Here is a 121,896-nt window from a genome sequence, read left to right on the forward strand (position 1 = left end):
ATATATAGAGCATAAAAACTGAAAGCTGCTTCACTGTGTGGTGTTTGGACCTGATCCCAGATCATCTGAGAGGACACTTCATTAGGAGCAGCAGATCAGACAGATGGACTCTGCAGAGGTAGATAGGAAATAAAATAAATCTTTAACTTGAAACTGAACTAAGTCTAAGGCTGTATTTTAGAAAAAGAAGTATTGTAAGTAATTGTCTCTGTTGTGAAGCTGTGTTTGGGTGGAGTTATTATAGCTGTAGATTGATTCTCATTGGTTCTTGCCCAGTTGCCTCGGTGATGTCGCGGCTTCTCAATGGCTCTGAGATGCAAAAGACATAAATAAACAATAAGTAAAAAAGATCATTTGTGATTTCAAAATATGTTTATGTATGACACAACTGTAATGTGTTTGAGCTTTGTGTGTTTTAACTGTTTCACGGCTAAAATAACTGAAGGCTTGATTGAACCCCGATGACATCACTATGACATCACTCAGGTTATTTTTCTTATCACTCCTCCAGACCAACACAAGTCTTCGCAGACTGAGTTGGGCTAATACACTGTGTCCATGTGCAATGAAGAAGTGTGTTTATACTGTGCATTTTAAATAATACACTGAATGTATTATTTCTCTGTGTGAGAGCGGCTCCTAACTCAACTGTCACCGCATCAGGGGTGGTTTCCAGGCGCCTCTAGGGTAAAAAGTGAGCAGGCATTCCTGCCGGAGCGTCACTGAATGACACACTGTTCAGAGGAGGAGGAGGAGGAAGAGGAGGAGGAGGAGGGCCTCCCTGCCTGATTCACTGCTGCAGATCGACGTGACGGTGTTTGCGCCCTACCTGTTGATCCTCTCCAGGCAGCAGCACCATGGGGAACTCCGCGTCCGGTCTTCTGGATGAGACCAAATCCGACTACATTAAAGGTAAAAACTAAAACGTGTTGGAGCGAAGCGGCGAGGACGCACCGCCGCGCCTCATCCAGCGCGGAGAAAACACACTGCGGCTCCTTTCTGTTGGGTTTTTAGGGGACACTTCCGCGACTCTCGCTTTGTGTTGTCATGGAGCTTAATGTGGACTTGTTAGGGATAAGTGGAAATCTGTAAATCAGTCAGAGAGGCGCGCGTCTTTGTCTGCGCTTCAGGAGGATCCGTGGATTTCAGCTGTTGTCCTCCTGATTAGTCAGAATCAGTGTCTCATTCATGTCTGAGCTGAAACCCGCACGTTCATATCACTCAGCTGAGGGTTTCGGTGGGGTCAAATACAGGGTTTAATTTCACCCCAGCTTGTTTTCAGAGAACCCGAATCTCAGTCCGCCTGCTGTGGAACCTGTCTGTCTGGTTTGGATCTTTCCACATAAATGTTCTCCCACACTCCAATTCACCATCCTGCAGGCACTTTGTCTGACAGTTAAAGACCTCAGCTGGGGGTTTAATGTTAATGCTGCTGTCGGTGTTTACAGCTCAGGTTGATGTGGCGCTGATCTGGCAGCTCCTGCCTCTTCAGTCCCGCAGGGGAAAGCAAAGAGAGACCTGTTCCCTCTTTTGTCTCGTGTCTCCTCTGCTGCTGGGTCTGTCCACGGACAAAAGATGCTCCTGTTGTTTTGTTTGTTGTGTTTGAACGACACAGGTGTTCATGCAGGGAAGGTGGCCTGCATGTGTGCAGCATTAAGAGACCAAATCAGACAGCTGATTCAGAAGTTTGTCTTTAAATGTACACAAATGAGCCAGAGGGATGTTTGGTGACCAGCAGAAGCGCTACACCAACAGTTCTTTTGTATGCAGGGCTGATCTGGACTTTTTTGGGGGGGGCGTATACAGAATTTGGTTAACCTGAGTTTGTTTGGTGACAACCTGGTGGCTGAAAATCCTCAGCTGCTTAGTTCACTTCAGGTCAGGAGTGGCCCCATGTTTGTAGTGAGTCGTGTTGTGGTCATACAGAGCTCACCATCTGAATTACTCAAAGATGAATGCCTGGCTATGTTCCAACATCCCCCACACTTGTTCCTCAAATTCTCAAAGAGGTCTCCAACCATCCAGGTAAAGACTCGCTCAGTCTGCTGCACACATTTTCAAATATTTGTAATCTGTGACTATGTCTCAACAAATGCACAATATCAGGAGAAAATGAAACCCTCGGGAAGTCGGGAAACGTCAAGACAGCTCACGGTCAGGTGGGGAGGGGGGTGGTGTTGGAGGAACAACAGGTGTTGTTAGTTTAAGGTTGAATGTTGAACAGCTGGACTCGTGTCAGTGGTCCTGTGCTGTTTGCGTTGTTGACCTGGGTCACAGGAATAACAGACAGGGTCAGTGCTCAGTGAAGCTGTTGCAGAAAAACACAACAAAAACAAAGGTTAAAAGTCAGAAAGCTGGAAAAAAAAAAAAAAGAGGCGAAGCTTAAATGATGGAGAACAAAGACGAAAATGGCAACAGTGACTTAAAACGCAGAATAATATGAATACAAATTCCACCGTGTCTGTTGTTGGTGTTGACACTGGTTGTACATATGTTCAAAATGGGAATGGAAAAGTAAGAATATTGATCGTGTCCCATGGGTTTAGTTCTGTACACTCTGTTTGTCACCAGCCTCACAGGGATCCTCAGTCTGCCTGCTGGCTCCTCTGAATGTTCTCTACATGTTCAAGGCCGGAGGAAACCGGCTTTCAGACTCTTGCTTTTAGTTTGGGGTCCTTTTGGGTGGTTTTATCTCCTGCAGCTCATACAGTTCTGTGTGTGTGTGTGTGTGTGTGTGTGTAAAAGCAGCTCGAGCCCCAGTCTTGCAGACTTTGGGACACGTCTGTGCTTTCGCGTTCGCCTCGTCAGTTTTTCCTGGCTGCCGTTCAGCGGAGGGCTAACTCAGAGCAGCGACACTGTGCATCCATTTGTCACGGTGAAAACATTCCTCTCTCAGTCAGTAAAATGTGTGTGGAGGGTGGAGGCTGGTGTGGAAGAGTTTGCTCAACAATTGGTGCTAATTTACTGGGTTGGGATGGATGAAGTGAGCCTGCAGTCAGTACAAATGATTCATGAGTGAGTCCAGTTTGGGTGGAGGCCGATCCCTCGACAATGAGGCACATTTTAGATGGACTATTTTGATAATCAAATCAACATTTAGTCATTTTTCACCGTTCATTCCACAGCTCCAGCTCCTCACTTGTGAGGATTTGCTGCTTTTTCTTTATGTTTGTCTTTATGTTTTAGTGAATTGAGCATTTTGGAGTGTTGGTTGAACAAAACAAGCTACAGTTTAAAGCCTTTTATAGATCAAGTGATTCACTTTTTAATCAAGGAAATAATCAGCAGATGAATTGATAATAAAATAATCTTTATTTGCAGCCCTGATCACAATCATCAAGAATAATATCACAATAAAGCCTTGTTTTTTTTTATTTTTAGTCCACTGACTTTTATCAAAATAGAAAATGGGTGTTCAGTGTCTGACTAAAGAAACTAAAAACCTAATCATTAAAGTAGCCAAAGAATTCTAGTTTTTAAAAAGCAGACAAGTTGGACGGTGCTCTTGCACGCCCTCCGTTTGAATTTAGAACATTTGAAATGTCTTTTCAAACTGATGCACCAGGATACATTCTTTAATACCTCTGTCTGTCTGTCTGTCTGTCTGTCTGTCTGTCTGTCTGTCTGTGTGTGTTTCCCTTGGAGAGCTTTTCCCCCACACCCAGTTAAATAAATACGCCACTTCTTTAAGCTTTCATTGGTCTTCTAATTAACAGACTGGAAAACAACATGGTGACTGTCAAATTTCTTCTAAACTCTCTTTAGCAAAATCAGGTTTGTCACAGCTTTTTGTTTGGAGAGGAAAAAAAGGGCTGTACATGTACAGAACTGATTCAGTTTTGGTCTGTAACTCCTACTTTAAATGCTGGATAATGAGGTTTTGGAAGCCATATTTCACTAATTGCTCCAACATGTGTCTCTTGGGCTTTATGGATTCTCAGGGAATATTTTCCAGGCTGAAATCTTAACAGCAACAACAGAGTTTGTGAGATGTTTGGTTCCGTGAGGCTGTGAAAACAGAGATCCCTTAAAAAGAATTATACCAAACCTCTGGTAAAGATGTTATTTACAGTTATGAGGTTTAGTATATGAGTGTCCTTAACATCTGGCAGAGTGGTTACCAAACAGAGAAGCTCAGCAGGGTGCAACATCTGCTGTGTGCAGTTTCTGCAACAGTTTCCTTTAGACCAGTGCTCATTCCATCAGGGCCTCTCAGTGACTCATGTAAAGGGATGGGTACCGAAGACCGGTCTTGAAGTGGTACTGGTTCATGATGGGTCAGAACTGGAATAAGATGATAAGCTGCTGCTGCAGTCATTCATTCATTCATTCAATTAACATTTTCAGTTTGTGTACTGTTAAATAAACCTGCGTAGCCGTCCGCTAATAATAATCGTGCAACTACAATGTGTTTACATTCTGCACAATACATCCAACAAAGTGGACAGGTTGAAATGCTCTCACAGTAAATTAAAACGCAGCTACGGCTGCGTGTATAACAGCTGTTATACCCCCCTCAAACACTCGTTATCAGACAGAACAGCGCCACCGTCGGACACCAGTACACCCAACACTAATGTTAAAGCTGCCCTTTGTGGTTTTTCTAGTGTAACAGTACTTTCTGGATTGGTAGCGTTCTCCTGTCCTTTGGGCAATAAGCAGCTACAAGTTCTTCGTCTTCTTCAATAATCTTCTTTAATCGACACCGAGATGCATGAGAGTAACTACACACACGTCGTAGCACGTTTTCAGACTCCGTCACAGTCCTCTGTCTCCCCCTGGAAACACGCAGGTGGGAACCAAAATACTCTGAATCAACAAATGACAAGCAAACAATTACTGTGTGTACTAATGAACAGGCTAATTCTGCAAGCCCAAATAATATTATATTACTCCTGCTGTAAAATAAATCCTACCACCTTATACTGCAGAGTTTCATAAGCAAAATAAATTATTATCAGAAATTAAGTAACCAAAATCTATAATGTATACAGTAACTAAGGTTACGCTAGTAAACAAACAGAAGCTACGTGTCCATTCAGTGTGTCTTACCAGAACTCACTGTGTGAATCCTTGAACGCATTTCCTTCCTCATAAAACCTATGCGAAGTAGGCTGCAGCTATCCACTATTTTAGTAATTGAGGATTCTGCCAATTCTTCGATTCATCGAGTAATCGGATTTGAAATACTTTTCCTCGCTGCCCCCCGGTCAGCTGTGTCACTCATATCACTGTAACGTTAGAACCCAAACTCACGGACTGACCAGTGGGAGAACAATGACAACAAAAGCATGTTTATACATTTATAACCGAGTATTGTGCCTCACTTTTGATAGCCTTTATATCTAGATGCTTTCTGCTCAGATGCTGAAGCGTTGCTGTTGTTGTAGGCTAGTTCTGTTTTACGGTAGACACACTGTACAGAGTTGAAATGATCCCATACTTTGGAGAATTTCTGTATTTTTCTTCACGTTGTCTTCACTTGTCATTGTCGTATATTGTTCACACCATGTTTAGTAGCCTTCAGTCTTCTTCTTCTCTGCCTTTGTTGGTGCATTGCAGCAGTCGGTCAGTGGAATGGGGTGAAACCATTGGCAGGACTGTGGATCACATCACCAGTGTGTGCAGCTCAAGAGGTCAAAAACTCCACGGGGAACTTTGAACTCGGTTGGCTGTGACGCTCCGATGGTTCCTGCTGTCAGATTTAAGCAGCTCTCTGCTCTTAATGTCATGCTTTTTCAAAGTTAATTGTTTTTGAAGCGGCTAACTACATGCAGGATACTGCGTCCCAGCAGGTGGTGATGAAGGTCTGAGACTCTCTGAACTCTTCCTTTTAACTGCTTTTCCCATCAACAAAATGTTATTGCAACTTTAAGTTCACTAACATGGCTGTAGCAGTAGTAGAGATTCTGGCATTCCTGGTCTTTTGGTGTTTTTTGCTGTCAGTCTGACATTGTTCACGCTGTGTCACTCTGCCTCCAGCTGCAATTACACAATCCCTCAGATATTCAGAGGAGCTGTGAGACTGTGAAACTTTCCCCCTTTTTAGATCTGAATCCCACTGCTGTGCACAAAGAGAGGAAACTCTGCTGGAGACCCACCTGTTGTTTACTCAGACTGTGTCCACACAACACAATTCTCTGCTGCCATTCAACTTTTCACCACGGAATCAGCATTGAGTAGCCAAGAAAGAATGTATTTATGTCACTGAATCTGTATGAAAGGAAAGGACAACACCATTGACTGGAACTATAAAACTTGGAGCCACATTACACCGCTGTAAATTCTCTAATATGAAATTTGTAAACGGGCTCTTTACCCAAATTTGTCACGTACACAATCCTCAATCAACCAAGCATCAAACAAATAGTTATTTCCTGCTTTACTGCACGATGTGCAGAATCATTTGAGGTCGGAGAGGGTGAGCTCTATAAACAACTCTCACCGCTGTGACATCATGTGCAGAGAATTTTGTCTGCCGGTGAATTGATTTTCTGCACTACATGGCCAAAAGTATGTGGACAGCCACATGTTGAACATATGACGATGACAACACGGACATTAATGTGCTGCTGTATCAGCAACCTTCTGGTTTCAGTCTTTCCACCAGATGTTGAATGTGATGCAGGGATTTGTTCCAACTTAGACACCAGAGGTCTAACACAGATGTTGGGGATCAGGTCTTGCTCGCAGTCGGCAATCCAGTTCATCCCTAAAGGTGCCGTATGGGGTTGAGGTCAGGGCTGTGTGCTTCCACCCCAAACTGGGAAAACCATTTGTTTATGGAGCTGCTGTGCACAGGGACGCGCATGATGGAAGAGGATAGGGACAAACACAGTCTGCTGACACAAAGCCGGAAGAAAACTGTTGTCTTTAGTGGAACCAAGAAGCCCAGACCAAAGCCACGAGGGCTTTCCACATTTGGCCATCTTCAGTTCTTGTCTCTTTGAAGTTTGATCTCAGTGCAGATGAAGATTGCAGCCTTACAGCTGAAAGGAAATGTCCGTATGCAGGTTATTTTGAGTGAAAACACGAAGAATGGAAGACAAAATGTCAGCAGAAATTCAGAACTGGGCGTCAAGACCTTGACAGTCTTACTTGACACCTCCCAGGTATGATGGTATGTGAGTGTCAAACAGGCTTCGCAGCTCGTAAAAGTCTCTGACTGACAGATTAATTCATTATCCTCAAATAGCGAAGCAGCTACTTTGTTTTTGTGGCATTTTTTGCCCTTTATTGGATATTGACAGGTGTAGAGAGAGAGAGAGAGTGAGAAGTATGACATGCATCAAATGTCGCCAGCTGGAATAAAACCAGAGACGGTTCAAACCCTGTGGCCACGCGGCACGCGCTGTAACCAGGGCAGTAAAACCTGTCCGGTCTGTGAGGGATGTTTATTGATGTAATCTTTCCAAGTGCAGATCTTAACCATTGTTCACGATTCCCCCGTCTTGTGTCTCATATATTTTCTCTTTGAATACAAGTCGCAGATCTAAGCAACCACTTAGAAAGATACATCCCTGACCATCTGTGAGAAACACCGTTGAGAGGAGAAGTGGAAGGTGTTTCCTTTTGATGGACACCTCGCTGTGTGTGCGTTTCAGGTGATTAGTTGTTATTGCATATGTATCCCATGATGGTCACTATGCGTTTGTCGGTCCACATTAAAATATCCAAACATGTCCTGTTATTAAAGTAAATGTGGAGGAACAAGTTCTCCGAGCACTTTGATGATCTTTCTAATCACTTTTCATTGATTAAATTGGCCCAATTATTCACTTTTCTTAAATTCACATGATTTAAAGTTCTCGAGAAGACTTAAATGAACAATCACATTATGTTGAAGTGTAGGAACCTGGAAGAGCAGGTCTCTCCAGTGAAACGGAGGCTGCTGCATCACTTGACTGTGACTCATAGTTTACATACCAACATACCTGTGGCGTGTTGTTCAAGGTTGTCTTAAGGAAGGATAGTAAAATACAAGATTTCTAGATGACATTTGACCTTTCAGCTGTATTTCAATGACTCTGTTTTGACACTACCCAGATTCTGCAGAATCTCCTGGGGGTATATTTTGCTTTTGACAAAAGCTGTTACACCCTTTACTCACACAGCAGGATGATTCTGTGGGTTAACGTTTAAGATGCCACAGATGTAACTGCTGCTTTACTTACACCTACAACACAGATAAGTCTGTAGGTGTGGCTCTTCGGGTTTCATGTTTTTTCTTCATGTGCAACTGGTGTAACATCGTCACATTGTCCTGCAGTATTATCAGTGTTTCGCAGCTGATCCATAACAAACCATCCGCACAACTTTTCCCTCCCAGATAAAAACACATTTGATTCATTTTATCTCGTGTTAGTCTCCGACCTTCCTCTGTCCTCAGTCCTGTCGGCCACCCAGGACTCTCTTTGAAGTGTTTAATCAGCAGACTGTTAGAGTGTTGCGTGAGTCCCAAATGTGATAAACTCTATTAATAGATTCATAGTGGGAAGAATGTATACCATGGAGGGATTAGGAATGGTTCTCTGAAAATACACCTAAATGGCTCTGCGAGTCTACCCAGAGGAGGGTGTTATTGGTAACAGACAGGTTGCACATGCTTGCAGAGCAGCACACACACCAAATATCAACAATTTATCCAGCTGATTGGCTGATCCGGTTCTTGTCACGAGGCAGATAGAAACGGAAAAGTAAAAACATACTTTATTGTCACACTTTTTTTAGTATATGTCACAAAGTCTAAAAGAAACAGCCACGCAAATGACCTCCTTGCATGTTTGTGCAAACTGGAGAGGCGTGTTCCAGACTTGCAGGCAGGAAGTCCCGTTGATATGTGAATGAAGAGGCTGGACATTTGTTGGCACTCCTCACCCTACAGCAGCAAGGCCCCCGCTGGGGGGGGGGGGGGGGGGGGGTTTGCATGCTGTCTCCACGCCAGGTGCTCTGACTTCCTCCCACAGGCCACAGACATGTAAGTTAGGGTGAGGTCACATATCACGATTGTTAGGATGTTTTAAACTTTATCGATTCTGATTCTACTTATGGAATCTGGTTCTGAATCCAACCTCTTCATTGCATTTATTCAATTAGCTGATGCTTTTTATCCAAAGCGACCATATATGTCACGCCTCTGGAGCAACTAGGGGTTAAGTGTCTTGCACAGGGACACATTGGTGGACGTGTCACACCCGGGTCTCTCACACCAAAGGCATGCGTCTTATCCACTGCCCCATTACCACCCCTTCACCACAGATCAGTGACCTTCTTCCTCCTTGATCATCATCCCCTTCACGGCTAAAGAGAAAGGAGTCTCTGTACTAGAGGGGGGTCTCTGGGGAGAAAAATATTTACCGTAAAACTTCAATTAACAACGAGTCTCAAATGCCTTCCCCCGTTTCCTGGCCTGGTGGGGGAACACAATTTGACACAAAAAAGCAGCTCGCCATTAGACGCCTGGTCTGGTTTTTAGAGAAGTTCTTTGGATGTATAAAACCTCTTAAACCCCGTGGGGTCGCCCGCTTTAGCTGCTTAGATCATTAGTACAAATATTAATGTTTAAACGTATTCAAACGTTCAGATCATTTAATGAAACAACAAGCCCCAAAGTCTAATTCTTATAGATTTACCGGTGTAACCTGCATGGCTACAAGAGATGAAAAGAAAGAGAAAGGCGCCGACTCCCGTTACCTTTGAAGCGCTCGTTAAGTCCGAATGTGTCCGTTCCTTGATTAATTATATTCCTTTAGTCTGGAAGGGTCCACTGATCAAAAGAATCAAAACGGCTTTTCTTAAAAATGAATCCAAGTTGTGAATCTTTACTGTCTGCTAACTTCTCCCACACTTTCCTCATCCTGCACCGTGTTGTTGTTTTCGTTACGTTGCTGCCTTAAAAATAAAAGCGCATAAGCAGTCTGTTGGAGCTAGATCAAAAGAATGACGTGTATTTGATTTTATTGGATAATTTTTATTAATATATAAGTAATATTCTGTTTGAAATAAATAAACTGTTTCTTAGTAGCCTATTTCAGTTTTGTGCAAGAGGAATTAAAGGCCTGTCCCAAATAAAGGTAGGATCAATTCAGTGAGTTTTAGCAAATCAAAGTTTTATGTGAATCATCTGTAGCCATCTCTGGTTTCCCTTCAGTATTTTAAAGGTGAACGTCAGCTCACCTGTGTTTTTTTTACCTGAGACGTTGCTACTGTTAGCGTTAGTTGTATCTGGGGAGAGACAGCGATACATTGATCACGGCGTGTTCCTTCAGATTCACGGCGTGTTGAAGGAAACGCTTCGTCATGTTGGAGCTGCTTCCTCCCTCGCAGCAAACCTCCTTACGGCAGCTGGTGCATTCTGCTGCGTCCTTCTCTCTCTCTTTTTTTTTTTTTTTTTTGTGAAGCTAAGCCAAACTTTGGAGCGTTTTTCCAGGACTGGAAACAGAAGGACTCTCTTCTTCATGCTTTATTGATGTAACAAACAAGGTGACGTTAGGTCGGCGTAGCAGCTCCTGGCAGATAAGAGACACTTTGATGGGCTGTGAAATGAGCTGAGATATGCAGAAAGTTAGGAACCGAGAAGCAGAAGCTGAACACACGGGTCTTAATGAATCCACGGTTCTTATAATGTAATATGCTAAAGGTTCCAACTTGGATCCGGTTCTCTATACCCAACTGAATTTAAAACATAGAATGTGTGGTGTTAATTTTCAAGTTTCTTCTCATTAAGATTATTTTGAACACATTTGATAGTTAGATCTCAAATCTGTACTGTGGATGTCACGTTGTGGGAGATGTCATTATAAAGTGGTAGAAAGTAGCGTGGTGAGTGAGTGAGAATTGTTGTTCTTGTCTCATCTGAACTTTTGCTATTTTACTGTTTTGTCTCTTTCTCTGCACAGCTTGCAGCATTAATTAGACAAACAGAGTATAATGAATGCCCACTTCGGTACCTGAACATGCAAGAATTTGTGTTCTCCTGGGAGTGAGAGTACCGAGTGGGACGACATATAAAAAGCTAATCAATTTATAACGCACAACAAAAAGATGGGAAACAAGACAGTTCAAAATAAGACAGATTAAAGATTAAAGTGTCCCTAAACAGACTCAAACGCCAAAGAATAAAAATGCATTTTAAGATGAGACTAAAAAGTCTCGTTGGTGGGGGAAAATCTGATAATCAAGCGAGGTTGTTTTCATACGAGACTGTGGGATGGCTAAAAGCGATTGGTTTGATGATCTGTGGGGGCTGGAGATCCGAAATATAAGATGGGAGCCAGTCCGTATAATGCCTTCAAAACAATTAACAGCTCCTTAAAATCGACTCTATATTTGACTGAAGAGCAGCCAATATTGGGGAAGATAAGGTCCCTCTTTCTTGTACCAGTAAACAATCTAGCAGATGCATTCTGAAGAAGCTGCAAGCGTGATAATGACGAGCGACGGATGCCAAAATCCAAAGAACTGCAGTAATCAGAGAGGATATAAGAGCATGCAAGAGCGCATGGATTTCAGTTTTGCTATAGTCCTCAGATGGAACTATCTGCAAAGCCGAGTTTTATAAATAATACATTTTCCCAAAGCTTAGACAAGCAGTGTATGTCTACGAGATGAGCTGGGCAGGTTCGGGCGAGTAACTTTCATTGGAGTTAATGGTCACCATGTCATAACCAAACTGTTTACAGGCTGGAACGCCCTTCAGGAATGAGCCTACAAAAAGAAAGCTCACACACAGTATGTGACTCTGCGACATTTATTCCAACTAGGTCATAATGTCCTCAACATAATTACAGTGTGTGGTTAACATGGCTCCACCTTTACATCACCGGAGTAACCACATTATTAGTCCACATATAAACACGCGGATGTTTGCGTGACTTGAGTGCTGCTGATGCGTGGATGTGTCTGCATGTTTCAAGTGGAGGCCTGTCTGCTGTGGTTAAGTTGCTCTCCACGACCCCATTATGTTGCTTTTTATGACGCTTTTGTCTTTTTGGCTTTATGTGCTTGTTCACCACTTTGCATGATATTCAGTTTTAGTTGGTGTGAGTGTTTTTTGCTCGATGCCAGGGGACAGAAAGCGAGAGGCAGGCAGATGGCCCTCACTGGTCATTTACTGTCCTGCTGTAATGCTGATTAATAAGAACTGGTCCTGGAAAAACAACAAAAACAAAGCAGTAAATGTGAATAATCAGTGATTAAACAGTTTTGTTTATGAAATGTAAAGTTATCCAACGCCAAACTGATTTCTTAGCGACTGTATGGTAGCAAAGACTGACAGTAATAGTAACATGGGCCATAGGAACAATAATAGTACCAGTGCTACAGTACTTTAAAATTCTTAGTGCCCTATTGAGTCATAACTCCAATCCGAACACAGACATGATCCATGCGATTTAGATTCAGTGTGACTTACACTTATTATCATCATCATTATCAGATATCATTAGCATATTAAATTTAATTTAAAAAGGCGCCAATTCATAAGAAGTCAAAACACTATCCACACAGAAATACAAAAACAGTAAAAGTGCTACTGATAATTATGGTAATATTAGTGTTAAAAATAATAGGACTAATAATAATAGTGCATCATGGGAAATCCCCCAGCAGTCTAGGCCTATAGCAGCATAACTAAGGGATGGTTCAGGACTAACCTGAGCCGGCCCTAACTATAAGCTTCATCTAAGAGGAAAGTCTTAAGCCTACTCTCAGGCCCCGTCCACACTGCTGCGTTTTCCTTTTAAAACGGAGACCTTTTTGCTACGTTTGCATCTCCCATACAGACCACAATGGCAAAAAAACGAATACCTAAACCGGATAAGTTTGAAAAAGCAGCCTCTGGGTAGCGTTTTAGTGCGGACGGGCAAAAAAACGAAGGACTTTAGAAACGCAGACGCTCAACTTTGGCTCTCTGATTGTGTCTTATGAGTCATGCAAAGCAGAAACACGATGCTGCTGACAGAGTTTTTGACTTGGTATTTTTATAGAAATATTTTGTACTGTGCAGATAACACTTACAGCCTACACTTGTACTGTGCATGTTTGCCGTATTTACTTTGCGGGGACTCCCAGTCTGTTTTCCGCCGCTTTAACTCCCATGTTACATTGAGTTACAGTCCCAGCTCGTTATTGGTCCATGCAAAATAAAATCTGGTGCGGTTCTGCATTCTTTGACCAGTCTCAAACCATCTGCTTCATGTTTACACCGGCACGTGCATGCCCAGTGAACGTGAACGGCAAGTAGGTGTGTGTGTTTTCAGTCGATTTAATGTAGACGGAGATCAGTTCCCATTAAGGTCTGCCACTATGTGTTTGTTGCTCCACATTAAAATATCTAAACATGTTCTGTTCTTTCTAGTATTCCTTGATTAAATTTGGCCTGATTTTTCACTTTTCTTGAATTGACATGATTTAAAGGTCTCGAAGACTTGAACACAGAGTGCTCGCAGGTTTCATCACATTATGTTGAAGCGCAATAGTTGTAAGAACCTGGAAGAGCAGGTCTCTCTAGTGAAACCGAGGCTCGTGGTGGAGCCGCTGCGTCCCTCGACTGCACACAGCTGTGACTCAGTTTACATACCAACATGCCTTTTCAGTGAAAGGATAAGTTGGCATGTTTTCAAGGTTGTCTGAAGGAATGATATTTGACCTTTCAGCTGTATTTCAATGACTTTGTTTTAACACGAACCAGATTCTGCAGAATCTCCTGGGTAACGAAAGCAGTTCAAATTTTACACCCTTTACTCACACTGCAGGATGATTCTTAACGTTTAAGATGCCACAGAGGTAACTGCTGTTACTTTACCTACACCTACAACGCAGATAAGTCCGTAGGTGTGGCTCTTCAGGTTTCATGTTTTTGTTCACATGCAACAGTTGTAACATTCTGCAGAAGCTATAATCAGCAGATCTTCTGTATTCAAGCTTTTGAGAGGCCGTCTGAAGGTGTGTCTGAATATTTCATCCCTCCTCCGGCCAACTCCCTGTGTTTGCATAAGCAATTAGCATGAAAAGGGAATATATTAAACAAACTATTAAATTTGCATATAATTTTCATAAACAGCAGCAGAGCGACTGGAAGAAGGTCGACGGTCTCGGCCATTCAAATCGACTGTGAGCAGCGTGAACCAAGATGAACCCAGAGGAGGAATCACTGAAGAAGTTGTTCCTCCTGATTTTGCGCTGTTGCTTCTCAAATTGCAGAGAGTGAGTCAACTTTCTGTCACAGCTGGCAGCCAGAGTAGACAAAGCCGCCTGAAGGGTTGAACCAGCTGACAAATAAAATCCATTTTCAGGGTGTGGAGCTGCAGTGCAGAGACGGAGGAGAATGTCACTTCTCTGGTGTCTGTAAGATGAAACCTGCAGCTTTATGATCCTTCCTGAGTGACTCACAGCTTCTACTTTATTAGACAATCGTTAACCTTCAACCTGACTGGATGCTGCAGAAGTAGGACAGCAGGCAGAGTCTTTGTTTAGGTCTCTGTGGGGGACGGGGTGTCGTCTTGTTGGACTTCTCTTTGGGGTTCCAGGGATCATTCTGGGTGTCTTTCTTGCCTTGATCAGTACACTGTATCTGTCTGCCAGGATATTTTGCCCTGGCTGACAGTTCTTAGATCCAAACTAGGACTAAAATATGAAGTTTGTGGTCCTGAAGAAAAGGTCATTAACAAGAAAGACTTTCAGAGCGCGTCAGACTTTTTCCATTAACATGTAATTATGCATCAAAAATCGCACACCACACGTCAAGTAGCGTTAACATTTACAGTCTCCTCCAAAAGTATTGGAACGGTGAGGCAAAGTCCTTTTGTTTTTGTTGTTGACTGAAGACATTTGGGTTTAAGATCAAAAGATGAGACAAGAGTTCAGAATTTCAGCTTTTATTTCCTGGTATTCCTGTTAAACAACTCAGGACAAAACACCGTTTGTATTAGTCCACAGCATTCTTAGGTGAGCAAAAGTAAAGGAACAAGTAATCTTAAAGTAAATAACATTTAATATTTGGTCTTGCAGTAACTGCCTGAAGCCTGCGACCCATCGACATCACCAAACTGTTGCATTCTTCATTTGTGATGCTATTCCAGGTTTTTACCGCAGCTTCTTTCAGTTCTTGTTTGTTTCGGGGTGTTTCTCCCTTCAGTCTCCTCTTAAGGAGGTGAAATGCATGTTGGGTTAAGGTCAGCTGATTGACTTGGCCAGTCTAAAACCTTCCATTTTTCCCCCTGATGAAGTCCTTTGTTTTGTTGGCAGTGTGCTTTGGCTCATTGTCCTGCTGCACGATAAACTTCCTCCCCATTAGTTTCAATGCATTTCTCCGTAAACTGGCAGACAAAATGTTTCTGTCCTCTTCTGAATTCATTCTGCTGCGACCATCATCAGTTACATCATCAATAAATATTAATGAGGCTGTTCCAGAAGCAGCCATGCAGCCTGAGCCGTGACATCACCTCCAGCATGCTTCACAGATGAGCTTCGGTTCATAAGCACTTTCTTTCTTTCTCCACACTTTGGCCTTTCCATCACTTTGCTAGAGATTAATCTTGGTCTCATCAGTCCATCAGATTGTGTTCCAGAACTTTTGCGGCTCATCTCTGTACTTCTTTGTAAAATTTCAGTCCGTCCTTGCGATTCTTCCTGCTGATGAGTGGTTTGCATCTTGTGGTGTGGCCTCTATATTTCTGCTCTCTGAGTCTTCTTCCAACAGTGGATTGTGATACCTTCACCCTGCACTGTGGAGGTCGTTGCTGATGTCACTTCCTGATGTTTTGGGGGTTTTCTTCACAGCTCTCACCATATTTCTGTCATCAACTATTGTAGTTTTCTTTGGCCGACCTGTTGGACGTCTGTTGCTCAGGACACCAGTAGTTTCTTTCTTTTTCAGGACGTTCCACATTGTTGTGCTTGCTCTGCCCAATGTTTGTCCAATGGCTCTGCTCGATTTTCCTTCTTTTCTCAGCTTGACAGTGGCTTGCTTTTCTCCCATAGACAGCACTAAAGGCATTCATGTTTCTCGTTTTTAACAGGAAATGCAGTCTTTATAGGTTTGAACCAAGGATGAAAACTTAGACTAGTCATGCAGAGCTGTTTAATGTTTGGACAATCAACCTAAAAGGCAACAAGAAACATCTGTCAGTCACATGTTCCAATAGTTTTGCTCACTTGAAAAATGGGTGGGTTCAAACAAACGGTGGTTTGTCCTGAGTTGTTTAACACATCTAGACGTGAATACCAGGAAATAAAAGCTGAAATTCTGAACTCTTTTTCTCAGACACATCTTTTGATCTTAAACCCAAATGTCTTCAGTGAGCAACAAAACAAAGGAATTTGCCTTACTGTTCCAATACTTTTGGAGGGGACTGTATATAGTTTTTTTTGTACTGGTGATGTCACTAGAGGAAAAGTCAGGGGGTCAGCAAAACATTTGGATCATCTCCCCAAACATACACAGAACATTTAAAGCGTGGTGCTGATGAGGTGGTCTTAACGAAATCACCATCCACCAATGAAACGGCATCCCTGTGGGTTATGACTGGTCAGGAGGTGGAAGCTGCCCACGAATGGGAGCAGGATGTCCACTCTGATTAGCTGATTAGTGGGTGAACGGCCTCTCTGCGGTCAACGGGGAGACGACAGACAGAGCTAACCTTTTCACATGCTGCATTGTTCAGGACTGAGGAAAAAACAAGGAGGTCCCCTGAGCTTCCCCGTCAACAGCTTTAAATTGCAGCTGCCTTACTTACACTGTGAACAACAGTCCTTTAAGTCCTTTACCTCCTCAAAGGGAGTTTTTGCTTGCCTGTGTCGCCATGTGCTTACTCATGGTGGGAGCTGTTGGGTTAGTAATTTCACAAAGAGTACGGCCTAAACCTGCTCTGTACGAAAAGTGCAATGAAATGACCTCGTTAGAAATTGCTGCTAAGTAATAAATTGAATATAAAATACCCACAGATAAATAATCCTTGATAAACCCCCGAAAACACGCTGAACTCCTTCTTCTGTTGTTTTTATTTATATAGTTTCTAATTTTTATAAACACTAATAAATTCTGCATAACAAATGATCAGATTATAAAGGTGGTGTTACAAAAGTGCTATTTAAACCTCAGCTGTATTGTTACTACACTAACCCTACTTGTCTTAGTTTCTTTTATAGAGACATGATACTTTATGATAATGTTGGAGCCCATTTGTATTAAAGTAAAAATCAAGAGATTAACTTTGATGCTCACAGACTTTGTTTCTGTTTCTCTGCCCTGCAGAAACCTGAAAGAAATACTGATGAAATGTACTTTTCATTTCATTTTCAAACATGCGTCTCTATAAACACGTGTCTAACCCAGGCATACAGTGTGATGGAGCACCGCAGGTCCTTTTGCCATAGTGATGTGCAGCCAGTCGATGTCCGCTGTAAAACATCCTGCCGAGATAATGACAGAGCCAAAACCCCCGACATCAACGCTCACTGTATGATGAGAATAAACAGCAGCCGCACGCTGCGGCATGTTTATCCATTAAGTGGAGGGTGTGTCAGTGGGAATTAGCAATAATAGTTTGTGGATATTGAGCATTTAAGTCTGGGTAAATATTGATTTATTTTGTCCCGGTGATGTGGTTTGCAGTCGCGCTGAGAGAAGACAGAAAATGGGAAAAGTACTCCAGTAACTTTGACAGAGTGTTATTCTGTCTTTGTGCTGAGCTTTGTTTTTTTTTTCCCAAAGAAACCGAATCCCTCCGCGTCAGGAATCTGGCCTGGTTTAAACAGAGAACAGTGTGAAATCTGAGCGGGCTTTTTCTGTTTCTCTCAGTAATCATCTGAATGTACTGCCAGCAGTCCTAGGTTGACAGACCACAGCAGGGACTGAGGACGGAGCACAAAGTGAAAGGGATCTCTGGTTGATGCTGTACTGAACAGGGAGAGTCTCGCTGGACGCTTGTAATCTGGATAGAAATGACTCACCCGATCAGCAGCCTCAGTGACCTGATTACAGCATTAATGCGGCGATCACCTTGGGTACAGTTTGATATCATCTGGGGTTTGTTCTCCAGACTGGGGGAAGACTTTGGCATGTCTCAGCACAGAGGAAGAGATGGAAAATGAGTGTAAAGATGAGCTCAGGCTTTGTTTTTAGAAAGTGTGTGTGTGTGAGAAGAATTTTGGCAAACGCAACGTTGCACAGATGTCCAAAAAGTTTTGAGCAGTTATGACAGATTCAGCTCTTTTTTTTTCTTTTTTTCTAACTGCAAATGAATCTGAAAGAGAGAGTTCAACATTTTGGGGAATACTCGTACTTGCTTTCTTTCTGAGAACCAGTTAGCCTAGCTTAGCATAAGGACTGAAACCGGGGTGAAGCAGGTTGTAACTGTTTAGTCTATAAGGTCAAATATATAGGTCTGCAAGATGGATAAATAATGAATTCATTAACAAGAAGTTAAACTGTAATCTATAAAATGTCAGTTCTCAAACCCCGAGATGACAATTTAAAATGTTGTGTTCAGTCCAGAACTCAAAGACACTCAATGATCTCACACAATGATATAAAACAGAGAAAAGCAGAAAATCCTCCCGCTGGAGAAGCTGGAGCCAGAGAAGGTTTGGTGAGTTTCCTCATAAATGACTTAAAGCGGTGGTTTCCAAATTCTTCGGTCATGTCCTCTCTTCGGAAGCTGAAAAGAAAATCAAACTGTGATGATATAGGGGAGCCAAATAAAGTTTTAGAAGATCTATGTATGTTTCTTTTAGAGCCTGACCGAGAACATTTAAGGATTTTAAAATCTGGCATTCCGATATATCGGCCGATAATCTTTTTTTCCCTTCTTTTGAGAAATGCATCTCTCTAATAAAGGCATGAATCTCTGCGTGTCTGTTTTTATATTTTGATAATGTCGAGAGCTGTTGCTGTGGGGAGCGCAGTGTCGCATTTGGTACGTTCAGAATGAATAAACCTTGAATAAGCTACAGTAAAGAGCGAGCTGCTCAGCTTTGACAAACAAATTTGTTGAAACTGAGTTAGACGAGTTTTATGAAGTTCTGTGGAAACGCTGAATATCTAGCAGCGTCTCCGTCATTGTCGTGTTGTTTCAGTGTTGTTCAGTGCTGTAGGTGAAACCAATGTGAGACGCACATTTTGAACAAACACGGCACTGCATCTAAAAAGTGCAGGGAGGAGCCACATTGGACCCTGTGAACGGGCATTGCACTAGTAACATAAACAAAGATTATCCCTAACATCTGTTATGTGTAGTTATGAGATAACATGACATAATGCAGTTTAAAAATAGTTATAAAAAGGACTTGAAAATGGACAAAAGTACAGCTGATTATGTCAGCTGATTGCTGTGTTTTGTGGTGCCGTTCCAAACATGTGTTGGAGAGCGCAATCTGGTGGACAAACTATGCAACAACAACACTCATAACATGACTGAAGGATCTGTATGTCTGTTTCTTTTTTAACTGTCATTTATCGGCTGTAGTGTTGTAGTACTCGAGACCGGTCTTGGTCTCGACACCGGTCTTAAGACCACTTTTTGATGTGATGGTCTTGGTCTTGTCTCGGACATTGAGGACTCAGGATTTTATTTCAAGACCATAACTTTGGGAATATCAATAAATTGCTTGTGCATCGTCTGATTTATTTGTTAACATCCAAACTTTGATTGGATGTAAAACGTACTGCAACCAACAACACTAATTAAAAATGTGTTGTTCCTGTTAACGACTGTCTCCCCTCCCCACGACGGTAATAGAATAGGAAAGGAGTGTTTGAATAAATATGGTTAAGTCGATTTCATCTCTTAGTGTTTGTATGTGGGTGTTTCAATAAGTATTTATATATTTCAGATCAGTTTGAGAAGTACCTATGAGCTCGTTACACATTTTATTGTGTGTCAGGTAATGTGGGGAACTGGTCTTGTCTCGATCAACTCTGGTCTCGGTCTTGACTTGGTCTTGGTTTGGGCGCTTTTGACTACAACACTAATCTACTGTTATAAACACAGATACGATGTATTTGGAAAGCTGATTTCTCAGTCGGGCTTTAGTTTCTTAGTTTCTCCCAATGTCTAGATTAATATTAATAAAAAAATGCACTTTAACATTGCCTATGCAGAGTTTTTACAATAGCAATGACGACTTGAGACTACGACTGACGTGTGTGTGTGTGTGTGTGTTTCTTTCCTTCTGTCTGTCCAGCATGTACTTTACCATGTGGTTTTGCTTTATGAATAAATCTGCCCTAAATGTTGGAAGTCTTGCTGGCCTCAGAGCACTTTTGTGTGTTTATTGTTCCCAAATATGACTCAGTCAACTTTAATTTTCTGCACCGTTGCCCCCACCTCAGTCATGCGGGAGTCACTGACTCCAAAATAATAGCTAATTTATTTCCCATCAAGTAAATGAGTGTCTCATCTCTACCTTGGTGCGTGGAACCAGGTACAAAACCTATGTAACCTTCTTTGTGTAATCTGCTCTGAAGCGAGTACAAAGATGGTGTCTTTGTGTTTGAGAATACTTTAGACTGGACTTTGTTTCATCCTCTACCTGTAACAACACGTCCACATTAGAGAAGCTCATTGTTGGTCTGAAATCCGACCAGGGCCTACTTCTATGCTTAAGCTGTTACTCGGTGTTCAACACCATCCTTGAGCATAATCTGTGCTTTTTAAAGTTTTTTATTTCCCAATAAAACCGGTAAGTGAATTAAACTAACAAGTGTCCTCTTGTTCTCTCCGTCTCCCTGCAGGCCAGGCTGAGGCCAAGCTGAAGGAGTTCAGTCCGTACTACAGGAAGCAGTTCTCTGTGGCTCATTTCGCTCAGGTGGAAGATGAGCTGGAGCAGCACAAAGAGAAGATCACACAGCTGCTCCAACAGAGGGTACGTGTCTGAACGTTTCACCTGGTCCCAGACCCCTGAAAAAGAGCACAGCCGCTCTTTTAAAATGAGTCTAATGAATCAGAGGGTTTGGTTACAGGTTTGCAGAAGAGGTGCACCAATAAGCAGGTGCAGGTGTGATGTTATCCAGCTGTGGGGGAGCCAGACAGAGAAGGGAAGTGTCAGGTCACCTAAATTACAAAGACAGACTCAGGGGCAGTGTTTTCCCTCACTAAAGAAAGGACTGTTAGAAAACAAGAAACCAGACATAATTATAATATATTATTCCACCTTTTGTCCCCAATATCTAATCAGGAAACACCTGTGAATGAATTTATAAAAAGGTCTAGGTTCAAAACTGGTTTGTTGTTTAAATTGTCTCATAAATGATAATTATTGTGTGTCTTAACTTCCTCATTGTTCCAGCATTAGTTCTTGAGTGCATTTTAAGATTTCACCGTTAAAACAAACTTTTAGTACTGAAGCTGTAATTATGCTCATCTGAAGATCCACGAAGACGTCTCTGCCAACCTACGCGGAGAAAGGTCTTATGGGTAACTGCAGGTCGACTCAGATAAATGTAATAAACTACACGCATTTATAAACAGGTGTCACGCGAACATAGATCAGGGTGATACAGATACATGTAATCGCAGTAAAAAATGTTATCAATAATTATCACGATAAAGTTTAAAGGCTGATTTTTGCTCCTGAGTGGAGATTAAAGAAACCAGATTAATGGTGGTTTTAAACTTTTTCTTTATGGTCAGAACAAACACTTGATACCAAACAGTGGATAACTTAATAAATCTGAGGTAGAACATCCAAAACAACTACAATAAAATCTTGTTTTCATCAAATGTGCACGAGTAACATTATGTCAAATATTTTTTTGTTTGAGGAAAATTAGATCACGATAATTATCATTATTGTGATATTGCCCAGCCCTATGGGAGCGTATCTGAGCTTTCACGTTCAGACATGTGCAGACCAGAGAAGCAGAGTTATTTCCTCTCTTTGCTCGTATCATTAATGTGCTGCTCACAGAATTGAAGAGAGACATTTAAAGAAGAAGAAGTCTCTCCATTACTCTGAAAAGGGGTTGTGTTCATAGCTCGGTTACCCTCGAAGGCGGGATGAAAAGCTATCGGGCGTGATATCGTTTGTCTATGTCTGGCCCTGCGATGGACTGGCGACCTGTCCAGGGTGTACCCCGCCTTTCGCCCAATGTCTGCTGGGATTGGCTCCAGCCCCCCGCGACCCTGTACACAGGATAAACGGTTGACAATGGATGGATGGGTTGAACCGAACCTTTAATGACCGTAATTTAATAATCATCCTAATCAGAACAGTTGCTGAGTTTATGTTGTAGTCTAGACATAGTTATCAATGTTATGTATAAATGTTAGAAAGGATTTGTAAATAGGCGAATTTAATGTGTGTTTACCAGGAGGCTCCTGAGGAGGGCAAGGTGCTGTATGAGGATGTCGTCCTTTATTTTGATGACACCAGGAAGTGGAAGGAGAGGTACGTGGTGGTGAGAGCCAACTACTGCCTGGAATGTCACGACAGCCTGGAGGTGAGCGCGACCCTGAACCCACCACCTTGTATACACTCGCATATAAATCTCTCTTTTTATTGTTGTTGTCCTCTTACCCTCTATTTTTGTTTTTCCTCTGTCTGTCTTTCATCAGACGTTTGTCAAAGGAATTCCTCCACGCCAAAAGCTGCTGCCTACAGGGGGCACCGTTCTGACCACAGAGGAGGCGTACATGGCCATGGTGGACAAGTGCTTCCCCGATGATACCAGTGAGTAGCAGACTTCATAAATCTTATCATACATTGAGCAATATTTATAGTATATAAATACTTGACTTGATAGTCTAACGTGAGCTGCAGGTGACTACAGGGGCGGGGAATAAAAACGGCGCCGTCAAGTTGGACACATTCTACCTGCGTGAGCTTACTGTGCGCTGAGATCAATGACTGATCTCGCGGCATTTCCAAAGAAAAATGCCGCGAGATCAGTCATTGATCTCAGGCAAAAGGTGGTTCCAACTTTGTGCAGCCGGACAAAAGCAACTGCTGCAGCCGCCTTGCTCCCACGTGGTTTCAATGTCATGTGGTTTCAATGCAGTCGGACACAATTTCTAACAAGCAAGCCTTATTTTAAGTCCAGCATGCATCACGTTAAGTCAGCGCTGCGCAGCGCCGCATGATGTCAAATGCACCTAATGGCAACTCTAACTGTTGGTGCTACTTTCTACTTCTACATCTCAGAGAGAAATGTTGTACTTTTTGTCAGTACATTTATTTGATACCTATAGTTCCTAAATAAAAAAACAAACTGATGTTAACATGATATGTTGCAGCACTTTACTACTAAATTGCACATATTGTTATAAAATGTTGTTTTATTCGAACACTTCTACATAAAGTACATTTTACTGATAATACTTTTTTTTTTTTTACTATTTTTCATTCAGGACTTTAACTTGAAATAAGTATTTTTAGATTCCATGCTATTTGTACTTTCTTCCACCACTGAAGACAGCACGTTACATCCATAATTAATAATAAATATGCTAATGTTAGCATGTTCACAGCCAAAATCTAAACTAATGGATATGTTTACTTGGTGTCAGACCGAACAGTCTTCTGCCCATGGTGGCCCTAAATATGATATGAAAAATTAAATAAAATTTGTGTGATGGGGACTCTTACTATCATCCACACAGGAAAATTATAATTCTGTTGTTGTGGGCTAACATGTGAAGGCTACGAGACAAGCCTTTGTCAGTCTGAGATCTACTAAATGGATGGAGGATGGATCCATTTGATTTGATTTGAACTTTCCCAAAGATGGTAGTAATGATCTCTCTGTTTAGTTTGTTGTTGTGCAATAGACATCACAGCACCACTGATGTGGCTGCGGACTTTGAAGTCCTGCTCCTGAAAAATTTATTTGCTTTTTCAGTACACAGAATGTCCCTGCAGGTATTTAATCACCCACCAATTATCAGGGTCATTTCAGCCTCTGTTTTTCAAAACAGACAGGAATCTACTGACGGTAACCTCTGCAGATGATGAACTTCACACGTAATGTTGAAATTTGGCTGTTTGCACACACAACTTGTTGTCATAAAGATATGCTTGGCGCAGCACTGAGGATTTTTCCCTTGGTGCTTAGTTTGTCACGGATTATAAAAAAGAATGAGGAAACCATAACCTCTAAACTCCTACTATTTAAATTTTTATCTAATTTATTTATTTTCTTTACAGATTAACCCGCAGAAACATGTTACCTTGTAACAAAATGCAGAATTAATGCTGCAATAAAAAGTAATCAAGTTTGTGATCACGTTAAGCTCCTTAAATATATTTCTCTAATTTCAAAAATATGTAGGTTATGGTTTTTAAAAAGAAAATGATTAGATAGTATAGAATATAGACGTATAGATTTCCAATTTCAAAAGACTCAAACTTAATCTTAATTGATACCATCTGTCATTTAAATTGAAAAAAGCAAATGCTCTGGCAGCTCTGATGCTGCACCTGATTGAAGATAATATCTCTTTTTTTTTTTTTTTTTTACATACCATCATCTGTTGTTTAAAACTTGTGTCTTAATGTAAGAGTTGAGAAACTTGAAGTGTTTCCTACTGTGATTTTGAACAATAAACTCCCACGGGTGCTCAACAAATCTAAAAGCAGCTCAGGTGGGAGTTGTGGGAGCAAGGAGCACTGAAGGGATTTGGTGAGAACATTGTTTAGGACACAGTCAAAGCAGGACTTACTGATCTTGCTGCACATTTTGTAGTTTAACTGTTTATTTAGTTAAATTCACATGACTCTGGCATGAAATCTAGTTTAAATTGTTCTACTTTGAAAACAAAACAGTTTTCAGCGCCACCTTTCAAGCTTACAGGCTTGAGTGCTTGATAACATGGGCTTTCAGTTAAATAATCCTTTAATCCTACCCGTCCCTGTGCTGAGTGTCCAGCTGTGGAACCGGTTTCCTCTGTAGTGCAGGCAGGTTTGAACAGGCAGCCGTGTGAAGCTCTCCATGAGAGACTGGGATCAGACTCCTCACTGCATGACAGAATAATACCTCCTTCAGACCAGAGCGCTGACCTGGATTAACCCAGGGCTGCAAACTTTTCAGTTTAGTTTGGAGTGAGATTCGGTATTGCTGAAGTCAGTGCATTTTATGAGTAGGCCTTCTGTGACAGAAACCATCGAAGGGTTCCTCAATCCTCAGGAATTTCGTTTAAAGCGTTCAGCAGCCAAACTCACAAGTCATTTAAAGATGAAAAGCAAAGTCAATATTCATTCATTGCCGACCAGCTTGGCAACATGGACTGGAGCAAGAGACGTCACAAGGATGAAAGGGAAGCGGCTGGACTACAAACGAGCTGTTTTCAGGCAGTTCAGAGTTTTCTGTGGAAGATGGGAACTCTCTTTGGGCTTTTTCACTTTGCAAACCTGTTACATGCACAAAAAAAGTATATAACTCAATAAAGGAGAGGGGGAAAAGCCAAAAAGTACAATACCACCTCATTAGGTGGGGTGCTGGGTGGACTTCCACAGAAGATTTAGATTTTTTTTTGCAGCAATTTATGGTTGAAATGTCTTAATTTATGTAAAAGGAAACACAAAATTCAAGCAGCAGGTTGCCAATTCACAATATATAACTAAAGTTAGTGCAGCTCTCAGTCATTCTGTGCTGCTTTCAGATCATTTTCTCCTGTAGATCAACTTTTCTCATGTAATATCATCCCTGCAGAGTCATGATTTGTGCATGTGGCTGCTTTTCACCTCTATGCCAAATGAATTAATTTTAACTCTGTTATAAACTCCTGGACTTGAATAGCTCCTGTGTTTCAGCAGGTGTTCTGCTCATGTTCAAAACTTTTTGCACATTCAGAATCTCTCTCACTCTCACTCTTCCCATTTTAAGTCTACCTGGCCCATACTCGGATGTGCATTATGTTATTTCTCTGCTGATGTGGTCGTATCCCCTTCAGACCCGCTGACAGACACAGAACCTTTTCGGACCGATAGGCTACTGGATGAGACGAGGACGTGGAAACGACCAGTGATTCACTAGAACTATAAAACAAATAACACACAGCTCTGATTCTCGATTAATAAAGCAAAGCAATAAAAGTACGTTTTACGGATTTAAAACTTTCCAGGGTGGGGGTTATTTTAAATATTCAGGTGTACACCCCAGCCATTGTACCATGACACTTGTGAGGCTCTCATGTCAACACTGTTTGCTTTCTCCGCCACCCCAACCTTTTCCCTATGTTGACGGTTTATTCCTCATGTATGTGTTTTATTAAGAGAGCTTTTCCCACCAAACCTATCTGTACAAGCATTTGCTATAAACAGCCAAGAGAGTCGTGCAGCCGAGTGGAGCCATTTGTTCTATCAGACGCTCGTACTGTTAGGCTGACCTTTAACTCAACTTGACGGAGGTCAAAGTCTCATCTGGTTTCATTATTTCCAAAGTAGAAGATTCACTGAAGCTGTAAGAATCTAATAACGTTATAAATGAAAGCTCAGAAGTCACTCATGCATCTCTTTCTTCTCAGATAGTCAGTTAAGGACAGCTGAAGGAAGAATGATGAGTGAAGTATTAATGCTTCAATGTGAGGAAAACGGACGTTTAGAACAGACGTTAAATAATAAATTCCATTTCCACACTACTGTCTTGTAACCTTCTGTATGGTAAAACCCACACAGTACCAAATAATCGACCACAGAGTCGAGGAGGTTTTGTAATGACCTGGGGCTAGGATTCAGGATTCAGCTTCAACAGCGTGTTAAGAAAACTATGGATGTGTTTGTAGACTTCTAACAGTACGTGATGTTCTCTGTTTTCAGATGTGAAGGAGGACTTTGCTCCTCCTCTGTCGGGGATGCTGGGACAGTTTCCTGTCTACCTGCGTCTGCCCTACAGGAGTGATTACTACTTCTGCTTCAGACAACAGGCCCCACAAGCTGCCTTCCTCTCCATCCTGTCCGACTGCATCAGGCACCAGAACCATGGTGAGACGCTTCGACACCTCAGAAATAGAAAAGATTCGCTACATCTAAATACAAAAATCCACAGTAGGTTTACCATCTCCTGCTATAATACTCTACATAACAAAAAACATGGGAGCAGCACTCAGAGAAAACTACAACCATGGCAGCTGCCTTTTTCTGTTTTAAGGCTGGTGTTTGACATGTTGGGAAACTAGTGTTAATAATCGGGGTTCCAGCTGCTCAAATGTGAAGATTTTCTGGTTTTCTGACACTTTATATTATAGAAACTTTTTTGGTTTTGGACTGTTGGTTGGTTACAACAGGATTGAAAGTAAACATTAAGCTATTATCTGACTAAATAAGTAATCGATTTAACCAGAAAAAACTAGGTAGATTAAGCAATAATGAAAAGAATTGTCATGCGTGTTGCACACAAGATTTTCAGATCTTCACAGATTTAAAAAACGTGGGATAACACGGACATAATGACAGAAAGTGTATGTTAATCTCAACCAGACGGTTCAGTCCAGACGCAGGACCACACCCTCGGCGTTTCTAGGCCACTCAGCGGTTTCAGAGGGGACTTAGGATCTCACAGATTCTCTCGTGATGAAACGTGACTTCAGACAGAAGCAAACATGGAGGCTGGTTGACCTTGTGTGTGCTGTGTTTTGCACAGAAAAACAAAAAGAAGAGAATCAAACTGTGGATTACACGTTTTTATAGAACAGAGATGCACAACACGCTGGGGAACACTTCCTGGTCCACTCGCTGACATTGGGTGTTTGTGGGTTTCTGATCAGAGGCTCAAATCTTAATGCTGGCCCCACACTAGATTATCTGCTCAAATGATCCTGTTATTTAAAAAATAAAAATCAGTTAATTCTGTCATTACGTCTGTGAAATGTTTTTAAAATCTGTTAAGATTCGAAAATCCTCACAAATAATAGAGCCTCCACTCCGGTCGGCGACTTTAACAATCGGTCTGTAGACCCCCTCACACTGCAGGACCATTTGGGTCGGCCTCTGCTCGGGAACGCCCCAGCGATGAATCAGACCGGCCTCCAGTGTGCGGACAGCATTAGTTTCAGCCCTAACAGGGAATAATATGGTCCTACCTACAGTATCCTATAGATCAGAAATGAACATTCAAAGTTCAGTAGATAGTAACACGTATCATTAGTGACTCTAATTGTGTCCCATGTTGCAGTCATGATTAGAGTAAAAGTAACAGCGCTGGGATCAGCAGCTGTCTTCAATCAATGAGACTGCGAACCTTAATAAAGCCTACTGGGAACGAGTGTTCGATACTCGCAACAACAGGCTTTGTTTATGTGGTATCTCTAAAGAAAACCCACCACAGTTGCCATGGCAACAGTTCTCACCACACCAGCCGCGAGGGGCGGAGAGGGTCGTTTCATCATGTTGATGCGAAGCGCCGTGCTGAAGGAGAAACCTCTGCTCTTTGCAGACGGGCGAGTTGATGAAGCGTTGCATTTAATGTCCCGTTGCAGCGCTTCATCACAGTGAACACACACACACACACACACACACACACACACGACTCACTATGATGGATACATAATGGACTAAATCTTTTTTAACCGGTCTGTGTGTTTGTTTTGTTGTCTGTTCCCTCTCTGTCAGACTTCCTGAAGAAGAAGACATGTGAAGTGCAGGCCTTCCTCAAAGCCATCCAGCTCTACAGAGAGGACCAAGGCAAATACGAGGTCTGGGACATGCTGATAGGAAGTGATGTCAGGGTACGTACCAAACTCATTTGTTGTGTGTTTAGGTCGTATTTAAATCCGCCTGCTGGCTCTCTGGGGCCTCGGAACAGAGATCCGAAGTGGGGACTTGTAGCTGGAGGTGCCAGGTCACCTCCTGGGCGAAGGTGGACCTGAAGAAGCCCCTGAACCCCCAACCGCTCGGGGCACCGCAGTACGTGGCAGCCCCCTCGCTCAGACATCCCTACATGTGTTGTTGCATGTGTGTGTATTTCAGTGTGTTTATACTAATGGCAAGGCAAGTTTATTTGTATAGCACATTTCAACAAAAAGGTAATTCTAAGTACTTTACATAAAACATAAAAGCAACAGGGAAATATAAAGTTAGAAAGAAAATAAAAACAGGCAGGTCTCCCACCTTTGCTCATTTTATTCCTTTGATTCCCCATATCCCACTCTAACCCTTCTTTAGATACAGTCGCCACTGTAAATCCAGATTGTCTACAAACTCTGGTAAAAGCGGTTGACAGTAGGACCCTGTCGACAAGTTACTTAGGGACTCCAGGGGGTCCAGAAACCAGTCAGTATCTGGTGTGACCACCATTTGCCTCACGCAGTGCAACACATCTCCTTCACATAGAGTTGATCAGGTTGTTGATTGTGGCCTGTGGAGTGTTGGTCCACTCCTCTTCGACAGCTGTGCGAAGTTGCAGTCAGGTCGAGACCCCGATGAGGACGTTGAGCATGCAGATGAGCTTCCCTGAGAAGGTTCCTGACAGTTTGTGCAGAAATTCTTTGGTTATGCAAACAAACAGATTGTTGCAGCAGCTGTCCGGGTGGCTGGTCTCAGCCCATCTTGGAGGTGAAGATGCTGGATGTGGAGGTCCTGGGCTGGTGTGGTTACAAGTGGTCTGCGGTCGTGAGGCCGGTTGGATGTTCTGACAAATTCTCTGAAACGCCTTTGGAGGCGGCTTATGGTAGAGAAATAAACATTCAATTCACAGACAACAGCTCTGGTGGACATTCCTGCAGTCAGCATGCCAATGCCTGGCATTGTGCTGTGTGATGGAACTGCACATTTGGATTGGCCTTTTATTGTGGCCAGCCTAAGGCCTTTTATTGTGGCCAGCATAAGGCACACCTGTGCAATACCCATGCTGTCTGATCAGTATCTTGATATGCTAAACCTGTGAGGTGGATGGATTATTTCGGCAAAGTTGAAGTGCTCACTAACACAGATTTTGACAGATTTGTGAACAATATTTGAGAGAAATAGGCCTTTTGTGTTCACAGAGAAAGTCTTAGATCTTTGAGATCAGCTCATGACGAATGGGGGCAAAAACAAAAGTGTTTATAATTTTGTTCAGTCCATGTTTGATATTTTGAGGAAGGGAATAGTTTAACATTTTGTGAAGTATGATCATTTGCTTTCTTTCCAATTAAGATGAAATATCGATCTCATGTCTGTGTGTTTACAGATAGTTTGTGGCTACATGTTTTTGTTCTGTGATTAAAAATAATGCATATACTGTAGATATTTTTATATTTGTGCATACACAGGAGTCTACTAGTGAACCTAAACAGTTAATCTGGCTGCTGATTTCCAGCAAAGCTATTTTTATTTCTGTGTCTTTAAAGCTGAAAGCCTTTCAACCTCAGTGTGATTTGCTTACGTTCAAATCTACTGCATGATGCTGGCGTTCAGAGACACAACAACAGAGAAGCTTCCACTGTCTTGTTTACAGACCGCAGTGTATTTGCATGATGGAGTGATGCAGGGCGTGTACGAATAAGGCTCATTTGCATCCTCTCGCTGTTTGCTATAAGCTTCGGCTTCCAGCAGCAAAGACATGAGCACGTTGGCTGAGAAAACATGGGAGGACAGCTTTTGTTCACTCTGTTTGTCTTTCTTCCTTCGTTGCGTTCCTCTCTGCTCTGCTGCCGTGCTTCCTGCTGTTTTCCTCTCTGTTCCCTTTAAAGCGGAGCAGGAATCCTCCCACGTAACGACACTGTAAATGCTCCATTGTGTTGTTGTCCGCTCGCATTGTTTGTTCAAAACTAGTTGGGAGGTGAAAGGAAGTTTGACTTGCTGCAGGAAGACACACACACTTAAAGTCAATTTGTTTTAGCAATAAGTAAGACATTTCCTGTTTTAAGTAAGCGGGTTATACACATACAGTAAAAATACATACCAAAGTACACATGTTTGCACTCACTCACCGGCATTTTTCATTTTTTTTTCTTGCACATAGCTCTCGTCTGACGTGCACACACACACGTCAGAGCTGAAAAATGAAAAGAATGAATGACGCAATGGCTGCAGAAACGACCACAGCTGTAAGATTATAAATCAGTCAAGGTGTCAGGACTTGACAGTTCCAAACAATCCTCTTTGTTTTTAAAGGTACTATTGTACAAATTATACTTTTGATTATGTGACTTGTTACCTGGAAACACCTGTGGTAGTTTGTTTAATAACCATGAATCAGGACATCATGAAACATGAGGGAGGATGAATTTCAGTATTATAATATGGTAATTAGCAAGTATTAGGTTGATAGTAGCTCATTATTATCAGGTTATTACCCCATTAATGGCACCATAGTAGAATTTTCAATTCAAAGACACCCTTTTGTTAAGTTACCATATTGTTACCAAAATATTACTGTAGTAATAGTTTTGCTTTGTTGTTATCTTTGAATATGTTCCACCATTTTTACCCTGTTGGGTACATTTCAATATATTATTACCCAGATAAATCCGTTAATACCAAGCTATTACCTGGTTATTACACGGTATTAACTTATCAAACAATTTTCCCACTATTACGTATTTACCGAGCTGTAATGTTACTAGAAGGTCTTATTTTTTACTGTAAACTTTGCACTTTTTGTAAAGAGGCCCTCTTTAAACAAAGTTGATAGGGGGTGCCGTTTATCTCAGATGGCAGAGTGCGAGGCCCTTGTACTAACACTCAGTCCTTGTTGCAGTGGCCCGGTTTCAGTACTATAAAAAAACAATCATACTGTTCATTTTATTAATCAAATATGGTATCTGTTACCATGTGCAGCCATATGCTCAGAATATGACATCCAGGAGTCGAGGCCTAAGTCTGTGTGTGCATTCTCATAGTGGATTTTCACACTCAATACATTTTATTTTCTCTCTCTGAACTGCTGCTGAAAGAAGAGAGGTTGGTACACGTTTCCCATCACCGTATTTGATGCCGATCCAGCTCTTAGATTTTTGTAGATCTTTCTAGTTTGAATTATTTGACCATAGTTGGATTACCCAACTGGGCAAATTCAGGATTTCAGCTATTTGAAATGTTTAAACTCCGTCTCATTGAGGAGCCTCGAGTCAAAATCCAGTTGGAATTCCTTTTGGATATTTCGGTTACATTAGTAATTAGAGGTGTTACGAGACACGATAGAGATGAGAAGAGAACACTATTTTGAAAAAATCTTTAATACTGACTTATGTAAATATTTTGAGTATTTAACACATTTTCTGCACCAGTTTATGATGATTTTATTTATATAAAGAAAAACAAAATTCAGGTGGCAGGTGACCATTCAAACTCTTTAGCCTAACCATACCAGAATCTAAGTGAGTGCAGCTCTCAGTCATTGTGTTGCTTTCAGATCTGTTTATCCTGCAGATCAACTTTTGTCATGTAATCCCTGCTGAGTCATGATTTAGTCAACTCAATAATTATTAATTTACTTATAAACTCCTGGACTTTAATAGCTCCTGTGTTTCTGCAGCTTTTCTGCACATGTTCAAAACTTCCTGCACATCTAAAAACGCTACCTTAACACTCGTAACAGCTGCCTGAAGTGACAGCGCGAGCGGTTTACGGCGGTGTCAATCAGCCGGGTGGAGTTGATTCCCTCCGAGTCTCTTATCAGTTATACCACTTTTGAGAAAATTTGTGTGGCTTGACAGCGTGTGAAAAATGTCTAGGAACCTAAATGTTTGCTTGATATTTTAAAGTATAGCCTGACCAATAATGGATATTTGACACCAATACTTATATGTATATAATGGATCCTTAGATTAAGTGGGACATTTTACAGTGTGAAAATAAACCTGTCAGTGCTCTGTGGTGGACAAACTCTAATTGAGACACTGTTTGTAAATGTAGTCAAACCTAGCGAGGCATTTCTGTGCTGCAGTGTATTGTTTTATTTATATATTAAAATATGCAATAAGCTAAATCTGAGCCGACCACAACTACTTCTCACCCCAAGCCCCTCCAGTGGATTGATCTGGCTCTGGTATTTGACTCAAACAAAACAAGAAATCTGACATCATTGTGGTATCCTGATATATTTAAGACCGTTTAAAGGCTGAGTGATCCCTTGAAATATTTATTATAATCTTTAGTCCTGCTTGTGTGTCTTGTAGGTGATGGCCAACCTGGTGATGGAGCAGCTGCTGCCGACTCTTGAGGTTGACTTGCTGCCTCGTCTCAAAGCCAAGAAGACGGAGAAGAAGAGAGTTTGGTTTGCTGTAAGTCGAGCTGTTAATTTCATCTGCCACATCCACGACTGATGCCGCAGTTTCCCTGCAGCGTCAACTCAATGAAAATTTGCAAAGTGGCCTATGAGGAGCGATTTAAAACCCATGTAAATGTACGTTTCAGCATTACATTTGATAGAGTCTGACAGGCTCACAGATGTAACCTAGCTAAATCTGAATCAATATATTATGCATTCATGCTCGGGGCCATTCCCAGTATTATTCTGCAGCTCTGCTGAAGCTATAAAACGCTTAATTCTTTATGTGGAGCGACTTCATTTTAGTTAAGCAGTGAGCAATTGATCTTGTTTTTGATGAATTTACTGATGGTACGCAGACGGTGGAGGCGGCGTACATCCTGGTCCAGGAGGAACTGTTGGAGGGACTTGCAGCACTAAAGGAGGAATGTCAGACCTCGGTCCAGCAGCAGAAAGTGCTTATTCACTCCGACATGAACCCGATCCTCAACTCCAGACGGCAGCTGGAGGAAAAAGTCCGAGGTAACTTTTCTTATTCTTCGCCTTGTCGCTCGGCACATTCAGACGCCGACAGATCCTCACTGCTGTCAAACACAGGACGAGCTGCATTCCTCTGTCACAATCATCATTGAAACTGGCTGTGTGGGTGGATGGAGTTGAAAAGCAGCAGAAGGGTAACGGAGGGTGACTCATGCAGTGAAAGAGCTGCAGTGACCTCCTCTGTTCAGGCAGCAGGGGTTCAGGGCTGATTTCTGAGAAGAAACTTTTTATTTCTTTCTCCAGCCAAAGTATCGGAGCCAGCAGAGAAGCTGTGCTCCGAGTCCGTCCAGCCGTACCTGGGCTCAGTCCTGGAGGAACTCATGCAGCCCATCAGCTCTGGTTTCCAGGAGGGACGGCAGCTGAGTGAAAACATGATGGACCAGGTGTGTCAGGACATCCTCGGAGACAACGAGAAACTGAAAAAGGTTTGTTGATTATAAATGTCCTCAGTTATTGAAGACTCCTCTCCACCAATACCATACAATATACTACAGAGCTCGGTACAAAATAGTATTGTAAACTACACCGTTATTGTACAGTTCAATTGTTGTACTTAGCTGTCTAAAATTAAAAAAATTCACGATTCAGATTGGTGTCAGACTTTTGTCTCAGCCCTTTGACTTACTGACACAAAATATTAACACTTTATAAGGAGAGATTTGACCGTGTTTGGCTGTGCAGCAGGTGTCATGAGGAAAATGCCTTTGCCCTAATCACTAGTCGAATTTGTGCTTTTGAATTCATACATTTCGTCATCAGAGTCCAAAGTTAAACTCCTGTGTTTATGTTCTAACACAGGAATCAAAGATAAAACAACTTTAACATACAAAAATCTGAAGTATATCCACATCTCCGTCCAAAAACAATTTAAAGCTGAAATGATTGATTAGTTGATCAACAGAAAAAGAAAACTGTATTAGAGATGGACTGATTAATCTGGCCAATCATTGTCTTCTCTAAATGTTGACGCCTTTTACCTAAATGAGAGCAGCTCTAACAGCATCACACACACATACAGTTATACTGTGTAGAGAATAACAGTATGTTTCCGTTTCATTCAGTAATAAAGCTTCCATTTGAAACAACACTAAACACGACTAAATAACATGTATATTAGATTGTACTGAATTATACTTTTCTTTGTTTTGACACTGGCTGCTCTGTATTGGTCTTTCAGACAAAACAAGCTGTGTGAAGACGTCACATTTGGCTTTAGGAAATTATAATGAACATTTTTCATGATTTGTATCGACATATAATTCAATAGTGAAAGTAATTATTAGTTGCAGCCCTACAAAACTGTATGAATCCAATCGGCTCACTTAGATCACAGTGCACATTTATTTTGCTAAAACAACATCCAGTGTTGCATCACAACTGTAAACAAAAGACTGAGGGAGAAACAGATTGTGTCAACATCTTAATTCAGTATTTGTAGTTGCCTCAGCTGCTACCTCTCTGGGGCTCCGCCCTAAATGACTGAAGTAAACAACTCAGCAACCTGTAATTTCCTACTGTCATGTATATAACATGATACCAATAATTATTTTAGGCACCTATTTGTTTGTACAGCTGTATCAGGGAATCTTCTCCTCCTATCTCTCAGGCTCTTGCTCACATGGCGAGGCCGAACCTGCTGAGCTGCTACCAGAAGATCGGCTCCCTGCAGGAGAGGCTGCAGGACCTGCAGGAGAGATTTGGTTTCTCAAACATCACAGACGTGATCCACAGCGCTCAGATCGACCTGCAGCAGGTACAGCTGCTCGCTCTCTCTCTCTCCCAACACACACACTCATTTTATTCATTCACATTTTCCTCCTTCAGCCAGACAGCTCAGCTCTCATGTTTCTGCTCAGACAGAGTGGGCGGACTGATTCATTTTATTATCCATTTATTTATGACACTCTTGTGATTGTAATCTTTCAATACACCGACTCAGCGTTTCAGTGTTCACGATGAATCAGCTGTGGGCTGCTGCCATTTCACACTGATGGCATGTCCAGCTGTTGGCATCATGCTTTTTTTTTTTACTGCTCTGTTAATTGGGGCATTAAACATCTGTCTGATCTGATCTCATGCTGTGTGTGTTTGTTTCAGCTGATTGAGAATGCAGCTTACACGTTCGAGCAGCTGCTCTACAAAGCTGTCCAGGACAACCCAGAAAACGCCAGCTCGGCCATCGAAAAGGCCAAACACAGAGTGCTCAAGGTCAGACCGCCATCTGGAACGCAACAACACAAAAACCTTGTTGATGCTGGAAGATTCATGTTAAATTTAAGTAACTGAAAAACCCTCAAGTGCCAAAAATTTAGACTTCAATAAAAGATCAATCGTGTTTTATAAAAACTTTAAAAAAAAAAGAAAAGAATCTCATTTCCTCAGAATAATAATAATCTTTAATTATGGAGAACTTTTCAAAAACCTCATTACAAAGTGCTTTCACAACTGCAAAGACAATAAAACATGCATGAAACAGATAAGATACAGGATGAAAGCAAGAAAACGATTAAAATCCAGTTTTTTTTAGAAAATCAACTAAAATCAGGAACATCTGTTTTAAGAAGGGACTTAAAAGACTTCACTGACTCAGCCGACCTGATTTCCTCGGGCAGGCTTTTCCAGAGCCTCGGGGCCCGACTGCAACCGGTCCCTTTTTAGTTTTCAGTCGAGACTCTGGAAAAGACAACAGACCTCTGCCCGAGGATCTAAAGTTCCGAGCCGGTGCGTACGGGACTAAAAGGTCAAAGATATAACCGGGCGAGAGACCATGAAGAGCTTTAACGTGATGGAGCCAGTGTAATGAAGCTATTGCCTTTTTTTCATGATTATAATACTCTAAAATGTATGCAAGAAATATTAAATAAATATATCGAAATACAACATAATACAATAACATTTCTCACATTATTTCAGCATAAATAAGAGGATGTTTCTCATAAATTATTAGAAACAAAGTTATTATTTAAATATGAGAAACTTTCTCATAATAGTGCAACACATTTATCATTATGAGACACTGACTTATTATGAGAAACAATCTCATTCTGAAAATATAATGTAAGAGTTTCTCAGAATGGCTGATCATTTCATAAATGGTCATAATTATGAAACACTATCTGATAAATTTACCTGGCATCAATCAGCAACACAGCTACGAGAAACTTCACCAGAATTATGAGATAATGAAAGTTCCTAACGTAAGATGATGGACATCTATAACCACGATTTATGTGACATAACTATGTCACATAAAGCCGTACAATAATAATACATTTTATTTGTAATGCACTTTCACTTAAGATCAGAAAAGCAAGATAAAAACATCAATATAAATAGATAATGCAACACCTTGCAGGGTTAATTAAAACTCATACGTTCTGCTAAATGGAAATGTTTTTAGTCCTCAGATACTGTAATACCTTTAGTACTTTACAGTATGTATTTTTATAGACTTATTAAAGACACTTAGTGTGGTAACAGGTGAAGCAGGGATGTAAATCATGATAATGGACAAAAGAAAAACTACACCCACGTCAGACTGACCTCCACAGTCCTGTCTCCTCTGTGTGTCCTGCAGCAATATGACTATGACAGCAGCACCGTGAGAAAGAGGATCTCCCAGGAGGCTCTAGTGTCCATCACTCTGCCCTTCATCAAGAAGAACTTGGCCCCGACCTGCAAAACTGTGAGTCGCACACACAGAGACTAAACAATACATACTGTGCAAAGCCACCAGACTCCATTGACAAACAGTAATTTTACCTCTCAGAACACAGGAGCTGCTGATCTAGCGCTGCCTTGGTGGGTTGGTTTGCTTTTGTTATTGTGTGCTTTTGGTGTTTTACAGGGTTAAAAACACCAAAGTCACACAATAACACAAACTAACCAATCGAGGCAAAGGTTGACCAGAGAGGTAAAATTACTTTTTGTCAAGGAAGTCTGGTGGCTTTGCAGAGAGCGATATAATGACTGTTTCTGGTTAAACAAAAAGGATCTTACTCTTTAGAAATAGCTCTGTAGCCCTGCTACAGTGTTATCAGACACTTGTAATAAAGATCTGAGCCTGTCAGAGGCAAAAACAAACACGCACATCAAACGATAACCCGATGTTTCTCTCTGCACAGGAGCTTCAGAGTCTTCAACAGTTCATCTATGCCGAACACTCCAACTTCATCCACGTTGACAATGTTTATGAGAGCGTCCTCCTGCAAACTCTGGACAAGGAGGTCACCAAAGGTATCACAAAGTTACACCGATGATGACAAATCAACAACACACATTCTCCCTCGCAGGGACGGAGAGACATATCTAATCTTTCCTGTTTTCTCCTCGTCCTGCAGTGGTGAAGGAGGCGGCGAGTCTTAAGAAGTACAACCTGTTCACAGACAGCAGAGACCTGCTCAGTCAGTCCAGCCGCTCCAGCCTCTCCTCCCCGTCCGTCTCCACTCCGAGCAGCCCCGCCATGGCGCTTGCCTCACCTGCGAAAACCTCCTATGAGCACCAGCCCCCGTCTCCTCTTACAGTCAACGGTATGTCGTCCAGCCCCCAGAAGGAAGAGCAGCACGAAGCGGACGTGTTCGTTACAGAGACATGTCCGGGGAAGGCTGAACAAATAGAAGAAGCTCAGAGTGTCGCTGTCGATCAGGAGGTACTGGCGCCGGAAGCAGAAGATGTTGTGCAAACTGTGAAAGCAGAAGCAAGCACCATTGTCACCCCTGAGACCTCAGCTTTAGCAGCTACAACCAACCAGAGCGAGACACAAAGCAAGAGACAGGAAGTTCCTGAGACTTTGATCCAAGAGGAAGTGATTTCTGTCAAAACGGAGAAAGTTAAGACGGCTGCTGAACCTCAGAGCACAGACGCGCCAAAAGAAGCAGAAATCCCCACAGTTGTAGAAAATACTAAGACAGCTGCAGAGGCAGAAGCTCCTGCGCGAAGTCCTGACCCTACAAATGAACCAGTAAACACGTCAGGTGAGGGTGCTGGTGATCAAACTGTAGCCAGCGGTGAAGTCAAGACACACTGTGGAAGCTCAGAAATCAAGTTAGAGGCTCCCTCTAGTGGTCAAACACCCGTACTCACAGCTGCAGATGTCAGCCTGGACATAAAGCCAGACGAAGCAGAACCAGTCACTGTCTCAGACCCTAATTCCCTGGATGTGTCAGTAGGAAGTGAGTCAGCTCCGTCAGATTTGGAGTCCGAGGAGGAAGCCAGAGTAACAGAGAGCAGCAAGGACGAAGTCTGGACGAGCCCCGACGCCTTGGAGGAGCAGGGTGATCTCAGTACATCACCTGCGAGCTCAGACGATCCCGCTGTGGACAAAACCGTCAGCGAGGAGCCGTCTCCTCAGGTCCAGACAGAAGCTGTGAGCGGCGGCGTCAGAGTAGGAGTGGAGGCGTCGGTGGAGGCCGCCAAAGAGGACACCCCTTCCAGCCCTGAAGCCCGGCCCCTGGACAGCATCAAGGAGATCCGTGACCTGGTGGTGGAAGTGTTCGAGGTGGAGGAGCTGGTGCAGCATTACCCAACGGGATATCTAAAAGAGGAGTGAGGCGTCATGACCAATCAACAGCAGCATTCCTGTTCTTTCTGCAAGATGAGGGACAAAATAACTAAGATGTTCTGCTGAAAGGGAACCGAATCATCACCAGAAGATAACGGTAGCTTCCATTTCTGACTAAACTGCACTGCCTCGTCTGTCGTGGTGTTAAAACAAGGATGCTTTTTCCTCAGAGCTGAAACCGAAAAAGACTCCTGAGAAACATTCACGCTCCCACAAATGTTTTTTTTAAAAGCACATATGCATGAATTTATGGTAAATTATTAATACAAGTCATTTACACAAATCAATATATTATCTGTGTTAGGTGTATACAACCAACAGGTTCGTTTCATTCAGTGACTGACAGGAAATTATTGCACTCCAATTATTTTAGTACCAAATTGTTTTAGAAAATCTAGATATAGAAATATTTTTTATAAGAAATGCTGTGGTCGATTTAAATCTATTTAGAAGAATCTATTTTTTGGAAAATGCTTTAGACGCTTTATTTCTGAGAGTGTATCTGGTCTCGGTTAGCCTAACTTAGCATAATACCTGGACGCAGGGGGAAACAGCCTGACTCTTTCCAAAGTTCAGAACTCCTCCTACCAACACCTTTTAAAGCTCACTAATTAATAATAAATAATATTTGGTTTGAAAAGGGAATTGGTGGAAGAAGGATTAAGGAAGTAGCACAACGACAGCATAAAATACTCCATTATTAAGTTCCTGCTTTAAAAAAAGTTATTTTGTAAAAGTAAACAAGTGTGAGTCCGATGTACATAAAGTATGAAAAGTAATCACGCAAAATAGCTCAGATATATTTTACTGGAGTATTATTACTGATGCATTAACATCCGTATAAGCAGCATTTTAATGTTCTCAGGGTGGAACGTGTTTTTACGATGCCACCAGCACACCACACTTCTCCCAATCTACTGCCATGCATCATATTTTATAAACCGATCACATGTTTTACTCGTAAAATCCTAATCTGGAAAGAGTCACCAAAGCAAATTCCTTGTATGTGTAAAAACTACTTGGCTATAAAACTGCTTCTGATAAATGTAGTGGAGAAGTAGCAGAGAATTGAAATACTAGTAGAAGTACGAGTAGCTCAACATTACACTTGAGTACAGAAAATGTTCTTACTTTCCACCATGTTGTTACAGACACCCGTTGTAAATCTGTAATTAGTTCCAGCAGGTACAGCATCTCCTCCCTACGGCTCTGTTTGTGTACAGATGAAACAAACAAAGGTAGATAATGTTAACCAGTGAGCTTCAGATGTGTTGGTAGGTGGAGGACGGAACCAGGCCAGCTCTGAGATCGAGTCCCATCTGAACGTCTCACTCTTAGACACAAAGCAAATAAGCGTCTTTGCCAAAAATATCAAACTGTTGTTCCAAACAGGCTACACGAGTTTTAGATTGTTAAAGCATTATAAACACCTACTTTAATATATCAGACCACACGAGCTTGATTAATACCACTTCCACTTTCCAGCTGTAGTTTAGGGACATTTCTTTCTCATTAATGTGATTTATTTTTTATCTACTGAAGGATTAACAAAAACAAACTGAAGAAGTGCCTTTGCAGTACCTCCATGTTGCCTTAGATCACATGATGATGGAAACGAGCCTCTTTCACGTGGATAATGTTGCTGCCCGAGGCGGATCACCAGTGCTCGAGCATCACCTGCGCGAAATGCCTTTTACCTGTGTAGAGCATCTCATGCAGACACGGTTAGAAAGTTTACAGTGTGAGTACAGGGAGGAACGTTTGACCAGAAACTGTCTACCAGATGAACGCCGGCTGATGGAGACGCCGTGTGGAAATATTAATAAAACAAACATACCCTCAAACTATTTCTGTGAACTCTCCACGCTCTGGTCTGAATGTTGGTGAAACAACACAAATAATAAAAGCTTTTGTTTGCCAATAAAACAAATACAGCATGATGCTTTGGTTATTTATTTATGATCCACAACATATTTTTTTTTTTTTTACCCACAGACACACTGTACTGAGAAATATCAAAAACCTGCAAGTAATCCAACATCTGCGAGAGATTAAAGACTAAATACAGTTTGACTACAATAATATTCCTTCCATGTATTCGACCTATTGCACCACAGACAAAGTAGCTCACATTTCAGCAGGCAAGAAGTGATCCAGGCACATCGAGGACAAAAAAAAAAAAGATGCAGCAGATTCTTTAACATTTGTTCACATCAAAAACACATTTTCAAGCTAACTCAGTAGTTAACATTTCTTCTTAAATTACATTCACAGAAATAAAAAGATCATCGAGAACAACATTTTAATTCAGGGTGAGTTGGAGTTCACACAGTCTAACGCTACCAGTGACAGCGTGTGAGGAAAATAATGGTCGCTCTTTATTTTATGGTTCATCATCTGCTTATAATTATGTGGAAAGTTTCCTGGAAAACAAAAAGTGTAATTCTGTTCTAATTATAGGGAATTATCATTAAATAACTCGAGTTTAGCTAGTTGTGTGGAGTTTGTAGATTTCCAGATTAATTTCCTCGAAAGAAAAGATCAATTTAAGCTAATTATTAATTTATTACTGGAAGCCGTTTTCTTCATTTATGCACATTCAGCTGACCGGACCTTCTGACTACAAGACTCTGCAAGTTATACTAGCATTAATTAAATCAACGTGTACAAATTGAACACTGTCTACAGTATTTTTCCCTGTAATTCCATAGTTACTAGTTATTTCCAGCAAACATCTTAGGAAATACTAAGAAAACACACGTAACACAAAGCATTGCCAAAATGTATAGTTATCTAATGCGCCTACATGGTGCATAATACATAATTCAGTGGTTTCTAACCTGTGGGTATGAATCTGAGACGTCCTTCAGATCGAAACAGCGATGAGGGGCCACATGCAAAATAAGTTGGGAACTAATTACAACTACTGAACTACCACAGGCTGGTTCAGAGAAGAATTATAAAATGTTATCTCTGATACAGATAGGTCTGGTGATATTCTATAGTTTACCTCTTGTAAATAAATCTCGTGTGCAGATTTAAACCAACAGTGAACGTATCTCCTAACGAGTCCTGTGTGTGTCTTACAGCCTGATGTCTGTTCTCCCTCTGAGCCATAAAAAAACTATTAAATCCATCAGTGAGCACTCGCTGTCACATGTTCCTTTATCACCATGAACACACATAAATGTAGTTTATTCTAACTCAGTCCCACACACACCTTCCTGCTGCGCCGAATACTCTCTAGAGCACCACATATGGATTCATCCCCAACAAATGCACTATTTCCTTCTGTTTGTTTGATAGAAACTAGAGCAAGCTGCTGTTTAAAGAAAGTTGCTGACCCTTTTTAAACATGAAACTATATTCGTGAGGTGTTTTTTTTTTTTTACGTCTTCAGCAGTAACCAGTGACGCAGTAGCACACTGGTGGTTTGGCTCTGCACACGAGATTTGTTGACTTCAACAAAAACATAGGATAACATCAGACTTATCTTTCAAAACACACTCATTCGTTCTGCTGTATTCTTTTGCCCAGGATGATGTTTGTGACTCGTAACATTCAGGCAGACTCTGATTAACTAGAAACATTCGCTTGTGTCAAACGGGACAGTAAAATCAGAATATAGGAAAACGGCTGCCTAGTTTATAATGAAACACAAAAATATTATGTTCTTGACCAAAGTCTACATTAAAATTTGTCTGACCTCAATATTTATTGGATCATAAGGCTTAAGGAGTTTGAAGGAGTACATAAAAGTCTGTATTAATGAGTCATGTACTTTCATTATTGAAGGAAAAATCTTTTTTTATTTAAACTTTCATTTGGGTCCACTTGTTCCCTGCAGGAATTTCCCCTGAATGAGAGTCAGTATTTTCAAATAAGCCATTATTTTTGGTGCTTTATCATCAAGAAAAACATGTTTTTTCCTTCCGATTGTTCGACTCAATAACGGACTGACTGATGGTTAAGATGATTTGCAGTGAGGAGAGATGCATAAAGAATCTGCACGCAGCTTTGACAGTGCACGGTGGATATCAGGGACACGTCTGCAACGTGTGTGCAACAGAGTTTGTTCAGTATTTATGTGCAAGACAGTGCGTAAGATGTTCCAGGTTTACCGGGAGGCAGTGTTGAAGAATAAGTGTTCATCGGGGCGGAAGCCGTAGGCGCTGACCGGTCGATCTGTTGCTGGGAAGAACTGCTCCGACACACTGACGGGACGAAAGGAAGAAGAGATGGGAAAATAAATACAATCTGACACAGCAAGACAAAATTACATGCACGTGGAGGAGGAACACAAATCCTCTAATTGTTTTGGGATGCTTCAACTGGCTGGAATGATGGTGGTCGGCCACATAATGGGGCTATTGCAAGGAAAGAGTTCAGGGTCATAATTCAGGGACATACTTCGTTACATATAACACCACACCACCAGGTGGCGCTCTGACACCAGACATGTCTCCCCACAAACTCCCCACCCCAGGGCTCGAGCACTCGCTCAGTCACAGTACCAGATGAAAATAAATTAAAAAATAACCTCGTAAAAAGTTAATGTAATATTCATCTGCCCTGATGCAGGTGTTGGACGTCCACAATGAGTGTGTGAGTTACTGCTCATGGCTGGAGGGGTAAACAGCAGAGCGTACAAAGTCATAAAAACCGGAGAGATGTCAAAACACAGCGCCGTGACGAGGGCGGAGGCTGACGGCCAAACCTGGAGGACCTGGCTGCCCTGCGCCCGGGAACAGGGGCCTGTTGGGGGGGGGGGGGGGATGATAAAAGGCCTGTATCTACACCGTATAAATCAGTTACTATGGGTATGTGGATACAGAGGGTGGGGGCCGATTTCACGCTCCATCTTCTGACCAGCTGCTGGGAGTTTGCGTCTGGCGGTGGGGTCAGTGTGACGGGCCCAGCCGCCTCGTCAGGACGGAGCGGTTGATGGATAAACTGGGGCTGTGATGGATGACACCACATCTCACACGTATCGCATCTTTCTCTTTGCTGCACGGCCCCGCTGTCCTCTCACGGCCCTTCTAAAATACGAGCTGTTTGCTTTGCCCCCTGCAAGCGCCTATAATGACGTGTTGTTTTTAGCCAAGTCACTTCCAGCGATCATTTACACAGCTTGCACCATATCCCCACGTCTCCTCCTCCTCTGTTTTGCCCCCCCCTAACTCCTCTCCCTCCCCCCTGGGCAGAAATATGTCTTTTTCCTCTCCGCACGCTACGGCTGTCAGGGGGGATTTGAGAGCCAGGCTAAAAGGAGGCTGGAGGAACACTGGAGCTCTGAGTCACACCATCCGCCTGCACGCTGGCCTGTTCCTGGGGCTGACTGACTCGTTACAACCCGGCCAGGACGTCCAGGATCTGTATGAGTCCTGATGTTGAGTCACTGTCCTAATACAAACACATGTGATTTACAAGTTTAGGACATGGCAGCTTTGATTCACGTTACTGTACAGTGACTCACTGTATCACCATCTATCACTGCTTTTTAGCAGTTAAGGTTTGTTGTAAACAGGACTGCAACTATTGTTTGGCAGATAAAATAGTGAAAAGGGCTCTTTATAAGTTCAGTTTGAAGAAGTCACCTCAGGCCCTGGGAACTTACAGCCTATAGCACTGCTTGGTTGCTGCTGAAGTGGAAAGCTGTTGTAACGAAGTACTTGTGAAAGGTTGCACTGATCTACAGGTTGTGACCAGCTGAACCACACTGTCACTCTTCCTTCTGACGGTTCTATTTGAATATTTTTAACAGGGATAAAGAGCTAAATTGTGCAATAACTCACATAAAGAAAGCGATTAAAAAATGGGTGCCCAAGTTTATGGTGAGAATATTTGCTTACTGGTAGCTTTATTTGGGCTTAGCAATGGAGTCAGACAAGGGGGTATTTTGTCACCTGCTCTTTTTGCTCTCTGTGTGGATGATCTGTCCAGGCAGTTGAGAGCCTGTAATACTGGGTGCATGATTGGTAAGTCCATAGTGAACCACATTATGTATGCAGATGACCATATCCAACGAAGGTTGAGGTCAAGGGCAACTGGACTTGGTTGAAGATTGTTTTATTTCAACCAAATCCAGTTGCCCTTGACCTCAACTTTCGTTGGATAACTATGACCTGGATGACTTAGAACATTCACAGATATATGCAGATGACCTTGTGGTTTTTAGCCCAAGTAGTGCTGGATTACAGCAGCTCCTTGCAATTTGTTCGGTATATGGTATGGGATATGATATCAAATATAATGCCAATAAGAGTCGTCACAATCTGCAGAACTAAAGATGATAAATGCTTGAACTATCCTGATTTTAAACTGGCTAACAATAAGCTTAGGTGTCTGTAATAAGGTGAGATACCTTGGTCATTTCAGATAAAATGACAGATGAAGAAGATATTTATAGGCAATGTTGCATGATGTATGCACAAGCCAATACTCTATGTAAATTTAGGGCATGTACGGTTGGTGTAAAGTTACCTCTGTTTAAAGCATATTGCACACCGTTCTAGAGTGCACACTTGTGGTCAAATTATGGTAACTGAAACTCAAAGTAGAATATAACGACGCAATGAGGATGTTTCTCACATAGATGGTGTGGTGCAAACGAGATGTTTGTGGCTGCAGGAGTAAGGAGCTTTCATGCCGTTTTAAGAAACCTAATGTTTTATTTTGATCCATGTGCAGGCTTAATGGGTCACAAAATTAAATATTGGGCTTAAATACGCCTAAGTACTACACGCTACCAATCCCGTATGTGGAAACACTGGTATAATTGTCTCGTGGTAGAACAATGATTGTCATTTTAAATAATTTCATACTTTAAATTCTTCTAACCATGATTTACTATGGGGTTTCTTATATGTAAGCGTCGGGGGTGTTTATCCATTAGCTCAGGTGAAATCTAACATAAGAATATGACGATAGCGATAAAGCCACACAGGCAGTTTGGGCAGGCTAATTCTTTTTCTGCTTAAATAGCGAAAAGGTGTAACTTTTTCATTATATTATCTATTTTGGATGTTAGTCAGACCCCAGATGAAGCCAGCAGTCCCAAAGCATGATTTATTATACATTTTTAGTGTTTTGTCTATTGATTTCTTGTATGTTCTTCAGTAAAAGTTAAGATTTTATAAATAAAAAAAAAACAGACATTGCATCTGAACTAATCATAAACCCTGCACGTGCACAATAATTTATTAAAAAAGACTGAAGACAGGAATCAAAAAAAGTCAAGGCTGCAACTTACGATTATTATCATTGTTGATTATTTTATTAATTAACGATTAGTTGTTCACTTTCTATAACCACAAAGATTACTGTTGTAATTTGACAATAAATTTACCTTCTACCTTGTAAAATGTGAGATCCCAAAGGCCAGGATGACGTCTTGTTTTGGAGCAAATAAACCAGAAAATGTTCACATTTAACAAGCTGGAAAAAGACTTAAAACAATTAAACGATTATCAAAATAGTTGCCGATTAATTTAATAATTGACAGCTAATCAACTATTCGATAACTCGTGAGAAGGAAAACCGATCGTGGAAACAGACTCAACTAGGCCTGGGAATAAAATATTAAGTTTGATGTCACCCTGAAAAAAAGCCCCATTCCAGAACCAGAACTTTATTTAAAAACACAGTAGCTGAAATGTAATTTATCCCACAGGGCGAGTGATGCTTTCTTCTACACGGTTTTCCAGCCGGTCTGGAATCTCTCATTATGAAACATGCAAATCAACCTGTCTGCCACCTTATTCACTTTATGCATCAGGACTGTGACACACGACAAAATGAGGCGATGGTGGTTTGGGGTGGGGGTGGGGGGGCTTTGACACAAGGAATCCAGTGTTCCCACAAATGCTGTTTTGGCCCCAGAGGAGCGGCAACAGGGGCGGCGGGCTGTGGGGACACGTCCCGTCCCGCAGAGAACATTCCATGGTAGAGAACAGGAAAGGGAATCAGGCCTTTTTTCCTCCTTTGGGGTGACCCTTCGCCCCCCTGCGTCTGTCTCTTCCAGGGCCCCGACTGGGCCCCGCTTTGATCTCCCCCCCGCCCGTCACTCCTCAGGTTACAGCTAACCAACACGCAGGCCCCCAGTAAAGACTCAGGTCTCGCCCTCGCCACCCCACCCTCCCAGCGTATCTCCACGTCTCACCTGATTGTGACGGCGCTCTGCTTTTCCTTCTCTTCCTTTATTTTTTACCTCACTTTACTCCCCGGCGCCCCGTCACATCCTGACAGCCGCTCAAAGCGCTCATTGACTCCCCCGGTGGCGAGTTCACAGACCGTCCGTCTGTCACGCCTCTTTCTATCGGACACCTCTTTTAGTTACCTGACTAAAGTACTGTTGCACCTTCTGGGAGGTTTGTCCCTCTGTACAGAGCAAAAGCTGGTGCATATAATCAGAGCAGGATATTGAGACTTTAAAAAACCTCACATCCATTTTTAAACAAACAGTTTCAAAAATGTTAGTTGAGCCTATGTTCTAACTAAATTTGTTATTAAAGATTTTATATGATCAATATATTATATTGAGTGGGATGTTTTACAGTTGAAAGATGAATTTGTCAAAAGCATTACACGGCCTGTAACTGGCTGAGAAACATACTGTATAACCTAAAATGTCCCTGTGTGTGATTGTCTTAAGAGTCCCCTCATTTCCTGATTTATCTCTAAACTAACAACTGTACAAATTTAAATATCTTAAAAAAAATATATATATAAAACTGCACAGGAACATCACTAAATTAGTATAAAGAAAAATATAAGTTTTAAAAATCTGTAAAAATGGAGTCTTTAAAAAAAACAAACTACAAACTACAATAAACATCTTTTTATGCACATTAAATGAAGTAGTGCAAAGTTTTATGCACATTAAATTAATTTATGATCGTTAAAATAGCCTGTCACCAGTGTAACCAGGCAGATTGTGATACTGATATGAGTTTTTAATAGAGTTACAAGAAATCTGATTACGATGCATCGACCAATACTTGTTTTTTTAACATAATATTTTGGAACAATTCTTTAAGAAACTAATTCTGCTAAATGTAAACTGACCTCAAATATCTCTAACATTTCTGTACTTACATATAAGCCAACATATGGACTACGTGGACTGGATTTATATAGTGCTTTTTACACACTGCCTCTCATTTATGAATGTGTCTTGGTCAGGAGGAACTGGGCGACCTGCTCTACCCTCCTGAGCTACTGCCGCCTTCTATTTACAGAGGGCATATCGACATGAATGGTTGATCGTTCTGCTCAGCAATGACTAATTTGTCTTCATATATTAATTTAATCCTCATTTTATGGTTCTCTAAAGACACTCCTGTCCTGCTGTTTCTTCACAGATCATTACGATACCCTCAAATCACCAAATAATAACGGCCTGGTGGTGGCTGATCAATCAGGCTCTTCATTTTGTTTAATTGGTATAAAAGCTAATTCGGATATTCATACAAATACCACTCTTGTACAGTATTACTTCAATGTAAAAAAAAATAAAAGGCCCCATTCACACCATGTTTCACACATAATGTAAAATAAGCGCTGGAGCTGGCTTTGATTATTACGTTAACCTGGATCACAGAGTACAAAATTAAAACAGTCTCACAGACGCCAATTCCCCCGGCGCTCTCCGTATATTCAAAAGGTATCGGTTACAAAGCTGAGAGAAAGAGAGAAAAGAAAGAGAGCGAAAACAGACAATAAAAGAAATGAGTGAAGGGAACACAGATCTGGATTTCCTTCTCTGGCCATCCTCTCGTTGGACCGACCGTGTCGTGGATTCAGCCAGTCACAGTCTGCCTTCTCAACAGCAGCCAAACTAAACATTCCTGCCGGCGAGGGAGGAGAAAAAAACCCCCTCCATCATCACGAGCTTTATCGCGCGCAAGAAGTCTGATAATAAATAAGACAAATGACTCACAATAAACTCTCATTTTCCTCGGCTATTCATCATCTCTGCGGCGTATCGAATTAGCTGCTGTTCGATATTGGGACTAAAAATGGCTTCAGACGAAACTCAAAGTCCATCTCAGTGATAACAGGATTGATTTTTAAATCCCAGGCTTCAGTTTCATGTTTCGCTGTGGAATGTCAGCGGCATATTGGGACTACAGTAGTTGATATGTTGGAGCCACAGAGGAATGAGAGAGAGAGAAACAGGCATACTGTAAGAGAGAGAAACAAGAACATGGAGACAGAGACAGCCAGAGAGTGTTTGCTCTCAAAGCTGGAGTATTGCTGTTGAGGGTGGAGCGATGCCTTCTGGGACTGGCAAGGTTTGTTGACTCAGGCCTGGCCTGGTTCAATAACAGATCAGCGAATAGTGATTCAGAATAACAATACGAGAGAGGGCAGCGCTGGCGGGTGGACGAGCCGGCTGAGAAGCAGAGAGCTGAAGGAAAACACTCACGGTTTCGGTGTTTCCTCTCCGACACAGCCAGCGTTTCTGGACAAAGACGACCTGCCCTGCTGACGGCCTCCGTCATATGCTCACGATCATGTTGCAGACACATCTGAGTGCAGGGTCGGGTTGGGGTCTGATAGCTGGCTCAGTTTTGCATCTAGTCCCAGGTTTGCTAAATACCCGTATTCGCCGAGTCCAAGGCTGACAAATCTTAAGAACAAACCTCCATTCTTTCTTAATTTGCAAAGAGCAGAGGACAAAACATTCAGGTAGCAGGATTTGGATTTTTAGCCGTCAAATAAAATTCTAAAGATGATATCCGCCTTTCTGGTGGGGGGGTCTGGGGGTTGTCCCCCAGAAGATTTTGAGCATTAAACACTTAATTTCCTTCATTCTGGGGACCAGGGAAACACAAAATTCAGGTGGCAGGTGACGATTCAGAATATAAAAATCTAATAGAATATGATGCAGTAATCAGAAGCACAGTTTTCTTCTATATTTACATTGCATTGCAGGCTTATTGTGCAAATAAATAAATCTCATAGCATTTTTATTTGTTAACATTTCTTGGTGCTATTTTTCCAGAACATTTTTAACAAATGCTTTCAAAAAGTGGTGGCTACATGTCCTCAGCATCCCCAGTGTAAATGACCCTGCCTCCCTACAGGCGGAGCTACTCCATGCTCACCTCGGCCCAGCCACAGACTGGCAGGGGCCACGGCTCTCCTTTACTCCTTCAGGCCCCCGTGCCTGCTCTACGTCGGGTAATGCAGCTGATGTTGAAGCTACTGCAGCCCCGGTAGCAAACATATCGGTTGTTGTCGCGCATTTGGTGGCAGCCGTCTAGGGGGGGCCGTAACGCAAGAAACAGAGGTAAGAGGGGGAGGGGCTGGGGGTCAGTAAGAGATGCGATTGGGCCCAGTGTCAGTATAGAAAATTACCCAATGGGCCGCTGTCCATGCTTTATGGGCCCATTTTTAAAAAACAGTTATATAAATATATAATTTACGTTACCCTGGCCCCGAAGGTGCGTCGGCCTTCACACACAGTAGTTCAGGTCACTGCATTGTTAGTTCTGGTGCGGTTGTGCGCTTATACTGAATTATTGCAATCGACCTAAGAGCTGTAAACAGGAAGTCACGTGGGCTGGCAGGTAACTCAGTCATGCTGCATTATCGGAGCTACACGGACCCACGTGGGGAAATCAAATTCCAGTAGCTGCAGGTCCAGCTACACTTTATTGAACCTTATGTGTTCCATATGTCATGCCTCTCATTTAAAGACGCTTACACCAATAGTGGCACTGGCCTAAACATCACCATGGTGTGATCTCTCGCTTTTACAGATCATTCTGCATATTGTTTTTTTCAATCTGCACAAAGACTTCATTAAGGTTTTGAATTTACGCTAAAATCACTACTAATGACACAGCTCCATACCTGCTCACGTGTCCGGTCTGTCCCAGCCCTCCATTCTGGAAGTCTGTGTAGAACTCGGGATTGATGGCGCCGTCTGCTGAGATGATCCCATCTGGATGAAACAATACAAACATGGAGGATGAAGAAACAAGAAGCACTGTGTATGTAACTCTATGTAGCTTTAATATCAATCTTCTCATCTCACCCTCTGATACAAAATACAAATAAGCCAGTTTTCCCAAAAAAACAATGAACTACTCCTTTAAAGCCCTCAGTACCAGCACTGTAGAACAGGTCCGGTCTCTCCAGGATGTCTCCGTTCCCGATGAAGGACTCTCCGTCCTCCCCGAAAAGGAAAGGCTCTCCTGCTTCGTCCATCTGACGGTTCTCCACCATCTCTAGCCACTGACCGTTGTACCAGCGGAACTTCTCAGTCTGGATCTTCTTTCCCCACTCCTCGTCATATTCCTGGAGTGATGTGGAGGAAAAAAGAGGGTTTGATTTGAGCACTTATCAGAAGCTGATTCACAATCTTCTGCTCTGGAAATGTGAACTTGACTATTTCACAGTTTTCCAAAATCGCTCCAGATTCATTCCTTCTTGCAGTTTATGCTGATTTAATGCACCACAGCCTTCATCTTGCTCTTTTTACCCGTTATTTTTTGGTCTTAGGTAAAGACGAGCTGCAGCAGGACATAATTGTTCTGCCTACAGTCGTAGGATAAGGAGTTATTGCCATGTCAAGGTGTGTTTGGAAAATCTATTTCCATCAGCCTTCAACCAGCATTAAACTCTTACACCTCAGCCAAGTGTTAAACTCGAGGCAAATCTTATCGGAGTTAGTCTTAACATGGAGGCGAGTGTTCACTTTATGGCAAAAAATGGAAATATTAATTATAACAACTAAGAGAACTAAAACCCACAGCTCCATGTCAAAGTAAATTTAAAGTTACTATATGTAGAATTTATGGGTTTACTACATTCGTAAATTATTCTTATGGCATTATCTTTTGTTTGTAGAAAATTGGGACAATTCTGGTGAAAATTGGAGCCGTTTATGTCAGAATGCCTTACACAGTACCATTAGGAATATTATCTTCTCTAATATCAATTAGACATGATAACAGCAGATGTTTCCATAAACAAACCAAAAAAAAAAAGGTGTCTGTACCAAATTCTGTGCCAATTCACCTGCCGGTGGCGGTAACAGGGCTAGCAAGTCTTTACAATTCATCTTCTGGGTATCATGCGTATCTGTACTAAATTTCATGGAAATTCTTTAAATACTAAATTTAACATTATTTCTGCAGGACTCAAAAATGTCCGACTTAGAGACTGACATTAACATTCTTAGAGCCACGCTGCTAACGCATGGCTAAAAATGAGATACTTCATATATGTAGAAGTAAAGTAAAAAAGTAGCAGTCTTGTCTTGTTAACCAGAGACTTCCTGTCTGAAGTCGTTATCAGCATGGTGCCTGGGTTAAGTGATTGCTCTCTACTGATCACCATAATGACCCAGCTCAGCGAGGAAGGAGAGCTTCCTGAGCGTGTATGAGGAGGACAAACCGAGAATGTGTGCGTCTATGCATGTATGTGTTTAACAAACACTTCAGAGAGGAAGTGTGTGTTCAGGTATATGTAAATATGACTCTGTGTTGTCTCCATCCTCTTCACTACAGCTAATAAATACCTCCGTCCGTCCAGCTACGCTGTTTGCGTGCGTAGCTCGGTGGAGGACGACCACAGAGTTCTGTTTTCTTTTCTCTGCAGGGGCCGAAGGGGAGCGATAAAGGCGGCCTTTGAGACTGCAACACGCCGGCCTGAAAGATTAATCATTCAGACGCAAAGCAGAGCCCCGTGGGCACCGACAGCCACCCGGGGCCCCGGACTCAAACAGGCCTATTGACCAGAGGCCCCCGCTCTCTGCTGCCGCCCGAACGCTGGAGTGACAGTGACACATTTTGTCAGCGGGCTGATTCATCAGGGGCTGAAACAGAACCATGACTCAGGTTTTAAGAAGCAATTATATTAGTTTAATATGACTAATCAGTTATTAGCAGCTGAGCTCATGACAGAATGAGCTCATCGCAGCAGGGGAGAGGAAGTGCATAACAGTTTTGGGAGCCTTTCAACGTATTCCTCTGGAAATATGGCCAGGCTAAGAATATCACAGTGTATTAGGCTTCTGTCCCACTTGGAGCATCTACAAAGTTCCCTGTGAAGCCACGTGTGTGTGTGTGTGTTTGTACACGAGCAGGGCCACAGTGATCAAAGGCGATCATTTCAGGACTACACAGGCGTGCGCTGCCAAAAGGACCCCGCACAAGCCGAGCAGCAATGATTGTGTGTGTGTTTGTGTCCACAGCTCTGCTTTCTCTCTCACCTCTGCTGTCCAGCTGCTGACACACTCCAGAGCCCACCGGCTGTCTTTCATGTGGTTCACATCTTAATAGGTCTCACTGATAATTTCAATGAAACACTTCCTTTGCCCCGGTACTCTGCCTGGTTATAATCTACAGCTAATTACGCTGATCTGAGGTCTGGCAGGCATCACACACTGACTGGGAGCTGACCACACCTGTCAGTCACAAAGTGACTCAGGAATTCATCGCTTAGTTAATCGCTGATGTCAAATTTGACTCGGTCACATCAGGAGAAGGTGAGTGTGTTTGACTGTGCAACTGAAAGAGAATCTGCTGTGGAAAATAAGCTGCTGGAGGAATTAACGACCATTTTAATAGTTTGAATAAAAATTATTTTAAATTATTATTTTTATCTTACACTACACATACATACTGCTGTAGATTCTAAACTGAAATGTGAGTGCAAACAAACAGCTTCCCAAGGTTTTTGAAAGAAGCCTCCTCTTCAAGGCTGGATTACCAAAACTGACAAAGCAGACAACTACACTGGGGCATTTTGTGTTAATCTGATCAATTTGTTTGGGAATATGCAAAACTAAAGCACTGTCTGTTCTGCTTTATTACCTGATCTCGAGATCAAGATTGTGTGTTCAAATGTCAAAGTGTTGTTTTAAAACCTTAAACACAGCAAATCTGCCGTCATGTAGTATCTCAGCATGTGAATACTATACATATTTCTGCTGTCGCTCTTCAACTGATTGCTTCCTGAGACACTTGTGAAGAACAGGAACCAAATCAGATCGAATCTCAAAAAGGTACAATTTGTAAGATTTGGCCAGATTTCTTGTTTTATACATCTTTAAACAATGAACTAACATGATCAACAGAATGTGAAGAACAACTAGACGTCTATGTACTGCAGAGATATCTACTGAAGTTAACATGCCAACCAGCTTGCCTCAGCCTATGTTGTAATAGCAGTTGTGCAGACAGAAAATACGAGCTGCCCCGAGGGCTTCTTTAATCATTGCTGCAGCATGAACTGCTCTCTTTGCCCCTCACGCTCCTCAACCTTGTGTCCCTCTGCGACACACAGGATATTAACGCACATTAACCAAGTGAGCTGTTCAGACAGAGCGAGCCGAGTGAATCTGGCTAGAAAACATGCTGATAATCTATTTATGCAAGATATAAATTCCATTGAATGATGAAATGGGTGTCCCATGCTCGCTAATCTCCCTCTCCCAGCTGTTCTCCTGGAGCTTCATTGGGCATCTGGATACTCACAGCGATGATGTCCAGTGTGTTGTTGCAGACTTTGCGGATCTCTGCGTTGTTATCGTGCATCAGGTCAATGAGGTATGCAGGGGCTTCTGAGATTAGGACTCAAGGAGAGACAACATTTCATCTTCTCTTGGACATTTTGATGCTAAATCAATCAATGTTAGTCCTTAATTAAAGGGGCGAAGGATGCGGATGAAGTGGTACAGTGGGAGGAAACAACCACGCTTTCATTTAAAGACCGAGACAAGAGGCAGGTGCCCTGTGGCTGAAGGAAAGTATACATTTCCTGTGATGCAGTGAACACACTCTGCCTCTCCTCTCCCACCCACAGCACTGCTTAAATCAGGTATTCTCGTTTTATTCTTCAAGAATAAAGAAAAACATCAATCAAAACATGCTGACAGGGGGCATATTTGTAATTTGACACAATCCACCACAACTGTGTACAATTACGGGCAGCTTAGAATACCCAGAGGGTAAAAAAAAAAAAACTAAACGGAGGGGTTAAAGAGGTTGGTATTGAGATGTAAATGGGAGTAAACAGTGATGAGAGATACATTACAGGGGGGTACTAGGAGCTACCACAGAGACATACGCTAAAGACTGAAAATAAAGTAATTCTGGAGCTATATGCAGCCAGTGTCACTGTGACAGCTACTCCTAATACTCTTGTTAATGTCCTACTTCTCTCTATAAGTGTATCTCATGGAACAGAAGTGTCTATAATACTTTACAAGTAAGCAAAAAGGATACGTGTGTCCTTGATGAGGACGTCCCTGGTGGCTTTGTGAAAGACCATCTGGTAGAAGACGTAGACAATCTGACACACAAACTCATCGTCCTCTTGTTGGGCTGAGAGGGAGGAAAAAGATTAGCAAGGATTCATTTTTTCCAAAGTGGATCGTGTCATGGTTCCTCTCTTCTGTTCGGGATGTTCCCGCATCCTGAAATGTATTTTCAGTTCTGCAAATCCTTGCTATAAAGACCAACGTAACACTCTTTTCACATACGTTCAAGTGTCTCTGGGTAAGATACTGACCTCTAAATTGCTCCCGATGGCTGTTTCATCAGTGTGTGAATGTTAATTTGGCACCTTAGCCTCGGCCATCAGTGTGTGGGTGTAAAAGCTCTTTGAGTGGTCAGAAGACTATGAAATAGTCCAATTAAGTAAATATTCTTTTCTAACTCAAAAAGTCCAGTTGTGGACAACATGACCATCTGATTGCTGATATTTCTACCGGACTAAAACCATCAGTTTACTAAAATAAGGTAAGCACTTTTAGGTGGATCGAAGACAATAGCTTTTGAAGGTGTATTCCAGCAATATACTGTAGTATCATACTTATAAGAGATAAAAAAAGCTTATTATGAGTTGGCTGTTCACTTTCTCTGGTGAGTACACTTAGTTTTAAACAGGTGGTATTCTGCTCATTTTCAGGTTCCTCATCTTATTTAGAGTTTGTACCAGAACAGGTTTACATAGTTATATTTTTGTCATACTGCACATTGCTGCAGCTCCTCTTTTCAGCCTGTGTTGAACGCTTCGTTTTAGCTATGGAGTGATACATCTGGTCTCTAAATGATCTTTGTTGGGAGTTCCTAGTTAAGGACTGCTAGCCAATCAGAAGCAGAGAAGCCGGTAAACAGCTCGGGTTCAGCCGTACGTGTTGCCTACCAGCTTGGCAACATGGACTGGAGCGAGAGTTTCAGAGCGGCGAGTTATTAATCTGTATCCATAAAGTTTTAACTGAGCTCTGTCTCTACATCACAGGAACAACTTTATGTCCACTGACTGCCTGGAGGGTAGCTAGTGTTTGGAAGGGGGAGGAGAGCTGTGTGCTGCAGCTCGCTGTTTTTCCACTGCTGTTTTTGAGGGCGTGTCGGACTAGCCGCTTGGCGAGCGTTATGACACGAAGCGGCTGGACTACAAACGAGCTGTTTTCAGGCAGTTCAGAGTTTTCTGTGGGAGATGGGAACTCCCTTTGGGCTTTGCAAACCTGTTACATGCACAAAAAACTCAATTTAAGTTTATAAGAGGGGAAAAGCCAAAAAGCAGAATACCACCTCTTTAAGACTGGTGTTCGCTAGACAAAATTATCATCCCGGTTAAAATGACAGTTTACGTGAATTACAGATGCACCTAGCTAAGCAAGCGAACTAGCTCCACACACGGCTGTTTAGCTCCACCGTCTCGTCCAAATATGGTCACGTCCAGTGCCGCTGGCTGCAAAAACTCAACATGGCGACGCCCTAACGGCCAAACTAGAGGCTTCAAATCGGCAGTCCTGGGCTACAACTGTTTTTATGCTACCTGACACAAAGCTTATAAAATACAGGACTCTGTTCTTACCGTTGAGCAGCTCAATGAGAGCAGGAATGATGCCAGACTTGGCCAGCATGGCTGCACAAGAGTCATCCATGGAAACGGTGCCAATCATGATCACCACCTCCAGAATGAGGTCATCCTCAGCAGAACCTGACATGAGGGAAAAGTGCATGCTGAGTGGATGACTGGCAAAGAAACCATCATTGATCCTCTAAAAGGTTTGGCCTCTGAATACAAGCAGAACCTTGTGCTGAGCCAGGGTCTGACCGAGTCTTCTGCCGGCTGTGTCCTACACTATGCTCGGAGAAAATAAGGTTATAAAAAAGGACTTTTTTATAGTGTCTGAGGACATCTATTTTTTAAAGGATCCCCAGCGCCTCATTTCAAGATCAATAAATTAGTTTCAGCCCTTTTTCTTTGAGGAACCGGTTTTTATGGATCTGATGATTCAGATCTCTTTGTGTAATCCATCAATTCTTAAACTGCATAAAGTTTGCTGGCCTTCCGTTTGCGCTCAGCTATCCGCACCTCTCTCTTCAGAGAGTGTGAACCACGGTGAGACTTTTGAGGTGAATATCAGAGTTAACGTGAATTACGGACGCACCTTGCTAACCTCGCTAGCTAGCTCCATCCTCTAGTTTGAATATGGTCACTTCTGACTCCAAAAAACAAAGATGGTGACGGCCAAAATGCCAAACTGGAGGCTTCTTTTATACGGTCTATGGGATGGATGCATTACTGTGGGTCTAAAAGATATTGCAAAAAACATTTCAACCATGTAACAAAAAACTCGGTCCATGTGAGTCTGTCAAATGTTATGGGAATCAGTCCTTCACACACACACACACACACACACACACACACCTGGTTTGAGTCTGTCTTTCAGGTAAGGCACCAGGTTGTACTCCTTGAGCACCAGCGCCCAGTCCAGGTCAGGGAGAGTCAGATTGGCCAGCGTGCCCAGGCACTCGATCACAAACTCCTCAGCCTCCACCTCACTGATCTGAGCTGCCAGGTCACCAACATGGTCCTACCAGGAGACACCGGAGCGTGAGTGGATCACACTGACAGAAACATTTTTACCAGTGAGTGAGTTTTTAAAACGAGGACTGATCAAGACAAACCCGAAAAACATTTCACTTGTGTGCAAAACTCCCTTTTTGACTTCATGCAGCTCTATGAACCCACAGCTTTTTTAAACTTTGTTTTCACTTATTACCTTCACTTAGGGGCGTATAGCGATGCCACTACATGTTCCTGCCATTTATTGCTATTTTCAGAGTAAGGTTACTCAGAAATACCATCAAAAGGTTTCTTGCTTGTAAAATATTTTGCCATCAGGATTTAGTCTTGAGTGAAGTCAAGATGAGGTGTAATGTCTGAAGTTTTAAGGAGAACCTTTACTATTAGATCGCACATACAGCTCTCACTGAAAAGAGTCAACTGAGCAGTATGTGTCTATTTCTGTTACTATTTATCATAACATTCAACGCTTAATGTTCCTTCAATCAATCAACTGAGAATAAATAAGACGTCATGACTGTAAAGTATCACCATACAAATTACGAACAACTGGATCAATGTCTATGAAGATTCTCAGTCATCCAGGTCATAGTTATCCAACGAGGGTTCAATCAATACGCTTTAATATAAGCCTTAAAGACTAAATATTAAAGTTTAATTTTAGAACTTTGGATATGCTTACGGGCAGAGTTGGGTAGTAACGCGTTACTCAGTAACTAGTAGTGTTACTAATCCAAGTAACGCTGCGTTACCAGATGCACTCAAGAGAGTGGCGCTTTGTAAAAACACAGAATACTGCTCAAAAACGCAGAAAAACAGTAGTTCAAAAGTCAGGTGTGACTTTTAATTTCAGCCAGTGGCGTTAAGAAACTTCTTGCCACGGTTATAAATATGCTATTAGTTTAAAAGTCGGGAGAGCCTGCTTTTATTTTTACTTTTATACATACATAGGCTATACTGTACTGCATCATCTGGTTTGAGAGGCTGAAATGTTTTCAATTTAGCTAATTGTTGACTCCTATGGTTAATTATTGTTCCAGTAAAGTGGATTAATCAGTAAATAGTAAATAACGCAAGAGGGAGAGACGAATAACCCTTAACCCTGTGACATCTAACAGGGAACACTGATCTGTTGAGTTTACAAGAACTGACCAGGAAGAGGCTCTTGGTGGGTCCGTTGTGCTGAGAAAGGTTCCTGATCATCTTCATCACCAGACCATCCTTCAGCTTCACAGCACGCTTCATCAGCATCTTCAGACCATTACCTACGGCAACAGGGAGGAAAGGAGGCGACGAGGTGAAGCTCCTTCAACATCATGGGGTGGGATAAAATATCCTTGTCCTTTCTTTGGAGCTCATACCTTCACAGATGACCTGGGCATTGTTCTTGTTAGCTGCCAGGTTGATGCAGAGTGAGAGCAGCTCGACGTCCAGCTTATCCTCCCCACAGTCAAACACCATCTTCATCAGCTGTCAATCACAAGTTAACTGTTTAATTCATCAGTGAGAGTCAAGCCGAACTAATCAATAATACACATAATCGATTACATTATCACTTAAAGTTCGTCGTGCTAGAACAACAGGCCTTTATTTATCATCGTGTCAGTGTGTTTATGTAATCTGCTGGAAGCTATAAATACTTCTTAACTGAACTCAAACAAACCGCTTGATGACAAAATGTGACGAGCAACAATTACACCGCGTCATCTTGCTCAACCACATCTGCTCTTTTCTTAAGCCAGCTAAAAAATAAGCCTTAAGCCAAACGCTATGTGTGTATGTTTGTGTGCCTGGTTGTAATTTGTCATGTTGAATAAATTGTCTTTTAAAAATAGAGCATCCCTGCAAATCACCTCTTCTACTCGTGCTAAAGCGAGTCATCAGGGTTTGAGCTCTGGAGCGTAAAGTAGGAAAAGAAATGTAAAATGATTTTTTAAATGTTGGAAACAGAGTAAGAGGGTTACAGATAAGGGGAAGGCGTCATTCCCTAACCTCCCAAACACCCACCTCCACCTCCCTCAGTCAGTCCGTCCGTCTCTCCTGCACTGATTTAACATTAAACAGGAAAAGCTTTGAGCTGAGGGGAGGGGGGGCAGTGGCAGAGGTGCACTGCTTCCCTGTGAGGAGTCAGGAATCAGAGAGAGAGAGAGAGAGAGAGGGTGAGAAAGACTGGGCTGGGCCTGGGTTAGGTATCACATACCAGGGGCCCCGGACCCCAAATCAGCCCCGTCTAGACTCTCTGGCACCTGCCTCTGCTTATTTACCACAGACTGCCACCGGAGGCCCAGTCAGGGCCGCAGCGCCACGCTGCAGTCCGACCAACGCAGCCACCTCCGCCCCCCCCCACCTCCACCTCTGTTCCTCTCCTTCCTCACTCCTGACATCCCCGCCCTCCTTCGCCCCCCCTCCAGCACCAAACGGTGACCCCATTAAAGCTGGAGAAGGGGAAAGGCGCAGGTCAGTCAGTAGCCTGGGAAAGTGATAAAAGAGAGGGGTCTTAAAAGTACGAAGTGGGTGAGAGAGGATAGAAAAGGTGGGAAACGGGGTGAAGCACTTTGTTAAGGATGTATTTTTACAAACAGGACAGATGGAGGGACATGTAAGTGGGACAGAAGCGGATTTGGACTGTGACATTCGGGAAAATGAGGATGGATAAAGCAACACAATGAAAATGACTCACTGAGACTATGTCCAAACTAAGATGGCTAAAGTTTAAGTGCGAAAGTGACACTCATCCACAGTGTTTTCAGGTCGTTTTATTCTCAGCAACAGGAAAACAGTTAAATGTCTTCGTCTTAGTCAAAAAAACATTTAACTGTTTATCACAGCAAGCGGAACAGACGATCTCTGCCGGTTCAACCTCTTCTCTGTCCCTGTTGGGCTTCATCATCATCTCTCATATTCTTTAATACAGAAAAACTTACAATTTAGTTTTCCGGTTGTTGTGACACTGAACAAGGAGAAAGGAATTACCCGGCCTGTTGACTGAATGAACGATGACTCCTATTGTGCCATCTCATGATCACCTCACTGTCTGATAAAAGTCTACATTAATACACACCTGTATTGTGCGATCAGCTACATATTGGCATTTATAATGAGGCAGAGCTGTTGTCAGATCAGGCGCCCAAATTTCCTCAGCATAACTCCCCCACCTCAGCCACCAAGCAAACTCTGTACGAGGGCTGGCCAGGTTAACGAGTTATTATCGCGTTAAAGCATTAATTAATTAACACAGACAATTATTTTATCCCACGTTAATGCAGTTTTTTAAATAATAATTATTAATATATTTTGAAAGTCGCTGGTTCAGAATACACATACAGTCAAACCATGGGGAATACTGCTGGTAAAAAGCACCTTATTTGTTTAAAGAATTCATTATTAAATTTATTGCATAACAACGCGATTAAATTTTTCTAATCGTTGCCCAGCACTAAAAATTTAAAAACATATTTTTACTTTTCAGTTACATCTTCTCTCTCTACGTTACAATCTGGTGCCAGATACTGTATGATATTCTGGGAGGAGAATATCGAATACTTTTAATTTCAATTAATTTATTTTTGCTATAAATAGTCTAGTCTCCTCCTCATGTGATTGTAAATTCCCAATTTCCCACAAATATTACTGAGGACATGACCTTTGTGTTCTCAGTCGTAGCTCCAGTCACAAAGTGTCTTCTTCATTTTTACTGTCACATAGGCTCTGACCGAAAAGCTTTGCGTTTCCTCAATAAGAGTAAAAAGCAAGATCAGCGTCCCCCCCCCCACTCTGGAAACCTTTTGTTTGGAAAATTCATTGTTTTTGTTATTAAAAAAATTAAGACTTTATGTGGACAGAAGACCAAAACTGAGGGAAAGGATCACATCAAGCTAAGTGTGAGCAAGAGATGGATGGAAGACATTGGAGGAATGCAGGTAGAAGAGGGTAGTGAGGGGGGAGCCAGCCTCGGGGCGGGGTCGGAGGTCACATCCTGGCCATGCTGCTAGCCAGCATCCTTTCTACCAAGGGGGACCCTGCTGCTGACGTGACCTTCTGAACAAACAGCCGACTCTCCCGGCCACATCTGGCTGGCATTTACACCCAATCTCAACAAACAAACACAACGCACATTTAGCTAATCGCCAATGATGAGAGGAGCGACTGACCGGGTCAACTCAATCAGGAGGGAGCGTAACTCAACGAAAATGTTATGATCGAAAGTTGAAAGAAAATCAGCCCGAGGGGGTTTGAACTTCAGTGGTAAACTTCATTTTCACGACTCCATTTCACTTTGGACAAACACATCTTTACTGATGTCTCAATTTAGTAATGACAATTAAGAGGCTAAAATGTGAAGACAACACAGAAAAGGATGAAACGGCGTTAAGAAATCATTTCAGGACTCGGTGGAAACAGAGTTGTCATCACAGCGAGAGCGAAGACTGAGCAGCAGTCCTTTGGTGGTTTTTAGTTCCAGATGTGGCGTGCATCCCTCCCTCTCGCTCCGTTTCTCATGCATTAATTGCAGGGTGCCGTTAGCTGCCGATGCTAATGTGTGTGTCTTGGTCTGCTGGCGGCGTACATTAGCCAGTCTTACCTGCGGTATGCAGTCTGTGTCGGCAAACATGGACTTGAATCTGTCGTCCATGCTGATGTGGTACAGAATGCACATGCTGAGCTGTCTCTGGTCCTCGTCAGCTGCAACATAAACACAGGAGGAGGAGGAAAGTCAATGGATGAATGACTGGTTGTGCCGTAACGCTCCGCGGGATGCCAATGACCACATCTAGGAGAGCTGTGTGTTTTTTGAAAATATTAATGGGCTGAATGGACTTTTTAACAGCGATTCCTGTTGGAGGTCAAACAGCATTCAGTGCAGATTCAGCACCAAGACGACTGCAGTTTCTCAGTTTGTCGTCTCTCACAGCAGCTAACCAGAGGAAAAACAATATTTTAAAGAATAAATGTGGAACAGGCTACAGCAGCAGGCTACTGGCTGGAAAAGGCAATCTGTACATGCCGCTTAAAAAAGACACAGTTCTCTCAAATTACACAAAAAATATATTTTCTAACTTATTTTATTTGTCCAGGTGTTGAGATATCCCGATTTCTGCATCCACCCCAAAACAATGTGCAAATAAATACACATACTCACTAGTGCACTAAATGTGGATTATTCCACAGCTGAAAATAGTCCAACAAATTTAGTATTTCCTCCTGTTTGAGTAATGTTTGCAAAAAAAAACAAAAAAACACAGTGAACAGCTGCTTTGGGAAATTAATGAGCATTGTTTTAAATACTGAAACTGTATGTTTTTTAAAGATTTTTGTCTTCAGTAAGAAGCAATGAGCTTGAAGCTGAGATCCAGGAAGTGTGAATGTATTGCCAGGTGGACTAAGGTGTTGTTGTTTGGGTTGACAATAAGATACATAGAGAATAATACAGTGATATCATTTAAAGAACTTCTCTCTGTGCAGAAACAGCGACCCAGTTAGTAGCTGCGGATAATCCGCAGACCTCACCGTCACATAGGAAATGTTTCTTCGGTAGAAATCATTTCCAATGAAAACTGTGGACAGTGAAGTCTGTGGATTATCCAGAGTAGCTGGGAGACTGTTTGTGGAAAAAGACATTCATGTTGAATAATAAAAAAAAGCTGTATTAATAATTTTTTGGCTACTTGGAGGCAGCAGAAAAACTGAAACTATGGCAGAATTAGCAAACACAGAGCAACATGATCATCCCATTGGAGTCATGTTTGAGTCCACCTGATGAATATTCACTCTCCTTTTAGCTCTTAATTTTTAAATTTCATCTCAGCAAACTCCTATTTGACTCTTTAGCTGCTAAATGCTCCACTATGATCACCAGCATGGCTCTAACTGTGTCTGTCTCCTGTTTTCTGCTGGGCAGGAAGTGTACAGTCAGTTTATGAGAGCTTGTTTGATGAAAAGTGGGGTCTGGTGGTAATTCTCTGTGTTTGTCACTATGAGCAACATCTTTTACATTAAACCTATTCAACTGATCCATTATTCACATTAACATGTTTTAAATTATGTGAGCTCTACAAACTAAAGTCCATCCACCTCTGTTGTGTTGTGTTGTAGCCCAAGATCTAATGGTTATATCAAAATGCTTTCTGCATGGACAGACGCTGCTAAAGGTCCATCAGAAAGTGTTTCTTTTTTTGTAATTTGGGTGAAGTGACCCTTCGATATTTGCGCAGTAAAATGAGTACGTTCCCTGTCACTACAGTTCTGTGAGCTTATGAAGACTCAGCAACAGCATGAAGGAGATAAAGACAGAATGGAGTGAGTGTTAGACTGTCAGTGAGACCAGGACCTTTATGAGTTTGACCTCTGACCAGAGCTGGGGGGCTGGAGGCCCGGAGGAGGAGCCAGTCAGAGAGAATTAATAGAGTTCAGAGCAGAGTTTGACCCGGGAACTTTTCATTAAGAGAAGTGTTAAGAGAGAGGCTCTTCACTGGACCAGAACCACTGACAGACCTCCTGTAACGCCCACCAGCCTCCAAAGCCCCAACCAGGTCCAGTTAAAAACAGGTCCCAGCCGTGTACGGTCACTGGCCGTACATGGAGCCTTATCGCTCGAGTATTAGATCCAGATGTGCTCAGTGAACCCCTAGAATCACAGGAGGGAGAGAGGGCCGAGGAGAGACGGCTTCTAGCTTTAATTGGGAAAACAGAAGGAAGCATCAATTTTACTGCCTTTAATAAGTTAAAGCTACGCTGCTCGCTGCTCTGGCCCTTCCAGCGCAGCCAGCGATTGGCCAGAACATGTGCTTCTCATTAGCGATCCTTTACCTCCACCAATACCTTAAAATGCACATGAAAACATCCCCACACACGCAATAAGCTCCTTCAGACTCGGTGAATTCCCTCACTTTGCTGGTAGGAACATGGAGGATCCTTTATGGGTGAAGAGAGATGCCATTAAATGTTCAAAACACTGGTGGGGTTGGGGCTAGAGAGAGAGAGAGAGAGAAAAAAAAAGGTGAGGGGGAGCTGTTAAAATTAACAAGACTGTTCATGGGCAGTTAGTGGGAGAGCTAAACTCCAATTACACCCCAGCCTGATTTAAAACCGCCTAACCTTCGTAAAATTACACTTGTACGCATTAAGAGGCGTCTGGGCTCGGTTTGCGGACAGCGCCGCTCCAGTGTTATTGCATTTTCTGGGTTTGGTCTTCGGAGACATCACACACCACATAACAGGGTCAAATGCTCTTAAAGGAGCTCCCCACCCCCGCTCAAGTCTCCTAATTTGTTTATGCAACGTAGTGACACTAAACACGCTGCACCACAGAACGCTATGGCGGCTGCAACTAATGATTGTGATTCATTCATCTGTGGATTTTTAATTTATTTATTAATAGATAGATACTCAGTTTACAAAAAAAAATCCAAACGTTTGAGAAGCTGAAACAGTTAAAGAATGTTTGGTATTTAGCTTGATAAATAAAATTAATTAATGAATTTATTGAATATACGATTATCAAAATTGTTGTTGATACATTTTCTGTCCATTGACTTATCGAATAACTAATTGTTTTAACTCTAGCTGACACAAACAGTTATAGTCTACTAATCAGCCAATCCTTTGTGACTAAATTAGAATCAGAAATACTTTATTGATTCCAGAGGGGAAATCATTGTGTTACAGTTGCTCATCATGGCATTTATGAAATAAAAATAATAAAAAGTTGGTAAGTAGAAAATATTAAAATGAAAATATACAAAACAATATAAATTTAAAAATATAAATAGGAGTATAGAAATATGTACAGTAGTCTACAGTGTGACTTAAGGCTTAATAAACAAAGTAATAATAATATTGAGTACAAATAACATTGAGAGACGGAATGAATTAATATCCTTAAAAATTGCAGTATCGGGACAAAATAAACCAGATTATTGTACATTAGTTTAGTCTATAAGAGTGAAAACTGACAACGGTCCCAGGATAAATCTGATAAGGTCCAAAGATGATTAAAGACATCCAGAAATATTTTGGTCACGTTTGTTGTTCTTGAAACACGGGTTCAACTGCTCACAACTTACATCCACACTAAAGGACCAGAATTATTCCAAAGCAAACGTGGACACAGACAGCAGACGTGGTTCTGTTATTACTACAGTTTGCGCAAACACCGCTTACGGTCCATGAGTCCACGGTGTCATAAAGAAGATTTGAGTTTTGTTAGTACGCTTTCCTGGGTGTCATCATACGCGTCACATGGACTTCAGCAAGACGTCTGCATGGACTCATGGAAGTGGGAACTACTCTATAAAATGTCAAGAAATTACTACAGTTTAAAAACAGGGAAAAGCAGCAAAAATCTTACTGTAACCAGACAATGTTTGGCATTTTTGCTTGATAACTGACTGATGGACTGATTCTCAAAATTGCGCAAAAGTTCTTTTGATCAACGAACTGACAAAATCTTTCTGCACCAGCTGTAAAACAGAAAAGGAATCTTCTCCTTTCTGGTGAGTTCAGGTGGTGGTGGGATGGATCAAGAGGGAGGTGATGATGACAAGTGGAGGCTCCCTCTCCACTTTCATCTTATCACCAGGGGTCATGACCTCCGGTCAGGTCTGGACGGAGAGAGAGTGGAGGCTGACAGACCCGCCACTTTCGCGGTCTTTTCTCTTTAGAGATAAGACCGAGTGCTCATGCAGAGTGTGTCAGCTGGAGAGAGGACAGTCGGCAGCGAAGGCAGATGATTAATGACACATCGGCTCACATGCAGAGCGAATTACACACACGCGCCAACACACAAATACAGGCAAACTCAACAGTGTCAAAACTGTGAGCAGGCGTAATATTTCAGTGTTAAGTTATATTATGTGTGTGCTTGGCTTCCTGAATGAGCAACCCCCACCCTCAACTTCCCCAAAAACAGCCCTCCCTAAATCTCTGAAGACCTCTCCGGCCTGCTCCTACAAAAACAACATTTGTGCAGAGGCTCTGGCATGTTATTCTAACAAATATATTATATTAATTATGCGCCGTTACCTGAGCCTCCCCTTGAGAGGCTTCAAAAGGTCTGTCAAAGATGCTTCTGACCGTGTCACACGCCCCATGGATGGGACAACGCACCAATCGCACTCTCTGGAGCTTTCAGGTCACTGCTCTAATGGTCACCAGAGGCGGCTCGAGGCCTGGGTGCTGTGTAAAAGCTACACCTGCACATACGCCTCAATAATAACAAATTAGAGGCTCCGCCGCCGTCAAGGAGGATGGGTGGTTTCAGTGAAATAATGGCTCTCCTGATACAGAGGCAAATCCATACAGAACAACCCCAGTCATAAACACACAGATGACCCAGAATAAACACATCCACAGGAACAAACAAAATAATCACAAACAGTCAGGAACACAGCGCAGTCTGATTGATTACCGAGCAGCGAGGAGAGCTTGGGAATGAGTCCTGCCTGGACCATCTGGCTGCGCAGCGACGTGTCGAAGGAGAGGTTGAGCAGGAGGCGTAAGGTGGTGCTCAGCAGCTCCTCGTGCTCGCGGGGAACCAGCCGAGCCAGCTTCTCCACGGCGAATGTTTCAGCCTGCAGACAGAGGACAGAACAAGTGAAACGTAATCTTCCAGCCTAATTCAAAAGCACACAAACGTCTGTAATAATAATAAAAAATCCAGCTCTAAAATGCTGACAGCTACACTACAGTATGCTATGTGGTCCACTACATTTGAGTTGTTAATTTTTCACAAAACAACGTAATGTTGCTTATTTAATATTTCTGTTTTTGGCGGCCTTTAAAGAACACCATTTCCCAAACGCCGAGGCCATCATAGACAAAGAGAACCAGTTGGACAGACTGATGCCAGTCGAGTGTTGAGGTATGAGAACAGACCAAGATGTAAATGCTTCTCAGACAGCTAAAATGTTTGAAGAGATGTTGAAAAAGCTAGACAGTCCTACCATCCTGCAACACCCCTGCATATGAATTTTGCCATGACTATATGCACAAATATGAATTATAACACTTATCTCTGAGAGAACATGCAGTAAACACATCTGCATTAAACACTAAAAGCTTGCCTTTTCCTTTTCATTAAGCCTGGTTTCCAGTTTGGAAATGATTCACATGACCTACAGGCAGGTGGAGGTGTTGAGCTTATGACACCAAACACAGCTCAGAGTCGAACTTAAGACCGCAGACTTTGGGATCAGTGATGTTTTAAAAAATGTGTGGACTCCCTCCACATGCCGTCACTGTCACTGTGACACAGCAGTGCCAGTCAGCCCGGTGCTGCGTGTTGACATGTCTGTTTAACTCTCCCGTGGTCCTCGCCACAGCCGGCTATCACGGTGACGCAACCTGCACCCAGTTAAAACCACACTCACTGCTACTGTGTGCGAAACCAGCTCCAGTCGCACCATCACAAACCAGACCTCGAGCAGCATAATCAACTGCAGCCTGTGTCAATTACCACTGACATGCCCCTTCCATTAGTGACAGCAGCAGGAAAAAACCTTATCAGACTGAGATGTAGTCTTATCTGATCAGGAGAAAGTCACAAAATGTTTGCTGAGTAAATCAAACCTGATGATATACAGTTGTGTATCATTAAGCGATTAGTCTTTTTTGAATCAATTAAACATCCAAGTCCCTAAATGGAGCCCCTTCTCCCCTGTGTAAACTGATATACTCAACCGAGTCCAAGTGTTGAAACCACTATTTTCCTGCTGGACACATGCTTGAGTGGGTCTGAACCCCCTGAAGGGTTCTTTAATCTGAATCAAAGATACACTGAAGGGGGGGAACAAGGAGATAAAACCAGTTCCTAACAGGGTCTGGCTTTGATAAAGGCCCACAAACGGAGTGAGATTGGAACCAGGTGGGGCTGGATTAGGGAAAGTCAGAGCGGCGAGGTTCCTGTATGAGCGCTGTGGGACACGTGACCAAAAGTGGACCTTCTCAGCATGTATTAAATAGAAATTTGATAAGCGTGGTTTCATCTGGCGTCTCTACAGAGCTGAAATGACCTCGGGAGTGTTTTACAGAACAAATAAAGAATGATTGTTTCCTCTTAACTCTGACCGAGTTTAAATGTCACAAAACAATGATGTTAATTAGAGAAGCACAGACTGTTATGTGATTAAATATACTTGTAGAAACAACGATTTAAAAACTCACAGACGTCATGAATTTCAAACAATGAACAGTGAACTGAACTGCTCCAACAGGCAGATCATTAATTAAACCAAGTTCAATCCAAAATGTGTTCAGATCCAAGAGTAGTTTTACTTACAAAACTTCATTGTATGATTATTTTCCTTAACAAATCCCTGATTAATGTTGTTTGTTATATAAGAGGAACATGAGCAGAATCTCTGTTGGTCCGAACTGTGTAATAATTAGGCAGTTTAAAATCCACAAGGGTCAAAAACTATATCTACCGGGGGGGGGGTCAGCGTCAAATCATCCGTGGCGGCGGCCAACATTCAAAACTTTCCTCTATTGTTCGTAGGGCTGGGTGATACGGCCAAAAATGTTATCACGATAAAAACATTTCAATCATTCGATATCGATAATTATCACGATAAATGTCAAATCTTTATTTCTTTTAAGTTTAAAGGCTGATTTTTGCAAATATTTTTGACAGAAAAATTAAGTGCTACTTTGTTTGTGATTCAAATTAATTAAACCAAATATTTATTGACGATATATTGAACAATTATATTGTTATAGAGGAAAATTATATTGCGATAATTATCGTTTAATTGTTTCGCTCCGAGTTTAGATGCAAAGAAAAGGAGCGGAGGAAAGAGAAGTCAGAAATGTTTTCACTGAAAAATAACTAACTCCCTTTTACTCCCTCCTCCTCTCACCATGTCATTCTTGTTCTCCAGGAAGATGGAGAGCTTCTTGAGGAAGGACACCACCACCAGCAGCAGCTCCTCGTCTTCCCGGTCCAGGATCTTCACCAGCATGTGGACGATGTTTTTGTTCCTCATCTTCAGCTCTGTGCGGGTGTCTTCAGCCAGGTTCAGCAGCAGACACAGAGCAACTGTTTGGTCAAATACATCAAGAGACAGCAGGATCATCGTGGGAAACACAAAGTATTGCTGTTTCCATTCAGCTGTAACTCACTCATTTATTTTTATATCAGTTGTGATTAAATTGTGTTATTTGTGCTTCTTGGAGCTGCAGCAAACAAGGATTTTCATTATCAATTAACCGGTCAAAAAATTCTTTGTGTATAAAAGAACAGAGTCAAACATTCTTCAAATGTCTTATTATGTCTGACCAACAACCCAAACTTTTGATTTAAGACACAGAGAAGCAGCCAATCCTCACACTGCAGAAGCTGGAAACAGACACGCTTCTACTGCTTAACACTAAATTAAGAAAATCAAATTGTTGTTGATTCATTTATTGGCAATAACTTTTTCATGTCAGCATTTCTGTTGCAGTCCCGTCTGTTCGATCTTGTGTGCTTAACTGTTTGGTGCTGCATAACTAAATGCTTATACAGTCAGAAAAGCCGCGTTCCACACTGTATATTCTTCATTGCAGAGATTTATTTCTTCTGAATGAAAATGCACATCTTCCTACACTCAGTTGCACAGATATAGTCGGAGACACATCTTTAAGCAGTTTGTACTTCTCTTTATGTACAGTAGCATAGTAGTTTAAATGAATAGATTTGTAAATGTGTTAATTGTATTTTATTTCTTTACATTTTTATCCTACCTCATGGGTGTTTTGTAAATGTGAACTTTATGGAAACTGCTGCTACTGCAATTTCCCTTCTGTGATGAATAAAGTACCTTCTTACCTTAAACTTCCCCAAAATGCAGCCAAACACATCTGATTACTCTGGAAAGCTTTGGGGATCTCCTCTCAAATTCTACATAAACTTCGATTATCGCCCAAACGGCTGGAGTCAGCGAGTATTCTGGTGTTTGCTCATAGCACCTTGTTCAACAGCGCTCTGAGAGCACGCCAAATTCAATTACATCTGGAGTAAACTGCCCCCTTAGTCTTACAAACTGACTACACTGACCCTCACAACTTGAAAACTTTAATAAGAAACGCTCTTCTGATTAGAAACAGACAGCGCATGTAGTTTCATATTTTACTATTTCAACAGGTCTGGCCAACAGCTGCTTGTTTACACATCCAACATGTCCGTTCATGTGGAGACGTGTTTGTGTCACCTGATGAATGTAAGTCCAATATTCACCGGCTCCTGGGGGAAATACCGGGCTCTTTAGCTGCTAAATTGCTCCACTATGTTCACCAGCTGATAATTCTCTGCTGGTTTACCACTACCAGCCACACCTTTCACACCGTTTTCATGTTGTCATTTGATTTTATTATACAAATATTAATTTTAGCCACTTTAAAGTAAATCATCATTTAATTTAGTTATATTCAAAAGTAAATTGCACAAGTCAGAGAGCATGTAAGAATGGTGGAACAGATTATCTTGAGCAGCTGCAGCAGTTGAAAAGTGATGCAGCCATACCTGGTGGACACTGCAGGTAAGATGAGTTTGACCAGTACCTCTGAGAAGCTGCTCCTGCTTGGTCCGAAGGCTCTGGTACTTTCTGAAAGACTTCTCATGTTCTTTCTTCAGATTTTGGTTCTCAGAGGATTCTTCATGTGAAAATCAGTCAAAGAACTCAAATTTACACACAAAAATACATTAAACAACGTCCATTTCTACTGTGCCATGAGAGCTGTCACTAAGTATTATGAGCTCAGTCTCAGTAACAAACAGTTAAGATGCTTTCCATACAAACATCCATTTTATTTAGTAAAAAACTGGCTTTAAGACTGAAGAAGTTTTCAGTTGGATGGCTCTAAAGAAAGGATATAGGCTTTCTTCTTCTTCTGCAGTTCGTCTTGCCAGAGGTCACACCTCTTCAGCTCATGCTCAATGATGTTCATACACAGGGCCCCAATCTTGAAATGTGTGACCAGGCCATGGAACTGGGAGAAACTAGGATGAGAAAATTAAGAGGGAGAGAGAGAGAGACAAAAAAGACTTCCATTTATCCAAAAGTGTATTTCCAAAACTGAAAATCCACTTTTCTTTGGATTGGGGATTCCAGCTGGGAGCTGTCATTAAAATGACCCAATCCGTCACCCCCGAAGTAGTTCACAAAGTAAACTGTCAAAGTCAAAACATATTCAGTCAAACAGTTCGTCTTGGTCCGACTTATAATCAGCCCAACTTGAACCGTTTCACAATCCAAACAGCATAACACGGAGATGGACACGAGCCAAGAGTGACGATCAGTTTTCAGACGTACACGTCCTCTCGCAGCCTAAATCAGCCCTGACAGACGTTTATGTATTATTCTAGCGAGGGCTAATTTTGTGTTTCCTAACCCCCAGTTGGAGAGTGAAACTTCAGTACTAGGTATGCTGCCAAAGGTAGACGACTACTGTAAGAAAGGGGGAGAGCAGTGAAAAGAGGAGAGAGCAGAGGCAACTGACTGTAATGGTCAATGATGTTAAATATAAAAATTTAGAAATACTGCACACAAAAAGACAACTATATGGCTGGCTAAATGTTTTTTTGGGGTTGTGCCTCAAATACATAAGATTAAAGAAGTTTGTACTGGGTCTGTTTTTCCTGGTTGGGGCTCCTCAGTTCCAAAGATGGGGAATCTTAATACTTCACTATGCGTTTGTGTTTGTAAACCCCATCTAACACCGTCGGGATTAACTGGAATGCAAACTGCGAGCAAAGCCTCAGATTAACGTCTGTGGATTTGAAATGACAGGTTCAACTATAAGTTACGTTCCACTCTCCACATACTTTTGGCCGTGTAGTGTCTACTGCTAGGTGTGTCCATACTGATTCATTACATGAAAATGTAACTTCCGTAAAACTTTGGCCCGTCCTTTTATTTGCTAAAATCACTGAATTGATTTTTGGGACAGGCGTCCATATGGGACAGGACTTTAATTCCTTTCTGAAACTACTATGGAAACAGTTTATTTATGACTTTTATAAAAACCAGACCAGGAGTTTAATGGAGACCTGTGTTTATTTGTCAAATTCATTGAAGTTTTACGGTAGATATGTCAGAAAAATGAATTTTGATTTCCTCAAAAATGCCTTAAAATATATAACGTCAGTCAATTTAACAAATTAAATCATGGATGTAGTCTAAACAAACCGTGGACACAGCACATGTCTACAAACATGGACGTGTTCACACGTTTGTAAGTGCGCACAGTCCAAGCAAGCAAACATTTTGGGCTGGGTGTAGACGTATCCTAGCAGGCATGTGCAGATGACAAAAAATTACATCATGCACACCCTTGCAGCCATGCAGAAGTGGTAAATATAAACTCTACACTGGAATCCTCAAAATGTATCCACATTGCATTTGGTACCAACGACACAAATATTGGAATAGCAGAGTATGATATCAAACTAGAGATCAAAACTGTAAAGAAACAAAAGCAAGGGCTCCCCAAAAACACCCGATTTAAAACCATGACAGTGAAACTTTGGAACGAAGAGACCAAATCAGATGCAGATGTTTATGACCCTCTGCACATGTTTGATGTGAAGCTGCTGCTGGTTTACCTGGAGAAGCAGAAGAAGACATAGGTGATGGTTGTCGCCAGGTCCACGCTCTGCTTCCAGTCCTCCCTCAAAACTCTGGCCAGGGCTCCAAGGGCCGTCTCTGCCCACAGACAGACATTCAAACACAAATGAACAAAGACACATATAATGGAGATAAAATATACAAAGAAGAAGTGTCAGACAAAAAGGAGACAAGGCAGGAGCAAAGATAAGAAAGAAAAACTAACGGCAAAGTGTCTGTGTGTGGATTTCAATCAGAGAGCAGTGCAGCTGGACGTTAATTTAAAGAAGCGTGGGGGAATGCGAGGAGGTTGGAGCCTCCTGGGGATTTTGAGCTATAGGTGCTTCTCAACATAAAGACGTGCGTCCCAATGGTTCATCTCTGCTTTCCACGCCGACCCCAGGTCTCTCGGTTCACACGAACACTCTGCTCTTATCAACATCGGACCGGTTGATGCGGTGCGGCAGACGGAGTGAGCTGCCGACTCATTATGACAGATACAAATGAAGCTGTGCCATCTCAGCAGGGCTGCAGACGATGATGGCTCCGTGCTGTTGTGGAAGAAACAGCCCAGTTGTCACGGAAGGGAGCAGAACTGAAGCAGAGCTGTGTTTTCTTTAAAAAGGGGAGCAGAGCGGACGACAAAAGCAAACTGATTCTGCACTCAAGCAGTTCTGATCAGTCCAAAAAAACCTTTTTCGTCCAAATACAGCTTTAGTTTGAGAATGGGAAACATAAGTTGAAGTTTGCGATCCACTTTGCCGGGAAATAGATTATTTTCCAAAAATGAATTCATTCTTAATAATTGAGCATGGAATTTCACCCTTGACCTTTCCAGAGCTGTCAGACACATCAAGGTCTTCCTCTGCAGAGTTTGCTCTGTTGTCATATACACAGTAATTGGATGGCCAGCAAAAGATCAAGGAGGCCATTCACATAAACAGGGGTTACCATCTTCCCTCCATAAACCACCACCTGGGCAAAATCCCTGCTGCCATGAGATGCTGTCAAAGGCTCCAAAAAAGCTGGTAAGTACACTTAACCTAATTCTGGAAGGGCAAGTCTGTAGAATAAATATCTCCCTACATGAGCTCCACTAATGTGCACAGACTTCTACAGTACGTTTACAGATATAGTAAAAATAAAAATGGGCATCGACAGTGGACACGTGATTCTGTTTATACTACATCTGCATAAACTTTCGTGTTCACATGTTTGTCGCCGTGTAAGGTGCACTTGACATGGGCAGATTAACCTTTCCGTGGCCACTAGGATGTAAAAACTAAACTGTGCTTAACTAATGGTTCATTCATTACTAACTACCAATGTGAATGAAGGTATTGACCCTGAAACTGTCAAGATGGAGTAGGACTGGGTCTTGTTTTGTTTTCATACCTGAGCTTTGGTACAGAAACTGAAACATACATGTTGCCTAATGTTTACCCATTTAGGAGCATTACCTTAAAAAAACTTTTGTTTTTGCCCCCATTTATCATGACCTGAACTCAACGAGCTAAGACTTTCTCTATGTACACAATAGGCCTATTTTTCTATTTATCTGTCAAAATCTGTGTTAGTGAGCACTTCTCCTTTGCAGAGATAATCCATCCACCTCACAGGTGTGGCATATCAAGATGCTGATCAGACAGCATGGGGATTGCACAGGTGTGCCTTAGGCTGGCCACAATAAAAGGCCTTCAGCTGGCCACAATAAAAGGCCAATCAAAAATATGCAGTTTCACTGTATTGGGGGTATCCGGGGGGTCCAGAAACCAGTCAGTATCTGCTGTGACCACCATTTGCCTCATGCAGTGCAACACATCTCCTTCACATAGAGTTGATCAGGTTGGTGATTGTGGCCTGTGGAGTGTTGGTCCACTCCTCTTCAACAGCTGTGCGAAGTTGCAGTCAGGTCGACACCCCGATGAGGACGACGAGCATGCAGATGAGCTTCCCTGAGACGGTTCCTGACCGTTTGTGCAGAAAGTCTTTGGTTATGCAAACCGATTGATGCAGCATCTGTCCGGGTGGCTGGTCTTAGACGATCTTGGAGGTGGAGGTCCTGGGCTGGTTACACATGGTCTGCGGTTCTGAGGCCGGTAGCATGTACTGCCAAATTCTCTGAAACGCCTTTGGAGACAGCTTATGGTAGAGAAATAAACATTCAATTCACGGGCAACAGCTCTGGTGGACGACATCTCGGCAAAGCTGAGGTGGTGATGGCGCAATGGATAAGACCCCTGCTTTTGGTGTGAAAGACCCGGGTTCAATCCCCCACTGTGACCCATCCACCAATGTGTGCCTGAGCAAGACACTTAACCCCTGGTTGCTCCAGAGGCGTGCGACCTCTGACATATATAGCAATTGTAAGTCGCTTTGGATAAAAGCGTCAGCTAAATGGAAAATGGCTTCCCCAAAAGGAGAAGTGCTCACTAACACAGATTTTGACCGATTTGTGAACAATGTTTGAGAGAAATAGGCCTTTTGTATACATAGAGAAAGTCTTACATCTTTAAGTACAGCTCATGATGAATGGGGGCAAAAACAAAAGTGTTCATAATTTGTTCAGTGTAGATCGATCGATCTACATATTGGCGGTACAAGAACAGGCACTCAGTACAAGATCAATAGAGGCTGGGGTCTACCACACCAGGCAGGACCCCTGGTACAGACTGTGCAAGGAGGCCCCTGAGACCGTACAGCACATAACAGCAGGGTGTAAGATGCAGGCAGGAAGTGCATAAATTGAACGCCATTACCAGGTAGCTGCCATAGTGACCAGGAACATCTGCCATGAGTATGGGCTGGAAGTCCCAAGGTCAAAATGGAAGACACCTCCTAAGGTAGTTGAGAATGACCGAGCTAAGATCCTGTGGGACTTCAAGGTCCTGACTGACAAACTGGTGATGGCTAACAAACCAGACATCGTGTTGATCGACAAAAAGCAGAAGAAGGCTGCAGTGATAGATGTGGCGATACCAAGAGACAGCAACATCAAGAAGGAGGAACACGAGAAGCTTGAGAAATACCAAGGGCTGAAAGAGGAGCTAGAAAAGATGTGGAGAGTAAGAGCAACAGTGGTGCCAGTGATGATCGGAGCACTGGGGGCTGTGACCCCCAAACTGGGAGAGTGGAGATATATATGTTTTTTAAGCTATAGAAATAAAGTTTCTCTTAAAACTGTTAAAACAGCTATTCATATGCTACTTTTATGTTTAAAAAAAACCTTTGTTAAGATGAGCATACCTGGATAGTTTTACCTTTGCTTTTGAACCTGCATCTTTCTATGATTTGGAAAAAGTCATATCTTTATCAATATTACTATAGATCATCAACAAATTGGTGTTGGTTGTAAGCATGTTGCTGGTGTTCCTGCATTTCCGCATTAACAGAAAGAACTGAGCTGAAAATATGTGAAGTCTCACTCAAGGGCAAATCTTGCTCTGAAATCTCGTGAGAGGCGAGTTGTTGCAGGAAGACGACAGTGGAAAGAGGGAGAGGCGTTTGTTGTGTACGCAGAGGGGCAGCTAGCAAGACTTTATTTCCGACACAACAAAGTCCTCTCTCCAACTCTGACTCATGTTTCGACGTCTTCCTGCAAAAACTCGCCTCTCACGAGATTTCAGAGAGAGCTGTCCTTGAGCGAGACTTCAGTTTCCTGTTAAAAACAAAGGGGGTCACCGAGAGACCCTCGTAGGGATCCTTTCCATGATGTTGTCACACACCTGGTTTAACAGTCTGAGCCTGTCGGCGGCAAAAAGAAGCACTTTTTGTGGACGCCATTTTGACGGGCGCAATTACCCCAGAGGAATATGCTGCAGCGGGTTCACAGCTGCCGTACCTACTAGTCATTTCAATCCCAAAATATGAGAAAATAGAGACCAGGTTTAAAAATACTGAAATGACACTTTTACAGAGGAAGGTACCGTTCTGTATGAGTTCCTCCAGGTTGTCCGGGTTACGAGCCAGCTGGAAGATGAGTGTGGCTCCTCTGATCTTCTCCTGGATGTCCTCATACAGCAGCTCCACGTACTCGTCGATGCTGTTGATGCTCGCCTCCTCGTCCAGCTGAAGGGAAATAAAACAGCTGAACGTGCTGAGCTCAGCCTCAGCCCTACACATGTACCATCCTCTATCAGTTCCTACCTCCACTCCTGCGTAAGGTGTGAAGTCTCGAGGTGAGATGCGTTTCTTGTCCTGGTTGTCTGTGAAAGGCAATATTCAGCGTTACCTGTATGAGAATCCGTTTAACTATAAGCACATCAGTGTTGGTTGTAAAGTAGTCACGATAAACTCTTTAATACCGTTTGATTGTTTGCGCTTTTGCAAATAGAAAAGCAGCTGCTCCACCTCGCGGAGTTTAGACGGGTGAATCAGCCGACATTCCTCCACCACTTTCCGAGCCAAAGAGGACGTGTCGGTGTGGGCGTTCAAGCTTTTCAGGCGAATACTGAGCACATAGACAAACCAAATTACAGAGCTGCAGTGATTGCCTGATCTTCTGTCAACTACTAAATGAATCTGCAATTATTTTGATAGTGGATTAATTGGTTTGAGTCATTTTCTAAGAAACAAAAAGTCAAACGTTCTCCGATTCCAGCTTCTTAAATAAGAATATCTCCTGTTTTCTTTGCTCCTCTGTGACAGTAAACTGAATTTCTTTGGGTTGTGGACAGAACAAGACATTTGATGACGTCACCTTGAGCTTTGGGAAACACTGATAAACATTTTCACCCATTTTCTGACATTTTATAGACCAAACAACTAATCAATTAACACTGAAAATAATCATTAGTTGCAGGAGGATGAGGACCTGGTTTTCAGATGCAAGTTTCACAATGAAATCACGATACAGAAATAATACAAACTCAGAATGACAGCACATTATGAATCCTGAATTCAGTGAGGGCGTATACTACTCACATTTTCTGACACTCTTTGCGTTCTCCAACCATCGGGTCCCCCAGCTCTCCCAGGATAGTTGCCTCCACTTCATACTGAACGACAAGGGCTTTCTCAGTCGGGTGGACGTCAAGGGTACAGCCCTTCACTCTCCTGTGGGAGACAAAGAAAGGACGCGCCTTTACCTCTACACTTGGACAACGTAGAGGCAGTGACTGAGAAGAGGAAGAGAGGGAAGCTGAAGGTCATACCAGGAAAGCCCTTGATTCTAATTTATTGTATTTTGTTCTCTATTTTTGCTCTTTGTATTACATTCTCCTGTTCTGCTGTGCCAGTTTGAATTTCCCTAATGGGGGGGGGGGGGGGGGGATCAATAAAGGAACATCTTATCTTCCTAAATGCTCATTCTTGTTTGATTAAGTTTGCCTAATTGAGATAACATATTTTCAACACTTTTGTAAGTATTGTAAAAATATAAAAAATATAAAATAAATGAATATTGCTATCAGGATAGGCCAATTCAATAAGTCAAGATTTAGAACAGGTCTCAAATCTTTTTATGTTAAGTTGATTGAATGAAGTGTGAATGTATTTAGTATTTTAGTACATGTACGGTTTCATTTCATTTGAATTAGTTGTAATGTAGAATAGATTCAGTAATGTAATAATTGTTGATCATCAGGATTTGGAAAAAGGCCCAGGTAGTGCTTATTTACTGCAACATTCATTGTAATACATTTAATTAATCTAATTTTCAGCGTTTTGCTCCAAATGTAAAGCACCTTGAGCTGCATTTTGTGTATGAAAAGTGCAACTCAAATAAACTTATTACTGTGTATGTTGACATGTGTTTTATGACTGCTTCTCCTCTGAATGACTGAAATAACTGTAATGTTTGTTAATAACGTTGACTTTTGGACCGTTGGATTGGACACAAGCAGCGTTGTGAAGGTGTCACTTTGGGCTTTGGGTAACTGTGACGGCAGAATCTTTACAAACCAAACTATCAATCGATTCTTGGAGGAAATAATCAGCAGATTGATCCAGAATAAAAAATAATCATTAGTTTTAGCCCGATACAAAACAGCAGTGAAATCCTGCTTTTCATTAATAATACTAATCTGATGAGAGAATACATAATATATGCTTTAATACTTTAAGGACATTTCTCCGATTATACTCGCATGCTTTTACTTAAGTAACCTTTTCAATGCAGTAACGTTACTTGTAACAGAGTATTTGTGGTATTAGTTGACATGTGTGCTGTTGTATGACAGATTGAAGCTAAACTAAACACCACCAGCTTCAGTGTGTTTGCATATTTTAACACCAATTACACTCTTTCCTCCTCAAAACAAGCAAGTTTACAGTATTTTAGCAGCGGTGTCAACAGTCAGCAGGACAGTGGGGTCTTATTGAACATTTTTTCAATCATTCATTTTAAAACCTCAAAATGACGCATCGATTTTTCTTACACGTCTTGGTCGACATTTCCACAACCTAGACAGGAAACAGATCTGTTAACGGTAACTACTGTTTGCTGCCTTTAGATGGTCGCACTTCCATAAAATGCACGTTGTTGTTGTTGTTATTATTATTATTATCACGGTTCTTGGGAGAGTCGGTCAGCCCTGCAGCAGCTGAGCCTCTGCTGGGATTCACGGTGACAAACGTAAACAAGCGAACAGCTGTGTTACCTTTTCAGGTACCGCGGATCTCCTGCTTGCAAACTGTCCATTTCAGAAAGGAAAGAAAGCCCACATCAGGTGTTTATCCAGCTGATGCTGATGCACACAGGGCGGATGTTATTTATCTCCTCAGCTCGTTGCCAGGGCGGCGGCACAGCTCCCAGCATGCACCGGAAGGCACGTTAGCACCTGTAGTTAGCTGCACTGCCACCTGTAGCCGCGGATGACGAGGCTGCTGCAGCAAACCTGCAGGAACAGATGAGGTTTTCATTTTTTTGATTGAGCTTTCATCTGTAATTTTATTCTTCGGAATCAGACCTGGAGAAAATAATAAACTGCTGCTCTGAAGCCTGTGGGGGAATGTAACTTTACTCAATCCTCATGTGTACATAGAAATGACAATAAATTAGGAAGTATAATGAATTTACAAATTTAAATGTAATGATAAAGTAGGCTACTGTTCACACAGCTGATGTCTGCCTCACTGTGACCCCCAGCCTCATGTTCAGTGGTTACCAATTATTATTTATTCATCGTTCTCTATTTCAGAGCTGGTCATATTATCATAATGTATTTTGTATGTACTGTATACCAAATCCACCTACCTCAAGTACGGAACACCTGCACATAATACTTATTTATATATTCCAGCTTCCTTTGCGCTGTGCTCCATCACACTGTGTACATATGATAATAATTTACCTCTGCTGATTGCACTATTATCTCATTTTGTCTATATTGTTTTTGTTTATAGTGTGTATATATGTGTTTTCTATACTGTAGCCCATGTGCGATTTTATTATTATTATATAAACAAGCACCCTGACCCTGAGTCAAATCCCTCGTATGCGTACACATATCTGGCAAATAAAGCTGATTCTGATTCTTTTACTTGAGTCTTCTCCATACCCAGCGAAGGTTAAAAATCAAGGGCAACTGGACTTGGTTGAAGATACTGGAAGATGTTTCGTCCCTCATCCAAAGGACTTCTTCAGTTCTGACTGACTGGCAGGGAAACTCAGCTATTTAACCTCAGTGGGGTCGTTGGCCCGGGTCATCGATACCGCTGGTTCGTTAGTGTAGGTATTGGTCCACACACACACAGACCAATACCTACTGTTCGATTCACACCACCCACTGGAGCACAAGCTAGGGGTCATGAGAACACTGCACCACAGAGCGGAAAACATACCAACGAGCGCCCAAGCCAGAGAGAAGGAACAGAACCACCTGAAGGGGGCACTTACAGCCTGTGGATACCCTAAATGGACCTTTGTGAAGACAGCCACAAGATCCAAGAAGAACAAAACTACAGGGGAGGAAAAGAAGGTCAAACGCAACAACATTGTGATTCCATACGTGTCTGGAGTATCAGAGAAACTCAGGAGGATTTTCAACAAACATAACATCCCTGTGTTTTTTAAACCCAAGAACACACTAAGACAGATGCTGGTCCACCCCAAAGACCGCACACCCAAACACAAGAAAAGCAATCTAGTGTATGCGGTCCAATGCAGTGAGGAATGCACAGACCTGTATATTGGGGAGACTAAACAACCGCTACACAAACGCATGGCTCAACACAGAAGGGCCAACTCCTCAGGTCAAGACTCTGCAGTCTACTTACATCTGAAGGACAGAGGACACTCGTTTGAGGACCACCAGGTGCACATTTTAGACAGAGAAGATGGACGGTTTGAAAGAGGTGTCAAGGAAGCATCTACACCAGGGTGGAGAAGCCGTCATTGAACAGAGGAGGGGGTCTACGCCACCATTTATCCCCCACTTACAATGCTGTCCTTTCATCACTTCCCAGGAAACTCAACAAACGTAACCTATTGGCCTCAGGTGAAGATACCAACGATGGTCGTTCAGTCTTGGCCACAGGTAGTCTTAACGACTGTAACGACTGTCGTCACAGCAACAAGGAACACTAACGAACCAGCGGTATCGATGACCCGGGATAATGACCCCACTGAGGTTAAATAGCTGAGTTTCCCTGCCAGTCAGTCAGAACTGAAGAAGTCCGTTGGATGAGGGACGAAACGTCTTCCAGTATCTTCATCCAAGTCCAGTTGCCCTTCATTTTAACCTTCGTTGGATAACTATGACCTGGATGACTGAGAATCTTCATAGACGTCTTCTCCTTACATGCTACGTTCTAATTCTACTTTCAGACAGAAACTGTATATATGTATTTTACTACACTGCATTTATCTGACAGCTGTACTTTATAAATTAAGATTTTTATTTTTTTTTTTTTTAAACACAGGCAAAAAAAAACTTTTGAAATTTGATGCGTGGTTAGTTAAATTACAATGTTATTATGAATAATAAGTGAAAAATATAAATTATTCCATCAAACAGTTTACAAAAGTGAAACAAGTAGTCAGTTAATTCAGTGGTTCTCAAACTTTTTCACATCAAGGACCCCTAATCGGACACAAATTAGACCACAGACCCCTGTCTGGTAAGATTTTGTCCCAGGGTCCTTAATCCTGATCTGATAGGATAGGATTTTTGCTTTTACATGATTTATTCATTACAGGAAGTGCATGAAACCCACCACTGTAGCCATACCTTCTGTCATTGTGTTACTTTGTTTTGTGGTGAGGCAGGTTGGAGGACCCAAATGCAGGACACACGGCTTGCAGGTATGGTTCAAAGATTTATTAAACCAAAAGTGAGCGCACTTACAAGTAGTGGCTGAATCCAAAGGAGAATCCACAAGGGGAAGGGGGAAAACACAAATCCAAAAACAGACAGAGCTTCTTCACACAACAAAAAACTGCACATGACGACAACCAGACAGGGAATGAACAGAAACACCAAACAATTATACACAGGGACTAACGAGCAGGGCGGGAGCAACACAGGTGACTGGGATCAGGGTTAACGAGGCAGAGTGACAGAAGGGGAAAACAGAGAGACTGGCTGACAGGCAGATTACTGGAGGTGAGCAGACATAACAAGTACTGAACACTAAACATATCAAAGTAAGAAGTAACAGATCAGAATAACAAAAATAACAAAGTAATCCAGACACCATCAGACATATCACCACTAAAGAGACTATAAAGACAATTAATTGGCAACTATTTTCATTTTTCATGTAAAAACATGTGAAGATTTGCTGCTTTTGATGATTATAATAACTGTAATTTTGCCACAAGGTGCTGCAAATATCAAAATATGACTTCTCTTTGACCAAGGAGGAGACAGTAACAGCGACCTGTGCGATTCTCCGATTATGGAAAAGCTCATCACCTTCAGAGTTTAAGCAATGGATAGAAATGATGTCAGAAATAGTGGTCTATGAATACATGTTGGCCAGAATCAATAGTGAAGGTGAAAGCCTTGAGAGGTCAGGGAACGCCTTCTTGGCTGCAGCATTAATAAGTTAGGCTACTGTGATTGTTGAATTGTTATTCTGGTGCAAAATATGTGTGCTTACTTCTGGACATGGGACATTTTCTTGTACAATAACTATGCTGTCTGTTGTGCATTTAATGTTTAAATAAAAACTTTAATTATAGAATAATAATTGGACACAACAAGCCTTGTGAAGGTGTCACGTTGGGCTCTGGGTAACTGTGACGGCAGAATCTTTACAAACCAAACAATCAATTGATTAATTGAGAAAATAATCAGCAGATTGATCCAGAATGGAAATTATTTTTAGCTGCAATCCAATAAAAAATAGTTCAAAATGAGCTTCAGCTCAACAACTACAACAGTAACATCCTGCTTTACATTAACGCATAGTACAACCGGCACCGGGACATTTTACTGCTTTGAGTACTTTTGCCAAATGCCAAAAAGTACATTTTCCTGATTATCCTTACATACTTTTACTAAAGTAACATTTTCAATGCAGGACTTATACTTTCTACAGTGCAGTATTAGTACTTTGTAGCAAATGTCTCTTAGTACTAATAGGTGCCTGAGCACAGGAGTAAGTTCACAGCTTTATTCAGCACAATGTATGAATGAGAATATTTTAAAACCAGGCATTCAAATTATTAGACATACACTTACTTTTTATAATGCCTAATGTGCAACTAATATTACTGTATAAAATATACATGTTCTTCTCAAAGGATAAAGCAGTTCTTCCTCTTTTAGAAAGGAATGTATCTGCAGATATGATGGATGCTCTGGGTGCAGGCTGAAGTCACAGAAGCCACCAGTGTGGGTCAGGGTTCAGTAACTGAACGTGACCTGAAGTAAGGTTGTATTGTTATATTTATTCATGTCCTCTGCAGGTTTTGCTTGTTAACACATTACCCAGGAAGAGAGTGTTTAAACGAGAAGTGGTCGCAAATAAAACTCTGCAAAAATCTATTGGGTCCTAAAAGTTTTGTTTCCTTAAAACAAGGCAAACATCTGCTCAAAAATTTACTAGAAATTGTTCTTCATATCTTGAATGAAGACAGAATAAAGAAGATCACTGCAACATTACAAGAGACACTTGATTATTTATTTTGAAAAGACGTTAAATAAGACTTTTGAGACTTCATAATAAAACATAAACTTGATTAACTTCCCATATAAACGCCACACCAGCCTTGTAGCCAGTTAAATAAAGTTACAAGTGAGAGATCACCAAATGACAAGTAGGTGTAATCAATACAAAAAGTATTTGCATGTCTCAGCACCACTCAGTGACAGCTGATGTCACCACACTAACTTTAGTCTGTGGCTCGTGATGGACATTCAGTGTCAGAATATTATTTGTGTTTAGGGGACAAAAATATACAGTATTCCCTGACAACTGACTGAATGAGTACTGCTGCTACAAGAGCACACGTAGATCGTTTGTTTTTGTTTGACAGTTTAGGATTTGCACGCAGCTTTAGAGATGCAAGTTTCATACCCCGTCCTACTCAATAAAAACAGACACCACGTCTGCAGCCATTGTGGTTTAGACATGTCATCTGCAAAGCTGTCCATTTATATGTTAAGCCAAGAATGGGAACTAACAGCTACTTAAATCAACGAAGTACAGTCCTGTAATTCATCCTGAGGTCAAACCTAAAAAGAGGCGTCAGTGAGAGTACCATCTTTTCGGTATCATTTTTTTTTCATCATTTTGCTTTTTGTTTTGTTATGCAAAGCATAAACACAGAGAAACACGGGCTCTGAGCCAAAATGCAGACACCAAGGTGGAGCAGGTATCGTCTACAGAGTTTAATAAAGTAATGGGAAAAAAAACCCATACATAAATAACAAAGCAGGCAGGAGCCCCCCAATGATAAATAATACAATCGTCTCTACACATGTAAATATCGCTTCATTTCATATCATGCACGAACCTGGCACATTGCACATATATGTTGTTAATTGTTAATCGTTGTTGTTTTATTGTTATTTTTAGTTTTTTATATTGTCAATTTATATATTTATGTTCACAACATCCTCTTCCTTTGCAATACGTCTGAGCAACACATACCAGAGTAATGCACATGTAAATATCTGCCACGTTGTTCTTTCTCTGTAAATATTTGTATTATTTTTCTCTCCAACGAAGGTTAAAAATCAAGGGCAACTGGACTTGGTTGAAGATACTGGAAGACGTTTCGTCCCTCATCCAAAGGACTTCTTCAGTTCTGACTGACTGGCAGGGAAACTCAGCTATTTAACCTCAGTGGGGTCGTTGGCCCGGGTCATCGATACCGCTGGTTCGTTAGCGTTCCTGGTTGCTGTGACGACAGTCGTTACAGTCGTTAAGACTACCTGTGGCCAAGACTGAATGACCATCGTTGGTATCTTCACCTGAGGCCAATAGGTTAGGAACTGAAGAAGTCCTTTGGATGAGGGACGAAACGTCTTCCAGTATCTTCAACCAAGTCCGTTGCACTTGATTTTTAACCTTCGTTGGATAACTATGACCTGGATGACTGAGAATCTTCATAGACATTATTTTTCTCTATTCTTCTATTATTCTTATATAAGTTGCATTTGTTTATTCCATCTTTATATATTTCTACATCTATTTATGTCTATTACTCTACTTACCAAAGCAAATTTCTTGTATGTGTAAAACACTACTTGGCAATAAAGCTCCTTCTGAGTCTGATTCTGATAACTCTGAAATCCAAAAAAATCCTTTTCTAAATATTTGCACTGAAAGTTGTGCTGTTTTTTGTTATGAAATTGATTGAGTGAAAACTGCAGGTTTTAGGTATAGGTAGATGTGACGTTTTTAACTTTTGAAATATAGTTGAATCATTAAACAGTCCGTCCAGGGCTTGGCGGGCCTAACCCTACCCCTGACCCTAACCCTGCATATTTAAACCAGCTTAACTTGATTCTTTCTTGCAGCTGACCGGGATGCAGCAGCCTGTGTCTCAGTGTCTCGTCTGCCATTCTCCGCATACGTTTTGCCGTGTTTGTCAGTAGATGATTTCCTTTATGTTCGACCACAATACTGCACATTCTGCAGAACATTTTCCCCACTTTGGTAAGGAAGATCTGGGTACTGTATTTTACAATCCTTTTTTTTTTTGTCAGCAAATTTGAGAGACGGTGTGATGTCTGCTGCGTCATGTAAACAAGGAGGTGACGAGCTGCAGTATGACAACATTTTGCAGGGATTTGTTCGTGTTTGTGACATTGCAAAATACTGGAGGGACTGCACAGTCGTCAAATCCAGGTAAAATACAAAGCTGGGACGCATGACAACTAGCATGACTACAGCTAAAGCAAAGACAAAGACTTAAATACACAAAAGGAAGGTAACAAACAGGTAACAAACAAGACACAGGTGAAAACACTGACAGAAAGCAGAACAAGACAACGACACCAGGGGCACAACAACTTCAAAATAAACCAGGATACACTGATGAACGTACGTTGTTGTACAAACGTAAGATGTGGCTAATATTAGGGCCACGTTACACGGCAGCATGGGCTTTAGGTCAGACGTACAGTATGGACATGTGCTGCTGGAATTTAAAGCATGAAATGCAGTTGCCTCCGTTTGTCCTGAGACAGCAGGCGTCTCTCTCCATAACCCGGCCCCCCTCCCTCACTCTATCGAAGACAGTGTCCCAAGCAGGCGATCTGTAAATCTGGCGGGACGTCCCGAGCGCCGCCCCGTGAAAAAGATCTCTGCCGATCACTTGAACTCTGGCAGAGACGTGTTGAACACTCAGCTAGACAGATATAGCAGCAGCTGGAGAAACAGTGTCCCAAACAGGCACCGAAACCATTCAGTGTTACTCTCCTCTACCGTTGCTCAGTCAAACCCCCTCAGGATCACAGCGCTGCTCAGTGACAAGGCCGCACAGCCAAAATGGAGTTTTCGGTTGAAGATGAAAGCAGCAGCTCATCACCAAACCTTGCGTACAAGGCCGCTCACCAGGCGTTCAGGGATCGCTGGAAAGAGACAGACGACACCATGTGTCGCCACAGCATGTCCTTCCACCTGCACCACACGCTGAGGAGCGAGTTCTTCGCCAGCTACCTGTACCTGATTGAGAATATTCCTCTAGGTAAGAAGAAGGGCCACACAGAGAGCCAGCCTCACACCAGTCCCACTGTCAAGAGGTCACAATTTACAACCTGTTCTTGACCCTTGACTCCATTAAGGATTGGGAAAAGCTGAAGAAGCGTGCCTGTGGTTTGGAGTTGGGTACAAATCACTTTACATTGCTGTTGATGTTTTAACAGTAAAAAAACATTTTATTTCCTACAGTTTTTGTTTCAGACAGCCATTAGTTTCCATTCTTAAAAAAGAACTTATGAGGGCTTTAAACTTGCAGCTCAGTCAACATCACGTTCTAATTAGTTTAGTAAAAGTCACATATTAATCAACAGGTAACGCTTTTAAAGTGCACATTGATTAAAAACTCTGTGCCGCATTACCCATAATGATGCCACAAAAAGAAAAATCAAAGCAAACCTGATGTTCACTGTGACTGATCAGTTGTCTGAAGTTGTTTTACATATAGTAGTTAATGAATGGAAAACAATGGCTACCTAGAAGGTAGGAAAATACAGACATCTTTGGAAAGCGTCAGCAGTATTGTAAAGTGTACAGGATTAATATAAAACGTGATAAAACACACACAAACTCTGGGAATGATTACGAGCTTTGGGGTTTCCCACAACAAAAAATCTCTGTGATAGCCAGTACTCTGGTTTGTGCTGCTACAATTCAAATATCATACCACGCCATTATAATCCAATATTTGGAAATACTACATACTTGTTTTGCAGATGCTCTCATCAAAAGCTGCATGGAGGGTGTATGGTGCTGTGGGTTTATCTGCCTTGTTATCAAGTCTTAAATGAGTCTGCATGAATCGATGCATACAAATTTGGGTATTTGGGATTGATGAGTTTGTTTTTGGTTCCTGTATAGAGACGCAAGTGCAACCACCTGAGCATTGTGAATGAAAGTGCTAATGAGGGCACTTTTATACACAGTTTTTCTCAGCCTTCCTGAAAATCTGAAACAGGTTTCTGGGGTTTTCAGTCCTTATTCTAAGCTAAATGGGGATCTCATACTTTACAAGACAGTAAAATGCAAACACCCTGTTGGAAAAGCAAAATCTTAATCTTACAATTGATAAGTTTAGTAATTAAACACAGAGTTTTTCTGCTACAGCCTTACTTGGTCTGGTGCACACACCTCCAAAATCAATGTGCGTGGCCCAGCGCAGCGAACATCATGATTAGTTCATTTCTCTTTATGTTGGGAGAAAGGCTCAAAAAAGTAACACTGGAACTGAGCTGTTATTTTAATGTGATACCCAAACTCTGTGTATGGATAGAAGAAATCAGAAAGTCTCTGAACAACACTTTACATACAGATGGGAGAAACATCTTCCAGGCCTTTAGTCGCAGTCAGTGCCTTTGAATTTTGACGCAGTGAGTTTGTTAAAATGGTGATTTGCTCAGATTTTACTAAAAAATGTGGGATGTTAAGATACACTAAGCTCATGAGACAATTCACAATATTGTCGAGATGATATTTTAACACTTTAAGAAATCTTCAATGACGCAATATATGACTGGAAAGATTGTCTTATATTCAACTTAAAGTCACAAAATGTAAAACAATGCAGGTGTATTACATGTTGTTTCGTGTCTGTCACTCTGTTGCTATTTATTGTTTCTACTGGGTACCCAAAATCCTGCCACTACAAACTTTTTGCACGAGATTTCCTCACAACCCTAATGTTTACCATTTTAACTTTTCACATTTTTGGAAATACAGTATTTGATTTCTTTCTGGGATTGAGATGGTCTGATGGATAATAGCTGCTTTCACACAGGGATCCCGCAATAAACTGTGGCTTTTCACAGACATCGTTCCGGCTCTTTTACTACCTACATTCAGATCAAATCTGACCCCCATCCATACCTTTCATACAGCGCAGTGAGCCGGCATATTGGAGTAATAATCCCAGAAAATAGGGCAGTGTGAAAGTGCCTAATGTGTGTTAGGGCTGAAACTAACGATTACTTTCATTATCGACTCATCTGCTCATTATTGTCACGATTAATCGACTAATTGTTTTGTGTATAAAATGTCAAGAAATTGTGAAAAATGCTCATCACAATTTTCCAGAGCACAATGTGATGTCTTCACATTGCTTCTTTGGTCCAACCAACAGTCCAAAACCCAAAGACTCTTTTTGCTTTAAAAAATGACAAATTGTCAAAATAGTTGTCGATTAATTTTCTTCCGACCGACTAATCAATTAATTGACTAATCGTTGCAGCTCTAATGTGTGTTGAGTACAGAGCTGGAGTCAGGAAATTAGCCTAGCTTATCATAAAGACTTGATCAAGGGAAACAGCTAGACTCCTGCCGCTTAAGCAAAATTTGTTATCTGGTTTGTTTTATATGCACCCAGACATGCACATAAAAACCACAGTTTGGGGTTTTAGGGTTTTAGAGTTAATGCTGAAACAGTATCTTAACAAATAAAAGTGAATCCATCCACCTGGCACTTCACTGAAGTTGCTCTGGCTACAGCTCTGGTGGTTCTCACTGGCAGATGTACCGTAAAAGCACCAGGAGAAATACATTTTTTCGTAAATTAACGAGCCTTTAACAAGCTCTTCATCATGACTGTTGGCTACTTGACGTTGTAGATGGCGTTAAGTGTGAGTCTAACCTAATTCTCTCCAGAGCGTACAACTGCTGCAGAAACAGGAGATCCTGACCTGCTGGCCATTCTGGCTCAAAGACGCCTTACTCTCTTACTACTAACTTGATACAAGGCCCATTAATGGCATGGCATGTCAAGCCTGAAAGCACTAACTCATGTCAGTCAGTGCTATACATGACAGTCAGAGGGCTGCGGTCAGATTATTTACTAACAGCCGTGACAGCTTTAAATGGACAGAATGAATTATATATATTTTATCTTTTTATGTCTTTATGCAGTAAATGTCAAGCAAAATGAGTAAACCTAAAATAAGTATACTGTACACTGGCTGGAGGGGTATCACTGGATTTAAATTTAGCCCTAGGACATCGGAAACAAACATAAATCCTCAGACTCTGCAGCGTTTGATCAGCTGTCTTAACCAATCTCTTACATCAAAGGTCAAAGGTCATTCTCGCCTCTCAACTTCTAATGAGCTGGCCCACTTTGGAGGTGTGAGATAGAAGAACATGGTGACACTGGATTGACACTTCCTTGGCAGATGTGTATGTTGTCACGCTGCCCTCCACCTCTCTTGGTCTTGCTCGATGTTTCTATACTTACCCGTCCTCTGGAAGCCTTCCTGAGTGGTCACATGACATGTAACTGCCAGAATTAGGTGCTTCAGTCCTCAAACATTTCAATACCAAGTGGGCACTTGCCAGGAAAGTCACGGCATGAACTGTGTTTCTACACCTTGTTTTCAACGTGACTTCCAGGTGCTGAACGATTCAGTCCCTTTGTTGGCTCTCCGCCTCTTCCTGATGTTTCTAGCATGAACGAGGGAGTCCATGTGGAAACAAATCCCCCTCTCTTAAGGTTTCACTGTGGTGTCATGAATTCTGCCACTGGAGATCCTTGACAAGCGGACAAACATTCCCCTGCGACCCCAACCCCCGTCCACTCCCCCCCCTCCTCTACGGCAGGAACGTGTCATCTAAGCCTTTGGAAATGTTGCGTTCATTCTGCAGGATTTATTTCAGCTCAGCAGAACTGTGGCAGTGAGAGGTTGGGATAGTTTAAGAACCCAGTTGTTTCATTTCTTAATGTCACAGTATGTCACGGACAAGAGATCATAAAAGAAGAGTGTTGTCGTACAACACAAATGAACACTTTCTAAACATTGATTGATTGAGAACTGTTGTTGTTCTGGCTACAGAATAGTCCTCTGAAATTTCTCAATTTTAACTTTTTGCTAATTGGCAGCGTACAAAGATTGTAGAGTAATCAACCAGCATGTTATCTTGTGTCATGTAACAGCTGAGCAGAGTGTAAAAGCAGTGCAGCACTTCCTTATTTATAGTCTTCTGGTAATCAAATTATCGTTCTACATTTCCTTTGAGATTGTAAACAGCGTTCCTCTCCATACACAGCAGGCCAGCGCCGTGTCGTGTCTATTGTTGGAAATAACCTGTTATTAATCTAATTACTTAACTAAAACTTTAACTAATATAACATCAGCCTTAACAGATGTTTTGCTTTATGATGGTGATGTTAGTTGGTCTGTGAGTGATTATTTGCATGACTTACTGTCAGAATGTTTTGCAGTTGTTGTTAAGGGACTTTTTATTTTATTTATTTGTTGATGATGTCGTCATCAGGGGTTATTTCAGCTTGGGTTTGGACTTTATGGAAGTCTAATGCTAAACAGCTGGAGTACATGTGAAAGAGTAACTGAAGGCGCCAGGATGAAGAATGTGCAGACAGTATCTCTGGTTCTGCTGCGTCGATATTTAAACTTTCCATTTAGAGTTGTTGCATTTGGTCAAGGGGATACACAGAGAAACAGGGGATCGGACACACCAAGACGGAGCTGGTACACTTTTAGAGTTTATTAAAACAGCGGTGAAAAAACGTCTTTAGATGGTGAGATAGACCGTCCAACAGGAAAAATAATTCCATAGTCCAGAAACCAAAATAAAAGCAGTGATCCAAGCAGGGAAGGCAGGTGAGATACAAAAGACAATACACAGTGATCAAGATCCAGGTACAGAAATCAGGCTGGGATTCTCAACAATTTCCAAGTGATGAAGCAACAACAAACAATAGGAAGACACTCCCTTAAATATACAAGAAGGGAGGTGATTAATGGAGGCACAGGTGGAAACACTCAACATAGACAGAGAAATTTAGACAAGAAACAAGAGGCAGAACACTTCAACATAAAACAACAGGACTACAAAGAACGACTAACCAAAAAGACAGGAAGTAAAATACACCTGACACAATGAAAAACATAATACAGAGAAGGGGGGGACGCAGAGAAAGGAAGTGAAGCACATAAACACAAGAGGAAGGATTGAACAAAATAAAGCAGGAAACACCAAAACCACAACACTAGTAGTGTTATCAGAGCGGAATGCTGCTCTTTAAACACCCCCTGAAAATCTTGATTTTACTGACCTCTTCTTACTGCAGCAATGTACAGGTGCAAGAAAGCACATTTCAGATCACAACCACCAGTGATGCTGGCTGTGGTCAGAGGTGAAACAAGCTTTTAACCAGAGAAGACCTTGCTTTTCAACCTGGTGTGAAGTTCCTCTCTAAAAGTCCCATCTTATGTTCATTTTCATTCTTTATTGTTAAAAAACACGTTATTTAGTAGGAGCACTAGGCCTCCCTGATTATTGTACAAAAACAACTTTATTCACTGGTTTTGGTGAAACTAGATCTGATTTTCTGGAGGAAATATTTTCTAGTTTTCCCTCTGATTGTCTTCCGGCTGCAATGCCTCAACTTTCCTTTTTTACTGTAAAAACTTTCTGTGAGATACACTGAGTGGAATGAGCGCTTGGTGTTGTGTTGGACGGTGGGTCTGATGCCTGCTCGAGAATGGGAAATTTCCAGGTTAAAATATCCGACATGATGGTACATGACGTCGAAAGTAAACGAAAAACATGGCTGACCATACCAAACTCTTTCTTTTGGTAATCCCCAAAAGTCAGTAAACATCAGTAAAAGGCTATACCAACACATTCTCATCTTATTGCGTCATATCTGACGCTTTCAGACAGCGTGACAAAGCATAAGTATTTTACGCTAAAGGTACCCTTTAGCCACCGTTTGCTACGTCCCAGCAACACAAAGGAGGCTAACCCTACCTGCTAGGTGCACAGCTGTAGGGTTAGCCAGTCAACATGCATAAAGTCAGTGACTTAGGTTTAGATACCAACATTTCTGATGGTTGTGGTAAGGGTAAGGTGACAAGATTTCTGAAATGAAAACCGGGGACATTTTTGGTTTGGTGGTCAGTATGTCATTAAAAAAATATGTTCTTATATATGAAATAAAAACGGGGGACAATTTCAGTTTCATAATCTGTCAAATATAACTCTTCTGAATGTCACTTTGAGGCAGAAACTAGCTTTCAGTCAATAAGTAGAGGCTGCAGTCACTTTCTGGCAAGTGGAATACTGCATTATGTGTGTTGTTTTGGCCATTTAAAGGCATTTTAAGAGGTAAAAATGTCACAGTTTGTGGGGTGAGGCACGTTGGTGGACCCAAGTGCAGACACGGGAAACAGGCAGGAACAGTTCAAAAGGTTTATTAAACCAAAAGTGAGCACACTCACATTTGAGTGGCTGACAAACAGAGTCCAAAAACAGGGTGATCCAACAGAAATCCAAACAGGATGACACAACTAGTAAGGCAGGCTGGCAGAACAACACACAGCAACATGGGACAGAGTGTAAACACGCTACAATGACCAGACAAAGACTAAACAGAAACACCAGGTATATATACTCACAGGGACTAACGAGCAGGGCGGGAGCAACACAGGTGACAGGGATCAAGGTTAATGAGGCAGAGAGACAGCAGGGAAAACAGAGAGAGAGGCAGGCAGATTACTGAGGGGGGAAAAGACAAAACACAAGTTACTCAACACTAAACACCAGAGTAATATAAATAAACTAATACAAGCAGACAGATCACAAATAAACAAACACCAACAAGGAACACAGACAGAAGCTAAGATTAAAGAGAACACAGAGCAGACAAGGGCAACATTACACAGGGGTACACAGACCAAAAGTAAACACTAAGACATGAACTGAGACACAGAACTAGGAGCTAAGATGCAGGGCTAACAGAGAACACAAGACCAGGAACCGAACCTCAAAACGGGAAACATGACAACTGACTAACAGAATGGAGTAGGGAACAGAGACGGAACCGACTGGGAACAGGACAACAATAAACACGGAACAGATCAAAATAACAAACACTGAAGTACACGAACCAGGAGTAGATACTAAGACATTAACACCGGACTGGGAACTAAGACATGGAACCAAAACACAGACTAAACTAAACAGAACTAAACAGAACAGATGACAGGACTAACATGCAAATACAAAACCAAACCCTCAGAATCAAAACCCAAAAACACAGCACTCAGGACTCAGGAAAAAAGTACTAGGTGAGTTATAATCTATCAAATATAACCCTCATGAATATAAACAAGTCATTTCAGGGAAGAAATAACGTTTCAGCCAATAATTAGAGGCTTCAATCACTTTCTGGCAAGTGGAATCCTGCATTTTATGTGTTGTTTTGGGCATTTAAAGGGATTTTAACAGGTAAAAAGGATTGGATTGGTCGGTATACAGCAGGTTAAATAATGTAATTATTTAGAGTAATAAGGATAATTGCAAAAGAGATCATGTCTTTATTTTATATATAACTCAGCAGTAAGTCCTGTTAATTATAGGCTACATTCCATTTTCTAAATGTAAACAAAGATATTAGACATACGCCTACCAAACACACAATCCATCAGCAGCAACAGGCTTCTGTTATTGCCTATAATTAGGTAAATGTCAGGCCTGGTTATGCTACAAAATGCAAACACTTGTTTGGCCACAATTGTGATTATTCTGTTAAAAGAACCGTTAAAGTATCACAAAGACAAACCTTTGCGACATAAAGTGATGTTTATTTGCACATTATGTCTGTTTGATCCAGATAAAAGCAGCTGTAGATGTAAAGAAACAGAGCGATGATATTTCATGCTACGCGTGCTCCCGCGGACATCAATCAGTTTCTGGCCACGTAAAATCTGATTTTATGTCTGTTAACACCTTATACAGTCTATGATTAACACACAGTTAAAAACGGGGACATTTCCGGGGACAGCTCCAGACGGGGACAGGCCACCAAAACCGGGGACTGTCCCAGGAAAACGGTGATGTCTGGTCACCCTAGGTAAGGGTTAGGGGGCTTTTGGGGGGCTTTAACACGAACGTGGCTAGCTAGTACTTCCGGTCTGTACAAGACGCCCCAAAGCGTCTCATAGAGACATATCTGGGAAGGATACCTTAGGATGGTCTCACTGTACTACCTAGCAACATTTTTCTACACTAATTTACATGCAGAACAGGTTTTACTATATGGGATAATAATATAATATAATAATATGGGACCTTTAAAGAGTCAATTAGCAAGGAATGGACAGTGTTGCGATTCTGTCAATAAAGGTTTTCAGTACAGATTACATTTACCAATTTATTTTAACCCTTAATATGTTAATATGATCTCTTTCTGTCTGTCAGTGAAGCTGTTTCCAGTCACCTGTGAGTACATCAAAGGAGAGAAACAGTTCTACTACAGAGCTCAGCAGTTCTACGAGGATGTTCCCGCCTCGGAGGAAGGCATGATGGGAGATTTTGTGGACATAAGCAATGTTGATCTGGAGGGTTCCCGGCAGTTTCTGAAGAGGTTTGTGGTGAGTCACGAGATATTAACTATTAACAGATCAAAGGCTCAATCAGATCTGGGAAACTGATACGGGAACATCTGAGAAGCGCTGCTGGTTCTCCATCGTTTACACACATTACTGTGATTTCTAACTACCGTCCGTATATCAATTTACTCTGCTGCAGCTATCTCTGAATATAAATGTCCGAATCTGTTTTGGGAGAGAAATTCATCATCCTGACAGCGTACAAAGGATTCCATGTTGTTTCATGTGGGAGGAGGCCTCAGTTCAGTTTCTAATAGTAGCACAGACTTAATGCCAGCCCCATAAACACCCACACAGACAAAGTCGAGCCAACAGCTCTCAGTCAGTTTGTGCTATGGACATCTTTACTAGCACTTGTTAACAGCGGAGGAAGGAAGAGATATTTCTTAGTTGTTTCTGTTGAGAAATATCTTTACTTTCATAAATTGCAATGTGATGCATATGATGTATAGATTGATAATGCCTATACGCTAAGTGTGAAGCCACCAGTAGCACATCATATGTCTCAACATTTACGTATGCGAGGGTTTTTTTTAGATGTTCGGAGAGTTCAAGTGCTAATTCAGGGGAATGGTTTTGGCCAGAGACTGGGTTATTTAGAGGATCAGTTTTACAGGAGCTCTAATTATAACCTGCTAAGACTGGATGCTTTAAAAAGGAACTTGGCTCCTTTTGCATGGGTGCTAATGTAAACACAACAAGCCCTGTCTTAACACAGCTCAGCTGTGATACTGTAATACAATACTGAATAGTGAATATGTTACCATAAATGTCTGTTTTCTAGGTTCTGTCTGTCTTGAGACACTGTTAGATTACAGGGTTTGCTTTATTGTATGTACGTTTCATAAGGTTAACATTGCAGAGACCGCTGATCAAGACTGTCTATCAGTTATTTTCATTATTGATTGATCTCTTGACAACAGTAATAAAACAGCAGATTCCAACATTTGAGATTCCTGAATCTGAAAACGTTTGCTTTGTAAATGACCTAAATCATTAACAAGTTAGCCGAGGCTTTGGTGAATCATTTCTGTCGTTTGAGTAGTCAATTAATCGACACTTTCAGCTCCAAACAGGATAAAAGTAATTACTAATCAGGTCGTCTTAAATGCAACTAAAATCAGTACAAAGCCTAAAGAGTTCTAGTTAGTCTATATTTAAATAATTGCCCTTATCAGCACAAGTCAATGAGAAACTTACCACTCTCCCTCTTTTCACTAATTAAATGCTGAGTGCACTTAAGAAAATGTTCATAGATCTCTCATTTGCATTGTGGCGGGAAAACATTAAAGCCAAGACAATAAATTCACAGAAATGCAAAACAAGTCAGTAAAACCTGATAGAGAGTCAATACCTTTTTTGTACCGTCTCTATGAAGGAGATGTATTGTGTTTTTTAGGCCTAAACGCTTCTCCATTGGACTGATTTTAAACCCAGTGAAGTTGTAGAGCAGCATTGCCAGATGCTGGAAACCAAATAATCAGACAAAGACAACACTACCATATTTCAGGTCAAACTTTTGTTCACTCACATCCAAACTGCACCAAGAACAGAGTTTGTGTTGTAAATGAATCCGCACAGCAGTTCTCAATGCATCCATGAGCTCACCAAGTTAACTGCAGGGGGCTCTGACTGCGGGCCAGTTTTCCATAGACTGTCGTTTATTATGCAGGCTATGGAACACACTATGCATCCTTTTGTTTCAGCGAAGAGGTTACGGGAAGCATGTTGTACCACAAAACCTGAGGGATGACCACACCAAACTTAAACCAAACTAAAGTCGTGAAACACAAAGAGTTTATAAGAAGCTGTGAGTGGCGACAGTAGCTTTCGGATCTGCGACGAGATGTGACTGGATCATTTATGGCAGATCCAGGCTCAGTTTTCTATAACAATATATGGTTGACATAGTGGTTTTATGAATTGTTGGTTGGTAGATATTGTGCAAAGGGCTAAAATAAAAAAAATCATAGACATAATTATTGTATAGCTGGCAAAACTGAAAAATAACTGACCTCTGTATTACAGAAAGGTCTGGGTTGATAAAACAGCAAACCGTTTCTTCAGTGTGACACGGTGTAACAGCATCACATAAACGAGTTCAAATGCCTGCGTGGTACGTGTCAGTGAGACTGAAAGGCAAACTGTATTTAGTGCTCTCCAAATAGTTTCTTTCTGAGATAAAGTTTGTGATGTTTGATTCAATGTGGAGTCTTGGCGTTTGTTTGTGAGCTTCTAATATAAACGCAAAGACTGAATGATAAACTAAAAACATCCACCAACTCTTCTACAGATGTATGCGCAGTTTGTCCTGTACCGTCTCCGCCCTGGCTGTGAACAGCTCCCGTTTGAACCTGACATCTCCGTTAACAGCCAGTGTGGTAGGAAAAGATTTAGAATACATCCAGATTAAAGTACATACACAGGGAGCAATGTGGCAGTAATTCACCCAAACCAGGAAGCCTCCTGTAACAAGCACAGAGCTCCTCAGGGCCCCATCTTTCATACAATCACACACTGGGGCCCCTAATGCGGAGGGGTTGGAGTGAGGTCAGAATACCAAATGAAAAGCAAGAAAAACCAGCATGACTCAAGCGAGGTGACTTTCTGTTCCCTCGTGGTAAAGTTCATAGTTTCGTTGCCCTGAGGAACTGAGGGTCTACTTGTTTGTGCTGTCGGTGCTTTTGAGGTGCAGAGGCCTGACATCTGGCAACACGGAAAATAAAGAATACACTCCTCTATGACTTATGGATATGGTAATAACATGCAGCAGGAAAACTGACATTTTGTTTTCTGTTAAACATAAATCCAGCTCTTCTTCGTTTTATGGTTGCCTCAGTTTTATTGCCAAAACCCTTCAATCGAGGTATTTCACTGACTTTATCCTCTAGATAAACCCCTAAATAAGGTTGAATTTAACGAACTGAATGATTTATCCCTTTTCTTCACGCGCAGGGTCCTGGTAAGGCCGGTACACACTGTGCCCTTGACTGTGGCTGCGGGATCGGCCGCGTGTCCAAAGGCGTCCTCCTTCCCGTGTTTGAAAAAATGGAGATGGCGGACATGATGGAGCACTTCCTGCTCCACGCACACGAGGAGTACCTCGGTGAAGACGCTGACCGCATTGAGACCTACTATTGCTACAACCTGCAGGAGTTCACGCCTCCAAAAAACAAGTACGACGTCATCTGGATGCAGTGGGTGGCATGTGAGTATGAGAAGGGTCTCGTTGCTCGTAGAGTGATGCCATGTTGGGCAAATGTAGAGTCATTGTGCGGTCTTATTTTAACCCTGTACCAAAAGACAAAATGTCGATGTTCGACAATTCAGCCAAACCACATTACATTTAATTCCAACATTTTGTTAATTATTTAATCCTATTTGTCTGGGAAAGACTGTGGTTATTGCAGATAATTTCTGGTAATGGTTATTTTAAGGTTAGGGAAATATTTTTATTAAGGTAAAATAAAACAATAAAAACTGCGGCCTCCAGAGCAAAAGTTAGACGTGCAAAACGCCTATCCAGAACCCGGACCTCCACACCCTAATGATGTGTTCACATACAATGCGAATTTAATCCTCGCAATGCTTTCCTTGAGCAGGTTTTATTGCTGGACAACTGCCAAGTGTTCACACAAAACGCGATAATGTGCGAATACTACAGCTAGATGAACCCAAAGTAAACATTTTGCTGTGATTTAATTGCAATAAACGGATCAAACTGATGCCGTACAATATCCACAACATAATGCCGATTTGTTACAGACAAATGACTTCATGCTTTATCAGGTCATTCAGCAGGACAACAACTTTTAAAATATTTCTTTTCTGAATGGAGTTCGGATCGATCAGGGCTATGCTATGCTAACTTGTTCACAGTAAAGTACCATAGATGGAATAAAGTTACAGACACATATTTTCTGAACTCACCAGGTAGTTCAACTTTCTCGCTTTCCTTTCTCCAAGCAATGTCCAGGTTTTTATATAAATATGAAGTAGTAGTCCAACAGAGCTCTGTGTGCCAACCAACCCTAACAACAACAGTGGAACCGGATGTGCACAGAAGCTAGCTGCTGCGAGGCTTGAGTGAAGAGAAATCAGTGTTGTAAAAGTAAAAAGCTAATTACCCGCAGGTAAGCGGCGTAGTTGTCGGGGAAAGAATCCAGATCAGCTACGGGTGTTTCTCTGTCTAAAAGCTGCAGCGCTGATCCCTGTAGTTTAGCAGCTCTCTGTTGGCCAGCGGCACGTCACTCCCCCGTTCTGCTTGGTCTTCTCCAAACAAGGCTCTGAAGCTGTCGGTGACATCTGGACAATCTCACTGCTGATAGGCTTTCGCATCATAGTGTCATGCGAATTTCTCGCTCAAGTTGAAAAATTTGAACTCGAGCAAACCAGTCGCAAGAAACGCATCTTCCGCACCGGCTGGAGCGAATTTGCAGGAATTAACATGTTTGCATTGACTTTGTATGTAATCAAGCCGCCCAAAACACTGGATTTGCTTTTAGTGTGAACACAGCATAAAGACCACATTGGTATACTCATTGGCATTGGACGTAAATTGCTGCGGATACCCATTTTTTTTTAAAGATGAGACTCGTATTGATTTCCAATTACCTGACAAGAGTGACTCCTCAGTGATTATAGATATCTTATCAGACCTGGAAATACCTCTGGATCCTCCAGGAGGCGCTGCTGACAAGGACTGCTGGCCTTGTTTGCTTGTTTAGATTGAAAATTAAAAGATAATCTTTTGCTTTTTTTTATCAGTTCCTGTCTTGCCACCAGATTGCAGAAGGTCAACCAATGCGTGAAGCAATGTAACATGTTTGTATGTCAAGAGTTGTTGACTCCATCTGCCTAGGGCCGCTTTGGCGAACGCCAGTAGGAGGAAAACAGAAACAGGTATCTCAGTTGTGACTGGTTTCTCTTCATTCCTTACCCGTATTTCTCTTCAGGCCATCTAACAGACAAGGACCTGATGAACTTCCTGTTTCGCTGTAAGAAGAGTCTGCGTCCAAACGGGGTCATCATAATTAAGGACAATATGGCGCGGCAGGGCTGCAAGCTGGACCCCATCGACAGCAGCATCAGCCGCCACCTGGACATCATGAAGAGCATCATCGCAAAGGCCGGCCTGGAGGTCCTGGCTGTTGAGAGGCAGGAAGGCTTCCCTGAGATCATCATGCCTGTCTGGATGATTGCTATGAAATAGACATTATTCATTTAAAATAAGAGGAAAATCCAGAAAAGGCAGAATTCACGTGTAATTCCCCTTTTATTTAAGTTTAGATTTGTGATCAGGTCTCTGAAAACTACAACAACACTGAGAGAAATCTTCAGGACATAAATCGCAAAACAGCGGTGTGGACGGCGTGATGGCAATTTTATGGAGGCGAGTTCTTTTTCTGCTCAGCACAGAAATGATATACATGGATATTAAACGTCTACAGAAGCACTCTGCATGTCCACAAGGCCAGACTGTAATTTATTGTCAGCCGACCACCTCCGGGGTTTGTATCTCGATGACGTCCAAGATAGACCCTCAGTCCTCTGGAGGCTGACTGTGGAAGAAGCTTGTTCCTGTCTGAACCACGAGGATCATTGGAAATACATGTGCATTCACAGTTACTGTTTGGTTTCTCCTCTGAGTGAATGATTTCTATTTGTTTTTGACTAAATCCAACATATTGACAACAATAATGTATCATGTTAGATTTGTTTATATTTCTTTATATTTTTGAATATGAGTAACATGTAATCTGTATCTGGATACTTTCTCTTGATAATGACATCTAAACACAGGCCTTTGCATTTTTTAAAATCTGCCCGCATTGCAATCAGATCTCAATATGCAAGTTAGGCAGGAGGAGCTGGTGCACCTGTCAACAAACATACAAAATGCATCCCAGGTCAAAGGCAGCAAAGGGATCGTCACATGACAGACGGAGACAGCTGAAGACATCCATAGGCTACTTTTCAGTAGCCTTACTAACTCGGCTACTGTTATTTCAGCCGGTCCCAGACCAAACATTAGCTGCTACTAGCATAACACACCCCAATCTCTGACTGAACTGTTGACAGCTGAGTTGCATTATTGGCAAAAAGACTGAAAATCACTTTTGTAGGCTCTGGGAAAGTTTTAACAAATATGACACCAACAACGACTAAAAACGCAACCTTTCAATTTATTGTGCAGGTTTTTTTTCTAGGCCATGGACTGCATTTACTCTAGACCACCTCCAGTTGGGGTCTGGCCGATCTGACCATATTCCATTTGCATTGCGTACTGTGCGCATTTACATCCGCATTAACGTGTTTTCTCCAGCGAAGATATCCAGGAACAGATCGCATACCAACAAGAGATGAAGTCGTAATGTCACCTTTCAGTACAGCCTTTTATTTAGCACTTTATTTTGCAATAGAAATAATGTTAATTAAGTCCGCTTAGTACAGATTGATCAGGTGTAAATATTAATTTTGTTTATATCTGTTTTATACCTTTGTTTGTAATATTGCAGATTAATAGATATGTCCTTTTTAAATCACCTTCTTCTGTGCAATTCTTTCTGTGAAGTGCTTAAATTTAGAGTATAGTTATTTAAGTTGCTTTACTTACTTAAATACCACTTTTCAGAACTACTTCAATACATTTTGGTGCATCTTACTGTATGTTTGCTAGAATTCAGTTGAAGAAGTTCAGCTGCATTGTTTTTCAAAAATAAAAACTCGGAAAGCATATGGATGTAGTTTTATGATTTTTGAATGCTCTTTTCTTATATGTTTTTCATCCCATGTTCCAAACAAAGGCTAACAGGATTAGAGATGGGTAATCACCGTTGGCTATTATAATCAAAACTGGAACATAAAGTAAGCCAATTTTCTCTAAACACTCCTACAGACCGTCCACACCCGCCACTGACCGCGCTGCAATCTTCCAGAGTGGGCTCAAAACACAGTAGATAATTGAGATCCTCTCAAATCATTATGGTAATTCTCCTAAGTATTATAACTATTTTTTTTTTCAGTCTAACAGTAGAAGCAGCACATTGTTTTGGGGGTAATGACTTTCAGCTGGGCCCCTGAGGTGGATGGTGGAGTTGATTATTTCCTGGTTTTGACAGACAGTGCCTGCTTTCATATCTGCCCTGGCTTCATTTCAAGCCTGTCAGATGTTGTCTGCATAAAACACATCCAGGAGTCGCCTCAAATATTCAGCACTTGCGTGCGTAAGAGCTCGACGGGAGTGGCGCGGCGTTGTTCCTCCCTGATCTTTTTATGAAAGGACAGTTTGTGAATGAGTCGACTGGCACCGAGAAAGTACAAAATCATCAAAGTGTTGAAGGCAGGATGGCGTGAGATGATCACCATGGCGTGTTTCTCTTGTCAGAATGACTCTTTTGAGATGTGAATATACCAAACACATTTTCCACATCCTGAATGAATTAACTTGTAGGTATTTTTCCCTCCCCCAGCAAAATAGCAGCCAAATGTGCTGTCACCTTTTCAGGAGTGGTTAGCTTCGCTGACAGTCAAGGCTATCGTTTCTAATACTTCTCAATGTCTTCTGCAGCCACTCAGCAGCAGTTCGAATATATTAGCTGCAGTAACACTAATTTGTGCAGTCACGTCAGCAGAGCTTTGGGCCTGATTCCAGACCGAGTATATCTCAGACAGAGAGACAGGAGGAAGACAGAGACCGCAGGGGGATGTAGTGACCAGCACTGTACTTAAGTGTCATCGCCTAAACATGCAAAACACTTCTGGGAACTGTTCAACTTAAAGCCAAGCAAGAAAAAAATCTAAATAAATACTTAAATTGGCTGCTTGGAATCCCCAGACTCATCTCAGGCAGAACAGCTCAAACTTCTGCATGTTTTGAAGGGCTATTGGCACCGATCCATAAGTCTTTCAAAGGTAACTACAAAAGACAAGTAGTTCCCGGGTGTCACAATTACCTCGGAGGCAGGGCTGGACAGGGACAAAAAAACCAGCCATGGCATTTTTGGCCGAGGCGGCCCACCAAAATCAGTCGGACACCCCTCACCAATACACAATCGCTCCATTTAGGGGGTCAGATTAGGGATGTGATGAAACACTGAGACGTGACATTGCACAAGATTGGTGTCCATGACTACAAGAATATATTGTAATAGATGTACTATTTAGAAAAAAAAATTTTACATAAGAAAGATTTGTAGCATTAAACACTTAATTTCCTGCATTGTGGGGCCATTTTCTGCACCAATTTATGGGGGAAATGTCTTTATTTTTATAAAGGGAAGCACAAAATTCAGGTGGCAGACATTACATTGCATTGCAGGTTTTCTTAAGTACAAATAAACCTTTCTTATAGCATTTTTATCTGTTAATTAACATTTCTTGGTGCAAGCTATTTTTCAGACCATTTTTAACAAATGCTTTCAAAAAGTGGTGGCTTCATGTCCCCAGCGTCCCCAGTGTGAATGCCTACTGCTACACCTCCATGCTTACTACTTCACCTCTACTCTCCTCCTGCTCTCACTCAGCCCTGTCACCTTGTCCCTCTGTTTCGCTAACACAAGCCTCCTCCTCTGCCTGCCAGGGGCAGCTGTGCTTGCTCAGGAGGTTGAGTGGGTCGCCCACTAATCACAAGGCTGGCGGTTCAATCCCCAGCTCCCCCAGGCTGCATGGTCAAAGTGTCCTTGGGCAAGATCCTGAACCCCGAATTGCCCCTGGTGGCTGTTCCACCAGTGTATGAATGTTAGTTTCCGTTTGAGCACTTAGGCTCAGTGCCCAGGCTGAATGTGTATGACTGGTGAGTGCAGATGTAGTGGTAGACAAATACAGAGCATTTACATGTATCCTATCACAGTGGACATTTTAGCATTCAGCAGTACATGAAAAAGCTTCAGTATGTTTTCTTTAGTAAGTAACCTCAAAGAGTAATAACTAAGTTTCAGTTTCAGAGTTTAACACAACAGCCCACTCTCCCCTCTCATCCCTTTTCTGTCTTATTTCTTGGGATCACAAATAGAAAGAGAGACATGCTGCTGGAACCAAAAGTATTGGCTTGGCTTTTTACCTATTTTGTTACATTACAGCCTTTGGTTCAATGTTTTTTTAATCTGAATTTTAACACAATAGTCTGTTGGTGAAGTGAAATGAGAAAAATATAAACATAAAACTATTTTTTAGAAGTGCTCTGGTGCAACTAATTACCTGTAGAAGTCATATAATTAGTGAAATGAGGCCCCAGAGGCTGCAACACTAACCAAACACTGCCATGAAGACCAACGAACTCTCCAAACAAGTAAGGGACAATGTTGTAGAGAAGTACAAGTCAGGGTTAGGTTATAAAAGAAATATCCAGATCTTTGATGATCCCCAGGAGCACCATTAAATCTATCATAACCAAATGGAAAGAACATGGCACAACAGCAAACCTGCCAAGACACGGCCGCCCACCAAACCTCACGGACCGGGAAAGGAGGGCATTAATCAGAGAGGCCGCACAGAGACCTAAGGTAACCCTGGAGGAACTGCAGAGGTCCGCAGCAGAGACTGGAGTATCTGTACGTAGGACGACAATAAGCCGTACGCTCCATAGAGTTGGGCTTTATGTCAGAGTGGCAAGAAGAAAGCCATTACTTTCAGCAAAAAACAAAATGGCACATTTTGAGTTTGTGGGAGACTCGGTGCTTTGGTCTGATGAGACTAAAATTTAACGTTTCGTCCATCAAAGAAAATGCTATATCTGGTGCAAACCCAACACATCACATCATCCAAAGAACTCCATCCCCACAGTGAAACATGGCGGTGGCAGCATCATGCTGTGGGGATTTTCAGCAGCCAGGACTGGGAAACTGGTCAAAGTTGAGGGAAAGATGAAGGATGCTAAATCCAGGGATATTCTTGAGCGAACTCCGTGCGTGATTTGAGGCTAGGATGGAGGTTCACCTTCCAGCAGGACAATGACACCAAACACACTGCTAAAGCAACGCTTGAGTGGTTCAAGGGGAAACATGTAAATGTGTTGGAACGGCCTAGTCAAAGCCCAGACCTCAATCCAATAGAAAATCTGTTGTCAGACTTAAAGTTGCTGTTCACAAGGGCAAACCATCCAACTTGAAGGAGCTGGAGCAGTTTTACAAGGAGGAATGGGCAAAAATCCCAGTGGTAAGATGTGGCAAGCTCATAGAGACTTATCCAAAGCGACTTGGAGCTGTGATTGCCGCAAAAGGTGGCTCTACAAAGTACTGACTTTAGGGGGGTGAATAGTTATGCACATTGACTTTTTCTGTTATTTTGTCCTATTTGTTGTTTGCTTCACAATAAAAAAACAAAACATGTTCTGCATATTAAATGCAGAATTAAAATCCTCAAACAATCCATGTTAATTCCACGTTGTGAGGCAACAAAACACGAAAAATACCAAGGCACTGTATAGGACCAGGCAAGTGATCCCACAGACTGCATCTTGAAATAAGGTGCAACCCCGTGTTGTTAACCCTACTGATTGCTTGCTAAATGGTCAATTGTGTCCAACAGATCATGGAATAATTGTATAATGTATGATGTGTGTCCAGCTTTAAAGGTTCTATGGGGAGTATTTTTAATGAAATGAATCACTTCTGTGAAAGGGTTGTAACCTCACATAAAAATGAACCATACGCCAGCTTTCTCAGTTACCTCTGATGGCCTCTGCGCAGCCTTACATAAGCTGTGACATACATGTGCACTTCCAAGCCTCTTGGCTACTGATTCTGAACCATACACACTAATGAAATGGAGTCTGCTAACACCAAAAAAAGGACCTGCTTACAGCACAACACAAACTCCACTTAAGGATAAAAAACTATCAATCATGTCGGCTAAATACAGCTGATGGAAACGCACCTAATATCATGTTTCTTTTATTACCATTTCAAAAGTTCACTAAAAATTAGCTTTACAATTAGATGGAAACATGGCTAGAGAGACAAGATACAGAGGGATCACAAGAAGCCACCTGAGCGCCATATGGCGGCAGCAACACGTGTCCAACAGCTGGTCCCACACAAGTGAGCTAAGAGGAAGAGGTCTTTGATGATCACCTAATCAAAAAAGGTCTGGCCAGGTAATTAGCCCTCAGATAGGAACAAATAAAGACCCCCTGATTTACTGAGGCAGGTGCAAAGCGACGGCAGCAGCAAGGAGGGGGGTTAAATCATGATGCCGGCTCAACATTGTGATGTCTGTCAGCCATCGGCGATGGATGATGGCATCGTCTATCCAACCCAACCCTATTCACTAACAAAGAGCACGCCAATGCGAGGTATGAAAGGGTGGTTTATTCGGATAATAAGGAGTATTTATGATGGAGGGATTGAGGGGACAGGGGTGAAAGGGTCGAGAATGGAGGGATGAAGGGCTTGTTTAGGTTTAGTGGCCTGGAACTGCTAGGAACGTGGGGGTTGAGACTCAGGGTGGCGGCTCGCCTATCAACCCCCTGTGATAGAAAAAGAACAATTAATTTGGCGAGAGGAAACCTACGCAAATACAGGGAGAACATGCAAACTCCACACAGAAAGGCCTGGGCTGACTGAGGTCTGAACCCAGCACTTTCTTGCTGTGAGGCCATAGTGCTCTCCACTGGGCCACCATGCTGCCCGTTGAAAGAGGCGAGATATGCGGTTCGCGGTGGGGGACGAATGTGAGAACTGAGAAACAGGAGAGAAAGGGGTTGGACAGGCTTATTTACACTCACCTAAAGGATTATTAGGAACACCTGTTCAATTTCTCATTAATGCAATTATCTAATCAACCAATCACATGGCAGTTGCTTCAGTGCATTTAGGGGTGTGGTCCTGGTCAAGACAATCTCCTGAACTCCAAACTGAATGTCAGAATGGGAAAGAAAGGTGATTTAAGCAATTTTGAGCGTGGCATGGTTGTTGGTGCCAGACGGGCCGGTCTGAGTATTTCACAATCTGCTCAGTTACTGGGATTTTCACGCACAACCATTTCTAGGGTTTACAAAGAACGGTGTGAAAAGGGAAAAACATCCAGTATGCGGCAGTCCTGTGGGCGAAAATGCCTCGTTGATGCTAGAGGTCAGAGGAGAATGGGCCGACTGATTCAAGCTGATAGAAGAGCAACTTTGACTGAAATAACCAGTCGTTACAACCGAGGTATGCGGCAAAGCATTTGTGAAGCCACAACACGCACAACCTTGAGGCGGATGGGCTACAACAGCAGAAGACCCCACCGGGTACCACTCATCTCCACTACAAGCAGGAAAAAGAGGCTACAATTTGCAAGAGCTCACCAAAATTGGACAGTTGAAGACTGGAAAAATGTCGCCTGGTCTGATGAGTCTTGATTTCTGTTGAGACATTCAGATGGTAGAGTCAGAATTTGGCGTAAACAGAATGAGAACATGGATCCATCATGCCTTGTTACCACTGTGCAGGCTGGTGGTGGTGGTGTAATGGTGTGGGGGATGTTTTCTTGGCACACTTTAGGCCCCTTAGTGCCAACTGGGCATGGTTTAAATGCCACGTCCTACCTGAGCATTGTTTCTGACCATGTCCATCCCTTTATGGCCACCATGTACCCATCCTCTGATGGCTACTTCCAGCAGGATAATGCACCATGTCACAAAGCTCCAATCATTTCAAATTGGTTTCTTGAACATGACAATGAGTTCACTGTACTAAAATGGCCCCCACAGTCACCAGATCTCAAGCCAATAGAGCATCTTTGGGATGTGGTGGAACGGGAGCTTCGTGCCCTGGATGTGCATCCCACAAATCTCCATCAACTGCAAGATGCTATCCATCAATATGGGCCAACATTTCTAAAGAATGCTTTCAGCACCTTGTTGAATCAATGCCACGTAGAATGAAGGCAGTTCTGAAGGCGAAAGGGGGTCAAACACAGTATTAGTATGGTGTTCCTAATGATCCTTTAGGTGAGTGTATGTATGTGCAGGTGATTGAATTAGAGAGGCACAGGTGGATGAAATGAGTAAAGCATGGGTGGTTGGATTGAAGGAATTGAATGAGGCGCAGGCGGTTGAATGAGTGAGAGAGGCGTGGTCTCGTTCCTAAACTTTAGTTATATAACTCCATTTCTCAACACACCTATTGCATTGTTAATTTATTTCAAACATTCTTGTGTTCTTATGTTTTGTAACATTGAGGGCATGGCTCAGGAGGCAGAGTGAGCGCGCTCTTGATGAGCAGGTAGGCCCTTTGCATGGCAGCCTCTGCCATCAGTGATTGACTGTGTGTGAATGGGTGAATGTTGGCATGTGTTGTAAAGAGCTTTGAGTGGTCGACTAGAAAAGTGCTAAATAAATGCAGTCCATTTACCATGGACTGGATCCCGGTCTCTGTGGTTGTTGTCGGGATTTTTGTTCCAACCCCTTTTATCAAATCCTTATTTTAAAGAACCTTTTCCTCACCCTCTGGACCAACGTTGTTAAAGTAAAACAACAACAACAACAAACAATAATTACATGTCTTTCTTGTTGTGGGGTGTAATAAACACTGTAGCCTCAATGGGGTGCTAACAGTGCTTTAGCATTTTAGTCTCTACTCTTGTTGGGAAGATGCAATAATTACACTCTTGCTTCCACCCTCATGTGAAGATAGTAAACAGCCCCAGGAAGCAGCAGAGGGGTCACTTTGCAGAGCAGAGCCATCAGCCCAGACAGGCTGAGCTTTCATCCTGAACAGAGTCTTTGTGGAATCTGCAGTTGAGAGAAACCTCAGTCAGTCTCTGGAGCCGGGATGGTTTCAACGAGACTGAGAGGAGTAAGCCTAACCTCCATTCCCTGGGAGAATCCATACCAGAGGAATGTGCTTTCTCTTCATCTCTGTGTTCTCATAGTAAATCATGTCACTGAAAAAAAACTAGACCTGATGATTTTTGGGCTGCTTTTTCTTTGGCTGCCCATTTTAACTCTCCCAGCATGTAGTTGAGTGTCTTTTTTTTTTTTTTTGCCATACTCAGATCTCCTCAGCTCAGGGCAGGGATTAGTTAGACAGACTTTTTATAGGCCCGGCCATGAACATGTAATATTTCATCCAGCAATGTGGGTTTGGAGCCTGGATCAGGTGCTGCTGACTGTAAGGGTTTAATCTCAGAGCCAAACAAAGGATGACAAATGATGACATCCTGACTGCCTTAGAGCACATGCAGGAGGTCCTACCTTCATCTTAATATACCCTAAGATTTCTAAAGCTGTGTTCAGTGGAAAAGAAAAGGTGCTGTACCAAGAGGGGGAATAATTTCTCTTCCCAAAAATGACCTTCCTGCTGAGCAGCGTTTGATGGAAAGCATTGCTCACAACAACAAAAAAGGAGGAATTTCTTCCCATCTGGAGCATGGACCGTGTGTTCGTGCATGTGTGTGTGTTTGTGTGTAATTTGCCTATTTGACTATGATGAAGCAATGCAGCCCCAGCATGTTCTTGGCTATACGTGCAGAGCCAGACACTGAGGCCTGCACACTATAAAAGACTGGTGTAAGATTTCTGCCATGTATGTGGGTGTTACTTGTGTGTGTTGTTTGTGCATGTCCATTTCTGTCTGTCTGCCAAATGCAGTATGTTACGCAACACAAAACAACAATTTCGTGTACAATTCTTTTGTCAGAATGTGCTATTGTTTGTTTTAAATATGTTTTATTGAACAAAAAGATGTCAAACTACATGAAATTTAATTTACATTTGTGGTTTTATTTTTTTGCAAAGATTGCAAGATGTTTTTGTCCATCTTTCTTTCTTCTTTCTTCAACTGATCCTAAGGCAAAACTGGAGATTTGGGGGGACATTTTTACTGAACTGGAAACTGGAAAAGAAAACTCCACAGGGCAAAAATACAATAACACTCTTGTCTATCAGAATCAGAATCATGTTTATTGCCAGGTACATTTCACATATGAATTCTTATTAATGAAACAGCATGGTTAAGGTTAGGGAAAGACAGTATTTAGGGCAAACATCAAAATGGTTAGAAGTATGGGTTGAGGGCAACTAAAACACTTTGTTAAAGTCCAGCTGAAATCATATTAAGCCATGCCTTTTAGTAAATAGTGTTTTTCTAAATGTTTTATTTATGTTTTTATAATTAAAAAGGAAGAATAAAGGTATGGATGCTGGTGTTAGACTGTAAGGAACGAGAGACGAAATAAACAAACTTGTGCAGACAGCATGTCGTTAATGGTGTTGAAGAGGAAGGACCACAGCAGCATTTAACCAGACCCAGCTGATACTGCGTGTTACATAGGCGGGTTATAGGTAACGCAGCGAGGGAATAACAGCAAGCTCATCAGACGTTTCCTAAAAATAAACATTGTTCACGAGTCCCGCACCTCGAGTCCGAGTCAAGTCTGAAGTCTTTTGACGATGAGTCTCATGTCGAGTCTGAAGTCACTGTGTGTGCGACTTAAGTCGCACTCGAGTCCCCATCTCTGCCCAAGTGACATTTGCAGGTACATACACATTAGTTATCTAGCCTGCAAACTACCGGCATCAGTGCACTTTGCCCTGATGAACGTTGAATGAATGTTTAGTGGCTTGACGTGTGTTCATGTTTGTAAGTTAGTTAAGAAGGAGAGTTTAGCAGAAAAGCTAATGTAAGTTTCTGTTCAGAGTCTGCAGCTCTTGTTTTGTGTAGCAGGTTCCTGTCTGCTCTGGAGTGCATGTACAGTATGCTCCCAGGGTCCTTTTGTTCCCTAACCCCACTATCATGCAAGATGTGATTCGCTGTATCGACACAATGTTCGTAAAATAACGGTAAAAAGTCTGGCAGCAAAGTTGCCAACCACTTACCATCAAATTACAGCTAAAATAAAAAAAAAACAAAACATATATTATATTGATATATATTGGTATATTTTTAAGATGATCCATTCCATCTACAAGAACTCCTTGTCAAAGTCATCAAGGAACAACACAGAATATGTGATTTACAAAATAAGTGCAACAATTTTATTTCATTTGGACTTTAAGGTTAGGGAAATGTGGTGTTCATAGTTGATAAAAAGGTAAATGTTTATTGCAAGTCTGTGATGGGACTTGGTCTCCTGCATGAAAGTCAGCCTCGCTACATATAGGGCACACTATTTCCTGCAGAGTTAAGGTTGACACTAGATGTAAATCGTCAGGTGTGTAATCAACATAACAATGGTACAAAGCCAGCGCCATAGAGAAATGGTTTTCCCAGTCCGGCGTGAAAGAAATCTGACTGGCCTGCACAGACCCCCGGTCTCAACCCCATCCAATGCATTTGGGATCAACTGGAACCCATTTCCTGTTTCTAACTGACAGTCAACATTGTATTTATTAAGCATGACCACAATTGTTCCCCCTTTAAGCCCCTCTTACCACAATTATTCCCTTTAACATATTTTTGTTGGCTTCTTTTGAACATACTGAATAGCCACTCAACAATATCAACAGAAAACACACAGGGACATATTAACAAAGAAAAGGCGCCACGGCTTATTTTCTCATTGTGATAGGCTGCAAAAACAGAAGTAGATCTATGATAAATTTGACTTTCTCCATTTACTGTTACATTCAGGAACATGGGGTGGGGGTGGGGGTGTTAAAGCTGGTAAGCCATACACGGTCTTCAAATTCTGTTAAAGTTATCAGAGGAGCATTGTGAATCTCAGCGTCTGAGGTGCTGCATCACCTCCCTTCCCACTGAGTCTTCCAGCGGAGAAGGATCAGTCTTTGTGCTAACAAAGTTACAAATCTTAGTTAAGTTCCAAAAATAGCTATCAGAGGATCCTTTCTGAATTACCATTTTAAAAATATCTGACAGTGTTTTGAAGATTGAACCTCAGTAGGTGGACCGATATAACGTCAGAATGATTGTGCTAGAGAAGGAGGTGAGCGTCTGTCACAGGTAGAATCTACATCTGGGAACATTTTAGAGAGTTTGACTTTAGAGAAATGAAGGCGATGCTGCACCTTGACTTGAATGAGGCCATGCCGACAGATTGCGCCTGTAAGCACCCAAATCCCCTTCTTATGCAGAACTGCCACTCCAGGCTGATCAGGGTTCATAAACTTAAAGCAAATATCTTATAACCAATGGGAGGGAGGCAGTCCAAAGAACAAACAGAATCTAACACTCATCCAGGAAGTAATCCAAGCAAAAATAAATCCAAACATGGGTAGAACAACAGCACGGTGGCAATGCTTCAGCATCTGAGCAGGAAGCACCAACATATTCTCACTCCCAACTCGCTTGGTCAAGGCCCTTTGGCGTTGCTTTTTAACGCCCTGGGTAGCCCTTTAACCTGATTTTAAGATGTTTAAGCAACCCGTTCTGACTCACGAGTCGTCATATATGGACGCATGGTCGAGAGCCATAGTCGTCAGTTTGTGCCCTTTACTGTCACAGTTCAACATAGTGGGGGAAGCCCTGTAGTGTCGGTTTTTGTCGGTAAAGGTAGGTATATCATATTTAACAGAAAAGACAGAGTAAGGAGGTGGTTGTGGTGGATAGAGGGCCAGAACCTGGACTTTGGGCCAGGACACTGGGGTTCGAGTCCCGTGTGAAACAAAAAGTCAACATCAAATATTTGTTTTTATGCAAGTTACGCAAATTGCAAATAACTTAACAGTGACCAAATCTAACTTACTAAATCTATACTATACTAGTTTCGCACCTGTTACATCAGCAAATAGGGTGAGTCTACAAATTTAGAGGTCTGCTGGTTTGCGTGAACAGTGTGCCCCTGGACACAAACTCAGGACTGGAGACCAAGCTTTGAGTCCTGTGTGAAAGAAAGTCAAAGGTGACACGTTTGAAGTTAAATAACATTTTGTAGATGGCTTATGTTGCGTGACTTAGGTGATGTAAATTTTAACCCAAACCACAAACTTTTACCATTGTGTTGTCATAAAACAGATTTAATTCTAGCAGTGATTTGTAACGGTTCTGGAGGGCATGGACAAATGATGTATTTTGTTATTTAATTTGGAGGATGTTAATCGCCGTGATGATGGTCAGGTGTCCATATACTTTTGGACATGTGGTATATGTTTTCCTGTAAACAAATATGTTTATGCAGCATATCACAGCTGGAAATAAACACCACAGAAGCTGGCATCTGTGGTGTTTATGTGTGTGTGTGGTGAGTGCAACTGTGTACATTAATTCAGCATAATTTAATACAACAAACGCCTCATTTCATTGCTCTGAGTGAGGTTTTGAGAGCAGAGCCACCCATTTAGATTTACCCACAGTTCATGCCGGCGCCCCCTCAATGTTGCCATGGTAGTGTGTTGTCTGACAACATGTGGAGCCGCTCTCGGGGCCCGGCGCTCTCGGGTGCCCTTGGAAGCTCCGTCCCTCATGCTGGTTTCAATTCCATAACCTTTCAGATCACGGCGTAATGAGTCGAAATGGCTCGCACATGCACATTATGTCCCGACGAATCATTTTTCCACCCAGCCAATTTACTCCCATGATTAAATCTTTTTTTCCTACGTGAGTCAGAGCAGAGAGCCAGGCGAGGCAGAGGCTTGGAGCGCGTTGTGTGTCTTCAGGGAGTCAAGTGTGTGTGTTTGTGAATGTGAGTGTGTTGAATGACTGAGCATCAGAGGTGGAAAGTAACTCAGTACTTTTACTTAAGTTCTGTTGCTCATTGCATTTTTGAGGTTCTGGTACTTAAATATTTCCAGATTTTCCAATTCTGCCTTTAAATTGGGGGAATAATTTGAAATAAATATCAAGTAAATATTTCTTCTCCACTACATTTATCTGATGATTTGAGGTACTTGTATGAGGAAAAACACCACTATTATCATCCTTATGTTTCTTTTCTTCCTTCTTTCCAAGCTTATCTTTTCCTCCCATTACCATTAGACCTTCTCTTCTCGTTCACCTTCTTTTCCCCTTCTTTTTTTTGTTTTTATATGTTCCTTCCTCTACTAATTTGAGAGCAAATCAAATCCTCCAAACTGCAGCTGGGGTTCTAATCTGACAGCTTATGCTAACCAAACCCCACTTACATTTCCACAACAAATATCTTGATGTTTCATATTTGCTAAATCAGTGTTAGCATATTATGAAAAAAATGCAAAAGAACCCAAAACGTTGAATCTGACATAAGCAAACTCATCTGGTGCAAATTCCTGGTCGATCGATTTATAACACGAACAATGTGTTTCTACAGTTTACCTCGTGGTCGTTGTGACAAAAGATCAAATAATTGCAACCAAGTCCTGTATTACACACTTTTGGTGCACAGATCTGTTACTGAAACTGGACTTCCTGGATCAAATTTCACGGTGTCGTCAGCACCTGAAACCACACGCCCCCCTGGCAGTGCAGCCCCATGCACATTTCTGACGCTTTGCTTTTTGGTCTGAACGCCTGTTTACACTTGTTTACATTTATTTTTGTCATTTTTGATATTGATAATACCTTTTTATCATAACATACCTGTGTGTATGCATGTGTGTGTTTGGCCTGAGTGTGACGTATTCATGAGAAGGAGGGCAGAGAAACAGGCCCCGCTGCTGGAGCCATTAGCTGCTCCAGTAAATCTGCTGGGACCTGAGAGAGTCGGCCCTTAAGCGGCAGGTATTTCCTGTCTCTTGATCTTGGGAGGCAAAGCTCATTTCTGCCGGTGGGGGTTCGGCCTTCATAATAAGTTGTGGTTTGATGCCAACAGTTTATTATTCAATTTCATTTTGTGGAGCCTGCTGTATGTGTGTGTGTGTGTGTGTGTGTGTGTGAGCCTGCAGCCCACTCGCCAACTGTGGTAATTGGACAATTCTGTAAAATACCCAACCCAACCCCAAGATTCACTGGCAACATTTTTAAATGTTTACTGCCAATTTTTAAAAATGAACTATTCCCATAATATTCCTTCATTACAACTGCAGCATGGTCAAGGTGTGGTTATCATAAAGCATAACACTTTATTAAAGCTCCACTAATCAAATGTTTTATATTAACAGCGAATGAAATCACACGTTTAAAGGATCTTTTTGGTATTTTTAAACCTGGGCCCCATTTTCACACATGTTGGTGTGGAAATGGCTAGTAGGTACAAAAAGTTATGAATCTGTGCAGAAGATGCTTCAGCCGGCAGCCGCAAACCAGCGCCCGTCAAAATGGCGTCCACAAAAAGAGCGTCTTTTGCAAGAGACAGGCTCAGACTTTTAGACCAGGTGTCTGACAACATCATGGAAAGGATCCCCGAGGGACTCTGGGTGACACCGTATGTTTTAAACGGGAAACTGAAGTCTCGCTCAAGGACAATTCTTGCTTTGAAATCTCATGTGAGGCGAGTTGTTGCAGGAAGACGCCGGTGGAAAAGAGGGAGGAGTTTATTGTGTGCGTACAGGAGCTGCTAGCAAGACTTTATTTCCTAACGTTACTCCAACACAACAAACTTCTCTCTCCAACTCTGACTCATGTTTCCACCATCGTCTTCCTGCAACAATTTATCAGAATGAGAATTGTCTTTGAACGCGACTTAAGTTTCCTGTTTAAAAACAAAGGTTGCCTTGTTGTGGCTCTGATTAAACCCACTGTACACTCCCTGCCCAGCACCAAACAGCAGACAGACAGAACATTTAGCAGACAGAAGAGCCAGATATTTCCCTCAGACGTTGGTGGAGACCGAACCAGAGGTAAAAGAGATTTTAGACTGATATTCACCTGGTGGACACAAGCGCCACTACACCTTGATATTTTTGCTGTTTCTGCTTTGTGTGATAACAGGTCATTGTTTCACATAACTGCTTTATAAGGAGATCCAAATAATCAGAGGTTTGTGCATATCAGCTTCTACTGGAGATCCTCTGAACCCTAGTGGCCACAAAGCAATGAATGCAGCCATGACACATTCTCACTACCAGCTTTTTAAAACCAGGGAACCCTTGTAGCACCCTATTTTGGATGTTTAGGGCTCCGCGGTCCAGTTTCAGTGTAAAACTGGTGGTTAATGTTAAAAACTGTGTAATTTCACCAGGTTAAGGCACTAAAACTACTTGAGATTTAGAAAAACAAAACATGGTTTGGGTTAAAATAACTATGTTGCTTACGTAACTTTACTAAAACTCTGTCTTTGTTTAACACGTGTCACAACCTGGCTCAACAGTAATGGCCCTTTCAGATAGGAAGCGATTTGCGCTGCGCAAAAGTTCAGCTACTTTTAAATCCTGCCAACACGTCCACCCCAACAACACATTCTCACTCCTGAATCGTCACATATTGACGCCTGGTCAAGGCCCTTTGGCGTCGCTTGTTAACGCCCTGGGCACCCCTTTACCGTAATTTATTGACATTTAGGGCTCCGCGGTCAAGTTAGCAACAACAAATGTGCAACGTCTGGTTACACTTTCAAATAAAACTGCGTTTCGACAGATCGCCATTTTGAAATGGCACGTTATTAAAGTAGTAAAACTAATACAGTACGGTTAGATTTAGGCATCAAGGTTGGGAAAAGATCATGGTTTGGCTTAAAATAACTACATACGTCAGCGTTATGTAACTTACATCACTTGCCTAACTTAAATAAAAATATTTGACTTTTTTTTCCCACATGGGACACGAACCCCGGTCTCCTGGTTCAAAGTTATCAACTTTATATCATAAAATATCATAAACATGCCTTTACCATCAAAAACATTTTGTTGGGCAGGGGCTCAAGTGGAAAAAAACAAGACAAATGTATTAACTCAACAACATTTTTACTTTTCTACAAAATAATCAGTTCACACAGAGACCACGGTCTTCTTTAGTATTCACAAGGTTTATCACAGGAGCAGCGACAGCAGAGCAAACTATGCCACAAGCTACATGTTTTCTATGCTACTAGTTTCATAAATCGTTTCAATTCTTTTGGTGTCATTGGAATACATAACACTTCACATAAATCTTCACACTAAACTGTGGCATTGGGCTGCAGGCATAATTAAAATAAATATTATTTAAATACTTTTACTTTTTGTTTCACAAGCAAGATGCCAAATGAGTAAAGAGAACCTTTAGCTTCACACAGCCAAGCAACAGAGTACTGAATTGCATGAATACATTAATGTATTGATCAAATACTTAATTATTGTTGCTATTAAATTACATTCACCATACACACACACACACACACACACACACACACACACAACTACTGATGGTGACATGGACTTTCACATTTGAGGGAGGGCTGTTGGTATCATGTAAAGATCTATCAGCACACAACAAACTAATAGAATGGAGAGTTATTAGATGAGGACCTCTTTAAGGCACTTTTTCATGGAGTGGTCAATTTTGAGACTTTCTTCTTTTACTCTAATGGAAATAAAACTTCAAGAATAAACTCTTGATGGAAGTCATTAACTGGGGAAGTTCTGTGGTGATATGCTTTAGTTATTTAGTTTATTTACCTGCAGTGACTTGTCAAATGTGATGACGTTATTAGACACAAATGTAACTGTGTTCACCTGTAGTGTCTCCATCAGTACATTAGGTTGTAAGGCCATGAGATATTACTTATTATATTACTCTTATTATTATAAGACATAGGCTAGGCTTTTGTTTAATTAGCCGTAAACTCGAGGCACTGGTAGTTTAGTCTTTTGTTCATCACCACTCACCTCCACACAAGCCAAGAAAAACACTGCTGGGAGAGAAGCTGGAGGGGAGAGAGAGAGACAGAGACAGAGAGAGAGAGAGAGAGAGAGAGGGGGAGAGAGAGAGGGGGGGGGGCGAGGGGAGAGAGAGAGAGAGAGAGGGAGAGAGGGGGGGGGAGAGGGGGGGGAGAGAGAGAGAGAGAGAGAGAGAGAGCATCGGAACGCCATATTCCGACCTGATAGCCTATTTAGATTTTTTTTCCCAATAAATATATTTGTTTGACAGGGAATCTGCTGGAAACGGGAATAATATACTGTATATTAATTTATAAAAAATAAATAAAAGCATCCCAGAAAAGAGGGCACTTTCTCTTGAGGAAGAAAAAGGGCAGGTGCTGAAGCCCCTTTTGATGTCTATGTGTGCACGTGCCTGCTTCCCAGTGCCTTACAAGCTGACGCCAAGGGCTCTGAACCATGCGTCCGTATGTGACGACTTGTGAGTGAGAATTGGTCGGCCATAAGTTTAGGGACAGTACTGTCAGCAGTTCCATTAGGACGGGTTGTGCAGTAGAAAGTAGTTCTAATAAGAAATGCAAAGTGTGTGCAATATCCAAATGAGTGACTGGGACTTTTCTTTCTTTAGATTTACAAACAAAATTCTATTTACCTTCATTGTTCTGAGCTGGAGGCAGAAACCTCGAAGACAGACGTCTTAAAACTTGGTGGATTGTCATTTGGGTGATTTGACCTTTTCTGGGTGATATTGTGACATAGCTGGTTGAAGTGGAGCACATTTGATCTACTTTATATTCTGTTTCATAGTTTTAATTTTCAAAGTAACTGCAGAGGAAATGTTGTCATCGTCAGTTACTTTTCGCCGCTGATGTTACAGAAAGTAAAAAATTCATCCTCGACTACGACAAGGCTACCAGCTCCTTTCCTCCCCTACCCATAACCCTAGCACAAAAGACATAATTCAAATGATCACGAGAGGTCGCTCATCCAATAAACATAAATATACACTCACAGGCCTCTTTATTAGGTACACCTTGCGAGTACTGGGTTGGACCCCCTTTTGCCTTCAGAACTGCCTTCATTCTTCGTGACATACTTTCAACAAGGTGTTGGAAACATTCCTCTGAGACTTTGGTCCACATTGACATGATCGCATCTCGCAGTTGCTTCAGATTTGTTGTTGTTCCTAACGCATCAATTACACAAGCGGCGAGACAGAGGAACAGGCAGTGAACGCCTCTTTCAGTCTGAATGACTCCCTCTTCCTCCTTCATCTCCCACTCCGGGAAGGGCAGCAGCATCTTTAAGCTTCTTACGTGTTTTTTTTTCTTCTCCTGGTTTTAAGCCACTCAAAGATCCTCAACCTCAAGCAGGGCGTTTGCATTTGGAGGAAAACAGGATGTGAAGGTTTAAGACCACACTAAAGGAGTTTATGATGGAGGGAGACATTGTTCAGTCGTGTTCCTGGGCTTGTATACAAGGGGAACATTGAAACACCCCTGTGGTTAAGATGTGAGGGGGGGGGGATTTATTGGACTCACATGCGCAACGTTTTGAGTCAAACCTAATAGTAATTTGCCCTCAACTGTTCCAGGGAAGGTTGATAGTTGGAAGTAATTTGGGTAGAAATGAGATAATAAGTGATGCTAATTGTTGAAGTTAATGATCAAGTAAAACATGCATCAAAGTGTTTCATAATTAACATCAAATATGTAGATTGATGTGGACAGGAAATACCATTCTTTCTTTCTGTATTACATTTATCACTGTTTACTCCTTGAAACGGTCGCAAAAGGTTTATTTGTTTTTTGTTTAGTTACACATGAGAGAATTAAAAGGAAAAAATGCAAAGTCGTTAAAAAGAGAATGTGAGGGAGAATCATTAAAAGCCCGCTGAGTTTGGAAAGTAAGTGAAAGTTTGTTCATGGTGGACTTCTAAAGAGCAGACGTCGTAACTTCACAACAAAATGAGTTAAGTGAATAAAATGTACAAAGAAATGTACAGACGTGATACAACATACGGCAGAGCTACACTCAGGAAGACCAACTTAGAGGATTGATTTGTTAATCGTTTGACTGGCTGCCACTATGGCTCTAGTTTGTGCATTTTTTCTGCAGCTGCACACAATCTAATGATGATGAGCCTTGTTGCCTTCATACCGAAGCCCTAAGCGGCCAACGATTCAAACATTTTTTTACTCTGTTTTCTTGTGATAACGGGACAATTATCTTGTGATCTCGAGATAACGAGCCATGGCTGAAAAGTGAGTTTCTTTCATTTCAGACAAGTCATCTGTGTCATTGGTTAGCTCAGTTGGTAGAACACAGTACTCACAACCCAAAGATCAAGTGTTTGACTCCTGCTCTCAGCAACTTCTTTTTTTGTGTGGTTTTTATTATCCTCTTCAGCAAAGTTGTTATGAAGAGGATGCACACGGTCCAGCACAGGCTTTATTGTGAGCATGTGAACAGTCTCTTCAAAAGAACTTTGTTGAAGAGGATTATGAATGAGTCCTGTCCTTTACCAACTAAGTTAACTAGTCACATTGATATTTTTACAGAAATTACCATTAAACAATATTTAATATTTTATATATATATATAAATAATATAAATATTTGAATGGATGGTCTCTTAGAGCTTCCGTACCTTCAAGCTGAATTAATAGATTTTTTTGCCACTTGGCAACTAGACACAACATAAATTTGACATGCTGAAACTATTTCCACATTCAGCAGACACAGAGCAACATGATCATCCCGTTTGTTTTTTGTCCACCTGAAGAATATAAGTTCAGTATTCACTCACCTTTTAGCTCCGGTTTGAATTCCACCAACTCTTTAGCTGCTTGATGTCTCTAACTGTGTCTTTCTGCTGTTCGGTGCTGGACAGGTCATGTAAGGTGGCCTTGTCAGAGCTTGTTTGATGAAAACAACTGTCTGCAGCTGCAAGTGCTGAGAGTGAACTGAAACAGTAAAGCCTAAAAAGCTGAGTTGAGTTAGTGAACTCACTTTTTATTCCCTGGTTTTTAATCCAGCATGAGACTTGGATAGACTTTTGTTGTTGCCTTTGAATTGTTCCTGTCCTGTGTTGTCTACGTTTTTATGTGTTACATGTGTTTTCACGTGTGTTTCATGCTATATTCCTTGTGCAGCAGCTTG

General features: G+C 41.8%; 3 protein-coding genes across 4 annotated transcripts; 2 read left to right on the plus strand and 1 right to left on the minus strand.

The window, feature by feature from the left end:
- Positions 1 to 729: 729 nt before the first annotated feature.
- Positions 730 to 41,164, plus strand: niban1a (niban apoptosis regulator 1a). The gene is made up of 14 exons (XM_038714974.1): positions 730 to 912; positions 20,735 to 20,865; positions 22,313 to 22,441; positions 22,557 to 22,671; positions 26,755 to 26,919; positions 28,546 to 28,661; positions 33,036 to 33,140; positions 33,487 to 33,649; positions 33,911 to 34,092; positions 35,274 to 35,420; positions 35,765 to 35,875; positions 37,245 to 37,352; positions 37,792 to 37,903; positions 38,008 to 41,164. The coding sequence occupies exons 1-14, from the start codon at positions 858 to 860 to the stop codon at positions 39,213 to 39,215; spliced, it is 2,847 nt and encodes a 948-aa protein (XP_038570902.1). The 5' UTR covers positions 730 to 857; the 3' UTR covers positions 39,216 to 41,164.
- A 36-nt stretch (positions 41,165 to 41,200) lies between these two features.
- Positions 41,201 to 83,033, minus strand: kifap3a (kinesin-associated protein 3a). Of its 2 annotated transcripts, XM_038714975.1 has the most exons (22): positions 82,936 to 83,033; positions 80,248 to 80,484; positions 78,572 to 78,703; positions 77,953 to 78,098; positions 77,795 to 77,853; positions 77,575 to 77,716; positions 73,648 to 73,747; positions 71,918 to 72,042; positions 71,604 to 71,702; positions 69,923 to 70,101; positions 67,474 to 67,636; positions 62,650 to 62,750; positions 59,429 to 59,537; positions 59,220 to 59,332; positions 57,909 to 58,074; positions 57,069 to 57,194; positions 55,472 to 55,570; positions 54,722 to 54,807; positions 51,347 to 51,536; positions 51,090 to 51,180; positions 43,349 to 43,441; positions 41,201 to 42,091 (listed from the first exon to the last, which is right to left on the minus strand). In XM_038714975.1, exons 2-22 carry the CDS (start codon positions 80,286 to 80,288, stop codon positions 41,974 to 41,976), a joined length of 2,478 nt encoding a protein of 825 aa, XP_038570903.1. In that variant the 5' UTR covers positions 80,289 to 80,484; positions 82,936 to 83,033; the 3' UTR covers positions 41,201 to 41,973. The 2 variants fall into 2 exon arrangements, with proteins under 2 accessions (XP_038570903.1, XP_038570904.1); XM_038714976.1 differs by having other exon boundaries at positions 41,398 to 43,441.
- Positions 83,034 to 87,535: 4,502 nt separating this feature from the next.
- mettl11b (methyltransferase like 11B) lies at positions 87,536 to 102,568 on the plus strand. The gene is made up of 4 exons (XM_038714983.1): positions 87,536 to 87,734; positions 95,957 to 96,129; positions 99,103 to 99,355; positions 101,103 to 102,568. Exons 1-4 carry the CDS (start codon positions 87,536 to 87,538, stop codon positions 101,357 to 101,359), a joined length of 882 nt encoding a protein of 293 aa, XP_038570911.1. The 3' UTR covers positions 101,360 to 102,568.
- Positions 102,569 to 121,896: the final 19,328 nt, after the last annotated feature.

The sequence above is a fragment of the Micropterus salmoides genome, unplaced genomic scaffold, assembly GCF_014851395.1.
Source record: "Micropterus salmoides isolate LMB-PRFRI ecotype aquatic unplaced genomic scaffold, ASM1485139v1 Ms_hic_scaffold_13, whole genome shotgun sequence".
Lineage (NCBI taxonomy): Eukaryota > Metazoa > Chordata > Actinopteri > Centrarchiformes > Centrarchidae > Micropterus > Micropterus salmoides.

Coding starts and splice junctions, on each gene's coding strand:
- mettl11b (XM_038714983.1), top strand. CDS start 87,536: ATGGAGTTTTCGGTTGAAGATGAAAGCAGCAGCTCATCACCAAACCTT. Junction 87,735..95,956: donor GATTGAGAATATTCCTCTAG/GTAAGAAGAAGG, acceptor TCTGTCTGTCAG/TGAAGCTGTTTCCAGTCACC. Junction 96,130..99,102: donor AGTTTCTGAAGAGGTTTGTG/GTGAGTCACGAG, acceptor CTTCACGCGCAG/GGTCCTGGTAAGGCCGGTAC.
- niban1a (XM_038714974.1), top strand. CDS start 858: ATGGGGAACTCCGCGTCCGGTCTTCTGGATGAGACCAAATCCGACTAC. Junction 22,442..22,556: donor AATGTCACGACAGCCTGGAG/GTGAGCGCGACC, acceptor GTCTTTCATCAG/ACGTTTGTCAAAGGAATTCC. Junction 37,353..37,791: donor TGGCCCCGACCTGCAAAACT/GTGAGTCGCACA, acceptor CTCTCTGCACAG/GAGCTTCAGAGTCTTCAACA.
- kifap3a (XM_038714975.1), bottom strand. CDS start 80,288: ATGGACAGTTTGCAAGCAGGAGATCCGCGGTACCTGAAAAG. Junction 78,099..78,571: donor CGCAAAGAGTGTCAGAAAAT/GTGAGTAGTATA, acceptor CTATGTGCTCAG/TATTCGCCTGAAAAGCTTGA. Junction 55,571..57,068: donor TCTCATTGAGCTGCTCAACG/GTAAGAACAGAG, acceptor CCTCCCTCTCAG/CCCAACAAGAGGACGATGAG.